The sequence below is a fragment of the Sparus aurata genome, chromosome 17 (assembly GCF_900880675.1).
Source record: "Sparus aurata chromosome 17, fSpaAur1.1, whole genome shotgun sequence".
In the NCBI taxonomy this organism is placed as follows: domain Eukaryota; kingdom Metazoa; phylum Chordata; class Actinopteri; order Spariformes; family Sparidae; genus Sparus; species Sparus aurata.
The window spans coordinates 11,023,148-11,167,326 of NC_044203.1; the positions used below are offsets into that span (position 1 = coordinate 11,023,148).

General features: G+C 42.1%; 5 protein-coding genes across 8 annotated transcripts; 2 read left to right on the forward strand and 3 right to left on the reverse strand.

The window, feature by feature from the left end:
* Positions 1-17,538: 17,538 nt before the first annotated feature.
* On the reverse strand, positions 17,539-71,948 carry bckdhb (branched chain keto acid dehydrogenase E1 subunit beta). The gene is made up of 11 exons (XM_030394830.1): positions 71,713-71,948; positions 70,153-70,230; positions 69,746-69,814; positions 65,047-65,180; positions 62,842-62,997; positions 60,129-60,237; positions 57,088-57,185; positions 55,277-55,387; positions 31,475-31,561; positions 20,358-20,509; positions 17,539-18,014 (listed from the first exon to the last, which is right to left on the reverse strand). Exons 1-10 carry the CDS (start codon positions 71,906-71,908, stop codon positions 20,369-20,371), a joined length of 1,179 nt encoding a protein of 392 aa, XP_030250690.1. The 5' UTR covers positions 71,909-71,948; the 3' UTR covers positions 17,539-18,014; positions 20,358-20,368.
* Positions 71,949-75,753: 3,805 nt separating this feature from the next.
* ttk (ttk protein kinase) lies at positions 75,754-84,798 on the reverse strand. The gene is made up of 25 exons (XM_030392502.1): positions 84,658-84,798; positions 83,921-84,008; positions 83,602-83,824; positions 83,351-83,457; positions 83,116-83,259; positions 82,880-82,994; positions 82,710-82,791; positions 82,498-82,604; positions 80,982-81,060; positions 80,756-80,855; positions 80,410-80,632; positions 80,164-80,270; positions 79,741-79,884; positions 79,317-79,489; positions 78,883-79,028; positions 78,675-78,801; positions 78,267-78,359; positions 77,994-78,151; positions 77,686-77,837; positions 77,454-77,578; positions 76,916-76,990; positions 76,643-76,819; positions 76,316-76,412; positions 76,128-76,213; positions 75,754-76,049 (listed from the first exon to the last, which is right to left on the reverse strand). Exons 1-25 carry the CDS (start codon positions 84,658-84,660, stop codon positions 75,981-75,983), a joined length of 3,000 nt encoding a protein of 999 aa, XP_030248362.1. The 5' UTR covers positions 84,661-84,798; the 3' UTR covers positions 75,754-75,980.
* Positions 84,799-87,623: 2,825 nt separating this feature from the next.
* ebag9 (estrogen receptor binding site associated antigen 9) lies at positions 87,624-98,153 on the forward strand. Of its 2 annotated transcripts, none has more exons than XM_030393177.1 (7): positions 87,624-87,963; positions 88,488-88,582; positions 89,966-90,047; positions 90,243-90,398; positions 91,673-91,783; positions 94,048-94,139; positions 96,239-98,153. In XM_030393177.1, exons 2-7 carry the CDS (start codon positions 88,500-88,502, stop codon positions 96,354-96,356), a joined length of 642 nt encoding a protein of 213 aa, XP_030249037.1. In that variant the 5' UTR covers positions 87,624-87,963; positions 88,488-88,499; the 3' UTR covers positions 96,357-98,153. The 2 variants fall into 2 exon arrangements, with proteins under 2 accessions (XP_030249037.1, XP_030249038.1); XM_030393178.1 differs by having other exon boundaries at positions 87,625-87,963; positions 88,493-88,582.
* Positions 98,154-99,496: 1,343 nt separating this feature from the next.
* On the reverse strand, positions 99,497-114,521 carry sybu (syntabulin (syntaxin-interacting)). 3 transcript variants are annotated; one of them, XM_030393174.1, is made up of 8 exons: positions 114,340-114,521; positions 108,217-108,263; positions 107,920-108,106; positions 106,453-106,653; positions 104,753-104,846; positions 103,921-104,076; positions 102,375-102,530; positions 99,497-101,378 (listed from the first exon to the last, which is right to left on the reverse strand). In XM_030393174.1, exons 2-8 carry the CDS (start codon positions 108,238-108,240, stop codon positions 100,175-100,177), a joined length of 2,022 nt encoding a protein of 673 aa, XP_030249034.1. In that variant the 5' UTR covers positions 108,241-108,263; positions 114,340-114,521; the 3' UTR covers positions 99,497-100,174. The 3 variants fall into 3 exon arrangements, with proteins under 3 accessions (XP_030249034.1, XP_030249035.1, XP_030249036.1); XM_030393175.1 differs by having other exon boundaries at positions 106,453-106,599; positions 114,340-114,519; XM_030393176.1 differs by lacking the exons at positions 106,453-106,653; positions 107,920-108,106; positions 108,217-108,263; positions 114,340-114,521 and adding an exon at positions 105,733-106,421.
* Positions 114,522-118,106: 3,585 nt separating this feature from the next.
* On the forward strand, positions 118,107-124,593 carry gdf6a (growth differentiation factor 6a). The gene is made up of 2 exons (XM_030392858.1): positions 118,107-118,819; positions 123,529-124,593. Exons 1-2 carry the CDS (start codon positions 118,459-118,461, stop codon positions 124,527-124,529), a joined length of 1,362 nt encoding a protein of 453 aa, XP_030248718.1. The 5' UTR covers positions 118,107-118,458; the 3' UTR covers positions 124,530-124,593.
* The last annotated feature ends 19,586 nt before the right edge of the window (positions 124,594-144,179 follow it).

Genomic DNA, 144,179 nt, shown 5'->3' on the forward strand with positions numbered 1-144,179 from the left:
AGCCTGCTCACTGAACGTCGCTGTAAGTGCTGTCTAAGAGCTAACTTTCTGTTTGTTTAGCAGTTAGCTCCCCCCCCCCTTTCTGTTTTCGTCATCACAAGAACACATGAACACAGTGATAATCGCCGTATTTAGAGGCAAATAGGATGATCCTTCTCTCTACATGTTCATGAGCAGAAAATACTGCCTCTTTCAATTCAATTCAATTCAATTCAATTCAAACTTTATTAGGGACACATCTCGTGAGAGGTCCATAGCACCAACAAAACACAACACAATACAATGATAAAATCTAAAATTATAAAATGTATCGAGTTCGCTGTCTTGATTGGATAAAGTCGTCAGGGATACCAGAAAATGTATTTTCTCTTATGCTGCACGAGCAGGATGAGGAGAGACATGGGTGACTGACCCAACATTATGGAAGTGATTACTGTTGGAATATATTCAGCACTTATCTTAATGAAAATCCCTTACAGCAGCTTGAATTGTTGCCTTGTAATTTTGGTCCTGCTTTTGTCTCGATAATGCTCCGTATAAAAAAATGAGAAAAATTGGCCTCTCTCGCCCGTTAGTGGGGACCTTTGTTTTAAGAAATGCATTCCCTTGCATTGGGTAATAGGGGCGTATGTCTGTAATTAGGGACAATTAGGAATCATAGTGCAAAATTAGCATTGTAATACAGTAGGAGTGTGTCTTCTTACACATGCCTGCCATCTATGTTTGTGAGGTACAAATGCTCTTTAAATATGTTCAAAGCACATTAATCTGAGCCTGGCAGGTGGAGCGACTGTTTGTGCAGAGAGACAGTCAAATGAGATCACTTGGGTTATTGGAACCATTTTGAATTGTAACAATATAATACAGCAGGTGTCTGCTTTTAGCCTGTGGCCCCTCATTAAAAAGTTTGGCCACCCCTGCTCTAAGTATTCAGCCAATGGACCGCCGGCCTATTCCGCATCGCCATTCGTCAGGCTCAGCGGAAAAAAGTTGCATGATATTACTGCACAAAAACTCTGGTTGTAGGATTCAGCAAGTCAGTGATTTATTTTTTTTTTGTTTTCACTTCCACCACACAGCTTCTTATCATTATCGTAATAATATAATAAATGGTCTCATAACTGATTATCTTGCAGATTACAGTCAGACAATCCCTCTGGAGGGGCTGGGTTCACAGTTAGAATAACATTAGAGTTTGGGAAGAAGGAATGTCCAGAAGAAGGTTCTTGCAAGGGAAGAAATACAAACGCATGCATGTGTGTGTGTGCGTTTGTGTGTTTATAACACAGGGTTCATTGCTATTTCCCCAAATATTTGCCTTGGGTGTAGGGCTGCTCGGTGGCTGGGTGTCGGGGTCGTGAGAGAGAGGGTGTGTCTGGAGCGAGTCGGGGCCTTTGAAAGGAGATCAGAGCGAGTTCTGGCCTAATTACTGCCATGTTTACACCTACACATCTGGGCCACGCCGCCGTCTCCTGAGTGACAGGAACACAGAGAATATAATGGGAACAGGTCAGCACGGACACATTTATTCAGGCAAGGTTGAAAGCACGGTGAACACGGTAACACTGGAGGTGTTTAAAGATAGTTTCCTTGGAATAAGTTTTCATTTTAGTATTACAGTTATTGAACAAGGAAATGCTACAACTTAAAAACAGTCCATTCTTACATGGAAGATGATTGGTCTGAATGGTGCCTATATATCCCTGTGCAGATGAAAAGTCCAGGTAAGTTGACTGTCTCCAGGTAAGAATCCTAAGCTGTCATTCAGGATTGTGTTCCCTCGGTCTTTCTAGCATTTTGATCAGTGCTGGTTCAGTGAAGCTTTTCCTCAAACAGAATCTAGCGCCTCCCCTTTCCATTTTTTTAAGCATTTTTTTCGACGTATCACTTGGTCCACCTTTTTGGTCCTACACAATAGATGTTAGATCGATTGCCATCGCCATACAGTTATTTGTGGTTTCACAGTCACCAGAGGATGAAACCGACTGCCTTTGGTGTTTCCCTGGCTTCCTTTATAATCACCAGGAAGTTGACTTTTTTTGTGTTTTCGATAAATCTCTCAACAACTACCAAATTGATTGTTGTGAAATTTAGTGAACACATTTGTACACCCTCATGAGGAATAGGGTTAGCACCATCGGATTATGACCAAATATCTCCAAGCGGACCATGTTGAGGAACTGTAGCCTGGCTATACGCACATCACAAAGGAGTAAGGCTATCAGGAAATTCTGTGGATTCTGTGGCAGCGCTTGCATTCTTACAGATTGCCACAGATGTTTGATTAAGACATTTTGATCCCGCATGGATCTTCATCAGGTCAGACAAGGCGGACAAGCTCTATGATGGCAGCTTTGGCTATAAATCCGAACTGTCCCGGGTAATACGGAGTCTGAGTCAAGTCTCAAGTCTCTTTCGGTTGTAATGAGCGTCCAATCATCTGCTGCACGCCATCCGGTCTGCTCAGAGCACTGCATAGTTATATCTGAGGAATTCAAAGCATGTACTGTGTTATCCTCACTCCTTTCTTTTTTCACATAGAGTATTATAAGCACTGATTATGTGTTTGTTTGATACCTTTTAAGTACATAAACTGGTTATGTCAAAACTGCTTTGTTCAAAGTTACTGGCTATCATCAGTCCTTTTCTTACAGAACACAACACTTTTGTGGATACAGTTGTCTGTGTTGTTTAACAGTGAACATCAGCTGACTTCTTTTCCTGAACGATATGTTTGTGTTTTGAAATTAAAAGCCTGCTTTTCTCAAGGATGCTTTGCTTGCTATCACCTCTAGGTTTACATGTAAGTTGCTCACTGTACTAACAACGTGTAGCAGACACTGGCGTAACTTTCACATTGCCGAGTGACTGACCAATCTTGGTGTGTTTTCAGGTACCTGTTAAAGATCGGTGTGGTCGATGCAGCACCCTTTATATTCTTTCTGCAAACGCTGCATTTGGCGATTCTTTTGTTTGCACCTTGTTGTCTAGTTCCTACAGGCAAAGCTTATGACAAATGAGAGAGCAGCAGCAGTTGCTGCGTTCGCCGACATGGTGTTGGTGTCATCTGTGGCCGCTCGTCCCAGATGTGTTTCGCATGAGGCAATGACATTCAGCCCGTCAGATGTTTTCATGATGTTGATGCACCATAAAATGAAAAATAAAGATTGTTCCCGAATCCCGAATCCCAAATCCCGATTCTCGAGTCCGAGTCGAGTCTCAAGTCTTTTGGGCGAGTCTCAAGCCACTGAGGGTGCGACTTAAGTGCGACTTAAGTTCAAGTGGGATTGAAACATTGTGTTTATTAAGCGTGTGTGGCATGGAGTAAGTGTGCTGTTTTCTTTTCAAAACTACAGACTTTCCCATCAACCCCAGCTACATTTTATTCAGTTCCAATGCTTCCCTGCTTAGCAAAAGAAGCTTAGCTGTCGATGCCTTTATAAGTTCCAATTAAGTCGCGCTTACACAGTGATTTTTGACCTTTTCCTTTATCACTTCTCACATCCCCAAAGCATGATAATTTTAATTTTTTTATTGTCTATTAGATCCAATATATCTTTATTTTCTTCTTGATGGAGTAATTTTCCAATGAACTCCTTAACGGAAAACCGAAAAGAAATACGAGATATACGCCAGTGGTGTTTGGCCCGATGAACCAAGGTTGTGGGAAACTGCTCAGTGAAGAGTTGCGTTGTCATGGTGCCACCTCCACATTGTTATTTTGACACCCTTTTATTTCAGGGTGAAACCTAAGCCCTCACTCGGGGTATCGTTAACTACACAGCTGCCATACAGTTTTTCAGGAAAATTAAAATTTATGTGAATTAATTTCCCAAATTATAGTGCAGCAGAAGTGGAGTCCCCCACTGCTTACTCATTTGTGGACCGCAGACAAGTGAATGCTTGGAGGCTTTGATTCAAGTTTCACTTTTAAAGGAGTCTCAGTGGGGAGCTAAGGGAAATGTCCGCCGGCCGCACCCACACTTCCTGCACGAGCTTGCTTCCAGGGAGGACACAAACCCAAAACAGCTATCAGTATTAAGACACAGCTTCGTCTTATCAACACTTCCGCAGGGAGATTAAAATAGTTTGTTCCCAAATGTCTATTATTATGCCTTAAATAACCCATGTCACCCATGATTAGGGGGAACAAACACTTGTCTTAATTACAAGCAGCCACAATTTATCATTTAAACCATGATTCATTATTATTTATGGAACCAAATGTGCCAAAAACATTTGCCTTAGCTAAATCTTTACCAGACAGGGTACCACAGCTATTCACAATGTGTGTAAAACCCAGCAGTGCAACAATCAATTCCCTGTCACTGAAGAAAATAAACTAGTTTTAAGCCTCTGCAATGAGTGGGTTGTTTTACAGCATCTCAATTTGAACCGGACTGTCACATTTAAAAGATCAGCACCCAGTCAGTGCTGTGAAGACCTTGCCTGCTGCAGGCGGCCATTGTTTCCTCCATTGTTCTCCCTGGTGACTTAAATAAAGAGAGTCTCCAAAGCCACACAGCTCTAAATATGTATTTCTGCTGTGCTAATTAGAGACTGTCTGTCAAGCGGGCACTGAGCCCAGGACGAGGAATGGCTAAATATACCAAAACAAAAACAAAGCTTCCAAACGGAAAATTATAAACATTTAGACAGAAAGTCATGGAAAAAACTGCAAATATAGCTGGAAAGGTGACTTTTTGTGTGCGTTTGCTTTATTGGAGGAGGAGCGCGGCAGGGACAGAAGTCTGTGGTTTTTGGTCACAAGCTTTGAGAATGTGACTGCAGAGCCATTAGTGGCAGAAAGGTCACGCTGTCAACGCAGCAGAGGAAGCAGCTTGGAGAGATTAAACACAAGAAACAGCCAGTCGTCTTGTTTTACAACTGCTCAATTTAGATGGTCAGATTGCAGATTCTGGCCACGCCGCAACAATGTGACCTGCTTCCAGTTCACATGTTAAACTGTCACGTCTCATGATCCAATTGATTAAGCACGTTTTCAGTGGAAGAAGGTGCAACAAATAATTTGCACTGTAAAATGTGACCATGTGTATGATTTTAAAGCAGGATTAGTTGTTTTTTTTACACTGGGGAGCAGCAGAACAGCCTCTTCTCACTTTTGCTATAGCGAGCACATTAGCAAGCAGTTGCCTATATACACATCCAGCAGACAAGTAGCAACGTTAGCATTTATTTGTAGCTGTTTCTGGCCAATCTGATTGAAAGTACACTGAGTGCAGTATTCACTGTGCTTTTAACTCAGATTTGGTCTCCATCAACCTCTGAGGGAAATATCTGCCTCTTTTGACTGCTAAACATTTCACTGTCTGGAAATGCTGTTCATCTGACTTGTGGCATTGGGCAGTTGTGTTTATGATATGTATAACATATGCGTATACGTTATTTTGCTAAAAAAAAGCGACCTGCTATTGCTGGAAATGGGTTCATGAGTGTGGTGAGACTAAAACCAAACAGTTAATTTGGCGAAACCAAATATTGTTGACGAGAACATCTCCCGTATTTGTGCCGATAAAATTGCACGTATTCAAACAAGACCGCGGGATATCATCAGTCTTGTTTCTGGTGACCAGAACAGGTGTTTTAGTGTTAGCCAAGACATGATATATTCCTAACCTTAACCAGACCTAACCAGATCATAATCACTGGACCGAAAGAAATGTGGAGTTTCAACATACAGTATCTACGGTTTCAAGAAATGTACAACGATGAGTGGAAAGACACTGCAGCCATTTGCTAACTTTGTTTGTCCGCCCTCTGGTGCTGTACAGCTAGCGCAGAGCTTTGTTTTATGACAAGAGCTGCCCACTGATGCTTGAAAACAGGCTAATGAGAACCAAAACAATTACTTTAAGTTGCAGGTCCTCAAACCAAAATAACGGGCTTAAAGACACTAAAACACACTCCATTCGTTGTGGGCTACTGCAGCAACGTGGCGGTGCAACATTGCAGACTCTGTGGAAGAGGACCTGCCTCCTATGTAGATATAAGAGGCTTATTCAAACATTTTGAAAACACATCGATTTTTACTTTTAGTTGATTATAAACTCATAAACATAATTATGGAGATTTCCCCCTAAATCCAACACACTGGACCTTTAAAGGCTGCTAAATCTAAACAGTGCTTCTAAATGAAGTGGGTCTGACATCCACATATTATTTTTACAGTGACCTGACATTACTCAACCTTTCAAATGGAATTAATTCTTAAGCTATCATGTATTGATGATATTTGTGTTAAATTCCTCTGTGCTGGATAGACTCCTGTAAACCAGCGCCAGGTTTAAATTCATATGACAAGCCTCTGCGGAAAGTTGGCGCTGTTGCATAATAAAGATGTTCTTAGCAGGAGCGTACCAAAGAATGTCTGGGGTTGACAAATTGGTTCCACTAACTTGAATTTCCAAACAAATATATTATTCGAGTGAAACGGTAAGCCCGGGTAAAGCTCTGAGTTTCTAAATGAAATATCTGCAAACATTTGAATGTCTTCTCACCCAAACACCAGCTATATATTTCACTGCTACACCCAGAGTCCAGCAACAATCCTCGCATCTCAAACAGCAAAGGCGTGCAAGTCTCCCGTTTGTCTCCTAAGGAATCTCGCTCACATTTTTTTCTCTGTGAGTAGCAGCGCGAGGTAATGATCTCATTAAGTCCTCCAGTGTGATCGCATCGGGTCAGTCGACGGCCATCACTTTCACCATCATTTCTCCTGTCCTCCTCAGCCCTGCCTCGCTCCCAGCGCGGACACAAGTCCTCTGACTCAGCCTCCAGGAAGGTGAAATGTTCTACTGTTCACACATTTCCCCCTCGCTGACCTCAAATGGCTCCTCTATTCCCTCCCTGCAAAATAGCGTTCCTTGAGATCCTTCAGCACCGCCGCTCGACGGCAGATCTGACACATCTGGGAACAGAGAGCGGATTAAGTGCTCTGTGTCTACAAGTGTTTCTGAAAAGTACGAGCGCGTCAAGAGTTTGAAGAATAGGAGCCGTGCCACAAGCCCCGACTGGCATGTTCATACTGTGGAAAAATGTTACCAGCAAAAATTTGCAAGCGCTACAGCATATTTATGAGCCCGACTAAACCGGAGTCAAGAGTTGATATCAAGCTGTGTTACGGGCTTTGGTGAAGCTGCCATCGAAAGCTACTGTTTGACTAAAATAACATCAAACTGTTGCCATAATAAATTGTCTGTTCTGATGGGTGCTGGGCATTCTTAAAGCTTCTCATAAAAATGTACATTGTCAAAAAAAACTAAGTTGCCTGGAGCTACAACATCTGCACACGTATAACAGGGGATGAAATAAAAATGAGACGGATGGTTTGAATAGTAATGTAAACTGCACTTTCCCACTCCACCGTTTCCCCTCGTGTAGATAATGTCTGAGCTGATTAACTGCACACTCGGAATGAGTCAGTATCCCTGAGGAGGCTGAAGACATGCAGAAGGAAAACGAAAAAAAGGAAAAGACGCAGCTTTATTCATCCTCAAACATGCAACTGAAATCCAAACGTTCCGTGACGAGTGATCTGAGCGGTTTACACTTGTCCCTCTCAGCGCGAGCATTTCCACAGATGGACATCAAAGTGTTGGATGGAGATGAAGCATGAGAGATGCAGTTGTTCGAGCCCATCCACACTCTTACTTACCGTATCTTGAACTTCCCTTCAGCCAGCTGCTGAGCAGAGTCAGCACCAGCTGATCACACACGGCGGACAGATCTGAACTGTATACACACATAAAAGATAATATACTTTAGACCTGGCAACGCTTCATTGACACTACATTCCTTCCATAACTCATAACTCCAACCTGCAACCCTGTACCCAAACACTTATTTTTACAGTTGAATCCCAAAGGCATTCTCACACAGGAACCCCAGTCTGTCATTTGACTAAATTCAGTTCTTCAATCACCCAAAAGAGGAAACGATGGAATCATCTGCACTAGAGGTCCTGGTAGAACCATTATACCTCTTATAAAAATGATGGAGGAAGCCAGGAAAAAGTAAGAAAATGTGAGAAGAACTGACAGAATTTTCAGGTGCGATACAGTATATAAGAATTTTGGTTGATAACATTAAAAACAAATGGAAATTATCAATGAAATGTGGAAAAAAAAACAGTTTGGATAGTATGTCAAAAATATCTACCCCGAGTACTGTGTTACAGCAATGTCTATTGAAGTTAGCATGCTAACCAGTCATACCCTGCCCGTCCTGTCTCGCAATACCACTTTCTACCTCAAGGGGTGATAGTGAGTCATTGCAGCATCAAGTCTTCCCTCAGTCCCACAGAAGATGGTGAACACTTAGCGTTTCCCCGAAAGGTGTAGTCTAACCTCTCGTCAATCACGTTGAAGGTACTGCCCCCGGTTAGACCGTTTAAGGACAGGTAATCAATGAACGGAGCAGTAAACGTTTCGATAGCTGATTGCTCTTGGAAAGCAACCATTATTACGCCCACCAACACTTGCTCCAGTCAAGAAGAGAAGAGGTGATAAAAATAGAAGCAGTGGTGGTCATCTCCATGCGAAAATGAGAAGCTGCTGACATGAACTGAGTGCTCTGTGCATTGCGTCCTTCTAATAAAAGGAGGTATAAAAGTTTCAGGATGAGAGATTATTGAACACTTATTGAAGATTGAAGATTCAGGGACTTTAGGTTTTTTGCCAACCACGAACCACAGAGAAGAATTGGCTATGGAAACCCAACCGTGCATGTTTCCAACCAATATGGCATGACAGCTCTGTTGACACACCAAAGATTTTTGATCTCTGGAGTCTGTAATGTGATATCTTGAAGACATGGTATCAGACATCACTCCAACTTCTACAGACGCTGGAAAAGCTATGGTACACCAAGTGGAAAACACGCTCTGTGCTGTGTGTGTCATGGCTCATGAGCCGTACCCATTCTTCTTATGGGTACGGTTGGTACCACTGCTTTTTAGGAGCAAACTGCAAACTGCACCATAAAGCACAGCTAGTGGCCAGTGTTGGGGGTAATGGTAATATATTTATTTTAGTGGTAACGGAGTTACGTGTTGCTAATAATATTTCAGTAATGTATTACCTCCGTTATGTCACATAAAGCGTTACAATCCGTGTTACTGACCAAAGTGAAGCGTTTATTATTGTTGGTTTATAAGAATCCATCCACACCATCATGACCATATTTATATAGGCTCTGCGTGTGTTTAATACAGCCGTGCCTATAAGTTCTTTGTTCAATGTGGGTGTGCCTGAAATGAGCCATATTACATATGCCTAATGATGAATCCTAATCCTTAGAGTGCACTTGAATTTATGCTTGTGTGTACCTTGTTCTGTGGACTATAATAAAGATTTGTGTCTTGTCATGTCATTATAGGCTACATCATAGAGGGTATAGGTTTCATATGAATAATGAATGAATTCATAGCATAATCAAACATGTTTATTCCTATCTCATATTATATCAGTCTATGATCCTTTGTCTGCTTGCTCATCCCTGTGTCCAAGGCCATTCGTTTGTTACTCTACACAGACAGTAATATTGTAAGGTAATTTTGAAAGTATCTTGCCCGACACTGCTGGTGGCCGGGTACTGAAGCAGCGTTCTTTTATATTTGATGACTTGAGTGTGAAGTTTTGCATGCTTTTCTATCTTTTCTGTCTCTATCAGATAAATGGTAAATCTGGCATTGGGATAACACCAGGATCGCCACTGTAACACAAGAGAAATCACCACAGGCAGCACATTGAAAATATCCGGTGGCGTCTATTTCCTGAAGCCCCATAGACGACTACTGATGACGTATGAGGATTGTGAAGAGCTGTCCCATGTCGTTGGGGTTGTTTTTTCGACCACTACCCCCTAGAAACTCTGTTCTGACTGGGGGCCACACAAAAAGGAGGGGTTGGGGTGAAAAGTGGAAATGTTATTCAACCTTAGGCTTTACTAACCGTTTTGTTATATAGAATGATGAAGTAAAAAGACTGGGGAAGGGAAAGATAAAGCAACTTTGCTTGAAAACTTTGCTCTCAAGAAGTATTAGAAGGCGGCTTTGCATGCGTTTCCTTTGTACTGTAGGTGTTGTACACAAGAAGTCTCCTGGCAATCTGTCTCAAAGGTCCCACTTCAAAAATAGAATCAAGTCTGTTTCTATTGCAACCAGTGATGACATAATCTTACCAATAACTATGATTTTTCCTTCAACAAAAGCCTCTAGGGTCAGGTCCAACTTTGAGCTTTACAAACACCATGTTCCTACTGACAGTCCGTCAGACTTTGGGACAGACGGTACACATTTCTGTCGTATCAACTTTCATAGACAATGATGTGCAGCTCCCCCACGCCGGAGCTGGAGAATAGAAATGTTGCCCATGTTTTATGGGGAACAAAGTATCACTCCTGACTCGGAGACATGCTCCCTGTTTGCCATGGAGGGTGTAAAGCGTGTGAGCCTGACATGCAATGCTCCCTCAATTAGGGCTGGAAATTATTTCGTTGCCACACAAACTGGGAGCGCTTACGTCAGATGGGACTGAACTACCCTCTGTGTCCAACAGGATGTCACTGGTACACAAACACCCCGTCGAGCCCAGAGCAAGGCAAAATTACCTCCGCTGGACCGAGAGTGTTTTTGTCTCTCCCCCCACCTTCTCCCCTTAGCAACCATTTGTCAGCCCCAACAGTCAGAATTAAAACCAACCCTGGCCTCATTTTTCATTTTAAGAAACGGATGCTGACAGTGAAAGAAGAGCAAACGTAAAATATCCTGCTCATTTGTGTCTGAGGGAAAGGTCTGACAGGCAGACGGGCAGATGTACATGTGTTTTGTGTTTTAGTGCTGTTGTGAGTGCTCTATTTGGGCTTAAAGAGGCAGTGGACCACAGCATGGAAACCCAAACAGTATACGCTGTGCAGTTAACCGCGTTCAATCTCATGGCACCGGTGAGCTAATGTACAGTGCATAGTTTGTGTGAGTGTGGGTGAACTCGTGAAAGCACACTGCTCAGAGGTAAATGTTTGATGGGGTAATGAAGCTTTGGATAAATGGAACAAAAACAGCTGGTGTTCTCCATCCGCCCCTTGTGATTCTAGAAGGCAAACACTGCTGTCTGTGTTTTTAAAGGAAAATACAGATTTCATTCAAGATCAGTAGTTTATAGGCAGTAAATCAAAGGTATGCCCTACTATTCAATATGATATAGGCCTCAATTCTGCCCTTAAGGTTAAGTATTATCATAATCTGTTCTATGAAACACAACACAATGTGAAGGATTAACCAAAAAACTACTGAATTCAAAAGCCTTTTTCCAAAGTCCTTAGCATAATTTCACCCCATCACAAGGAAGTAACAGTCATGTCCTGACTTGATGTTCCAAGAACATCTGACTTCGGTGATCCTGTTCAGATCCGAACTGGATGGTGGGAACCACGACACGGTGGCCACAAGTGTCCGTGGGAGAATACAAAGCCTGTTCTATCACCATGTCAGACTCCCGTTCTATATGACAGAAAATAAAAAAAACGCCATCTTATGATTATGACTACTCATTTTTACATGACACCATACATATCTTTGAACTTGAACATAACTTGACCTTGAGCCTTAATTTTAACTACACACCTGTAAAGTTTCGTGACTGTACTGCACGGTGATGACACTTTCACATTGACCAAAAGGTGTCCACAGAAAGACGGACGACATATATCCACCTGGAAAAATCCTCAAAATCGCCTCTGTGTTGGTTCCTGAACTAACCTGTCCCCAGGACTACATTTTGCCATTATGACACACACACAACACGCAAACACAGACTCACAAAGTGAAACATTTCCAGCTGACGCTGTCACGGCTGGTACCAATAATAATAATAATATGATCCTGTTTAGCATTAGTATGTCCTTACTTTGTTTTTCAAGAACTGAACTCACTGATCCTGCTCAGATCTCAACTAGATGATTGAAGCCCAGATAATGTGGCAACAAGTCTGTTTAGGAGGATACACAGCAGAGAACTCAGCCCGTTCCACCAGCCTGACAAACTCCAGTTTTATGAGAAAAATCAGCTACTTTAAGTATGTAAACGAGAACTTCATATTTAAGGCGGAAAGTTTATTAGTGGTCACTGTACGGCTGCTCTTGCCATTTCCTAAATCAAGTAGTTGAAAGTTGATCTGGCTCTCTCCACTTGTGACAGGCGACAGCTTTCTCGGCTGGGTGAGAGAGTTGTTGGAGGTTACCGTCAGCGTTGAGAGAAGTGGTGTGCCGATGAGCAACTTTAGGAGACACACTTCCTCGACCCTCCAGCCCCAACCACCATGCCATCGTCTATTGTACTGGCGTGGGTACTTTTATGTGTCAATTGGGTAGACATCGCCCAACACTGGTCACGTCATGATCCAAGTAAGGAGTGGCAACGTGTAGTCATGGAAGTACCAGAGGATCGTAGAGACACACTACTGCCTGTAGTATTCAAGCGTCATGTTATCAGAAGGTCACTGGTTCGATTCCCCTGGTCTGCATGTCGAAGTGTCCTTTGGCAAGATGCTGGACCCCAATACTGCTCCTGATGTGCTGGTCGGCACCTTGCATGGCAGCCACCATCAGTGTATGAATGTATGTATGAATTACTGGAAGTCGCTTTGAACAAAAGCCTCTGCTGAATATAAATGAGACATGACTGCAGATATAGTTCTTTCTCATGACAGGATTTGGGCCATCCCCGTTGTAAAAAGACCAAATCATCTGAATCCATTAATACGTTTGCATGTAGTTTGCTAAATTCTTAGTAACTGCTGCAGCTGGTTTCAAACTAGTGATTTAGTAAATTAAGTTAATTAATCTTTTAAAATTTATTATAGGTACTTTGGTTTTTATGTGTAAATTGGTTTACACATCTTTTTATCGAGAAATGTTTGTGAGTTTCTATAAATGTGGTTTATAATGAGTAGAAATGTCAGATTATGCTAACCTACCTAGCATGAGATCAATTAGCAAAACGTATTCGCATAGTGTTTTGTTATTTGAGGTATGTTGTTTTATATAAGTGAGAGGTTGCTAACTTTTCCAGTTCACAGCAATACTGAAGAGCATTTTAGCAAGTATTGGGTCGGCTGTGTCGACTTCACTCCATACCGTCTCCTTTGCGGTCCGCGCTAAAATGGGTCGGGTTTAAGCTAACAAGCTAACAAAACGTCTGTCAGTTGTTTCAATAAGCCCCACAACAGTCAAATGTGGCAATTAGCAGAAATATTTAGTAATGAGGCTCTATCAAAGGAGCTATTTTTTGTTGCACAACCTGTTTCCATTTAGCGATGCATAACTTTGAAAACACATACAAATAAATTAAGCTTATTTGGAATTTACGAGGCTCAGATGGTGAGGCTTACTGAGGGTTTCACGAGAGGTGACTTTTTGATTTGAAACGAGCGACAGAGCCAGCGCCAGCAGTCATTACTGCAGGCATGTCCAACACAAATTTTGTCATGTAAACCTGAACCGTCAAAAGCTGCGGCTGTGATATAGTGTTTGCCGTTTGCCCAATTTTGCTTATCAGCGAAAATGAGCATGTTTGTCAGGAACGAGTTTCTAATTCAATTATTGCAGCAATGTACGAAAAAGGGCGAGCAACCTGCGGGGATGAAATGAACCAAATCAAATGAGCATTTTTTTGTGTCCGCCACGCACCATTTAATTTACCTTCGTCGTAATTTTAACCTCAGGACGAACTCTCCCAGGCTGTATCTTATTATAATCAGCTATCAAAATAAAATATTCAAAGGATGTTGTATAAAATCATAGCAATCCCATGAATGTGTAATGATGCTGTAAAACATGCCCCCGCAACCATTAAAAATGCACAGCAGGCCACATTACAGGCTGAGCGGTTCTATGATCTTCAGTAATCTTCGGTTGTATGGTTCGACATCCACCAGAGATTCCTCACCCCCTGTAGCTTCGCGTCGTGACCTACCACCCCTGACTTTAGCGTTTCATGTAAATATAGTGTGTAATGACACACTGTCAGAGCACAGATGCTATTATGGCCTTCCTACCAACCAGAGGTCATCCCTGCCACCCCGCCCAAAAGAGGGGCCGCCTCACCGCGGTGGTTAAAGGCCCTGCTTTCACCCAGACCAAAATGACAGACAGGACTTTATCTTTACATTTCGACCAGGGTTTGTGGTGGAGAGTGCTGAGAATCCTATCTGAAACTTTACAAGGATTTAGCAGATACTCGCTGATTAGTGGAATTGTTTCATTTTTTTTTTCTTCACAGGCTAAACCATCTGAGTCTTTGCCCTCTTTGGTCTGTGATGGCTGATCATGGGTGCTGTAAACTGCCCAAATGTTTAAACGATAGGTGAGATTGAGTCCGACATATCTTTTGTTTTACGATTATGAGAAGCAGGGAGAGAGCGTTTGGTGCAGACGCATGTATCTAATACATTCCACCTTTGAGTCAGTCCAAAAAAGACATTTACAAATGCCTCCCTTTGAAAGTTCAGATGTTGATCGGCTGTTTATGCCTGCTCATTGTTACCGCTGAGTACAACAGGCCAGTTATATCACAACCGTTCCAAATGTATTTATTATTACAAGCCACACTTCAAAATACATGCTACCAGCTGGTTTCATTTAGCAACAGAGTGTATTATTTGGATAACCAAAAAAAAAAAAAAAAATGTGAGTGGTGCAGTTCTTTTTCAACTGCACACAAAGCTGTTTCCATCACTTTCACAAATTGTTTAGAAAGTGACATATTGAAAGCAGTTGCACCAAAAAAATGGGCACGTCGCACACACCGCAGCACACATCTTGATCTCTATACTTTAAAAAAGTTTCCAAATAACACAAAGAAATAGCCAAAAGTACAAACTGTGTAATGTTCATGATTGTTATCAGAAGACGATCCAGATGCCTGCGTTACATCAAAAGCTTGGGACTCTCTGGTGTCCAGATACTGTCAAGACACATTTGCACTGTACTCCTCTGGTCTTCAAAAGCCCAGTGTGTGCCACAGGGGAAACATCGCTCGGTTCATTCATTAGTCCCACTTTGAAGTCCTTCTTACCTTTTCTCCTAAACTCCACTGATGGGTCGAGTTCAGCGCTTCAGACAAATTAAAAGCAAAGACCTTGAGGCACAGGGCCGCGCTAGTCTAGCTCGTCCGTCTTTTGCCTCCACTGTAAACGTTTATTAGCGAGCTGATTATTCTTTCCCCACAGGCTTAAAAACTGCGCGAAGAGTGATTGGCCATCGGGCAGGAAATAGTGTACACACTGAGGGTAAGCAAATGAGAGGGGCTGTCAAAACTACATCAGCAACAACTAGCGTGCTTGTTTGTGAATGGTCAAATGAACATGTGGGAAATGACTGACACATGGAGAAAATGAGCAATGCCACAATAAGTCCTTTTAGGTTTACATTTCACAAGGTGGCACTTTCCACTTGTTTATGTTTCCTTGTGTGCAGTCAGAGTGGTTAAAAATGTGCAGGGGACCCCCTGAGGATGAATGAGGTGGCGGTCATACTTGGTGGGTTGAGGTGAGTGGATGCTTTTCAAATAAGATGAACCAGCACAAAAGAAAAACAGATGAGTATGGGAGTGAACAACAGTTGCTCAAACAGTAATTATCTGTCACAGTTAATTGTGAAGCTAATCCATCAGTGTGAACGTTTAAATTAAAGTCATTTGGATGTAATACTCATTTCATCCAAACTCTACCACATTACACATGCAGTCAAAATCAAAATGTGTATATTATCAACAGATCAGTGTGAAAGGGGTCTCTCGTAGTGACAAGCCCACAAAGAATTATTACCGTTTCTGAAGTTCCCCTGAGCTCTACAGAGCGTTTCGGTGTCTTTTAGAGCTTGTTGTTTTGGTTTTACTGCTGGCAACTTCATTGTTTTTGGAGCCTGGAGCAATTTTTCAACTAAAACCACTGATAAACCGACTATACGCCAACTATCCAGCACCAAATGGCACTAGTGGAGCATTTTAAAAGTTAAAGGGCCAAGCATTTCCATCAGGCATTAGGACTGAAGAAGAGTTGAAATTATATTGAATGCTGAACTGCAAGTGTCCAGAAACACAAAGTTCAAATGAATGCTAATGTTGTTTTGTATGTGCCAGATCTGTATTAAGGCAGCAGTTTTCTAACGTTTGCCATGAGAACCTTGTAAAGTGGTAATATCTCACAAGAATGTTGTGTTGACAGCTTGTTTTGCTGCCCCCAAGTGGTACAAATTATACATTCATCCTTCTTTGGTTAAAATCAGTGGACATTCATGGACCCAGAGGATAAACCCTGATGAGCCCGTCATAAATATCTGCTTGTACATGATTTGTAACAGAATCCAAGATTACAGAAAGCTTATGATTTTATATTTCTATATTATTGGTTTTGCTTTACACTTTTCATGCTCCCCAGAGGAACCCTGTCAAGTTTGATGATCAGCCATAATTCTGAAACCACTACGCAAGATAAGTAACTCATGTATGACGGTTCTTACCGGCCGTTTAGCTTAAACTTTGCTGTAAATTATCTTGACCCAAACAGGAGCAATCGCTACTGAATTTGGGAATTTTGGACCACCCTTCTTACAGGCTTGCCAAGCACATTCATAGTCTCCAGATGAGGAGTCATTTGGATATTTTGGATTCTATGACTTGCTCTCTGAGGGCAAACTTAACATTTTTTGTTAGGTTTGCCCTCATATCATAACTTTCAGTGTTTACCCACTCCATCTAATTCTGCCACAGTGTGAGGAATGCTGCAGCCTCATGAGGTTAGCATGCTTTACACTTTTACTCTTGGTTTTCCCTGCGCACACGAGCTGTCAAGAGTGGTGGAGCAGTTATGGATGCCATCGTTTCTCGCCGGTGTCTTCTAATAGAAACTCCAACTCCTGACAGGCAGTTTTCATTGTCATTTAGGTAATAGTTTACCTAGGATTCATTATTCTCAGAAACGTGCAGTAAAAGGAAACGGGACTCCAACAATAGTCGCGATTGATTCCACGACTCCCCATATCCAAACTTTAAATGGCAAGAAATGGACAAGAAGTTTAACAAGGAACCACCGTTTTCTGATGGAAGCACTGATAAAATGGAAAGGTCTTAAAACTTTACAATAGGACAAAAGTTCATACAGTGGCCATGATGTTAAATTCTAGTTTTTTTCCGCAGTTGTACGATTTTACATCTTTAAATCAAAGTGCTTTTGCAACGGAGATAAGTTCGTCTCCTGTTTGGCCTAGAGGGTGCACAGGGTGAGCAGCTGGCCAAGAAATCAAAAGTGAATGTAATAAATGTGTTCAACAAGTTGTAAAATTTGTCTTGGAACTGTAAAATTCTCAGACTTCATCAGAAGATTTATCAAATGTGAAGACTTTGCCAGTCTGGTATACATTTCTCTTGATCCTACGACCAGCTGTAACCCCTTGGGTAGCTTTTTGCTGCCAAAAATAACAGTAAAATACAAACACATTCAAAGTAATGCAAATCACCAAACATACATTTTTCACCAATTTCTAGTTTATTTTCCTTAAAAACCAAAGGTCCATTATATTAGTACAATACGGGCCAGTTCATGTCAAACTAAATAAAGATTAGAGCAGAGCTGAACACATTCAATCAAAAGCAACAGCACAGAAAGGCAGACAGTCACAAATTCAACTAAATAATCCCCACAGTATCCACCTCTTACCTCAGAGGAAATTAAATTATGTGCGTTATGTTGATTTTAAAAATGATTTTCACCACAGAGAGCAGATGAAGTTATTTTCCCCTTGCAACAGAATGAAGTTCACTGATCCAGAGGTACTGTAACAGTCTTTTAGCTGGAGGACACAGGGACATGGAGCCCATCTGGATACTGCTTCCTGATTGGATGGTCAACAAAGTGTCTTTTCCTGGCTGCTCTCCACTGATTGGATGAATGGAGAGGAAAAGGAGCGAGTGTGGAGCTCAGGGCGACCAGAAGTTGGCTCTGGAAGAGGAGAGAGGTTCAATAAGTCAACTTCCACAGTGGATGGCAGATGAGGAGGAAAAGAAAAGCTGGATGGAGATATCCATGCTGGTGTTTTATGTATTTTATTATTGACTGCTCGCATTTTATTAATCCATGCCAACATCTTAACGGCCATAGCTCAAGACGACACCGACAAAGCGATGTTTGGTGCAAAGGCTCAGAGACAGAAAACTGCAGCTCAGCTCAGCTCTCTGTCTCTGTTGAGACAAAGTGAAGCCAGAAATCTGGGTTTAATCATAGATGCTTATCTAAATTTTAAAACCCCATCGATCATTTCACAAGATCAGCTTTCTCTCAAAACTAAAAGGCCTTCCATCAAATTCACACTGGCAGATATTAATCCATGCATTCATACCAAAGATTAGACTACTGTAATGGTGCATTCAAGGCCCACACAAATTCAAGGAATTCAAAATGTGGCTGCATACTTTGTTACCGGAACTAAAAAGCTGAAACACATTACACTTGCTCTTAGATCTCTGCACTGACCCCCCCTTTCAAAACTAGAATTTGATGATTGATGATCTGATTTGATTTTAAGATTCTGCCCACAACTTACAAAGCCTTGCATCTCATTATATAAGAGACTAATAAAATACAAAAGCTAATTAAATACAAAAGAACTCTCTGGTCCACAGGCAGTGGCCTCTTAACCATCAACACCTGTTGATATGCATATTTATTCACTGCACTTGCCCTTCTACAAATGTAGTCACTTCACTAAAGCACATTCTGTTGCCATGTGTATGAAATGCGTTTTATAAATAAAGTTTCACCTGACTTGACAAATTCAAAAGCGATTTCAGTCTGAAAGACTCACTGCCCCCTCTCAAAGGACTATTCAACACCTCTGCACCCAATGAAAGACAATAACAAGCCTCCAGAGTGAGATAGCAGTGTGAGGTTACGCAACCTGACGGGGCATATCCATGACATGTCGGCCCTGTTAACACTAGGCACTACAATCAGTCTTGGGTGGTCTGATTACAAGTCGGCAGCTCTAAATGCAGGTGTGAATCCACCCAAAACAGATGCTGTGGAATCCTCTGTACATTCAGGCTTCACATTCAGGGGCTTCAGTGTAGGTGAAGCATGTAAACATAAACACATCCCCCCCCCTTTTGTCGATGTGAAGAACTGATGGGGGGTTGCAACAAACCATTTTTATCATTTACCTGACAAATCTATATTAAAATGTGATCATACTTTGCTTTTTTCCAGCTGACGGTTTACTGTCACAGAAGACAGAAACAAACCAAAAAGAAAAACACAACAGCTCTAGATTGTTGGCTTGACTCGTTGCCCAGTCACACTCCAGTCAGACCTGAGCAAGATATCAAGCCAATATTAATTCCAATCTGCATTTAGGTGTCAAGCTAGCTAAACTGAGTTTATATTATGTATAACTAAGACGGACAGGTATGTTAGATAGGTAGGTTCATGTTAAATCATAACACGGGTAATAGCCTCATTCCCACTGTGAACTTGTAGTCCAAGAAACTACTTTTAAAAAGGAACCACAAAATTATTTCAGTCTGCTGCTGTTGTTGTTGTTCAGCTTTATTGAAAAGCAATGGCTGCGACTATACAACAATGATGATATTGATCTTTGCTAGTCCATCCGGAGGTCCCTGCAGCTCCTTCAGAGTTTCCTACTCCCAGGGGAAAGTTCCTGCAGAGGATAGTGGCTGAAGTGTGTAACCGATATGGACTTGTTTATGAAATAATGGTGGTTTAAATATCTTAAGTGCAGGAACAGTATAAATTCACTTTATTTTGTGTTATTTTGCTTATTTTTTAGAATTACATTTGAATTTACAATCTTATATAAACCCTTTAATGTTGTACTAAAGCCCTCAGTGTTGGCTTCTGGACAACATGTTGCAGAAGCATTAAATAAATCATTATATCATTCACTGCAGGTAGCCAAACAGAAAGTCACTGTCAGTTAATTGTTTTAAAGCATATATAGTCTGTATCCAAGTGCAAAAGTGCATTATCGTCTCTAACACTTCGCCTGGAGTGTGTATTAGCCTGTGATGTGTGGATAAGATTAAACTCCATGTCTGATGGAGGGTTCCATTAAACTAAAGTCACAGAGTCTGTGAGAAAAAAAAACACAAAATTGTCTCTCTACTGATGACTGTTACTGATGGCAGGTTATATTTTTCATGTCTTCACACCTACATTACTGGAATATATAATGCAGATTACAGGGGAATTGTCGGCAGGCCGTAATATACATTAAGTGTATGGAAATTGCACAATGTCCTTCAAGGGAAGCCGTCAGATCTTTCCTACCTGACAGGGGCTCAGTAGTTGATCATCCTCTTGATGGCATCGAAGCACTTCCACTTGTCTGGGATGTAGAAGGGTTCAAAGATGTGAGGGAAGGGGGTGTCGTAACCACAGACCCTACTGATGGGAGCCTCCAGGTTAAGGAAGCACTCCTCCTGTAAGGATGAAACAAAACACAGGAAAGGACAAACAGTCATTATAGGTTGAATGCTGTCAGTTCTCAAAACATCATTCACTGGACCGGGAAGCCACGCTAACATGTTTGGACTGCGAAAAGCCCTCATCCTCAAATGTTTCATACTTTTATAACGACATAGACGGCTTCACGTAGGCTGCTGTGTCAGCACGAAACAAGACAAAACTGGTTCTTCAGAACAGATCACACTTGACAAATCAATTCTATTTTTACTGCCAACTATGATTTATACGCTAAAAGCCCAAATGGTTCATTCAGGGTCATCAGTGCGGGCCAGTGTTCAGGCAATTTGAGTGCAAAACAAGCCGTGACTTGTGTCTCTATAATGGCTTGTGACCTCTTCCCATGGAGACAAAGCAGAATGAAGTTGGCCAAAACACTCCAAATGGGACAAACCCCCTGAGGAGTTAAATGAACACACTTGGACGCGTGCACACAGATTTGCAGAAACAGACCTGAAGTACCCTCTTTCAGATTAAATGGACCTGCAAACAACTCAAGCAACCAAAACAAAAGCACCCCTCGTTGACTCCGAGGAAGTTGCAACAGCCCGGTCTTTGTGCAGGCACAAAATGGATTTTGACCCGTTTATTTTTTTTTTTGTGACACCGACAGCATCACCATCCATGTAATCACACATTACCAACGCGCCAACTGGCTGCCATGAAGCAGTTTGCTGTTTGGCAGGGCAGGACTTGCATGTTTCACACTATGTTTTTCATTTCTTATAAAACCTCTGGCATAGTCCAGGGGGAATGTCAGACTTGATGAGGAGCCTTTTGTACTTTGGTACTTTCACAGCCTATAAAAATGCAACACAAGAAGACTGTGAGGCTGTGCTTAGGCACAGTGGTGCTGTGAGCTAAATGGGAATGTCAGCATGCTAACATGCTCTCAATGACAATCCTAAAATGCCGATATTTAGTAAGTATAATGTTTGCCATACACATCACCTTAGTTTGTGTGTTAGCATGCTATCAGTCAATTCCTCATTCACCAAAGTAATCCTATCAATAGATGCTGAGATGTTTCACTATGAAGTGAAAAATGTGAACTTTTGGTGGCACTAGATGTCAAGTCAGAATCAACACAGTTATTAGGATTCATTCTCTGGGCATCATGACAATCTACTAAATTTCATGAAAATCCGGTTTTAGAGTGTCTAGAGAAGTTTCCGACAATTTCCACCTGTTCATCTAAACATGTATTTGCCAACTGTTTCTATTCATATGGATACTATTATTAAGTGTTGTAATTGAGATCCAGACCCACCATGTATTGTGGAAAGTTTTTTGGACTACATTACATCACATTATCGGCATCAGTAAAAGGAGGAGGACCCTTTCTGGCTCTCACTCATGGAGAGGGATGCCGTTTTCCGGGGGGGGGAGTTCACTGAAGTCACAGTTTGGAAGGCTAACCGCCGCAGTGACTTTTCCTCCTTAAATTTGGTGATTTATTTCAATTGAAGTTGCCAGAGATAGTAGCCCCATTCACACTGCCCTCCTCTGTGTGAAAGTTTCAGATGTGGCGAGGGGTGATATGTCGCTGCAGCTCTGATGCGCCTCCTGGGGTAGTATCAGAGACGCAGCAGGGACGAACTGGTGCCTGTGTGACTGGATAAGCCAGCAGCGCGAAGAGGGGGGGGGGCGTGTCGGTCTGATGGTGTTCACAGTGTGATAACTAAAAACAGATCCTTCACGCAACAAAATAAACGGAAATGTCCTACAGAGCATTGTTAGAGGACCAAACAACAGTAACGTAGTAACTGGTAGTGTCTTTGGCAGCTTATATGGGGAAAGAAATACGCCAGTCATCCTGTCTGTCCTACCGACTCTTTGTCCCATTTCTGCCTGAAATGTTCTTCGGGCAGATACTTTTTTCCCCTCATATAAGATGCCAAAGACATGACCTGCTACCCCCATTACTGTTTTTTGGTCTTGTAACGTTGCTTTGTGGGTTGAAGTGTGGGACATTTCTGTTTTATTTGATGAGTGAAGGATCTGTTTGGGTGTCAGACAGTGAATGCCATCAGAGCATCACACCCCTGTCCCACACTGCCTGCCTAACCTTTAACACAGACGTTGTTTCGCCTCCGTTACTACCTACGCTGGCGGAGAGGAGGGCTGAACGAAACTGACCCCCCATTCGGCCTCTGTAACTTTCAAACAGATGGCCAGGCGGAATATCGGCAAAAGATACCCACCATGAAATGGTTAGTTGAAGTTAGCCTGTGATTGGGGGGATAGACAGATGGTTCCTCCAATCACATGCCAATTCATCTTTTGAAAGTGCCTGCCCTTGCCAGGTTACAAAAGTAGTGGACAGAGATTTGCCAACATTGCCATCAATAGCACCATGTCTTTAGCATTGCTAAAATATCAGACCACCATTTTACAGGGTGCTCAAATTGTTGCCCTTTTTCACACATAATGGACCCTAAAACAAGGTTAATATCAGCCTAATAAAAAGCCACAAAAAGCCAGTGAATAGAAGCCAGCCCAGTAGTCGTGAGGTCTTTTATTTTTGTTCCAGAGAGAATGAGACCCAAAAAACAGTTAAAAAAAAAAAAAAGAGTTGCTCTACGCTGCTGGCACTGTTATCTGACTGGCAGCTTGACTCCGTTCCCCCACGCGCTTGCAGTCTGCTCCACCCGCATAATTAACTGTGATTAGCTTTAATGAATGTACACTGAATGGAGACAACTAGTTCAACAAACCCTTCTTTCCTCTTTACTGCTATTCAGAACAACCTGAGAGATAGAGATTCTCTCCAACAGGCTGTGGCACATCCTGACAACAGACACTGTACCACTGATGAGGTGAAAGACAAATCCTGGCTTTATCCATTTTCTTCTTAAGCAGGTTGCATTCATGTGCTGACAAATGTCAATGGCCTTAGGGTCTATGAAGATCATTCAAAGTCAGATGCATATTAAAAAATGTGTATGTGGGCAGAGAAAATCTGGATTGTGTAATGTTCATTCTTTGAAAACACGAGGGTTCAACTGAAGCGTTGTGCTACAGTATGCCGTGGACTGCTGGCATGTTTTGTGGTTCTGCCTCCAGCATGCTACACTATGACTATGTCATAGGTTTCTTTGGGTCTTGATCGTCAGCATTGGATAGTGATTAAAAGATGGGGTATGCACACAAAGTCAGTCTTGTTTTAACAGTCATTTAAACATCATTAATGCATGCCGTACCTGGCACCTAGCTTAAAAAGGTAACTGGTGTTTTCTTGGGCAAAGTTCAGTCTCATCTACTGGAAACATACAAACTTGGGAATGTTCAAGTTGGACAGGAGTGTACTTGAATAGATGAAGCCTGGAGCAAAGCTGGATATGGATGTCAGCTTCTTGAATTGACAGGCAGTTGAAGGGCCCAAGCATTACACTCACAGATCAAGACGAGATCACAGCATCTCTAAAAGTTGCTTCGGCTTGACTTTTATATTTTATGGTATTCATTTGACAGCATGATGGCCATGGTGGACATTTCTGCAGGAAACAAAGAGGAAAAACTTCCTTCCAATGACCCCAAATAATGCCAAACGGTGTCTTGCTTTCTTTTCATCTCAGTGTATTTGTGAAAGTGACAATGTGATTATCCCTGTCCATCGAGATTACAACCTCAAGATCTATTCTCTGCCCAACTACAGACAACCAGTCAGACGGTACCAGGGAGTTTGCTCTTTTGTCTGGATCACATCTGTAATCTCCTCTAAATACATTTACTGGAAGTGGGAGAAAAAGTACAGCAGTCTGCCTGCCTGCCACCACAGCTGGACAGAAAATGGCCACACAACTCAGATTTCATTCTAATCAGTGTTTATCTTTCGAGAAGTGCATCATTATATGTAATATCCTTAAATGTCAGAATGAAAATATGTCAAACTGGGAGTGCCAAAACGCCTGCATCCTGCAGTGGCACAGGATTCTGAAAATACCTCTCAGCAGGGGCTCAGAGTTGCAGATGATAGTGTCTCCTGTCACACAAGAATCAGTTTGTCAGAAACACCCGCAGATTGGAGGTTGTAGTCAGACAGGGGTGGGAAAGTGCCAATAACACTTGCTATATCAGCTAAGAAAGAAAACACCAGGCCTCCAAACCAGCTTGATTTCAACTGAGAACAGATTGAAAGAAGTTCAACCAATCACTGTTCTATTATTGACGGCCCCCGGCCCATAACATCCAGTTCATTTTCAAAATAAATCACTGTGTTGTCGCCAGCACAAAAAAAAAAAAAAAAAAATGGACAAATATCAGCATTTCTTCTAATCCTTCCGTTGGAACACTGTGTGTAGTAGTTTTTATAGCATATACCTATAACTGCAATCACACCTTATTAATCACACATTATGGAATTATCGCGGGAACTCCTCAGTCTCACAACTCCAGCTTTCCGGCAGTGCTGCGGTGTGCCGGACTCAAAATGCAGCTGGTGGGGGTTGCCAGACGACGGATGACTTAGCAAAACTACCGGTGCCAGAACGCAACGCACATGCATACAGTGGAATCTTAGAGTAATTGTGATGTGACTTCTCCAATTCGATGTAGGCCTACCTTCGCTGTTGTTTTTGTACAGACGACTTGTAAGTACACCTGGTTGTTGCAATGTCTTTCTGTTGATAATTTTGATTGGCTGCACAATTAACATCACGCTTCCTCCACAAGACGCTCACCTGCTTTTAAGCCAACGAAATTACCGTCAAAATGCGAGGTGTGTCTTTTGGCTGAATTTATAAAACATGCTGTGGAAAGCAGATAGCGTTGCCGGGAGGGAGAAAACAGAAAGGAGAAAGAAACAGAGGTAAGGCAAGCCAAGCCAGTGTGTGTTCATTAAGGTAGGTGATTAAAATTATGTTATGTACGCTTACTCTTAAAGCCAATCTGAGGAAAGATGAGTTTCATGTCATTAATTTACTAAAAGAAATCAAACATTTCGTACAGCTGCAGCTTCAGATTAAAAACATTTATCTGGTGACACGTGAGTTGACTTTTGTTTTGAAGTAGGCTAATCACAGGAAATGCTATGTGTTCAGTTAGCGCCACTATCTTTAGTCAACATTGCATCTACAGAGCAAAACAACGGCCATTTGACATTTGTTGACAGCAGATCAGGGAGTAGTTTTATACTTCTTTGGGAGTAATGGCACAGGAAGGAGCAGTTAGATGAAGCGCTGCAGACGACAGGCTTCACCAACTGGATAAGAGATTTTGCCTTTGACAACAAATCCTCTGCCATCATCTTGTCCGTCAACTGTCATCATGTTAGAAGTTAAATGTGTCTCCGGCTATTATGTGCCACGACACTGCTGCTGGTCCCACTGATGCACGGGGTAAACACCTGTGGCAGATTGTAATTGTTCTTCTGACTATTACTAAGTATTGATTTTTTTTTTAATTATTTATTTATTTTTTTTTAAAATGGCAAAGCATAGTCATTTGGTGGCCAAGTATTGTAAACAGTGTATACCCAACCACAGTGTAACTGAGGGAACATCTACTGTCGCGGCATGGCTAATTTATTTGATTTCACGTTCATCTTGAGGATTACAACTTTAGGATTAATGAAGCCGTCTATCCAATTCTCATCCAGTCAGTCATCTTTTCTGGCGTGTGAGCTTTTATTGGTGTGATAATGCTGTTAGAATCAAGTGCTTTTTCACATTCAGATGCGTCTCAAGGCCATTTTTTGCAGAATATGAAGTCCAGACAAAAGATCTGCATTTCTCTACCTTAGACATTCAGTATGTCAAAAGACTTTGAGTGAAATTGAACTCAACAGATAAAATGTCATCGACTTGCATTCGCAATTTTAAGTTAAGAAATGACTACACAACACCCTGCAGTTATATGAAGGTAAGACATGGCTAATGAGTCAATCAGACTTGAGGCTACTAAGCAACTGGTGGGAACAAGCAGTAGCAGACCACCATTATATAACCCCCATAACCCCCTTCCCCAAGGTGGTGGTACCTGTATCCAATTCTCCAGTCTTTTAAAGGAGTCCTCGTATATAGATGCGGTCCTTTGAAGGCAGTTTAGTGTATCCCCGGTGGAGAAGGACTTTAACAGTAAAGCATGACGCTCGAGGCCTTGAACCTACTCTGCTTCTCATTTAGTCAAGCCTGACAGGCAACCTGTAGTCTGATTCAGAGGGCATTTATGGCAGAAGACATGCAAGTATTTATCTTAAGCTAACACCAACTTGGCCAGAATGGAGTCAGCAGTCTTTGAACCATGCCCTAGATCAGTACCACAACCCAGTGGGACGTGCTGGGTTGGATGTTAGTTTAAATTATACACAAATAATGGAAAGTGCTACCAGTGAACTTAGAGCCAGCCAATCCAGGGGCCCCACGGACAACTCTGAGACCCCCTGAGTTACAGAGCTATATGATTCAAAGCAGTGTGATTGTGTGGTAGTGTGCAAAAAAAAACTTTAGTTAAGGCAACTTTAGTTACAAAACTACCATATTCTACATTGTACTCTACATTGAGTACCTGCAGTATCTGCACTTTTTTCTCACTTTGTTCTAAGCAGCCAAGGCTTTCTGTAAAACACTACGGTCACAGTTATACAGCATTTCATTATTTTGTTCACAATGAATGGAAAAAATCTTCTCTAAAACCAAATTGTTAGCTAAAGTGTGTACTTTATGGAATCTGAATCCACTACAGTCAAGTTGGTCATTGTTTGGAGGCTTGAAGGAAGGAGTGTGACTCACCATTTCTCTCTGTGCATCCCTGAGGTCCATGAAGCATTGTCTTCAGCCACATCTTATTCTGCCCTGCTCTTTCCTAGCAGCCTAACACTTGAAAAAAGGCCAACCAATGACACATTATTAAATCACTAAGGCAGAAGCCAAAGCTTGACAAAGGAAACTTGCCAGGTCTCACCAAACTCTCTTCTGTTCTTTCATCAACAGAGAAAATCAAAACCATAAATGGATTTTTCATGGAATCGGCTGAGGTTGATGGGTTGTATCTGAAGCCATCACCTCCAGCTGCAATAAAAGTACACCCAGTACCAAGACTATGACAGCTAAACTGAAAGTTCATCTGTTTGTCCCTTGACTTGGTGCTTGGATGGGTGCACTAGTTAACAAGGATGTGTGGTACAAATACGGACCATTACAATCCAAACTGCTGTGGATTTGTATTAATCTGACTCCAATATCCTGAAACAAGAGTTTCTATTGTAGTTGACGAGAACCTGTGACTCAGAATCTCCCTGCTAACAGCTGTACTTTTACCAGCATCCCTTCCCATGATCAAAGCCGATTAGGACTGCACAATCAACTTATAATTGCCATTTTGTTTTGTTTGTTCTCGGAGTTAGCAACAAAAGCTGCATCAAACCAGACATGTGTGACTTGACCTAAAACTGGGTTGCACCAGAGGTTCCAGAAGTAGGTGCCTTCAGGAAAAGTCAAGGGTGGCACAAGATTTACCATATTATTCTTTATTTAAATGAATTTTGAAAAACGTTTCCCCACATTCAAATCTGCTCTATTCACATTGACTACGTTTTTAAACTGATACATCTCAACCCTAAAAAGTCTTACAGCAACTGAATCGAAGCCTACCATACAAAACTAAAGAAAACATTAATAAAGCTCTTAATTTTCCGCTTTGTTAAGACCATGTTAAAAAGGTGTGGATTCTAGGCCTGAAACAATTAGTCTACCAACAAACAACTATCGAAACAGCTGCCAGTTTAGTCACTTTTCAATCAATGAGTTCAACAGATCAGACATATCCATTACAAGGATTTACTCTTCCTTGTTCTATGCGATTTTAATGAATATCTTTTGGAACATGTGAACATCACCTTGAGCAAATTTCACTATTTTTCTGATATTGACTAATGGTCACAATCATATTCTATGTTGCCCCTATGTCCATATCAAAACAAAAGATTCAATACATGTTCCGTCAGAGCGGTGAAAGAAAATCCTGACCTTGATATTCTCCTGGGTGAGAAACTGATGATACCCTTTTTCTCTCCAGAAATGTGCAACCCTGAAGAGCAGCCCACACCACATCCCAGTTATTTTCTGGTGAGTCATTGAAATTGCAACCTCACTCTGCTATCTGGAAAGTGTTAAAACAACGCTCCACCCAAAGTCTCATCTCCTTGGATATCAACCACTCACCCCCGGTGGAAGTGAAAGATGTTTTCAAATGCTGGATTTAGCTTGGTCCTTTGCAGACAGTGACAACTGTAGTCAGTGTGAAGTCACAGTGGTTATAATGGATTCCAACGATGACCCAGTTTCATGGCGAAGGAAAAACAATCAAAACAGCCACAAAATCCCCTCAAACTACTCAAACAGCCAAATCCACTTCTCCTCTGTCCGTCCATATGCTTATTATATACCAAACTATTCAAAGTTTGATATGAATCTTCAATCACTAAGAGGATTGGTTGAAGGGGTGCTGTGGGCCGTCGTATTTTTTTATTTTTGAGAGGCCATAACAAGCATATGCCTTTCTCTTTGAAGAAGGAATATCTGTAATATAATGAAGTATGATGTGGGCCCGTAGGTCAAGCTGCATCCCTTTAAAACACAACTATCAACAAATTTATGGTTTTCTTTCCAGCGAGTGTATCCAAATAGCCTGAGGCCACACAAAAACTACAGATCAATGCAATCAGTGAACACACCAACAACTTACATCATCCGTACACAATGTGGAAACATGGAAATGAGGGGGATGACTCACTGACCATTTAAGCCCTCCCGGACAGGGGAAGAGAGCAACATCTGACCGACAGTAAACGAGCAGAGGATCGATCGGTTTATACTGCTTCAAGCTCTGAGTTCATGCACATTAACAAGAAACCAGCTCCAGGTAACACATCCAGTGTTGTGCGTACAATCAGCCCGCTGACCTTTGAGGAGATGGGTACAAATGGGAGAGTTGTCTTTGTTGAAACACAAATTGTTCACCGAGTGCAGAGTGGTACTCACTGCTAAGAGCTTCACCCCACAAACCGAAGATAATTATCTCACCACACACAAATAGATGTGATTAGTAGGATGGGAAGGGGATAACTTCTCATTTACTCATGCATCACACTTCTATGTCTCTGGCATGTCTTGCTTACAGTGTCCAGGCCTTTGGTATTGCCAGTAACAAGCAATATTTCGTAAACTTTATATGGGTAGTTAGACCCACTGTATCAACAATCTCAACACAACTGTTGAGACTGAAGCTGCTCCGTATAAGAAACTAATTACTCCTCAAGAATTTGTTTGATCCGTGGGCTGTTTTTGCTTAGTTTTAACTCCCTTTCGTTTAGGGGCTTTTAACAAGGTCTCTGACTTTGAAGAAAAAGTTGGGTTTCACAGAAATGTTGCATGCCAGTGACACTTTTTGTAGGACATTGTTTATGACAAAATCAAATAATGCAATTTAAAATAGCCATTTCTTTTGCCGGCATGTCTACAAGTTTTCAACACGGCAAATGTCTGTCTATGAATGCAGGCAGGGAAAGTAACAGTGTTTGAGGGATGAAAGAGCCATGTTAATGAGAAAGAATCTGAGCTTTAGTGCCGTCATAAAATGTATTGCTACTGCAAATCAAAACAAAAATCAAATATTAATGGGTTTTGTCTATCATTTTTCATACTTTGGATACAATGGTATGAAGTTTTATTCAGAAAGTCCTTCCAATAATCAGACCTCAGCAGTCTACAAAATAAAAGCTGTTCAATACATAAACATTACAAAATCAAAACATTCATCCATCTGCAGTACCTTTCACATTTGTCTACGGTAATATTGTTTTCACATAGCGACTTTAAGATAAGGCATCTAGTGACTCTGCTGCAAACACCTATCTCAGGGAGGCCTCCACAGATCTTGGCTGATTAGCTGGGCTTGCGGTAACAGTTATTAATTATGGCTGCAAACTTAAGCTTCAGCTGACAATGGCTGAAAACATGATCAGTAAATGTTGTCAGGCAGAAGTCACACCCAGTGTGGGTCTGTCCAGTTCGACCTTCCCAGCACGTTTTGTTGATTTTTTTAAAATCACTTGCAGATGATCTCTGCCCCACTTTGACATGCCTCCTACATTAGTAAAATTAGCCTAATGTCTGCCTACAATTCAAAGCGTGTTCTATAAAACCATTAACAGTATAACTAAAACTGCAAACCAGATACATTGAATCTTTCTTCGACATATTTTGGGGGTTTTTTGTATCTTTATTGTGACCGTGGCAGCCAGAGATTATGAAAGGAAAGTTGGGATGCCACAGGTCGGACTTGAATGGGTGAGAATGCGAGGACATAGCCTCTGTTCACAGGGCACATGCTCTCCCAACTACCATGAGGTCATCCTAATGTAAAGCCTATGGGCCAAGCAGGGGAGACTCCACTGGGCATATTCAGTGGGCTGCAAACTAGGAAGTAAAGCTGGAATTTTTTTTTGTGTATGCACCAGGCGAGCAACTCTCACTGGACTAAATAGGCAGCATCTTTGCATGCAGTATCTTCTTGGAGAAAAGTTCCTTCACTTCCATGCAAGATTACACATCCTCTGAAAGCGTTGGAAGTGAGATTTTTTATGCAAATTGCGGCAGTCAGGGACTTAAGGATTTGAATGACCATAGCTGCTAAATTACAGTAACTAACTTCCCTTCATTTTTAGAACACTGGCCCTTTCACCTAACATATCTTTGCCTCACATTTCTCCCTCTGTCCCTTTGTTTTAAAACCACTGCTGTGGGCCGTTCAGCAAAAGGCCATTTTGGCTTTATTACACAGTTGGGGTTTTATTGACAAAACCATTGCAACCTATTAAGACCAATACCTTTGAAGAACATAACCTACCACTGGGAGCTACAGATACTAATAAAAGCTCATCGAATACAGTATGTTCTCATATACAGAACACACACACTCACCTGTACTGTGGAGCTGATTTCAGCAGCAAAGCCTCCGGTTACTGGAGCCTCATGACTGATGAGCAAACGTCCGGTTTTCACCACTGACTGAAAGACAAAAAGACATACAGACGATCACAGAAGGTTCAGCATTCACTTGATCATTGTACTTCATTGATCATCTCAGCGTATTCTTGTGTGTGCAGCCAAGGCTTAATGTAATACACATTTTAAAGAGGTCTGAAGTTGAACTCATCCTGACAGTGTCATAATTACTGGTGGGATAATGGGAAAGGCACCAAACACTTTTGAAACATGCACTCAAACCGTGTGAAGAAACACTGCAGGGGTGAAATTTAAACTACTGGAGGTGCCATGGTGGTGCCGTACGTGGGCCGGGAGACGGGTGTTACCAACTAAAAAGTGGTTCACATACTGCCTGCTGTGGTATGCTATATCTGCTTACTACCCTCAGACTGCATGTGTGTCTGGCTGCGTCTGTGTGTGTGTGTGTGTGTGTGTGTGCAAAATGGATATGACACAACAGTATGAGCTGGAGGGCTGATTTAGGCTGGTACACGGGGCCAATGGGACAATCATGGACATTAGAGGTCTCGGACTCCCAGGCATTTGCATTTGGGTTTTCTATAACCTGACATTACTGCAGAAGGATGCCTCTGCTCCACCCGTTATCTACCACAGCATAAAACCAATACTATACTATAATCTCATCCACTTGCCACTGGTCCAGACCAAAGCTATGTCTGTTCTCTGCCACTTCAGCAAAGCTTTCTGCTCCTCTACCCAGTTGTTGTATTTCTGTTCGTTTCCACCAATAAATGGGGCACATACCTCTGAAACTCAACTCAGAATCATTACTAAAAGGGATGTGCATGTTTTTTGCCTGCGTTACATTGAAGATTTGAAAATCCTTCTCGGTAATCTTTGCATAATTTCTAAAATCTATCCATCCATTTTCTGCCTCTTATCCAGGGTCAGGTTGCAGTGGCAGCAGGCTCAGCAGGGTATTCCAGACATCCCTCTCCCAGACAACGCTTTCCTGTTCCTCCTGGGGAATCCCAAGGGAACCCCAGGCGAGATGCGATATGTAATCTCTCCTGCGAGTTCTGGGTCTGCCCTGGGGTCGGCTCCAAAGGGATGTGCCAAGTGGCTGAGCCAAGCCTCCGTACCGAGGAAAATTATTTCAGCTGCCTGTACCCACTTTTATCATTTCAATTTCTAATGATAACACGCAGACAAGATCCTAGTTATAATGGATATATTCTGACTTGTTGATGTACTGACCTCATACCGTAATGCACATCAACAACAAGCGTTACTGAAAGTAACATAGCTACCGGCTCCACAGTGGAGGAGTCTGTTCTTAAATGGTGTGGATGCTATTCGGTTAATATGCAAGAAGTGCAAGAAGACTGTATCAACAAAACGGGGCAAAAATACAAACTTATTTGACCACCTGAAGCAGAAACACCCAGTTAAACAGGGCGGACCAAATATCCCTTGAATAGAGCTCCAAATGCCTTTGTGTATTCTAATCCAAATGAATATATTGTCAATATTGTCATATTGTCATAACTATCCTTACTGCAGAAAAACTCTGAAATACTGTTATAATTTTTAGAGATTGATATATCTGTGGAGTGGAATCCCCGTGTACTGGATTTCAACTGAAATAACACCACCATACAAAATGCACTCTTTAAACACAGGGGGCTAAATATGAGACACCTCTCCCTCAAAGCCACAAACCAAGCCACCAGCCACTGTAACGAAATAACCCACTGCAAATAAGAATCATATGTCCATATGGCAATGTAAATTAGGCCTGACATTCCTTCCCTCAGACAGGACCGCGCAGTATCAAACACAGGGGCATTCTAGGGCTTCGTGCAGATGCTCAACAAGCGAGTGTTTACATTGCTGAGGTCCTGGGTTTGGCTGTGAAGCATAAAATAACTGTGGCCAACTGTACCACTATCATAAACTAGTATTGGGGGCTAAATGAGTCAGCACTTTGTACAGTAGGACACTAATATTTGATAAGATGCCAATAATGCCTCTTCCTGCTGGGGCACTTTAGGGGCTGTGATTCAAAGATTCTTTAAAGTTTTTAGCATAGAAAAGCTAAACTCAATGCTCTGTCAATGGCCATCTCGATCCAGTTGAGTTGAATGAGCTCAGTGTGCAAAAATCACTGATTATATGACACCATCTTCAGGAATGTGAAAGTTAATATCAACACTGGAAGACAATAACAACAGTTGGCAATCTGCACAGTGAGGAGGAATCAAGCGAGGGGTTGAGAGGAGGGCGATGTCTTGATGTGACATGTTGCTGTGAGCTTCGCCTTAGCGCCATGACTCATACAGGTGCGGTAGTGGCCAATCTTCTACCCTACCCTTCTACCCCACCCCACACACAGACACACACACACACACACACACAGTTAACGTAATTTCCGGTGTACCCTGACACCAGCATCACCCCGATAACCTTGCTTATCACCTCTCTGAGGGGAGACCCATCACAGTACTCTGACTGCATAAGGAGTGCGTTCTTCAGATGCTTTTCACACAAAGGGAGGCTGCCACTGTTTTTACAACATCATGGGATAGAATTTCAGGCTCCAGGGCTTGGGGAAAACTCATGACCCAGTTAATAGACTTGTGACACAACTCTGCAGCATAAACACAAGTGACAGTCCCAGGCTTAGAGTCCACTAGCTGGCATAAAGTGGTTCAGTAGGCTATGCTAGAAGTAGTGCTGCGTGCCAGGGTATAATATGACAATATGTTAAAAATAAAAAAGGCAAAATGCGGTAATGTCTGGGACAGCAAAGTGGCAAAAGTGTCCGAGTACAGTAGGTAATGGAGTTCAAATGAGATGAAGTCATTGCATTTCAGTCACAGACAGAAAAAAAACACAATAATTCACACTGTTGCCTTACAAATGATGACATTTTCTCACTCTACCATATCAAACATCGATTCATGTGAAAGAAAAACACAAGCAGCTTTATAATTGTCTCTACAAGCAGCACACATTTCTAACTCTGCTTTCGGCACTGAAATAACATTGCTTTATTTTTGGACTTTATTACAATATAAGATTATATCTCTCAATATTCTTGAAATCTTCTCGAAGTCATTTCATAAATGCTAGGACTGGGCAACATAATTTTTGACCAAAAACCTGAATATCAACACTGCAACAATACAGTCACAAACATATTAATTACAATATTAATAATGATGATGAATATGGGTATTTTGACAAAAGTGGGTGAAGGCAAGTTTTAAGAACAAGTAGAACATTATGGTAAGTTCAGAATATTTCATCACTTTACTGTAATGCAGCCTTTAAAAACAGGAAGAAACAACATTTTTAACATTGATATAGAAATACACAAATTCAGGAGATAGTCCTGATAATAACATAAAATTGTCATATTGCCTAGCCCTAATTCACAGTCTATACAAAAGGGAAAATTACTTGGCAGTCACCTTGGCACTGCCCAAGGGCAGTAATCTGTAGCTAAAAATAAGTTAAGTGATGGGCAGACAGCCAGACCTGCACCTGATGTATAAGTTACAGGCATAGAATCATCAGTATATCTGATATCTGATATATAAAGTTGGTTAAAAAAAGTTGTGTGATTTTTACCCAAATTAAAAAAGGTTAAAAATACCTTTTTTCCCACAGGTTATACTTCTAATGCACATGCCCACAATACAACGAAACAACTTCTCTTACAGCTCAATCCAGAGTGCAGCTCATCCCCACCAAAGCATAGCATAACCTCACCTTCCTCAGTAATCCTGTGTATTAGGTTGCTTTCCTTCTCTTCCACGCCTATCCTAAATCCATCTGCAGCCAGAACAATTTGGTTAAAACTGCCGTCAATCTCAACTGTGCGTTCCTGTCAATGGAAGAACGCGTTTTGCTGATATCATTCCTGGTTCAACTGCTATAAAGCAGACAATTTGCTTTTTAGGGGATGGGGCGGGATATCAGTTTCTGACTTTTCTATTCAGAATGCCTTAAGTGGTATGTTTCCTCTTTTAATGTCCTTCATAAAATGGCTTCCTTGTCAGATTGCTCCTACTCATGACTGGCCTTACAACTCAACTGTCAGACTCATTCGCCTCACCTCACTGCCGGAGGTTCAATTACATCGTTCCAAGAGACAAGAAAACAACCACTAACACAGAGTCCTTTTTACATCTCTGACAGGACGCTTTGACAGCACTCTAACTTCTACATAGTAATTGTGGCCATAGCCTTTACCCCAGTTGCTTCCGGGTGTTGGATTGGTTTTCAGGAGAGAGAACTATCCACTCTCATTGTGCGGTTTGACCCTTTTCTCAAAAGTCATCCATCCATCTTATTTGCCCATGACAGCCACCTTTCATGTTGGGAAAATTGTGACTCGAACGAGGGCATGCCATTACATTTGAGACAGCGGCGGAGCCACAGGAAGTGCATCCGTAGTTGTAAGATGATCAGTTAGATGGATCCAAGGGAAGAAATGATATGCCCCGAGTGAGGACAGGACAGTTAAATATGTCATGAATCTTTTGAGACAACCTCAAGAGGACAGCTGGCAGGTAGATCAGTGTTAGGGTTTTACATCGCAGACTCGTACCTGATGAGCTAATTACTGAGTGATTCATGTCCTCTGAATCAAACAGCATTCTCTTACCAAAATATGAGCATTGAGAAGGGGTCATTACAGGGAATGGCAAAATATGCAGCAATATTTAAGTAGATATAAATGACAGTGGACAAGTGTAGACAATCTACAAAGGGACTCGTAAAAATAGAAGGTGAGGATAGAACCTTGAACTGTCCTGGAAGTGTCAGGCTGAAACACGTCCTGAATATGGGTTCAGTTTCAAAAATGGGTCTTTTCCATACACATGTGCTGGCTTGGCTTGACTCAGTTGTACTTGGCGCGTCAGCCCAGGGCTGCAGGGATCCAATAAAACAGGGCTACCGGTTTTAAGGTGTTTCTTCAACTAATGATGCACTTGTCTTGAGTCAAACACGTTTAAAAGCAGTGGGTTGATCCATGGCTGTGCCTAGAGGTCAAATGAGCAGCTGTAAATACTCTTCCTCTCTGCAGTATTATTAAAGAATTGCTGCTAAGAAAGCTCCACGAAATCAGTAACAAGAACATTTCAAGTGAATTTCTCATAGTTAGTGTAAACTGAACTTAAAAACACAAATATTTAGTTTAGAAGCCACAAAAGTTCTATGAGCTGAACACAGACTTTAAAAAATGTCTTCCTCTTTGAACTCTATCAACGACATTGTCACAACCAGACCTGTCTGAGAGAGAAAGGGGGGTAGTCATGGATTGGCTACGGTCATGAAACATTGATGCAACTTACTTCAGTCCCACTCCGGAGATGTGTCATCTTGAGCGTACAACTTGGCGCAATTGAACTGGATATGGAAATGCAAATCAGCAAGCCCAAAAGTGCCAATGGAAAAGCCACAATAGATCCTGTCCGGCTAGTGAGACAGAGCTCTTTCAAAAAGTAGCCAATGTCAAAAGGAGTTTTTACTGTAAAATAACAGCTGTGGAGTAATGAGTGATGACAAAAGGATTTCCCTTAAAATACCGGATTGGGAAACTGATTAAATGAGTGCAAAAGAGAAAGTGGAGTTTTGCAATTTCAGCGCATAAGAAGCTGATTTGTGTTGTTGCAATATATCTTATGGTGTGTCTAATTCCATTTCTTCTCCGATTCCTCCACTTTACTGTAGAATATTCTTGGACTAAGTCAGGCATCAATTTTGAATGTTTCCTTACACTGTCTAGCTTCTGAGAGAAGCCAATAATCTCCAAGGAAGTAAGGCTATAAATTAGTCAACTTATCATTTACTACTTAAATTTTCCCAGACAATAATTACATGACAAAACAAGGATACACGCCCGGAGCCCCGCTTGATTTAAGTTCCAGCTAGGACACTTTGGCATCACCTCAGGGACACCGGTTTATGTTTGCCAACAGAAGTCTGAGTAGATGGACTTCCTGAATAAATAAACCTGAATGGCTGCTCAGGTTAAAGATTCAATCTGGAAGGAAAATACAGTCTTTGGGGCCAGACTTAAGCAGCTGGCTACCATTCCCACCAACATAAGATTGTACCCTTCTCCAAGTTAATGGAATATTTGAGGTCAATTACTGTTCGGTATTTATCAAGCCAGCATCTCACTTCTGTAAGCTGCTGCCTTGATACATCCGCCACCCTGCTGTGGCCCGGGCTCAGAGTCAAAACGAGGGCTCCTGGTTGGTGGCGGCTGGTGGTAGCTGGGCTGGGCGACAGCTCTGGTGGCTGCAGCTTTACTACTCATTGTGCTGCAGGGCTGTCATTAGATGCCGAAGTCGTTCCGCTGGCTGCAGGGGAAATGTCATGTTTACTGCCATTCCCATACACACCCAAACCTAATGAGCAGCATGGAGCTCGTCCTCTGGCTCTCGCTCCGTCCTCACTACGATCTGTCTCTTCTTTCAACGGGCTCCTTTCCTTCTCGACTTCATCGATCCTCTGTGCTGCGGTTTATCTCATCTTCGTCATCCTCACTCCCTCCATCCCTCAAACCATCCATTTACCCTTTTTCTGCCTGTGCACTCAGTCCCAGCGCTCCCCACTACGCGGCCTCACCACTCAGAGGCTGGCGGCCAATGACCTGGCATGGCCTCAGAGGCTAGGGTCAGCACTGTCACTCTCCCATGGCATATACACTCAGACAAATAAGCAGATGGGGGCCCCACAAAGGCATGTGCACGCAAGCCACACAGCTACATATGCACGTGGATATACTGTGTGCCAGTACACACCCACACATGCAGACACACAGCTTTTCATACGCTGTTGATTCAGGATTGATTGATTTACAATTTTTGACAGTGACGGTGAGTTACTTTCAGAAGTTGCCTCCTGCTGCCAATGTCATTGTGGAATTTGAGGTGTCATCTCATTGAAAAGGAGACATTCATAAAGGGGTTAAAAGAGATTTAGAAAAACAGCGGCATCTTTGCAAAGTATATATTTATACAGTACACATTTATGACAGCACTAACTCATTCTAAAAGGACAGTGTACAGACTACGGGGATGAGAAGTGAATAAAAACAGTCCATACTTGAAGCTAAACTGGGCTGCGGTTTCACTGGTGCAGAATCACATAATGTGCTTTCGAAGGTTCAAAACACATGGCAAGTCTTTCCAGAACAAGTTGCCAACACTTATTTGTTGGATCTGTATTTTTACGCCACTAAATTGGTCGAGAATGATTTAAAAATAGGGGGTGATGACAAAAACAAAATCTGCTGTGCTTGTACACACATACAAACACATGCTGGACTGTAACTGACTCCCGGTCTTCCCACATAGTATTCCTCTTCTTCCCTCGGGCCGTCCATCAAATTGCGACAGGAAGAGAAAGTTTAGTTCTGTGCCGCCACTGAGGAGTCGTCCTTGCCGCTGGATCCGCTGGCTTCGCTCCCTTCTGCCGACCCTGTAATTGTGAGGCCACCGCAGGGTCCTAACTCATGCGCCACCATGTGATCTCCGTGACAAATGAGAGCAGGGACAAGGCTTGACTACTTGCTGGGGCCTTTAAAGTGGAACTCTGCGATTAGCAGAGAGGGGTGAGTGCTCGGCGAACTTGAGGCCCGGTTAAGTCACAGCGCTGAGAAGGAGGCAGGGCGGGAGGAAACACAAACACTCACTCACTCTTTCGGTGCCATACACTCGCTCGCTTCCTCGCTCTCTCTCACGACAGAGAGGGAAAGTGAGAACCAGTCAGAGAGAGGGAGGGTGAGAGAGCATGAGAATGAAAGAGCAGGGGAGAAAGTGTAGAACAGCCTCGGCGCTGGGCGGAGGGCCAAGCCATCCTCCAGAGGAGCCAGGACGCCAGAGGAGACCTCAGACAGAAATAACTCCAAACATCCCATAAAGACCCATTAAAACCAATTCATCTCAATTACTCTCTGACACACACACACACACACACACACACACACACACACACACACACACAGTGCACCAGTGTGTACAAACAGACACACTACTACTACTGTACACACTCCAACTTGATGACAGCACTTTGTGAGCATCCCGCAGACTGCTGCATGTATGAGCAGACAGTAAGCTCATAAAAATCAATCAACGTCTTTTTGTAGGTCCTGTAAAATGATGTATAACATAACAAAAGGTTGTTTTTTGGGATGTAACGTCTTCACAATTTCTTGGAGGGAGGATTTTCACTCAGCAGGATAACCTGTATAAGGTGGAACTATTTGGAATGTAAAGTAAATAGACTGAAAAGGCAGACCAAGGATGGAAACCAAGGAAATTAAACAAAGTAGGTCACAGCTGGCCACTGCATGGTTATAAATTTGTTTTATGTACTTGTAATTTTGTGTATTTTGAAAGAAACACTCATTTTTTTGTTTCCATCTCAGGTATCTGCATTTAAAGTCCCATACTTCACAGTGTAAAAGCCAAAGTTACATAAAAAAGTCATGGTAAAGGGTAGAGCAGAGCTCCGAGAGGAGACACAGATACAGATGCCGCAGTTGCAACTCCGTTGTAATAAAATTAAGGATAACTTCATTATGGCTTATGGTTAAGGTTAGCATTATTATACTGACACAGACTAAAACAAATCTAGCCTAATCACTTAAATGCACTTTCTTAGTGACCCAACTCACACACCAACAATGTTGCTTGACCCACACGTATGCTGGGTCCAGCTCACAGAGGGCCCTCCAGTAGTGACTTCTCAGTTCACAACGGGCACAACCTTTTTGATGTTTGTAACCATTCCTGAGCACTCATTCAACTAAAAAGCTGCAGAGGGACAAAGATTGAGTGGACTTTATCATCCATTTAAAATCAATGACGAAAGATCGGAAGGAACTGAAACTATGAAGGACCAAGCGGTGCACAAGGCTCAAAGAATACTAATCAGACAGGTGAGTACAATAAAAACTCCTTGATTGTTGTAACACTCCAAAGGAAGACGTAGATGACCACTCCAGCCTTTATCCCACCACCACTTTATACATAAACACAGTAACGTTTTACTATGAGACATTTTAACAGACTAACTTTTAAAAGTAGTTTAACTTTCACTTTGTTAAAACATTCTGGTGGTATCTCCGCTACAACACACTCAAAGTCAGGTGTCTCTGCTAAAGGTGAAATGATTAGCCAATTAAATAGTCAGAAAAGTTAGTCAGCTGAAAAAGATAATTCACTGGCAGCTATTTTAATAATCAATTAATAGTCTAGGTTCTCCAATGTGATACTTGACTATTTTTTGGGTTATGTACTGTTTGTACCATAAATACTCTGAAGACGTTGCATTGACTTTTGGACTAAGTTTCATTGAGATTTTTTATTTTATATAATTGTATTTATTTCTTTTACAGACTATTGAGGAAATAATCAGCCAATCATTAAACATCTAAAGTTATGAGTTGAAGACCTAGTCCCTGTAATTTATTTGCAGACCTGTTGAATCCAGGTTGTAATCGTTTTAATCAACTACTAAACTTTTCTGTGGCTGTGTTCTGCACCTCTTAAGTTTCCTTTTTGTTATTAAATTCATGCGTTTCCTTGTGAAATATATAAACCAATGAGTGAAGCCAATTTTCTTTGCCTAAAGGGAATTTTAAACGCCTATAACAGTGTTGTGGGAGGACTAGAGTTCATGAAAAAAAAAATCCTTGAATCCTATTCCACACTGTATAATTTTCAGTTCATAAACTGCTTTGATTTTGCAGTGTTTGCATTTGGATGACTTCCAAATAAAGCCTTTTGCCACAATTTCATTGTGCCTCATAAATAAAAAGCAAATGCATCCTCACCGCATACGGTAATCATAACACAGTGTGTGATAATGAATAAAAAGTGTTCATTCCACTGGGTAAGTTTTATACAAACAGAGACGATGACAATGATCAAAGCAAATGCTATACAAGCAGTGGTGTTTTACTGTGGCAGTAGCATCACATGACACCACCACCATTTTATTAAACCACCTTTAAGTCACCACAAAATATGTAATACAATATAAGGAGGTTATGAAAAAGAAGACCAAGACAAACCCCCTGCTGCAGCGCTTCATAAACCTCCACAACAGGAAACTTGTTTAATAGGTCCCAGTACCCGTGACATTCCTACAGGAGCATGGAGATGACTGCATCTGGCTCCCATCAATGCTGCACAAAATGAGAAATATCAGCCATGTCCCAAATCTATTGTCAGTTTTACAAGCAGTGACTAAGCCTTCTTTAAGTCAATATGACCGTCACACACACACACACACACACACACACACACACGTCAACATTACGAACCATCCGATTTATAGTAATCTTGATGTTTTTATTGTCGTTCATATGAAGTGTGCTAAAAAAAGATTTGTGAGAAATCCAAAGTTAAAGTGCAAGAAAACTGAGTCTTAATCATTGACATTCAACAACTGGTTAACACTAAACTCAATTCCTTCTTAGGTAATGAAATCCTTTCACTGACATCACTGGTATAAAAAGTGTGTAGTAATTAGGTCAAAATCATAAAAATACAAAACCACTTCCATTCTAACGGTGAAACAGGTAGTGAACCAGCTGCATGGGCTGACACTGTCAGCTGTAAGTCCCATTTGTGGTTTGAGCACTCACTATGTTAAGCTACCAAACTTTATACTTTGTGCCCTTATTCCTATCACACTGTAACATACAGTGTATAGCCTGACCGATAGATAGGTTGGCAAAACGTATCAACCGATATTGGCTTATCACAGGTATATTGGTTTTGGTGTATGTTTTCCCGATATGAACTGATATGAAAACATTTTGCAGAAAAAGATGCTCGGGGTACATTATAATATTTACAGTTCCAGTGAAGTTTACGGTTTCAGTGCACTGATGTAATTTCGGACAATCAAAAATGCATTGTTATACTGTATAATATCCCGCCTCCATTACAAGTGTTTGTCACAACTGCATTTGAGGGCTTACAGCCAAATGTATGCACATACCGAGTGGAAGCTAATGAGCCTAGCTGGCTATCTCCCACCACCAACAAGGCTGACAGCACATCTTTGGCATTACAAGCGCTAAAACATAAATCACAAGATGTCATAAAGAACCAGTTCCACTAGAGTCCAAAAATTATATTTTTTCTTTTTTGGAAAACTGTATGTACTTTTAATGTACTTGAACTTTTAAAACCCTCAGCGACTTTAGTATGAAAGACCTCAGAGTAATGGCCAAACAGTAAACTCTGAAGTGCAGTCAAAAAAGTTCAAAAATGAACACAGTTAATCCAAGCTTAGAAACAATAAATGGAAAGTCTAAAAAATACACGAAAACAATTGAGAGTTTAAATAATTGTTAACAATTCCTAATCATGTTTGAAAGGGAATTTGAAAACATCGCAAGAAAAAAAACAAAACACATCAGTAAATGTGTTTTCGATTAAATATTAGGAGTAGTCTTGAAAAAAGAAAAACACAAAGACCTTCATTTAAGATTGATGAAACCCTTTTATTAGTTTTTGGTTAGGTTTCAGTTCATGTCAATAACTCGATGATTTATAACTGACTTTTAAAGGATCTGGAGAATCCCTGGGCAACGGACTATCTGGTGGTGTGTGTTGCATCTTAGAGGACCTCTTGGATGTCACTGTGCCCTTGTGACTTCAGACACTCTTGCCTTTTCCACTCAGTCCTGCTATCGGCCTTCAGGCTGACCTCAATGATCTCAATCTGCCCACACCTCAGGCCAAGGCTTCTTAACTAAACCGTCCTCTCCAGTGGAAAACTGACGACCTGGCCCAAAAACAGCAATGAGCGATCCAATCTAAAGTGCCTTTTGCTTTTAGAGGGCTTGTTTCATAACACTCACTGCCATCATCATGTCTGCCATTATCATATGGTGCCGAATTAGTGTTTACTGACAATCACCGCATCGGATGGATGGAGTAGAAAGGTGTGATTTCACATATCATTTTGATTTTTGCAGCCATTTTTCTTTGGTAATTAATCTCATCTGTTTAGAGAATGACTACCACAGATGAACAGCTCCGTCTTTTTAAAAATCCAACAGAACAACCATGGCGAACACTCACAATACGTCTTATCTCTCAGAATCCATCAGAGCCATGAGCCTATATCATTTTTCAATGCGTCTAGTGTGGATTTGGCCACGTTTCTCTGGTGAGTGACACTGGGAAGAATTTGAGAAATCTCCAGTACCTAGCTGTGGAATGTAAGCATTAGTAATGGCCAGGAGGAAGAATGGAAAAGAAGTCAGAAGCAGACAGTCAAGTGGGGGGTGGAGGGGGACTGGAGGAGACAGAGGGGAGATTACGATACCTTCAACATTTTTGGTAAGCCACAAGTGGCCTTCGTTAATTTACTATTCTTATCCATATAAATTACCCGAATACTGTAAACTGAAGTGCTGGTCAAGGATTAATTCCTTTTGCAGTGTTGCATTACGCCATACTTTTCACCGGCGACACCACCAGAGAGACGGAGGAGCTGGCCCTTTCGCCGAAAAACAGCCATGAGTAATTTTCCAGTGATATAACCACCGAAACACTGCTGCGGCACCACACACAACAGAATCATGACACACATGATCCCCCCCACACTCCCGACTCTCTCTCTCTCTCTTGCCCCACATGTTTTCTTTTACCCCACAAAGTCCCGCTGGTTCAGTCCACAGAGCGCAGTGTTAACATTGTAATTACAGACGTGGGCTACAATAATAACGCGGGGAGAAGGGCCCAAACCTCTGGCCACTTTCTTCCTGTGCCATTTACTTCCACTTTGATTTGTTTCCTGTGTGTGTGTGTGTGTGTGTGTGTGTGTGTGTGTGTGTGTGTGTGTGTGTGTGTGTGTGTAAAAGTGGGCCAAAGATATTCAGAGTGTTGTGGTGGCTGCGACCCCTCGGCTGAAAGGGAAACACAGGCATGAGCCCGGCCTGTCTGCGTGCTAATCGCTAGCAGGCGTCCGCCCCATTCCCTGGCCTGGCTCCAGACCTCAGATTCAGATAAAGTCAGAGTCTGCTCACCACCGCACTGGGTGTCAAATCTGGCCTGCTCTCAAAGTAAGGGCAAAATCCACTGACAGCCTGGGTCTAAATAATCTGCAGGATCACAATAATATCCCATGACACTTTGTAATTATCTCAAAACACTTGATATGACAAAGCTGACTGAATGTACAGCGAGTTCATCAAAGGTTTTACATCGGCTGTTCCAAACACACTGTCTGGTGTGTTTTTCCTGGGAACAATCCTCTGGCACACATGAGGGGTTCCCGTCCTTAAAAAAAAAAAATGCAATTTCCAGCACATTTCCAACTTCCTGCCAACTCAATGTTCTCTGTGTGGGATTCTCATTTCTCATTTGACATATTAATAGCTAACCTTGAGAACAGTTGTTAGATGCTAAGACAGTAGGGCCAATCACCGGTCGGTGTCATGAGATCCTAGACATGGTAAGTGCTGCACTTTATGACACTAGTTGTTCTTCTTTCTCTTCCCGTCTCTCTGTCTCCTAATGGCTTTAAATTTACATGTTTCTACATGAAGTGTAGAAAAGGTGCATTATGTAGTTATGGGGGAATCAATTTTAATCTGAAGAGATTCACTGGCTGATTTTTTATGCTCAAACAAACTAAATAAAACACGCTCCTTCATTTTCATACTGACCTTAAAGGACAACACAATTTCATACCGTTTTAATTTGTTTTTATTTGGTGGATCATGCCACCTTTCTAGCCTCAAACAGGTTTCTGGGGACCGTAGTTTGCCCTGAGAACTTGTTTATTCAACTATGGAAAAAATTTACATAAAGTTTTAATCAATATTGTAATTAAAATTCTGAGTATGAATGTGGTGCCCCTATAAATATATGTAGTAATGAATCAATAATATAGCTATGCATTTAAAAGAATTAAGAGTCTGTCTTTACTTACCTGCCTGCATGTTAATCTGCCAAGGGGCCTGACATTAATTTAATCGTCTCCACAGGCCGTAACTCTAACTTCTCTCACCCACCCAATGCTACGGCAGCTTAGTACTCCTTGTATCTGATGGTATATGTAGAAGTGGTTGGAAAACCTTTTCTTTATTGCTTGACAGAAAACAATGTTCCAGTGCAACTTTAGATGCCATCATCACTTGGCCAGAGGAGACAAGACCATGGACGCATTAAGAAAGAACAGACTGAGTAGATATTTCCACAGACTACTGACTGATATAATTACGCCAATTCACTATGAAGATAGATGCATATGCGTCTTCGAGAGACCAATGCATCAACACCTTTTCAACATCTGGCAGGAATGCGTCTCACGCCACTTTCGGATTTCCATCAGTCTTGTATTCACTTATTCTAAGCTTTTCACATTTCTTAAAATAACTAATCATAATTTCTGTTTCATTTCCAAACTGGTTGGGACACAATCGTTCTTCATACCCTCCTGTAGCACAAAAAACCCCTGTAATACGAAATTGCTGCTCTGAAGGCTATCATCCTATTAATCAACTTTAATTTCAGAGTGACTGATACAGAAACATAGATACAAATCGCACTTTACCATTGCTGCTATGACTACTAAGAATAGTAAACAATAAAAAAAAGTTTAAAAAGCCAATTTATCATCTTTTTTATACATGGATTCAGATGCACCATTATAATTATACCAAACTGAGTGAAACCTTACCTACCTTATATTAAAATGTTTAAAATGTATTCTGTTATTCAGATGTTTTAATCACATTATTATTTCTGCTGTTCTTGGTTTATTAACACACCTTCCACAGTACGTGCCAATTCTGCTGTCCAGATGGTTTTGCAGCTATTTTCTTTCCTGTTGCCTTGCTCTTCTTTGAATAATACCATATCAAAAATAAGTGGAAACAAGCCCTTCTTGATAATCGCAGCAGTCCTAAACACAAGCGGGTCCTGGATCATCATCTGGAGGCCACCTGTTAGTTGCTGTGATTTGCTGCTCTACAATATTATCATCCTGACAAGCTCAAGGCTCTTCTTTCTAGTTGGGAAATGGAGCAAAAGGGATGCACCATAATTTCTACTTTATGTTCTTCCGTTGGCTTTCATGGAAATGCAGAGCTCAGAGGAAGCTGCTGCTGCTGCTGCTGGATCAAGGACGAGCAGTGAGCGAGTTCAGACATTAGCCCAATCAGTGAATAGATTTAAAGGTTGGGCTTCAGCATCACTATTGTGGTGGGAACTTAAATGAAACCTGCTGTGCCATGTTCACAAGCACCAAGTAAAACTGGATCGTGTAACTGAACCAGGATTTGCCAGCAGACTTGTTTCAACGAATTTCCATGTGGCCGTTCAGAAACCTGGCGTTATTGGACGGGCTCTGTACATTTTCATGATTCTATGTGATTGTAGCTGAAACACGAGGATAATGAGGCTGCTCTGAGCAGCAGATGTCAAAGCAGACGCCTTAAGTGGTTGACAGGGAACTTGTCCAGACCTTGTAAAATATAAATTTGTCACTTTTTTCTGGCTTCTGTACAATCAAAATTTAAAAATATATTTTTTTCCCAACCAACCACCTGACAAAAATAAATCCTTTTAGTTGTGGAACCATTACTAAGCTGACATCATCATCATTTAGTTTGTAACTGAGCTCAGGGTCTCCTGTGAATGCAGCTAAACTCTCTATTATTATTATTATGGAGTTATTAAAAACGCTACTACCAGATGTGGCAGAACAGTCCTGGGTCAAAACTGGGGATTATTGGGGGAGGAAAGCTGATCAGCAAATATAAAAGCTCAGTTAACCACAACAATTCTGACACTCCAACATTTTGACATTGGATCAAATTTTCCAAAACATTTTCAGGGGAGGCTGAGACGAGAGTGGTCTTGTTTGGTTTTCCCCACAGAAAGCAACAGCCAGACTACTTTATTAGTCATAAATATTCAAATTATGGTTTAAACCTCCAGAGTCCGTTTTTATTCATTATCAAAAGATTGTTTCCATGTGAGGAAGCCAGAGCCAGTTTTGCATAAATACAGACGATTAAATGGTTTTTTTAAGTATCGTCTTTTTAAAATTGTTATGTTCCATATTAATGTGAGGTCGCAATTTGGAAGACTTTCCATCAATCTGTGGTGCGCTGCTCTGCTAATGTCATGGCAACTTCAAATGATTATTCAGCCCATTTAATTATGGAAGGTGGTATTTAAAAACAGTAACAGCCACAGCCATCAAGATTAGAACAACAGTGGAACTTGAAATTGAGCAGAAAACACTGGTGGCTCCCTGAGTCCATTTGCTTTTGTGTCTTCTTCCACCTCAGCACATGACAAACAAACATATTTGAGCGCACTCTGTCCTGCCTGACTCCCGCCTGCTTCCAAACATTGTATTTACCTGCCGTCTCTGGCTCGGGACACACATTACAGCTTGAAACCATTAAGTGAGAGTGAGGGGGTGAGCAGAGCCTTGATAAGGAGTTCTTATCTGTACAGTGAGTCAACAGACGCCAGAGCACTCAGAACACACAGGCAATGCAACCTGCATCACTTCCAAGAATCAGAACAGATGCTGCTGCACATTCCTCCTCCTCCTCCTCCTCCTCCTCCTCAGCCCCCCCTCACATCTCTACCTCCTCCATCAACCATTAAATTCTGCCTTTGTATGTGACCCGGACACACATGTATTTATACGTTTTCAGGCTTGAGATATTGGTGCACTTGTGCGCTGCAGGTCCTTAAGTAACTCCTCCTGCGTGTGTTTTGGAGGGTTGAACAGGTTCAGCCAAAATTGGTTGCATCACTATGAGGGCTGAGCTCCAGGCAGCGCTGCAGTCACAGAGACTTTGGGCCAAGAGACACATCTATCAAGGGAGGAAGTTTACACACACTTAAGGGAAGACAATGAACTGGATAAAGGCTGTTAGCTGGCCAACCATAGACCGACAGGCCACCTCAAGTCCTGAACACACAGAGTCAGAGTCACCACCGCTTCCAAATATTTGATGATTACATCAAAATCTAATGACAAAGCACTTTGGCACGATTATTCCCAACGTGTTTGATGAGAATAGAAAATTGCTTTGACGTGTTGCAATTCTGACAGGTTCAAACAAAAGCTGCAACTCACAGACGGAGCAGTTATTGTTTAAAAATATTAGGCTTGGAAATGCTTTTTAAATTCCTTTTTGGTCAGGCTGCATGCACAAAGTTAAACTGTTATGAGACTGTTATGAGTACGAAAAATTAGATGCTTCTGTCCTCACTGAACTTAAGTTTCCCGTTTGGTTGCATCCCACATGTTCGCTGTGGTGCTGTGGTGCTGTGGTACAGGGTAGAGTCGGTCTGTGTTTATGCACCGCTCACTGCTTAGGGAACACTCTGTGCTGTCACCAATTGTATGTAATTGAAAACAGATCCAATTATACACCAATTTTAATGCATGAACTCACATTATTCAAAACCTGTCTTCTTTGCAGGGAACGTTTTCATGAAAGGTCTGCATGCTGCACAAAATTCAGAGGGTCTTCCCGCCAGCCTTCACCCTGCCAGACAGGTGCATGCCGAGTAAACAAGGCCACACACGAAGGATATAAGGTGGACAGCTGAGATATGAGTTATGCTGGACAGGACACTTGTGTATTTAAGGGAGAATGGGAGGAATAAAAAAAAACAATGTTTCTGGATCCATCTTGAGGTGTGTGAGTGTTTCATACTCAAGAGAAAGACTTGAGAGGGATGGATGACTTTTATAGGAGCAGATGGGGGCTTGCAAACTGACAGGCTAGCAGAGACTTGTTAAGAGGACATGCCCTGACTGACTAACTCCCTGTGGTTGAAATGAACAAAAATCTGTGGGATGCGTCCAATAATACTGAGAGAGTGAGGAAGGCAGACAGACTTGAGCTTCATGCTCAGCCAGTAACTAAGAGATACCAACACAACAGAGGCTATAAAAACAGACTTTTTTCACCAGAACACATTGCCACACCTTGAAGTGACAGCCTCTGGGCCCACAACATTTTGTACAGTTAGTGAAAGAAATAGTGTTGTGGTCGAGTTGGCTCTTTGAACACATCAATCAGGAAAAGGAAAATAACACTTTCAACTCTTAATTGTGAGGTTGGTAATGCGCCGTTTATAGCTCTCTATACTATACTTGGCTCAGGAGGGATAATGGCTGTCACATTTTATTCATAACCAAAAGTTTTGCTTGAACAGTTTAGAAAAAAATATTTTCCATTTGCATCATAATCCAACAGAAGCTCCTAAAATCCAGCTTGACCTACTGTGTGCCCGGTCAATCCATCAGTAAACTAAGCTTATCACTAAAAGTGGAGGAGGACACGAGGCAAGCAAAGCTGTCCTGACTGGAAAAATCAAAAACACTGAAGCATCCGAGAAGCAGTGTGTGAAAGTATTTTGGGTTCTAAACTGTAGATGGGAAAACAACCAACAAAAATAAGCCTGTTTCCTGACTTAGTAAAAAGCAGCTGCCTTACTCATCAACAACAACAACCTGCTAGCTGCAACCTAAGTAAGCCAGCGGAGGCACCAGAAACTACGCAAGCTTGTCCAACTTCTTCCTGGTCACAACACTCATCCTCATGACCCCTGCCAGAAGTTCATACATAACTTTACACTCTATGGAAAATATTTGAATAAATCCCAACTAATTACGTGTTAAGTTACATCAAATTCAAACTGACTTTATAAAAAAGTGATGGTCCTAGAATGAATAAAGGTAAGAAACAATCCAATTTGTCCAGCAGCCTCTGGTAAAATAGAAAAAGCATTATTTGACTTCACATTATTACTGACATCTTTTTTTTTGTACAATGGATTGTATTTATATTTTTTTGTCTCTGTGACCAATCAAAGCATTTGACAAAACAAATCAGCATTCCTCCATTCACGCACACATTCATACACTGGTGGCAGAGGCTGCTATGCGAGGCGCCACCTGCTCATCAGGAGCGATAACAACACACGTACACACACTCACATACCAATGAAAGCGATTTGGGTTTCAGTATCTTGCTAAAGGATATTTTGACATGTAGACTGCAGGGCCAGGAATCAAACCACCAACCCTCCGATTGGTGGCCGACCTCTCTACCTCCTGAGACACAGCCGCCCTGTGCTTGTGGAAAGCATAGACAGACTTTGGACCCCTCATGTCGGGCATTCCTAAATATTCTGACTTCATCTTGGCCACATCAGCAAATTGATGCCGCAGATTGGTCTTTGACAGGTCTGTTTAGAAGCCAGCACTCACAAATTCAAGAAGTTACAGTAGGTGAAGAAACAAACGAGGGCAGAAAAAAAAAAAAAAGGAGGGCCATTGGGTGCAGAAGCTGCTGCCCAACAGGACCCGTATATGGTGCCGTCTCTGTCTGTGTGACTGTACTACTGACCAGCCTTGGCGAGCCACTCCGATTCTATGTTGGCCAGATTTATTGAATCTGGAAAACCTGAAAATGAGGCTGAATCAGCAAAGATGGAGTAATACAATAATGAGAGCTGAGATTTCTTAAAATACTGCTGACACGCCAATTTGAAGCCAAGACAAAAAAAAAATAAAAAATGTCGATCATTTAAGAACGCACCGAAACATTGGCTAATTGGCCGTCTGAACAACAATAAAAGCCACTTCACAATCAGGAGCTAGACAGACCACTCAGTAAGGAATCAAAAGCTTAAATGTGGCATGTGCTCCTAACATGAGCATCTTTATGACAAATGCATCTCCACACGTACTCTGTGGAAAGTCTCCCTGTCGTACTCGGCCAGTGTACTGTATCATCTGAGCCGCTGGTCTGGCAGAGGTAAACCAGCCATTTTGTTTATCCCTTAAAGAACAACTATTACATTTACCGGACCGCACTGGACAGCGGGACAACATAAAATACACTCACTTTTTCTCTACGTTTACAGCAAATTCTGCCCATGATCTCCTTTGTCAACAAGAGGGCTGAATATATTTAGATCCAAGTATAGCTGATGGCTGCCAGAATGGATCCCTCAGGAAACAGAAAGATGGCATGTTCGTCCAGAGCGCTGCCTTAATGATCTCTCATGCTTAAAGACACATCATTCTTCATTTATTTTATACATCCACGCTCAAAAACAACACAGGCTACATATAAATCAGCTCACCACACACACATGCACACACGCACACACCCTTGACTAAAAAGATACGCGAGGTAAATGTGACTCACAGGAAATTTTAATTGGCTGCCAGAAGCCGGATGTGCGTCTGCGGCCTATCTCACTGTCTGCGCACACACACACACACACACACAGACACACACACAGACACACACACACACACCGCATCTGACGGCCAGTTAATAAGCACTACAAAAGGCCAGCTTTACCGAGATGTGTGGAAGCCGGAAAAGCTGGACACCAGGTGTACAATCTTTTGAATTAAGAAGTTGACACAATGTCATGGCTACTCCCTCTCCAACGCTTAGAATAGTACCGGTCCAAAGACTCTATTCATCAGAGAAGAAGAGACTTTACAGAAGACTCCATCAACTCATCCACTTTTCTTTTTACAAAGTAAAAAAAAAAAAACATGTCAAGTAAAGACGACACCATGTTACAGGACTACACGGGGATAACATCACATGCAATGATGAATATACACTGATCAGTCAAAAGCACCGAAGCTCAGTGGTCGGTCAGTTTGAAGGGACTTGGCTTGGGGGCCTCGAGGGGGGCCGGTTCAAGACCCGCTCAGGAAAGGTGCGAGTTCACCTCCTGGGCACTATTGATGTGCAAGGCACCGCACATCATAACTGCTCGGGGCTTTCGCATACGGGGCAGCTGCTTCTGCCTGACACCTCTCCATACATTAATGCATGTGTATACGTCCCGTTAGTGTATGTGTGCACGTGTGTTTATTTGGGGCCAAGTGTGTGAACTTTTGTCTTCTCCTTGATCAATTTTTTTTATTTTTTTTTTTTTAGAAACAATGTTCCGCTGACAAAACTTTGGGTGCTGGCAGTCACATTCCAAGGTATTCCCTTACGGCAGCTCACCCACTTTTGCAACACACAGGACCCACATGAGCCACGACAATAAAACCACCAACACCAAACAGCCACAACGTTTTATGTGAATATCAACATCATGGCTTTCACTTTTTCCTCCTTCTGTGAGAATTTGCTGCTGTTCTCCGTTTCCCTGTATATCATTTTAAATTGAGTATCCTCGGGTTTGACAGATGAAAAATCTGTTACAAAAATAATAATCACTTACAGCCCTAAAATGGTGCTGTATAAAAATATACCACTTTTAACTAGTTGTGCATGGGTGGGTCGCTGAGTGACGAAACTCTTAATGTCTGAGCGGCAGCCACAGAAGCAGCTGTGCAGCATCCAGCAGTTAGGGCACCACTGTGCAGGGTTACTGAGGACATGAAGGGCCATGTTTCTCATTTCTGGAATTAGCTTCTGCTTCATTGTTGCAGAAACCTTCAAGGCATACGTGTATTTTGCTGTCCTACAGATCACATTTTAATTATTGGGAAATTCCAGCAATAACTTTGCCCAATATTAAGTGCAAATTAAACTTTTGCCTTGCGCCTGGCTGCAAGACACTGTGTAAGCAAGCAATTTGTGTGCTTTCACTAGTCATGTCTGCTTTTAAGTATATATTTGAGACGGGTGCTATAAAAAAAATCCCAGTGATTTTTGCTCAATGACAGCATTTAATCAGCTTGGTAATATTTTTGGGTACGGACTCAATCCAGGGCTATTTTCCCAGATCAATCATTTGTTTAACTTAAATAAATTGACAATTACCATTCTCCAATTCGACAATATGCTGGCTCAACAATATCCAACAGAGCTATTCCTCCCATTCAAGAAGCAGAAATACCTTTTATTGAGAATGTATACAGCTAACCTATAACCTATCTACACACAAGGTTATGTCAGTGTTAGGCCTTGAATACCTTTTTTTTTACATTAAGAGGAATAGGTAGGGATATTTAATTTATGCTTTGCGCATCAAACCAGTGCTGATTATACCTTGTATTTAAGTTGACGAGCCTCAGCAGCTTAACAGCTCCTTCGCGCTCCAATTGTTTTCATTCTGACTTAATGCACATCTGGATATTTTCCTATGTGCATCAGATTAATTAAAAGATAAAAGCCCTTTAATGTGTATTCCTAGGCATTATTCTAAGTGATAAGAATCATGACTTGGCCTGGAACTCATTCTGTGCCTTCACTGAGATTTGATAATAGCCTGATTCGAAGCCTTTCTGTGCTCAGCCAGCAGCACAAAAAAAAAAGGGTTTCAATGGAGGAAATAAAAACACTTGAAGAATACCGGTGTAATGCAACAGTAACTTAACTGCCGGATATGAAAACATGACTAGAATAATGTGTGTGTTTGGGGACTGTGGGGAAATTGGTTTATGAGGTTTGTTTTTATAATCAACAGATATTCGAGGGCATTTGGTTAGAGGAAATGACAAGGAGAGATGTTGTTGACGAGCTCAAGGTGGCAGGCCTGGCATCAGGCTCACTAAGCAGCACATAAACACTCCATTCAATTTCATGGCAGTTGTTTTAATGGGGCACTACTACCACATTCTCTTGAAAAGTCCCCTCTATGAACAAACAATCTGTAACTGAGTAGTGCTCACTTGGAACTGCGAGTTCTTCAATGCCAGCGCAACACTACTGTCTCTGCCATCAGTTCAAACTGACTCCCTATTAAATTACTACCCTCCTACCACAATTTCATCCTGTGCCTCAACTGTTGGCTATAAGATTTGCTTGGCGGCAGGGACAGCGTGGTGCTCACTGTCAAAGTTGAACGTTTCACCAGAGGAGCATGAAAAATTGTTAATAAATATGCAAAATGAATATGTATCTGGTGGTTTAGCTGCAATAATCAGCTGCGTTGACCAAAGAAGACAGCATGTGATATATTCAAGGCTACGGCAGCAGAGAGGAGAGGATGCATTTACACTGTGAAGCTACTTTAACACACACACACCTTTTCATTTCCAAAGAGCTTTGAAAAAAAACAAAAAAAAAAAACATCAGGCTACGTCTTGCTGGCCTCCTGGTGATTTAGTCTACTGTCACGGCCCAGTGGCAACCAGAAAAGTCTCTTTTGGTGCCTCTTTTCCACAGACTGTTGTGCTCCTTCCCCCATTTCAAAATAAATAAAGATGGAAAACACTCCTTTCTACAAGCCCTCCCATACAAAGCATTTTGTTTTGGTGAGGGCCGTCGCCTGTCTCAGGCTGAGGCGACACAAACTGGTAGTCGAGGCTTACCAGCTGTGGAAGGAATCCCGTTTATCAAGCACCAAAGACAACAAACACACGGTCCAGAGGAGCATTTCCTCAGCACCACAATAAATATCTAGAGCAGGAGGGTGATTCCAGTGCACTACAGCTCTTCAGTGGCAACATCATTTATGCCAAATAATGATCTAAATGATCTTTGCAAGTGTAATCGCATGGGAATACAGAACATGACCACACAGCCTGTGAGCACAGAGCACAAAGTAGAGATATAAATAGACTATGATAAAAAGAACTTATTTTAGAATATTGGTTAACCAGAAAGCAACACCACAAACAGAAATGAAATACTTTTTAAAGTGGAGAGCTGGAGGGAGCGTGAGAATTTCCTTTTACTTGATGCTGCTCAGTTTTGAGATGCAGCCTTGCTCAAGCCGCTGTGTTTGGGATCTTTTTTTTTTTTACCTTACAAACGGTTTCAACATCCCAGGGCAGGATGGTCTGTAGGTCGATGAGCTCGCAAGAGACTCCCAGTTTCTCCTGAGCCATGTTGGCCACTTCCCTCATCACATGGATCTAAAACAGAAAAAGAAAGAAAGAACGCCTTAAATCTTGTGAGCTCATGCTGTTTGCAGTTTAGCTAGGATTTCATATCTGCTGCAATAAATCTCCTGACCTTGATTCGCCATGCACGTGTTTAAGTTCTAACTCGCTTCTTTAAAAAGTCTAGGGCAAATGACACTGATGGTTTTCACCATTTATGTGAGCTGTTGCAAAATGCATGAAAAACAAACAAATCATCAATGGCAAGCAGAACTGCTGCCAAATTACTCTAAATATCTATCCCACAGTAATGACACTAAATTACACATAAAGATATACATATAGCAGAGCGTAGTATCACAGTAAACAGCATACAGTACAGAGGCACAAAGATTTTTCATAAAAAAAAAAAAAACAGACACATTTGCACACTTTGGATTTGGTCTTTCAACAAAACAAAAAGCGTATTTCTTCATTCCACCAGAAAGTGTGATTAACAAGTAACTATAAATGTTAAAAAAAGGAAAACATCAAAACTCAGTGGACCAACTGGTATTGCAACTTGATGTTCACATTAGCTCCCTTTTAAGAGCTTGTAACCGCAGCAGGAGGTTAAAAATAAGTAATTTAATAGTAATAACGCCAATAAAGAATCGATTTCATTACACTTTCTGCAGGGGACAACACAGCGTCTCACATATCATTGCCTAATAAACAGGGAGTTGAAAACAGCAATTTAATCCTCAAAACATTGCGTGCAAGTCATTCCTATTAATTCATCATTTGTGTAATAAATTACTTGAGTTCACAGAGTCCGTGTTTACTGGCAGTCATTGCTGGCTGCTTTAAATAAGAAATGCTATGATAAATCTGAATCATCACAACTAGACGACTTGTCAACAGTCGAGCCAGATTGAAAGATGCAGGCCCTGGACTCAAGTTAACAAAAAAAGCTCAATAACTCTAAGTATTTGTTATGGAAAGTACATTATACGCAGCAGATAAAGTGGATCTTTCTGAGGGAGGAAACATTAAGAGGCTGTTAAGAAGAGGGGAAAACCCTTTTCTTTTTGGGGAAACTGAGGACTGGGCACTCTTCCTTTTACTCCACTCTGCGCAGGTTGGTTTTCTTTACTCTTACTTGTACAGGCCTGACAGACGGGGGGGAGTAATGATGAGGGAGAGAAGAGCCATGCTTTCCACTGATTTACTGGATCTTCATTCTTCTCTGTCCACCCTTCAACGGTAATACTGGCTTTGATGGAGAAGTTTTCCTTCAATGCCCTCAGACCCCCCTCCCGTGCTCAGGGAACATTTCGACCTGGATAAGCTGGTTAAAGTGGCGCTGGACAATCGAAGGGGACGACTCCTGGTGAGTTACAGGCACCTTGATACCAAGCTACAGAAAATAAAATCTCTTGGGTGAAAAGAAAGACAACAATGTGAGCAGCATATACTGTAAGTAGTGTTATCACATGGAGAGCCTTGACGTTGTGGAAATGTCTGGGCAAATAAAGCCACAGACCGAGAGACACTGCTGGGAAAGAGGGGGCTTGTGTTGGTCTTAAAGTTAATCCACTGCTTGCGTCTGTGGCTTTAAACATGATTTAGCGGAGACGACACCGGGCTCCCTTTTTCCCCCCGTGGCTATGGAAAATGATCCAAAGATAGATGACAATTTTAAACTGCTCAGGTCACCCAGAGTCTGTCAGTGATGCACGGGGGCCGCCTACCTGTGTCCCCCAGGCAACCAGGGTGACATCGCTTCCTTCCTGTAGGATCTCGGCCTGCGAGAGTGGGACGGTGTAGGCCTCCACGGGAACCTGCTCCACTAAGGAAACACACACATTTTCAATAACAAATTAATATTCCCTTGGTGCTTATGTGCAAACACATTACATGCAAGCTCACATGCGAAATAAAACCACGGCCCCATTCTGAACACATTCATTAATCATTTCGCTGTGCACCCTGTGGTTTTCATGAGAAATATACGAAAACTGACCGGACATCTAAATAATATACTTGACGACAAACCGGTGAAATGACAGGACCGGCAAAGAACACAAACTCTTACTCTAGAACATTTTATCTGGCCCATTTCAAATGCCTCTTCGTGTTTTTTTCCAGAACCTCATCTCTCACAAGAGACGGAGTGTGCTTTTATCAGCACAATCTAATGCATGACCTAATGATAGCTTTTGCCAGCTCCAAGCCTATAACCCTGATTAATCCTGACAACAAAACATTGGTGGGATGGGATATCAGTCAGAAAAGGGGCCACAAAAACAGGACACAATTCCAAAAAGGGGGGCCTCTCAGCCAGCCTCTCTTTGAACCAAAGTCCAAGACAAAGTGCATATAAGTATACGGTTTGAATAATAGTTAATAATGCCTTGGAAAGCTGAAGCACAGCTATGGAAATCATTACAACGCAGAAACTTATCATAAACTCAAACTGCCATCACTTTTAAACACGCTGCTTATTAGCAATATTTATACTGTCCAGACACAACATATAATCACCAAATGTAGTACTTTAAATATCTTTGAACCAGTTACCATTACAGCTTTGGCTGCAAAACACCCCAAGCACAAAGTGTGAGTTGATTCTGGGGGAACCAAACTGCTGAAAGCATTCCTACATGGCAATGCAGAAAGTCCAAATTACAATTAGGCAAAGTAATCATACTCTGGGGAGACACTGGGTTTGAGACCTCTCTGGAAACCTTGAATGACTTCCATGATCCTTTCAAGCCATAAGGAAAGGAAAAATTGCCCATCCCGGCGACTCACTATGTTAAAACAACATGAAGGGTTTGGGTGAATCATATGCAACTCCAGGTTTCGGCTTCCAGACGAGACAGAAAATAGGCCGTTTGAGTGGAATAATAGCATTTTGCAGAACGTTAAAATTGAATTACGAAAACTGGGTTATGGTTTAATAAGTGGAATCTCAGGCCTCACAAAACAGTATGGCCTCGATGAGACAAATGTGTGGTTTATATCCTAAGAGGGGTGGCTGCAATTAAAATCTGACCTCATAATCCAGGCAGAGATCATTAGAGGCATGTGGACCTGGCATGAGAGCTCTGCCCCCTTTAACATATCATAATAACTCCTGAGACGCTACCAGTACTACCAAAAGCTCCTGTGTGAGATGGATGAAGTATCCGTCACGCAGCTTTCAAAACTGACCTTCAGTTCATGTTGCCAGTAAGGACCTCTGACAGACATGTCTCTACATCCATGAAGACTGATCCATATCTCGTCATATATCTTGGCTTCAGTCCATCTAAAAAATGCTGCAAGACATGACAGGGCAGGCAAGGCCTCCCTCACATACAGCCTACAGTATAATGTATGATGTACCATCTCGCCACTCCCCAAGGGGCCAATAAAACACGATCCATATCAAACGAGTAAATAAAACTTCTGCCAAGAACACACACCTGCTCTTGGCTGCCCTGATGAACCAAATCAAACTGAGAAGTCACTCTTGCATTTCATTTCTCACCTAATGACTTGCTCCAACTCTGTGCTGTATATATTTCCAACACACATGCACACATGATCACAACTAGTTAGTTGCAGAGGTTTGAGAGATCGGCCACCTTGAGAGATGTCTACCTTGAATATAATGGAAGGACTGGCCCTTCCAGCTTGTGGTGCTGAAAGCACCAATAAAACACATTTGAAAAACTCGACAGCAATGACTCTCCAGAAGTCATGACCCACAGATGGAAGCGTGCATCTACACATAGACGGGCGGCTGGCTAACAAAGCTAGATTTCGCTACAGCTCAGTCAAGGAAGACAACGTTCATTTTTACATCCTGCACCGTCACGAGCACGAGCATCCGTGGACAGATGCAAGTAAACAAGTCATAATTTATCAGGAAAGATTTACAGTTTTAACTTTTGTTTTTTGGTTTCACAAGTAGAGTTCTTTTTTGTTTTTAAACAAAAAGATGTGCAACAGAATTTTAATGTCTTTAAAGTTGTACATTTTGTTGCTCTTTAAAAAAAAGAAAAAAAAAACACTAGAGAAACAATGCTGGAGTGGCTAAGTGGTTTAAATATCAGACAGCGCTAAAATATTATAAATGTTTTAGACAACATTCACTAACTGAGTGCACCAGTTGAAACACTTTGTGTGGGCTATAATATTTCACAATGTCTTTTGGCTCTTGTCAAATGAAGAAACTAACAAAACTTTCTCTCTGTTTGAGGATGGTAGTACCAATCTGTTCTGTGTCTGTCTTTCATTAATACAAAGAGGTCCAACATCATCTTCAAGCCTCCAACACTGTTTAAATCATGGATTTCGTATTATTATCATCCAACTAAGAAAGCAATGTTTTGCAACAGCTGCCAACCACTGTTAAGGGTTTATTAGGACTTTTCTGGACATCTTTTGCACAGCCGCCTGCTTAAAGCTTACTGGCCTTATGTCTAACCACTCTTCCCTGCACACAGGGAGGGGAGGGAGAGAGGATTCAGCTCGGCACTATCAACACTTCACAGCCCGTTTAGACAGTCTGCTTCACACTTGCGGTGCTGCTGGTGTCACATTGTTTGCAGCCAGTCGTATTGTTTGTTTGTCTTTCCTCACATGCCTAAAAGGGAGAACATTTGCTTTCAATAAAGACACGAGGCACACGGATCAAGGGACACCAAGACATGATAATGGTGGAAGCTGAACATCAGGGGGGACAAACATACAAACCTAACACGTCAACTTCAGACTGAGATTTACTTAGAATCCAGCTCACCTGCTGCTCTGTACAGGATCTTGGGCTCGAAGAATATGCAGGGGTTCTGGTCGGCGATGCAGGAGAGAAGCAGCCCCTTGGCCTGAACTGGACTACGAGGTATTACAACCTGAGGACAACATGATGAACTTTATTAGACCCAGCATTGATGTTAAGACAACTTTCACTGCTACTACTTAAAATGATCCAATTCTTATTTAGAGCTGCAATGATTAGTCTATTAATCAATTTGTCAACTAACAGAAAACCATTTTGATAATCGATAAATTCATTCTTTAAGCAAAAATGCTAATAATGTGTTGGTTACAGCTTCATAAATAGGAGGATTTGCTGATTCCCTTTGATTTTTATGATGAGTCTTTGGGTTTTGGACACCAAAGAAGCAATTCGCAGACAACACACTGGGCTCTGGAAATTGTGATGAGAACTGTCCACATTAATTAATCGATTACTCATGAAAGTTGCGCCCTTTTTCTAACATTTATTAAAAAATAAAAGTAATTTAACTATCAGGACTATGATAAAGAACTTCTGAAACTACACAGTGAACAAAAGTCATTAAAGACTCTTCATGTCAACTGCTTAAGTTATCTCTTCTTTTCTGTGGCATTTTAGTTCCGTCAGATCTTATATCTCTTAATGGTATTTAGATCAGAATTACAGTATCCTGGCAACACTGGGCCAGAGCTGAATCATGCCTGTCAGGCTGTGTGTTGGGTCCGACCCACAGATGGAGCTCGCAGAGCTGATAGTTTAAACAAAGATTAACATTCATCAGCCTGACCTTTGCAGGCAGACAACATGTTTATTGCTCTCAGCGACGCTTACTCACAGTGGATGAACTGTAGCTGTAAACCATACAGTCATTCCCGGTCTGTAGCGTGTGAGATACTTGGACGACGATGATGATTATATGTATGCTAAGCTTAAAAAAAAGAAAAGCAGGGAGGGATGTTGTATCTTGACATTTAAACATAGACTTGTTTACTTTGAGCACATGCTGTGCCACCATCTACGTCTGAGAGAATCATTTCCCTCCTCAGGTCTTGTCCACACACAAACTTCAAGTATCAGGCCTGAAGCATGCAGGCTGTAAATTTGTGTGACTGGACAGCTATTTGCTACAGTTGTCACTAGACTAGTGCGCAACAAAGTCATTCCCCAACTGATTTGTATCAGCCTTTCTTATTCAAGCGCCCCGAAACCTTGTTCGGTTACATCATACTGAATGGAGCAGCTGCTACAAGACAACAAAATCACCAACCCTGTCATGCTCCGAGTGTTTGTAAGATGTTTTGTGGGGATGTTGAGTACTGTAGTAAAAACTGCCTCACTTCCTGCCACAGCTATATGGTTCAAATATATCAGCAAATGCCTAAGTTATGTTAAGAAATGTTACCTTTCTGCCTTAAAATTTCTTAATACAACTATAACACTGATATATTTTAAAGAACAAAGGTTTTCGCTTCATTCAGATTAAGAGTACTTTTTACTGGAGGAAACTAGGAGAGGGAAGATTAGACATTAGTTCAGTATTTGTCTTTAATATTTGTTGAGCCCACTATTAAAACAATCAACCTGTCAGGACCTTTTTTTCCTGCATTGTTCCAGATAATGTAAAAAAAAAAAAAAAAAAAAAAAAAAAAAAAAGGTAACTAAAAAAATAAACCTGGGGCCTTGTAACAAAAACAAATCATAAAATGTAAGGGGGAAGCCTCCACTGTGATTGATTTGATAGCAACCACAGAAACAGTGAAGCTGAGCAAAAAAGGTTTCAGGTTCTCATGCTTGGAAACATATGGAAAGGTTATAATGCATCCATCTTATATGCGATTAGTCAGATTATTTTATTCCCCTGATAAATATTGCAATAGACGCCAAACAATGTTTAAAAAAGCAGACGCTACGCTCTGCATGCGGATAATCGTTACAGAGCACTCACAGAAAGTGCAGCATCTACCAACAGTGCAGATTGTCACAGCATTCTTATCCATTTATGTGTTTCTATGTTTGGCTAAGTTTCCATTGGTCCAATAATATACATACTGAAATCGATATTATCCATGAATTTATGAATGTACCATTTCAAAAAGTTAGCTTGACAATGAAAAAAAAAAAAAATCACAAGATTCACAAGAGACAAACAATTTGCTACTGATATCAACTAAGCTGGCCGGCTTTAGTGCGAGATGGACGTTTTTTTTCTTCTCCATAACGAACTGATTTAGCTGTGACCTTACGTCGTTCTGTAGGATAACAAACCTAATAACCAAAATGTCTGTAGAAGAAGCTAATGCATGCCACAGGTATTCCACAAGCTAGCTGTCACCTTATGCAGCCCACTTAGTATAACTGGCAGAGTGAAGTAACCACGCAGCCAAATGGCGGATATTGTGTTTTGACTTAGTTTTAAGGTTGGTTTTAGTAATTCGTTACAGCTAATCTAAAACTAGCGGTGATTATATAATTCTATGACATAATGGCATTTTAATCAGCAAAAAATATGTCCAAGTATATATATAAATGTATGCTTTAATTCAATATTAATATGTAGTGACTGCGTTTTGTCTTTGCAGGGCAGAACTGACAGTGCTTTGCCAGTGTCATCTGATCAGAGTGCCTTTAAATATATTCGGGAGCAGAATTGCACATACAGAAATAAAAAAAGGGGAACAAATCCAAGTCAACATCTGTAATAAACTCCATGGCTGACCTTGATGCCAGGGCAGTGGGCGAAGAAAGCCTCAGGGCTTTGCGAGTGGTAAAGTGATCCGTGGCCGACACACCCCCACGGAGCCCGAATGGTGAGGTTCCCGCAGTCGAACAGGTTGCCAGAACGGTAGCGGTACTTAGCTGCTTCATTGACTATCTGTAAGGAGGCCAAAATGATTTAGGTCAACACAACCACACATTATCAGTTGACATGGAAATGCAACTCTGCTGATCATTTTTGGATACCAGGGTTGTTTCAACAGCACAAGTTCTTTATGCTGGTATTATCAAATGAGAAATTATTTAACGAAACATTCGCTAGAAAACAGGATGCTTCCTTTTCGGTTTCATAAATAATCCAAAAGAAAATAAAAGACCACACCAGTGGACACTGCGTCTAAGATTCATGTGACGAGCCATTCTTCTGCTATTCCCCTTAAAGTTTTTAAAAACCCTATTTCATTTTTAACGAGCAAAATCACCTCAAGTTTCTGGTTTCTCTTACCTCCTTCTACAGTTTCTGATACTGGGCTTCCTCCAGAAAGGTGTCCCAAGTTTTCCTCCCTGAAACTCAGGTGGGCTGTTAATTCAGCTTTTATGTCTCTCTCAGGTCAGTTTGGACCGAATCATTTTAAGCGAGAGCCCAGAAGGAGAGAGATGAAGCCCACTCAAGGCCGACAACAGATTTTATCTACTGTTGCTCAGCGCCTCAGCAGGAGTCTCTTAGAAACTGGCTCTATAATCACATATTCGCTTTCATGTTGCCTTGACATAGCAGGTATTCACATCCATCTTGTGGAGGGCAAAAACACACAGAATGACACTCATGTCAACATGTATGCGTGGTGAAACGGCCGCGGCGTCCACTGCCCCGCTCTTCCTGTCAATGCCACATTAATCTTCCACAGAAAAGGCTCACTGGAGGAGGACATGTCTCACGTCTGGATGCTTTTGTTTAACAGATTGTTGAATTCAAAACATTTGACGCCGCTCGCTAGGTCTGTTTATCAAACACCTTCATGTCAGAAAATAAATCAAATCAAAATCATTTCTCCACCTTCAACCTGCTTTCCACTCGGCTTGCAGTACACTTAATTTCAGGAGGCCACTCAGACATGCCATTATCTAAAATGCGAGTGTTACTGTAAAAAGTGGAGATAAGATATTGTTAGCATTACAACCGGCCTGAAGCGTAATAATAGCGTTGAAAAGAAAATTAAGTCATCCTTATGATCTCCTCCACCTTCTCCTCTTTTACTTCTAACTCCATTTCTGATTAATGTACGTAGATTTTTACTATTACATTTGTCATTATGTTTTGGCTGATGCAAGCAGTAAGTAGAATGTTGCCATGGAGTCACCGAGATAGCAACGGTACTCATTTGCGCGTCTATTTCTGATACAGAAGCAAAGGCTTTGATTTGATGATTGCGGGACATATACTGAAGTTATTATGAGCTCCTTTCAATAAAATCTATTCAGACAGATAACAGAAAAAACAGCCATGATTGGAAAGAGTAAGACGTGCTGATTCTGACACTAACTGTATGATGTCAGTGCATCCTGTTATCCTTTGTTTTGACACCGACAAGATGGATTTTTGATGCAAAAGGCAGGTTTTGGGAGTTACGTCAGCGTACTTTCCCTCATTCCAACCCGCTGTCTCTTAACCAAACACCTACAGAGTGCCAGTGATTCTCCTGCTATGAGCGGTTCCACCTGGACAAGGTTACATTAAAACAGCTGAAGAGGCCTATAAATGACAATTTGATTTCCAAGTGTTTCTCTGCAAAGTATAAATATATTTAGGGACTTCTTGTCTGTGCAACATCCACAGCTATTGTCTAACACTGACATTATTAATATGCCATCGTAAGTAATTGACAGTGACAGTGTGTCTTATCTGTAGCGCTGCAACAGTTGACCAATTAACCCGTGTTTTTTGTCATTTTTGAAGCAAAAATGCCAGAAAATTGTGTTGTGATAGTTTGAATGAAATGAAAGAATACTGTAATATAAGTAAATTGTATCCCTTTGGAATTTGGACTGTCAATCACACAAAAGAAAGACGTCAAAAGATGCCACCTTGGGCTCTAAGAAATATAAATGTGCATTTTTGACATTTTATGAACGAAAGGTTTTATCAAGACAGCTACTGACAATCTAGGTGATAATGCGAGTATTCATCAGTTGCAGCCCTTCTTACCTGGTCAAAGGCAGGATAGATGTAGTCAGCAAACTGGATCTCAGCAATGGCTGTGGCACCAGCAACTGCTACACCGATACCAAATCCCACAATCCCTTGCTCACAAAGGGGAGTGTTGAAGACTCTGTCCTTGCCTGGGGAGACAGGAGAAGAGAGGAGGGAAGAAAAATAAGCTGCAGTACTAGCAGAAAAAGGTTAACTGGAGGCCATTGGGTGAGGGAGCTGATCAATTTTCGCAAGAAAGAAAAGTGAAGAAAAGCGGTTTAAAGTGTGACAGCCACTATGTATGCGGGGAATACTGAACAAACCACGGTGCTTAATAATTCATTTGGGACCACTGACCACAATTGTAGAGGGTGTGTGAGGAACAGCGGGGTTGTTTTGATAACAGAGCGAGGGCCCACGCAACACTCTTGAGTGATGAGATTGCAGAGAATACCCTCTCTTAAAATGCCATGCAGTCCTAAAATAAATGAAGCGACAAGCTGATGACTCCTCCTCAGCTGGTGCTAACCGAGCCTGCCATCCACACACACAACCCCCACGGGGTAAAAATACAAGAAAAAAAGAGAACTATTTTCCACTCTCCACCCTGTAATCTGAAAAGGAGCCGCAAGGCTAAATTTGGGTCGTAAGTGTTATTTTTGCTGTCTTCTTTGTGTATTTGCCAATCCAGTCTTTTTTTCACTTGTGTTGGGAAGTGTGCTTCTCACCAGTGAAACTGCCCTTATGTGCCCTGCTCTGCTCACAGAGTTCAATTAGCAACCCCAGCGCCACAAACCCTCACGGGAATGAACAATGAAGTGATCAAAATTTAGTGCCAGGCAGCTCAGACTGAAGCCAACCTTAAATATGCAGCTCCACGTGAAAGTGACATATGTGACAACTAACGTGTGTGTGTGTGTGTGTGTGTGTGTGTGTGTGTGTGTGTGTGTGATCAAAGCACTAAGCAGAAAGTCAACAAACATACAACCAAGTGATGGTAAAATAACTCAATGTGTCACTATCAAAGGCATCTTTGTATTGTTTGTGCATCAGTTGCTCACACAAGTCTCGAATACATATTTAAATAAACAGCAGCTCGTATCGTCTGACACCGAGGGTGAAAACAACACATACACACACCAGCGAGACGGAGAGCTAGTCAGAGCATAGAGTCAATGTGTGCTGCTGTTTTCAGAGAAAAGGCTCTCAGAAGTAGCCAGCAGCCAGCAGTGGAGGGGCTGGATCACCGAGGTGAACGCATCCTCCTCGTAAAAAGCCATTCATACGGAGCTGGCCCTGCATTAACCCCTGTTCTGTATAATGGCTGTGGGTGGGACAAGTGTGCACCGTGCCTTTCAGTAGTGAGGGGGATAAAAACGGCTTTGCGCTCGTCATTGTACACGAGGATGGGATGGAAAAAAATGATCCCTCTCCAAAAGGTCAACATTTCTGACGTCAGTGAAAACAAAAGGCAAAGCCAGCTCCTGTAGGCTGGACCTGAGATTCCTCGCTGGTGGAAATAAAAGATACAATACAAAATAAACCGCAAAAAAATGACACAAAACAAGAAAGATTATTAACTGACATGTTACCATTTTATACTGCTTTATAAAATGAAAATAAATAAATAAATAACTAAATAAATAAATAAATAAATAATAATGAAGAAAAATGATCAGTCAGTCAGTCAATGCAGTTTCCTTACTGAGAATTTAGCTTTGGACATACTGGGCTGTTAGAAAAATATGAGCTTATGAAGTGGTTTTTCCAGGATTTGCAAAGAAAAAAAAACCAATTTGATCGAAATATTGGACATTGTCAATAAATCTCGGGGAAATTGGTTACAACCACTAACTTCTCTTCTTCTAAATCTTGGCAATGCCAATATCATACAGCATTTTATAGGGAAAGAGAGCTTAATGATATTACCATATCTTTGGTTATTTCTGTCCCCAAAGACATTCATCTTTATTGTACGACTGTCAACTACAGAATCAAACTGGAGCGGCCAACTTCCTTGGAATGGAAAATCCTCACTGACTAATACTGGGAAGAAACATAAATTACGAATGTAATAAACTGCAGATGCGCTTTGTGGGTCAAACATCAAAGCAAGTAAGCATTTTTCATGGAAGACGTTTTGTGACGTTGGAGTAGGAAAGTCACAGGTGTAAATAATAAAAATCAATGGTGGCCGAACTCCATTTGGACGCTTCGTTTTCATGGTCTTGGGAGTGAGCATGCCGCCTCACTGTCACAGTGTCACGGCCCGTTGGGACACTTGAGGAGAAAACAGCCATCATTAGTGTTATTAGTAACACCTGTGCCTTTCCCACTCAGACAAGTCAAGAAAGGCTCGTTTGAGATCAGCCAGTCCTGCGCAGGATCCATCAGTAGCGATCGCTGCACAATGCACACCGGTTAGATTTGTGTCCGACTTGATCCAGACTTGCTCTGACATCACGGACAATGCAGTGGAAATCTCACAGGGTCAAGGCGGCTGCACTTTCTGGAGATGGGCGGTGAAGTTGCTCTCCACTGACGGCAAACGCCTGGCTGTCGACTGATCTAACAACTGACCGGTTTGCTGAAATAGAGAGATTTTTTTATCTTTTTTGTCTGATTTTGAAGATTTCTTGCCATTCTGTTCACAGAAAACATGCTGTGTAGCCCATGTGGAGGCTAAATAGCCCACATTCATATTATAGCACATATTATAATAATTGTTGTCTATAATAACATTGGAGCGATTTAAATCTGCCCGTAAAAGTATATAACACCACAAAAACTTAAGTGGGATGTGAGGATTCAGATGTGAAGCCCTGACAGTAGAAATATTTGACAGATAACTAATGAAAATTATTGTCTTGTATTTCGTGTTTGACTGTCAATGTAGTCTGAGAGGGACCTGTCTGCTTCGATGAATTATTAACAGCGGCAAACTGATATGGGGCTGATTTATGTGAGATATTTATGTAAAATGGAGATTAAATCAATTGGAATAAGATCTAACAGAATGTGCACATTTCTGTGACTTCCTGTACAGATTGAAGGCTGCTGGAAAGCTGTCCGACTTGATCGCAGCTTTTTGGCACTTCCACTGCTGCTGCCACTGCCTGGTCTCGTCCGCTTTCCAGCCAAGGCGCAGATCACCCTGAACCAGCCTAATATCTGCTGTACCACCTAGCCTGCCCAACAGGCTCTGTTCACGGCAGACATTGCGACTTGTCAAACGAGGGATCCATTCCATCAAGTGTCCTTGTGAGCCATGCCAGTGACTGAGCATGCACAATACCAGATTCCTGGCACTAGCTCACCTAAATGGAATGCAGCAATCTTTAATGTTATAAATTGCACATGTGCTTTTCCCGCTTTGTCGAGTCAAAATGTCTGCTGACAAAAGGCTCTAGAGGATATATTAGGATGTATAAGATATACATTGTGTTTTACATTACAGCCTTAAAATATCACAATTGTATTTTTATATATCGCCCAGCCCTATAAGACATTTCCGGCTGATGGAGAAAACACATGAAACATTTCTGATGAGGATTCCTGAAATCTTGAAAGACTTGCAAGCATGAATTTGATATTTCACAGTTCAAAAATGAACGTGTTCTGGTTCAGTGATTTGGCGACACAGTTTTTAAAATGACCGCCAAGATATCTTTGGCATTCCTGCACTGCAGTTTCTTGCTACTGGTCAGCTGACGTAGATCCCAATACTGATATATCTGTGATAAGCTAATACCTGCCACGACAGCTTCCTGCTGGAAAGACTGGATCCATGGAGGACAGGGCAGTATCAGTTTCAACTTTTTGCCATATGTAATTCGGTGATTCGCCCTTTAAAAGACTGCATTCATACACACATTTGAGGATATCGAACAAGATATCAGCGAGGTGAAATGTCTGCTCAGCCACATTCTATTCATACTGCTGCTGCTGTGTGACAAAAGATACAGCGGTATCTGCTGCCTTACCACCAGAAAAGAAAATTAACCTGTAACCTTGAAGATAATGCAAAGTGGAATCAGTTGAATACTACTTTTACAACATCTGACATATACTCAGAAGCAAAAAGTAAACACACGACAAAGAGGACTGAAGGACTTTCTCACAGCAGAAATGTATATTGTTATTGCAGAAAAAGCGACGCTGTTGCTAATGACACAAGTGTCCCAGTAAGACATGCTGGTTTGTCAGCCACAATACTCGGGACAACCTAATGCAGCCTCTAATTACACCTCTGCTATTAATCAATAACCCCTGTGTTTTCTCTGCAATGAAGTGTCAAACTTTCCACTTGCTGTCACTGTAGCTGAACTATCAACCTGAAGAATTTAAATGCACCATGTCAAATTAAAGCTAAATTTGAGCATAAGAGTAAAATGACTACTAACCAAACTTACAGCTGTGAGCGTGGACTTGAACTATCAGCTTACTGCATCAGGTTTGTAAGGCTACCCTGCTACAATGGACACATGAGTGCAAACAGATCCTTCTGGTCCTCTAGGTGAACAGTGAACAGTAATGTGACCTTGCGCGAGAGGAAGTTGTGATATATTAACAGTGCTCTGCTGTCACCTAGTGGCAAAATCACGTAAAGCAGACGGAACGACAGGTTACTTCTTTCTTTTCTTTTTTATAAATCTGACTTGGCAGTGGAGGCCTTCGAATTGGGGGAAAAAAAAAATAGATTGAAGCATCTTACCGTATTTGTCTCTCAGACCCACTGTGCATCGGAATACTCCACCGAAGGCAACATCTTCCCCGAAGATGACTGCAGAGCAACACAGAACAGTCAATGTCACGCTTTTTTAAGATGATATGTTCCGGCATGCAAGAATAGAATAAGGAACTACATATCATTCCCAATATTAAAAAAGTTACAGCACGAGATGGGAGAAAACTAAAAGTTACGATGTTTGACACCAGTCATACCCACATCTGTGATCGGCTCAGAGAACAGATCAGGCAACATTTCTACCTTTCAGACATATTCATGAGAAGGAAATTGTTTTGACTAACATCAAGGACTCATGTGAAATGTTCTGTTGACTTACGGAGTTCTCACATATTTTAAGGTATTAAATTCCACTTCCTGGTTAAGCATCCTACCTGCTGTCGGATCACTGGCCAGAGTGTTGTCCAAGGCACTTGTCACTGACTGGAACAAGTTCATCTTCTGGGTAGGACCTAAAAGGTTTAGAGATCAGGAGAATCAATGTTTAAACAGGACTTGCAACACGCAACAATTCATTATTGTGCGTTTGGATTAGTAACTATACCACTTATTGCTGGGAAGAAACCACAAAGGAAACTTGGCAGTGATTCAATAAATAAAAGCAACGTGACACTCACTTCTTTGTTACTGAGAAGGAATACATGATACTAGGAGTTTCTCATTGCTGGATCCAGTGTATATGTTGGCAGGTGTTTCAGTGACAACGTCCTGGTCAAATGAACTGTAAGATACACACTGAGCTCATACCTCGTTGGGGACTGTCTTAGATTATGTCTTATGATACAGATATCATTATCTGATGTGTCATCCTGCACTTTCCATTTACAGTACACCATTCAGTGCTTTCATTTCAACAAAATGTCGACCTTGTGGATAAACTTGTTCGGCATAACTGTCCACCGGCAGCAATGTGAAACAAAGCGTTGCAGTTTACTTTTAGGTTTGAACACAGCTATTGCTCAGTGGTGCTGCTAATTGGTTCACTTACAGGTTGAGACTTCAAGAATTAGCCTAAACCTGAGTCATTTTCTACCTGGTAGTCAAGCCGACACGCAACAGCGGCAATACCTAATAAAAACACAGTTTGGTGTTAGCTATGACTAACCAGGCTTACTCCTTACAAAAGGCAGCAGATATCAGCATGGTTAGAAATCAGCTGCCACACTGTTAAAAGTCCCCCTCACTAGTCACTGTTTTGTGTCGTGGGTGTTTTGATCCTCACTGAACACTGTGAAGTAAATGCAAAGTGTGACACTAGGAGGAAGTTTTCACACTGATCAGCAGAAGGGGGGAAAGATCATCTGTGCTCACCTTCAATCTCAGCTAACACAAGACCGTAACAGCAGGATTCTGTGACATCCCAGCTACTTTGGAGCCGATCATGGTCTAATATGACACTAAAGCACAATATGGAAACTTTACAAGCCTTCATATACGGTGCATCAACTGGAGGTACATGTTTCAGTGAAGTAGAAGAAATTTTGTGCCTAACAGTTGGACTTTTAAGTTGGACATTTTGAGTTAACATGTCCTCTTTTTTGTTTTGTTGTTTTACAATGAGGGAGTATGAGTAGGTGTAAAATAAGGAATTTTCAACAAAGCGCTTGAAGTTTCTAGTGAAAAACACTTCGACACACATTATTGTTAATATGTTTTTGTTATTCCAAGCACAGCATTTCTACATGTCCTTACTGTGTATCGAGGGGACCTTTAAATATTCAGGTACAAAGACGTCCAACCTGACCCGACTGTGCAGTTCAATGGCTGACACAGGACAATGAATGGAAAGGCAACAAATAATAAAAGATGTTCATTTCGGATAGCCGTGAACTCTTCTCAGTGTCTAATTCACAGCTAACCTATGGACACTTTCACTGCCTCACAAGCCTCTTCTGTGAACGCAGCTAACGTTAGCCGGCTAGCCTGCCACTCACCATATTGTGTCGGTACGGGGTCAGGCTGGAAGGTAAAGTGCGACGCATGTCTCCGTTGTGTCTTGGTGCGGGAGTTGCAGCTCGGCGACAACTTCAGCAGAGTGACGCCAAACGAGCTCTGAGCCCCGGTGCCGATGCCGGAGATGGAAAGTTTCGAGTTTGCACCTCGGATCAGGAATCGTGCAGCAGCCGCCATCACTGTTGTTATGGCTGACCAGGAAGGGCAAGATGAATCATAGCGCGAAGATCGCCTATTTTAGAGAAGACAGCCTCACTCAGTGGGGAGAATCTGGGTCTTTGCTAGCCAATCCAGATGGAGTCCCGTCCCACAACCGATACTGGGTTTCTCTATCAGTGTCCTAAATCAATTAACAGGCATTTTCGTTAATATTTCAGCCACTTTTATGTTTATTTTATTTATGTGTTTGTGCTGAAGAAGCATGACTTTAGATACGTAGAAAAACCCCACTCCATCTTGCAGAAGGTTAAAAAGGTAAAGTAGTGACTAGCTTAAAAATTAAAGGAACGTCGGCTCTCTGTGGTAACCGGGAATAGTGTCAGAGTGAGACCTCCTGTTTCTTTCTCTCCATGCCAACATCCATGAGCCGATCCAGGGTTCTGATTGGTTAAAAAGGAGGGCGGTGCGCCTGGTGCAGAGTGTGGAGAGGTCTTGCCATCCCAGCCTTAAGTCACAGTGACAGTATCCTCCATCCGTACGGTCATGTAGCCGAATACTTTGTTTTCCTAGGAAAGCGAAGGCATGACCTGCCCTACTTTATTTCATAGTATAACAAATGATAAAGAATAATCAATGAATCAGAAGATGTGTCAAACTTTTGACTGGGTCTGTACATAAATATAAACACTTGTTATAACACTGTTCTGTGCTGGACTCCTCTGGATGTGCCACAGATCCATCTTTACTAACTTGTAGGCTAACCTTTTTACCTTATCCTACAGTATTTGATTGCCATGGATGGACAGCACTTGGAAAGACACCACAGGCCTACTTGAAGAGCTTTTAAAATGTCATTTCACATTCAGATGTGATCAGTAGTTTAGGGCTCTAAAATTGGCTTTACATCCCCTTATCCGTTTTTTCTTGGTGCATATAGTTCATGTTCCTCTGTTGTAAAATGATTGCAAAAGAATAGCGGTTTACCTTGTGGAAAACAGAACTATAACAATTAAAAGGGAAACTATATTATATCAGACTTGGTATGACCAAAAAAAATTTACTGATCAGATTGATGATCATGGCTGCTTCTTGCATTTTACCACCTTTGGTGAAAAGTTTGCTATAAGATGCACCTATAGGGAATTCAATATGTAAAGCAATACCATACACTTCCACTCATTTGAATAAACAAAAAGTTCTTACAGTTTGACAGATTAGACAATGCTCATCAGTGATACTAAGTGTAATAAGACACTTTTCACTAACACTTTTTATCATCATATGGCACTTTGTCAAAGAGTATATGACAAAAAAAAAACCTCAGATAATTACACTTTTTAATGGTCAATTTCTCTCTAGGCTAAAGGATTATAAATAAAATCATTAGATATTTTCCCATAGAATAGAATGGATTTGGGTTTGAGGTTGACCTCAAGAACCAGCTATTGAACGTCTGGGCACATCTGCAGCCAGAGCAAGAGCCTTCTGTAAGACACACTCAGGCCATGTAGGGAGTCGGGCAATCTGTGCTGCTGCTGCCTGAGCTCTAATCTTTTAAGAGTTAGGAGAGTTCTGATCTGTATCACAGTCATCCGTCAGGCTCTTCAAATAAATTGCAATGTGACGGATTACTTTTTTCTGTTAGCCCTTCCTTGTCCTTACAGTCAGCAGTTTGTGGACTGAAGACACAAACTGTTTGTTCACAGTCTACAGTCTTGAACCTCGGGTGAACAGCCTCTCAGCACTTTGTAGTAAGGGGTCAGTTTTAGAGTTTAAAACAAACTAAGAGTTGCCACCAATATGCAAATAGATGTAAGCCTTTAAAAAAAGCACGTCTGTTTATACCTGAATCCCAGACTTTTCTATTGTTGTCTATTTATGGTGCCTCTGATCCTTGAAGAAGCTGAAGGACCTCATTCAGTCAAAAAGCTCTCTGATTTTCTCAGTTTTTCTCTCTCTGGGGTTTTGGGGTCACAGCACAAAGAAATATGGAGGTCCTCCATATATTACGGTGATTTTAGGGAGCTTTTACTCGTTCTTCATTTTATCACATTTACTGTTGAGTTGAAGAGTGATGGTTGGATTAAAAATTTTCACTTGTATTTCCTAGTTCTATTCTTCTTCATCTCCAGCTATGAATGAAGACATGCCCCTCCCTGCCTATTATGTAGACACCTACCAATTGTGTCTTGAGGTTGTTTGATACCAAACCTTAGAATTAAAAAGTGCTGGTTACATTTTTTACTTTTTTCACTTTTTTTTTCATAATACCTATTTTCCTCCATTTCAATTTCAGTCAGAAGACACGCACGCTTGTATGTATGTAACGCTGTTACTGTGATGATACATGACAGTTAAATATTGAATCAGTCTATAATAACCAGATCCTGACATGTAAATGTGACATCTGTCTACCATACTGTCAACTTGTTTAATTCACTTTAACTTTAAATATGGACAACTGACTTCATAATATATGAATCAGAATCAGAAATACTTTGTTGATCCCCAACAGGAAATTGCAGTGTTACAGCTGCTCCCATTCAAAGCCAAGAGTATGCAGAAAAATAGTTATAATAAAAATAATGATAATAACAATATATATATCTATATTGCATATTTATAATAGTAGCCTAGTGCAACAGTACTTTTATTTTTTTTACCATGAAATGTTATTTATTGTAAAAAATAACATTTCAGGCATGCGCTGTTCAACGTGCTCCCACATGACATGACATCATTTGATCTTCTGGTCCTCTCCACACATGTGGCAGTTTGTACGGTGGCTGTAAAAAGATGTGGGGCACAGGCCAGCGCGTACACAACCATCACAATGATACACTCTTTCTTTAAAGAGAGGATTAGATTTATTATGCCAGAATACACTTAATCTTCATGATGTTCTTGGTACACAACTTCAAATCCATCTTTGCGGACTCAACATTTGAGTCAATCTGTGCGGACACGACGTACGAGTGGAAATTCAAATCCGTCTTTGTGCACTTGGTGTTCGTTTCAATTTTAAAGGACTCTACCTTGGAGTAGATATTCATAGACTCAACACTTAAAGTCAATCTTTGTAGATTTGACATTCAAGTTGATATCTTTGAGCATTCAACAATTTAGTTGATCCCTTTAGACTCGCCAGCAGAGTGGAGATAGGTGAAAAATCTTTTGATTTCTCCCCCTCTCAAGGTAATGGTAGTTTTCTTGAACCCAAATTATAGGCCTGTATCACAACATAAATGCAAATGGGGAAACTTTATTTTCATTGTATTCAATCATATTTTTTTCTACTCATTTTCATGTAATTATTTATTTGGATTTTTGTTGTTGTTGTGATCTGTGAGGAATACACAGCAATTGTTCCTATATGGATTGACTTCACAAGATTAAAGTTTTTTAAAAGTCTTTATCACAAGATGGCTGTTTAGGAATATCCTTAGGACAGAAGATGGTGGCTAACCAATCCCACTTGAGAAACTATGTGAAAATAGTCAAAATGACCCACTCCTGTCGTTTGCATGATTCTACTCAAACACTGTCCAATTAATAAGCTCCCCTGAAATACTTTCTCTGTCAGTCAGTTTTAATTATCTCCAAAACAATTACAGAAATGATGAAAGTTCAAAGCCTATGAGGTTAATTTCAACATGCTAGCCTCTAAAAGTTTTACTTCAATTCTGTTTGCACGTAGAATTTACTTATGGGCGATTGGAAATGCTTCCAAAAAACGAAAATAAAAAAATATCCTGATCATGTTTTTCTCACAAAGTTCTTCTCATCTCAAAGACGTACTAATAAACACACCTGGTCAGTTACCCCTTCTTAATATCAGCTGAGACAAACAAACCAACAACTCCTAAGGTTACAGTCCGTTTATTAGACGATGCTGTATACTTACATCTGTTATTATACATAAGTGAAATTGAGGCAGTATAAACATTTTGTTTAGAGGAAACAAAGATAGAAATACAGATCGGTTAGTTCTATTTCTAAAGAAAATAGTTATTATACTGAAGTGGTCATCAGGCGTAAGAAAAAAAAAAAGGTAAAAAGGAAAATATCCACATCACATTTCCAACGATAGTTAAGTTGATGACTTTGCACACTCAGCAACATCCAGCTTCCTGCCACTGCTGCACATTTTTGCAAGATTCTGTGATGAGAAGAAAGCAGAGTTAATATTTATGAATCCTCTTGAATGAGAAAAAGTTTCTACAAAATAAAATCTTACATTGGCAGCTCGGATGATGCTGTTTGGAGACTGGAGGGCTGCGAGGTCTGTTAGGATCTTCTGGAGATCGCTGTTAGACGGACGTTCTGAAACAGGTGAAATGAGGTCAGGCTTGTCACATGGTGAACAGCCAAGGTGGCTTCTAAGTACACAGATGCTAATGAGTGTGAATGTGTGTGAGTACATACCTGGCTCAGGTGATGCTTGTGGCTTCAGCTGCAGGTATGGGTGTGCCAGCAGCTCTGCAATAGAGACTCTCTCTCTGGGGTTTCGTATCAGACAACTCTGGGGTAAACAAGGCAATAAAAAACAGCTTATGGACTACACTATGGATTTGTTTTTAAAGGTGCAGTATGTAAGATTATATATGCACTGTTCATCTATCAGTCTAATAAAAAAGTGTAATACCATCATTTCAAATGCCCTTTAAACTCTACATTCTAGACATTAAAATCCCCAAAATCTCATCTTTTGTGTTCACATCATAATAACTGAGCCTGGTTGTAGTCTCTCACCTTCAACACATGCAGTAAATCTTTCTCTGCGATGTCAGGAAATTCAATCTTATGAGAAGGGTCAATGATGGCGTGCAGCTTGGCAATCTGATTGGTGATGCTTTGGAATGGAGTTTTCCCGTAAGTCATGCAGTACAGGATGCATCCAAGGGACCACACGTCACCTTTGGGGCTGATCTTTATGAGGGGAATAAACATAATAGTAAATATTCTCACCACTGTACTCCAATCAGAAATCAGTGCATAGAATATTTGATGACTCAGTGGCAGTACCTTCGAGCGTGCTTTTCCTGCCTGGGATGAAGTGTCTTTGATGGCTTCAGGGGGCATGTAGTTCAGAGTTCCAACCTGTGTGTGTCAAACAGACATGTATTATGTGGGTCAAATCCTTTCAACATGGACATGTGAGCAAGAGTACACCTGATACAGTTGTATTATGTTTACAATACAAATATTCTAATAATCAATTAATCGTTCCAGTCATTTTCTTTAAGCGAAATGTCAAACAATTGCTGGCTCCAGCTTCTTAAATGTCAAGATTTGATGCTTTACTTTCTCATCTATGATAGTAAAAAAAGATATTTGTGTTTCCTACTGTTGTTTGGACAGAAAAGCAAGGTGTCACTTTGGCAAAGAGTGATGAGCATTTTTCGAACAGTAAATTATTTATTGATCAAATAAAATAATCAGTTCCCAATATCAATCAACTATCAATATTGTTATTCATCTGTGAGAATATACTGTGCAGACAGAGTTAGCAATACTAACAATTTACATTGACCAGTTGCAGTGTTGGCATGACAAGTCTTACTTGTGAATCCTTCATAATGCTTGTCACATCTGGTTGGATTCTGTTTGCGATGCCAAAGTCAATTAACTTCAGCGAAGCGTTCACAATCACAAAATTTGCTGGTTTCAGGTCACTGTGGACGATCCCTGCAAAGAAGACATGGGTGGAATTGTTACAAATACAGATCATTTTAGTGTTTTAGCCATCTAGTAAACAATACTGAGAAGGAGCGAGAGCTATAAAGAAAGCGAACCATGTTTGTGGATGGTTTGGACGGCCTCCAGCATGTTCTTCCAGTAGAACTTCCTCTCAAGTGGATTCACAGCTTTGCGGTTTCGCAACCAAGTGTTCAGATCCAAGTTTCCACACTCCATTAGCATGTAGATGTAGCTGTTGGTTATTTCACTGCAAACACATATACAAGCATTATGGTATTTATGACTGAAATCTTAACTTAAAAAATGGACCTCAAAAGCAATCACACCTTAAAAAGAACTAAATAAATTCAAATTTTCTGTGCAATGCACTGTGATATTGTGTTTGGACAAGTCATGTACTCACTAATCATAGAGCTTGATAATCTGATCGCTGTACTGCTGCAAGTGGTTCAGATGTTCAATCTCATTTTTGTAACTTTCTATCGTCTGAGCATCAGCCTCCTCAAGGTCGACATATTTCACAGCAAACAGCTGCTTTTTGTGATCGAGGACTTGGTAGACCTGAAAGGCACAGAACACAGTGGCCATTCATTAACACAGTGGCAACCACAACAACAAAAGAAATGTTTAGGAATGCTGGAACATGTGTGATGTGAATTCCCTTCTAATGTTTTACCTTGCTGGATCCACCACGTCCTATCATCTTGAGTATGAAGAACTGCTTTCCCTTAATGGTAATGGATTCATTTGACAACGCAGTGACGGAAGGCTAAAATGAGATTCAGACAGAGGTATAGCACATCATTAGAGTTTAAAATTATTTCTGTGTAGATCATTTCAAAACAAAAAAGGCCCAAAAAAAGTTACACTGCTCTCTATATGTCCAGATACAAATGCAACAGAAATGCAATTCCAAGTAACTTACTGACACTGAAGTTAGTGTGACGAATCAGTTCAGACAGGTGTTTGTTGTCATAGGAAAACTATTTTATTTCATTTGTATGGACACATGTAACAATCCAAGTCCACAAATGAATGTAGTCTATCAGATAAAAGCAAAAGGTAGGGCGTGACCATGCTGTACCTGTGGAGTTTGGAAACCCTGTGCTTGGTTTAGTGGTGTAAAGGGCTGCTGAACGGGTCCTGCTCTGTGTGCTGCCACTGCAGAGGAAGATACTTCAGGGCCTCTCTTTACAACAGGAGTGATAAAGCTGAAGAGAAAAAAGATAGCGTGGGTATGAATGGGAGAAAGTAATGATAGTACAAACAAGAAAATAAGTGTAAGATAATACCTGTTGGCAGAGGGGTTTCTGAAGCTGTTGGGTGTCTGACAGACTGGCTGTGGGTTCAGTCTGGCGGGAAGATGGAGAGACGGAGTGGGGAGTGACTCCTGCACACGAGGTACAGGTCTGGGATCAGGGGGTGTTGTGCGTTTATCCTAAAGCAGAAAATAATGATGGGATGATCTGATCAGTATGACAATAAGGTTTTAAGACTAAAGCAGAATTTGACTTAATAAATGATTCGTATTACAACAGTATTATATCAGACTGAAATCAGCAAATCACGATAAAATGATTATGTTGTCTAAACTGTAGATAGTCCTTCGCTTGGTAACGCTTACAAAAAAATGCTAATTTAAGATTGTAAATTTTTTAGGAAGCACGTTAAATCATTGTCTCGTCAAGCTTTGCATCCTGTGAAATGTATAACAGTGTGATCAGACCTCCGGAGAAACATGCCGGTTGACGAGTGTTGGCATCTTCCATTCTGATGGGGGCTCCTTGCTGGCAGGTTTGGGCGGTTCCACCGACCGTCTCACAGGGACTCGAGCAGGAAGCTGACGTTCCTGGTTTGCCCCACAGGTAGGCACACTTACTGGAACACCTGTTTGGAAATCTACAAGAACAACAGTATAAAGGATACAGAATGTCAGTCCCAAACCATGCCTCATCAGTGTTTTAACATTAAACCTGCAGTGTGGGACTTTTGCAAGTGTCTGTTACAATCAAGCGCTTGCCAAACAAGTTCAAACAAAGCTGGTAAATCTCTCTGCATTTTACAGCATGAGAAGTCTGTGTTTTATGTCATATAATGAAATAATAATGATGGAATAAATGAAATAATGACATTTTTCAGTGCATCTTTACCTGTAGGGTGTTCCTCTTCCCTGGTGGGCAAAAGCTGTTTCACCCCAGCCTTCAGGTTACTTATGGCCACCTCGAGGAGTTCTGCTGGCCTGGCATTCAACGCCTGGGCTTTGTGCAGAATTGATGTCGCCTTCATCACATTACCTTGAAAGGAGGAAGAAAAATGAGAATCCAACTATGTTTTAGAGGCAGACCTGCTACACAAGTATTCCCTTCATTGACTAATCAGAAGCTGTAAGGCATCATAAAACCAGGCGCTATAGAGCAGAGGTCACTGACCAAACAGGAATACTCTCCTTGTTATGTACCCCCACACCACAGAACAACCCTGTGTTTGTAGATGTGTGCCTCTGGTCTGTACTGGACAATTCTATGTATCAGACGTATGGAAATTGATGGAAATAATTATAAAGGCCATCGTACCTTGAGAAACCTCAAACTGGGCATGTGCAATGTGGACAAAGGCAAAGGCTTTACAGTTGGATCGTGCAACTATGAAGTGGTCTTGGGCTTCATCTGGGTCTTCAATCCTTCAAAAGAAAAAGAAAGAAATTATATTTTTATCGAAAGGACAAAGCTTTAATATCAAAATTCAAAGACTAAAAATTCTTATTTCTGTCAACAATACCCCCTAACATACAGAGTGGTAGTATTTTCCTCCACACTCACCCCTTCAGTTCTGCATATCTGACCAGTATTTTGGCATAGCTGGCATTTTTGCTGTACTGCCTTATTGGCAGCCTGGAGAAGATTTTAGAATAACAGTCCTTGAGCTTGTTAAGGAGGTTGATGTCTGTGTGCGGGTTGCCTCTTTTCTCCAGGTTCATCAGATACGACCAACACGACTCAGGGGAATTGCCATTGACAATCTGGTCAAAGTTGTATGTAACATCTGTCAGGGAGAAACTTCATGTCATCAAAATGGTAAAGGTAGCAACAGTTCATGAAGCTGTAAAGATTTCTTCACTACTACAACTGAAGGGCATTGTAGCATTTTGTCAGGGGGATAAAGTACCTTCCAATCTCAAGGAGCCCCTTGTGTGCAGGAGTGTGGTGGTGGAGTCTGCAGCTGCCTGGTCCTCCCAAGGACAATGCTCTGGGCTGACAGCTGGTGGCTGAGAACAACAACAGAACATAAATATTCTTCTTCTTTCTTCAACATCAACAGAGTGCTGACAATAAAAAAACGCAGACTGTTCACTCTGACATTGCTAACCTTTTGCAGCTTGCTTTATACTCACTTTGTGATCTCCATCAACAACATTTTTCTTCGTGGATGACAGCCCAAACACTGAGCTCATGTTTGAGCCAGATGTTTGCCTAGGAAAATGTTACAACAAGTTAAGTATCAACATTTGAAATGAATTATTACACTTCTGATTAAAATATTCAAGTATTTGTGTGCTAGGTTAACAGAAGTTTAACAAATCAGAAAATTGTATTCCTTGTTCACACTATAGGGCTTTCAAAGCCATCAGATTGCTGTTGCAGTAATTTGCACAGTATGTGACTGATCAACGATGGTCACATTCATGAGGAGGAATCCCAGACGAGTTCCTCTGTTCAATAATAAGGGGCGGCAATGATGTGGACCGGCAGTTGGAGAGTGCTGGTTCACATCCTGGGCATTGCCGAGGTGCCCCTGAGCAAGGCACCGGCCCCTAACACTGCTCACTGGGCGCCGTAGCATGTGTGGCTGCCCCTTCGCTCATCTCCTCTACACTGCATGTGTGTGTTTGTGTTTGCGCACCTGTGTGTAATGTGAGTGGAAAAAAGAATTTCCCAATTTGGGATTATAATAGTACATCAAAAAAAAAAATAATAATAATTTAAAAATCAAATTGTGACTGTGTGCTGATTTACCAAGGAAGGAAAATGATATGGTTGGTAGAGTTAGAGGCCAACCTGTCTTTTTTATAATGAAATGCACAGCTGATGCTTGTGGTTGTGGAAGGATGACAAGGATACAGAAAAGCTTATGTTTATGCAAATACATTCGGATAGAAACTGTAGATATTGTGGATATTCCAAACAAATTGATGCATAAGGCTGGGTTCAAAGACGACATCAGAGTAGAGTCTGCTCTCATTGTCTGAAGCGACTTGTAGCTAGCCGATCCCATCTCAGACGCGACCAGATACAGTATTTAGTCTGCTTGATATCCTTCAGCTGTTCGTGAGGCATCAGCAAACTCTCAGATCGAGACTTTGAACACATTACACATCGCAATCGTAGCTCATGGAAGCAAGCTCTGATTTGCCTCTGACCTGCTGCTTTTGTTTTGATCTCCAAAAAGTGTCAGTGAGGGGAAATCAGGGCTAAAAACTCATTGTAGTGGTGTCATAATACAATACATTTACATGGGGTGACTTGTGGTTTCCCTGGAGTATGTATGACAACAGCAGTGCTTTAGAGGATGTCAAGAAAGGAGATAATTCATCAGCACACTAAACACAGCACCACAATTCTTCTTCTTCTTCACCACAATTTTGACCCAGACCAGTGTGTTCTCCATTTCTGTTTTCTAAACACCATTTCTAAACTCCTGTTGTCCTTGTATGGACCTTGGGTGTGTTAAGCAGGATGACAGGAAAAATAATGTTAAAGTATTATAGATATAACAAACTATTTTCAGTACTCTGTACTTTTTCAGAATTAATTTAGCAAAAAAAAAAAGAAAAAGTTTTCACTGAGCTTTGTTCAGGAGTTAGATTAAACACATTTGAAAATAAGTGTGGTGTTGGTATAAAAGATTACCTCGACAAACTAGAGTGGATTGATGCATCACTTCTCTTCATGTAATCATCATCATCATCGTCATCATGTTCTTGGATAGAGAAAGGTACTATGGGAACTCTCCCTGGCTGGAACAGAAAATAAGGACTACTTGGTAATCATTTTCTAGCCATCTTGCAAAAGCATGGTAAAAAGATTTGCTATAATACAAGAAGAATCAATGTAACCCTCACCATGCCAACTGCTCTCTTGCGTTGAGATCCAGATCTCCAGCCTGGTAACAGGTCATCTGATGATGCTGCGGGGGGCTCAGTCCTGCAGAACGGAGATCAACACAAGATGTTACTTTCTTTCAATCAAATAGCGGCCTTATCAACCATTGAAAACTTAGATGTTTTCTTACTCTGAACCAAAAATACTGGAGAGCTGCAAGTCGCCTGTCCCGTCTGATATTCTGTTGACTTTTTGGAACGTGGAGCCTTTTCTGACAGACTCGTGCACATTACTGTTCGATACAACTGGCAGAAGTAAAACACAGCAAAATGTGATAGTAAGATGATGATAACATTAACAACACACAAACTCTTTTCTGAATCTAGCTATGCAATGTGATGGAATGATACATTAATAAATACTCACATGGTACATTTTCCTTATCCTCTGCACAGGACTGTTGTGTTTTCCCTGCCTGCATGCTCCGCAAAGTCGTCTCCAGCAGTTCTCGTGGTTTGGCACCCAGTTCGATCGCATTCTGTAATATGTAAATGGCTCTCTTTGTGTTGCCTAGTGAGACAACAAAGCAGACACTGAAATACCCCAGCTAACATGTCATAAGAATACCTGACAAAGACCATCAAAAAGCTCTTTTCTCTACCTTGAGAATGTTCAAACTGTGCATGTGCAATGTGAACAAATGCAAACTTCTGGCTGTGAGATCTTGCCACGGTGAAGTTGGCTTCTGCTTCATTCACATCTTGAATTCTAATGAAAGAAAAAAATATATTTTTTGAAAAGCACATCAAAATATTTTAAGTCTGGCTTACTTTATTGACTAATGAACACAGAATTAAAACTAGAATGAGGACAAAGGTGTTTGATATGTTTGTAATAACTATGGTAACTCACACTTTTAGCTCTGCAAATCTGACCAACATCCTGGCATAGCTCTCATTCTCACAGTGCTTCCCCAGTGGCATATTGGAGAATACTCGGGTATAAAAGTCAACAAGTCTGGTGAGGTGGTTTCTATCCAGGTGAGGGTCCCCCTTCTTCTCCAGGTCCGCCAAATATGACAGGCATGATTCAGGGGAGTTGGTGTGGATAACCTGGTTAATATTGTCTGTGTCATCTGTAACGAGTGCAGGGCAACAGGATGACTTTATTAAGTGTGGACATACAATATGCATGGATGATATGTATGGATGTTACAGTGTCACACCATTACCTTCATTGAGATACTTTTTTATTTTGTTCAGTTTTTGATAAATCATGGCAAGCTGCTGCTTTCTGTCAGTGTGCTCCTCTTCCTCCATCTGAAATTGTGGGGTAGAAACATTACATCAGCCCAGACAAGGTTATGCACATATCCTGAAATGAAAATATACACCGAGGACACCACATTCTGTTAAAATAATGACGATTTAATAATTCCTTACTCAATATGACAATGTGCATTAGGCCTACTCATAAGCATGACTTCAGACCTTTTAAAAATCCTTACAAGACACTATGCCAAACCGGTGACGTTATAAGAGACATTTAACATGCAAGGGAAGATGTGCTGAAAGAAAATTATACATGTTCTATTGTAACGAAGAGCAGTTGAGTATTTGTTGACATGTCGACAACAAAACTAATGCCTTTACTTTCTTGAAACGACAAGGTAAGTTGTGTACAATTGCTGCAAATCAACACATACTTCCAGTAGCATATTTAAGGCTCAAAACTGGACACCGCCTTTCCTTTACCAAATCATGTTCTCTTTCGTGTTTACAATCCGAGTTAGCTCAGATAGCTAGGTGCTAACATGAGCTAACGGCGCTGTTAACGATAACTAGGTTAGCGAACTGGCTCCCCTGCGAGTCACGCAAGCTCAGAGGAAGTCAAACGTGCACAAGGCAAAGTATAAGGCCATTTTTTAACAACATTAAAACAACACATTCCGTTTCAAAATAACCTCACCATGTTTTCGCTGTCATTAATCCCTTTTCACTCTTATGGGGCAGGAAAAAAGGCTCGACATCAACTGCCAGCTTTCAAATATCCCACTTCCGCCCAAGTCGTGTGCTGATTGGATAGATTAGGGTGACGACAGGGGTTCGTCGGGCTCTTCTTCGTTGCTTGTCTTTGAGGGCGGTTTGCATCCAGGATTTTGTATTACCGCCCTCTACTAAATTTAAATAACACTTTTGGCTGCTCTAAATTTAAAAGAAGAGTTCTTCTCCACTCCTCATCCCACTTTCTCATAAAAAAACTAACTCGATCTAGGCTCAACACAGGCCTGAACACATTTTTGGGATTCGATACGTTTATTACTGTGGTCAAGCCCGCCTCCACTCCGAAAACCCCGGTCAACCTAACCGCCAGTTATTTTGTGGTGCCTGTATGTAGTTATTATTACGGTAATGCAGTGCCAGCACAGAATTCAAAATAAAAGCAGAGACTTACGAAGCCAAGCTGCGATTTCACAGGAATTCAATCAGTCAGTCAGTCTGTTAGTTGATTGATGAATTATTAAACGATTAGTTAATCAATTAATTAAGCATTTAAGGAATTAATTCATTGATTATCAACTTAATTCATTTTACCATCCTAATTCTGATCACACTGAAGCCTTAGAAGATGGAGGCCATGACAGTTCATCTGTGTGAATAATTAGCCCAACATAAAAATAAACACAATATCTGGAGTTTTTGATGGAGAATTTCAAAATAAAAGCCCACGTAATATCAAGTCAAAATTACATTAAGAGGAAACTCCCTGTTTCTACAGACTAATTTCAGTTAAGACTGATAGTACTCCACCTCAGCCAGTCAATCAGATAATTCCAAGACGTTCTGATGTGAAATTTCTAAAATGAAAGCCCTCTAAAATGTCAAATATTTCCGATATTTCTCTCTTAATTCCAGATTCAGGAAACTATCTGTTTCCACAGGGTAATTTTACAGCAGACTTATAGTACTCCACCTCAGAGAGTCACTCATGTAATATCAGGGAGTTCTGGTGTGGAATATCAAAATTAAAGCCCTCTGAAATGTGAAATATTTTCAATATTTCCCTCAAATTCAGATTGATATTGGAGGGAAACTGCCTGTTTCCACAGACTGATTTCTCTTGAGACTAATAGTACTCCACCTCAGAAATTCCACGTCAGAACTTCCTGATATTATTTGAGTGATTCTCTGGGGTGGAAAACTATCGATCTGAACTGAAATTAGTCTGTTGAAACAGGTAGGTTTCCTTTAATGTAAATCTGAATTTGAGGGAAACATTGAAAATATTTGACTATTAAGTAGGCTTTTATTTTGAAGTTCCTCATGAGATACTCAATATACTTACAATATACTTTTTATTTTTATGTTGGACTAATTATTCACATAATTAAAATGCCATGGCCTCCATCTTCTAAGGCTTCAATGTGATCAGATTTAGTATGGTAATTTGAATTAAGTAAATAATCAATTAATTAATTCCTTAAATGCTCAATTAATTAATTAACTAATCGACTGAATGAATGCGTTCATGTGAGCTTGCAAATTGTGTTCATAAATCCGTGCTTTTATTTTGAATTCCGTTCTTGGACTGCATTACCGTAATATCTACTATACATGCACCTGAAAATAACTGGGGGCTAGCTCGGAGTGGAGGCTGGCTTGACGTCAGTCCGATATTTGTGGAGTGACGGTGAGATCGAAAAGTAGCCGAAGCGGTATGTACCGATACCTAGACTGGTATACCGATCCTTGGAGTGGAATGTCGCTGACATTCTACTGTTATTTCCCCTACACATTACGGTATGTGCCACTTGAGACTGTTACGCGATTGAAAGACTGTTGGATGGGTAACTTACCGGTGACTCGATAGCAGAAAAGTTGAGCAACATTAGCCATGTTAGCTAAGGCTAGCTCTTCCATTAGCTTTGAGTAGTTTATAGGCAGAAATGTATTAATATTACTTTACTATCATATCGCAAGAATCCGAGTGTAATTACTTTATATATGCCTACATGCCAACAACATAACATACAACAGAAATGCATATATTCCTTTATTTGAGACAATGTGTTAAGTTAGCAATGTCAATAAAGACTCAAAAAATGTATACATTTACAGCAGTACTTGCTATAAAACCAGCCCAGTGGCATTATATTCATCAGGGGGTGGTACCCATCCAACAGTCTTTCAATGGCATAACAGTCTAAAGTGGCACATACCGTCATGTGTCAATGGAATACCAGCGGAATAACAGCGACATACCACTCCAAGGATCGGTGGACCAGTCTAGGGATCAGTATACACCGCTGAGCAGCAATTGACATGCTTTTGGCCACTTTTCGATCTCAGAGCTACTGTATTTGTGAGTAAAAAAAACTCAGATATATTTGCTAATATACACACATTTCTTAATCCGTAATATGTGATTATCACACACTTATGACAAAGCTATGTGATAGAGGCAGGATATTTTACAGTTTAACAATATAATATTGTTTTCCAAAGATGATATCAGTGCACTGACATGGCAAACTTCACTTGGAACTTGAAAATTATAAATCCCCCAAGCAGCTTTTATAACTTTACGTTCTGTTAAAACAAAGACATGTCATATTAGCTGATAACAGACAACATATACAGTATTAAATGACATATCCCTGATAGGCCAATAATATCAGCCAAATGATATGGCAAAAACAGAGACTGGTGAGTCCTGGTAACTGAATAAAGACACATTGACACCTTTCCACTTGCATGTGTTGTGACTGTTAGTTCAGACTATAAACTCTACATGAATGTATAGAATATGTATCTGAAATATTGAAATAAAAATGAATGAAATATCTTGTTTCAGAAGACACAAGAGTCAGGGTTTACAATAGCCCAGAGGGAATTACAAGCGCTGCTCCCTCAGTTTCCGACCGTACTTGAACGCAGCAGCACCACGCTGTACTTCCCTGTTCCTGCTCCTCCCAGCTCAAAGATGGCAGCCATGGGACAGAGATGAGAGACGCCACCAATTCAGGAGTTTTGACATGAAACAGCACTGGGGCGGAACGTTTAAGCGGTTCTCTGCATGCTTTTGACATGACAACGAAATAATTTGTGACTGCCCAATGTGTCGCGCTACGAAGACAGCTAAAGGATTCGGAAATGGGATGTTTTCCTGTAGGCTAAGCTAGCAAGCCACGGTTAGCAGATAAATGAACTTGTCTCTTCTGCCATACAAGAAGCAAGCAGCTGCTCTGCATACGGTGTACTGACATCTTTGAAGGTGGGTGTCTCTTTGTATGGCAGCCAAAAAAGCAAGAAGCCAATGTGAAGGCGTAATTCAGTTGCGTAAATTTAGCATAAACGTTGGTGGGACTTGCATAATATGTAGTGCTAGCTAACCTTAAAGGCTCGATCTGTTTCCTCTATGGTGGAAATGGCATTGTAAACACAGGTGTAACCTTACATCTGTCAGTTTAGTTGCATTTATTTATTGATGTTCATTCTGTTGCTAAAATACAATGTATTAGCCTCGGGTATTGGATCACCCACAATATAGGTGGAATTTTAGTAGGAGGCTAGTGTCATGGCCCTCCTGATTCTTAATAACAGTATGGAGTGTCCATAACATACTCCTTATTAAAGATTGACTCTCGGACAGCTCTTCCTGATCTAATGCTACCCTGCATACACATTGGTCTACTGGATGCCCTTGGTGTACATCCTAGTTCTGTGCAGCAAAACAAGACATACACGTGCATCACTGTAAATCCAAATGCTAATATTTTCTCCCTTCTTTCCCACCAGCTCAGTTTCATCATGGCCATCACTCAGTTCCGTCTTTTCAAGATCTGCACATGTCTAGCCAGCTTACTTTCTTTCTTCAAAAGGTTGATATGCAGGTGAGCACAACTGCATGCTTGACACAGATGAAAAATAACCCTGATACTTGTTGTTCTCTTTGATAGATATCTTGTCAGTGCAACACTTATTTGCTAATACACAATGATACATATATTTGGAAAACTTGCCTACAGGATAAGTTGTCCCAAAAAAAGAGAATTCAGTCATTATCAACTCAGCTAGATGCTAATGGAAAGGCAAGTGAGGTTTCATCGTCCACTGAAAAAATTCTGAAGCTTGACAGCAAAACAGCAATGAAGCATTCTCCTGAACAACTGAAGTAGATGCGACTTGATTTAAAATGAAAACAAAACATAAAATGGCTCTATACAGTTTGTTAATCCAAGTCTTTGGAAACCCTGAGATCCCATACTAATTTGAAAAGATGTTAGTTACACATTTTTTTAAAGCTGAAACATATATACTGTAGCTGCCATTCTAAAAGCGTGCACCCCATCTGAAGAGGGTGCAAGAGCTCAACATCACTTCAAGTGTGTAAATCACGTGTATTACGCTGGACAAGCTGCATGTTTTATGCTAAAGCTTTATGTTTTCAACTGTTGTTTTCTTATGAAACTTGCTCTGACTTTCCAAGGTTGAGTAAATAGACTAGCGTTTCTATAGTGCTTTTCCAGTCTACCGACAGCGCAAGGCGTTTTACAACACTTGTCACATTCACCCATTCAGGCACATTCATACACTGATGACAGAGGCTGCAATGCAAACTGGAGAAATCCAACCAGTCTCGACTTTCATTTAGTGGACGACCCACTCTACCTCCTGAGCTACAGCTGCCCTACTAGATGTTTTTTTAATGTTTGGATGAACTTATCCTTTAATACCATTTGAGAATTTGACAGGATGTACTGGGTAAGTTTGTACACATGTGATCCAAACCTTTTGTATGTAACTGAGTTTGCAGTACTTATTCATCATTCTGCACTAATGGCAGGTTTTTCTCGCCTCTGTCTTCAAGTGCTTGCTCATTGGGGGACTTTGCGTGTCTGTTGATAAAAGAGTATGGTCTAGACCTGCTTTGATTGAAAAGTGTCATGAGATAACTTGTGTCGGGACTTGGCTCTTTAAAAATGAAAAGGCTAGGCGTGACTTTACTACGATAATGGTCTTGTACATGTTGGTGGAAGATAACACCTGTTTGGTACTTTGTGGATCACATGCCTGCTGATTTACCGCTGGAATCTATGATTCTGAAAGGGTCTCAATTCATTGTCTCTGTAATGCTAGAAGACAATCAAAGTGGCATCGGATCGATCCCTCAGCACTAACAGATTGGATGTTTGTGTTAATGAAAATGTACAATTATCAGTTACTGCTGTTTACAACAATACATTTCCTTGTTATTTCATTGTATTACTCTGCAGGAGTGGTAGGGGTCGAAAGCTCAGTGGTGATCAAATAACTCTCCCGACAACGGTGGATTTTTCATCAGCTGTACCAAAAAAGGTCAGTATTGTGTCAATTCACAGCACCTGCCCTGAGAAGTTAAGAGACTAGCGTTCAATATTTGGAAAGGCAAAGTACAGATATAATCTTTGGGCTAAACTGGCATGTATTTGCTTAATCAGATAAACTAAACAAACCTGCTTTCAATTCCATGTGCACAAATGAAAGCTTTTTTATTTTCTCTTGTCCGCACAGCCAGAGATTGAAGAATGGAGCTCTTGGGATGAAGATGCTCCTACAAGTATCAAGATTGAAGGTGGCAATGGAAATGTTTCTCCTTCACCCAATGACGTTGACGAAGAGCCTGACTACTTCAAAGACATGGCTCCCACCATCAGGAAAACACAGAAGGTATGTCCACACACGGCGGAGATCCAGGGTCTCTTCAGATGTCAATTTTATCCCTACACATTCAACACAGATGTTTTAGCTCTAATTTATCACAAAGATGAGAAAAGTTGGGGGTTAGCTTTGTAGCACTGCAGGGTTTCTCCCAGGGAATTCTATAGCCGGAGGGGTAACCCCACTTGACACGTCTCGTGATCAGTTTATTTACTAGGTGAGAGCACAAACAATGGCGGCACTCCCAACATATATGGCATCTGCTCTGAGATGACGTGTGCAGCTGCTGTTCACAACTGTCTGTCTAGAGCATCAGAGCCAAAGCAGCTTTTTTTTTTATTTTTTGAAATGTATTTTATTGTCAATTGGACACAAAAAACACCCATACCAATAACTGGGAAAATGCCTAATATCTGCCCCGATAAATCATTATATCCCTATCAGGATCCTCTTGATGACAGCATATAACTAATACAAAAAGATGAAAATTAAGAAAAAAAAATTGCCCTAACTGATTGTCACCAATAAAACATTTTGGCAATAGTTATTCTTTAATGTATTATTATGAGGCAAATGTTTAACACAATAAAGGGGCTATAGACACCAACAGCGTTAAGCTCGGTTCCCTGTAAACCTTGCTTTCACAGTGCAATTTTGTCTGCCACTGAGCATAAATTCTCCTGGGAAAATGAAGGCTGACTGGTGATTCAGTCAGGCTGGCTATCTGCTTTCATGTGACCAATTTTCGACTGAATGAATGAATGAATATTTGAACAGTTTGTCCTGTCTTGTTGGTAGCTGCTACTAGGAAAACATAAAGCAATCCAGATGTCCTTGAGACACTGTCGACCATAATAATACCACTTGAAAACATTGGAAAGTTGCCTGCTTCCACTTGAACTAAATTATAGACTTTATGTTAATATGGCCTTTGCATAATGCACTTGTCTGTTTATCTAAAATGTCACGTAAATAAATAAAAGCTCAGTCAAATCTCCAGTGTAAAAAGAATACAGCTGACTGATTGGAATGCTCCTGTCTTTGTCCTTTGTTTTTCCTAGTAATAGTTTGCTTGAAATGCTTAAAATGCATGCACATTATTCACAGATAAAGTAAATGCATCAGATCATGATGTATCTAATATATTGTATTTGAATAATTAATAATGAATGTCAAATTGTAATATAAAATGTTTAAATCCATGCCTATGATGGGACTGTAATGCATCACAAAGTGCTGTAGTTAAGGTCTGCGCCCCTGTTTCTCTGGTTTCCGTGTTGCAGATATTGCTGAAGAAAAGGGAGCCTTTGAACTACCCGGTGCCTGATGGCTCAGCAGGTTTCTCCAGCAGACTGGCAGCCTCTCAGGATATGATGAGCTTCAGTCCACCCTCGGTAAGATAACGCTTGATAACATCTGAAGCAGCAGGCAGCTCTTCAGCTCCTCACACAGGCACAACCTTTGTTTGAAAAGTAGAGTTTCTATTGCAGAGGTGTATAAAGTGAAAGGCAACTCAGTCCAAACACGTGGCCATTTTGATTTGTACAGTAATATCACATCATAAATGTTTATTTGAAAAGATCAGCAAATTACAAAGAAAACCCAAAAAGTACAGGCTGGAAATGGAAGATTAAAATAGACCATGTTTAAGGCCCCCAGTTTTAGTCTAATTATGCAGACTGTGGAAGTTATATATTTATCAAGTGTAGGCCTGTCACGATAACACATTTTGCTGGATGATAAATTGTCCCAGAAATTATTCCGATAAACGATAATATTGTCGTTTTGAGACCATTTTTCAACTAATATAATGATAATGGCATTGTTATGCAAATACACCCTTTCAAAGTTAAATAAACTTTTATTTCTAAAGAATATTTAACATTGGAATTGGAATGTGAAGAAGACATTTTAAATATCCAAAATAAATAAACAAAACAACCAAAAACAATAAATAAAATACTCTCAGTCTCAGTCTGTTAGCAAAAATTGCACTTGAATAAAAACCACACACAACCAAAAACAATAACCCTAACCCTTTAGTATGTCGTCTTTCACGCTGTACAGTCGTGGAATTGCCGTTTGACACGTATGGTCCACCAGGCAATTTGTACTGGCTGTCAAATGTTTGCAGCATTTGTCGAAATTCCAGCTTTTCCAAAGTATGAAAGGGCTGCATCTCTTTAGCGATGTAGCAAACTACACTGTCTGTGAGTGCGCACCATTTTGCACTGTCCTGTTTGTATTTTGTTTGTCGACTAAACGCCCCAGTGATTGTGAACTGTTGGGAAGACGGAGACGCAAGGTTTAGTGGTCCACCATGGTCATTCAGTTTGAATCTGAAGTGCTCCCACACTGCAGCTGTCGCGTTCGGCTTTGAAGCCAATTCCATCTTTGTTTTTATTCCTCCAAATCTCAACTAGCGTTTTCTCTGGCTTGCTACTCCTCACGGGGCTCTCGTGCTGCACGCTGTGGTATGCCAGGTGCAGGGCCCCGCCTCCCCACACAAGGACAGAGACAGAGTTACTGACAAGAGGGTTCACGTGAGAGACACGAGGAACACAAACAAGCATGCAAATGGAAAGTGTCGAGGCCGGCAAAATTATCGAGTTCATTTTAATTTATCGTACGATAAATTGATTTGTTGATTATCGTGACAGGCCTAATAAAGTGTTGTTAAGAGATAGAAACAAGTGGGAGAGTTTCATTGCTATAAAAAGCGAGACAAACCTCCTGTGTAACCTGTTAGTCTTGTAAAGAACTTGGTTAAAGCTGCAGGAGGCGGGACTTGAGTGTAAGAACAAACCCAAATTATCAGTCAAAATGAGGAAGTGAGCCTTCAGCAAAGAGCATTGCATCAGCTTTTGTTTCATCTTATCTGTCAAAATGTTGGTGTCATTTCTGGATGATTTTTAAGTGGGGGTCGACTGATATGGTTTGTTCAGTTCTGATACTGATACCGGTTATTCATAATGAAGGAGAGCGATGGCCGATAATTGGAACCGATATATATTTGCAGTAAAAATAAATATCCCGGTGTCAAAGTTGACAATAACCAGTGCTTGAATGTAACTAACTATAATTCACTCAAATACTGTGTTTGAGTGTTTCCATTTTCTAATACTTATAACTTCCACTCCACTAAACTCACCTGATAACTTAAGTTTCTAGTAACTCTGTAGATTCAGATTCTTCAGTATTGACAGGCTATTACTTTTGACGTGTATCCAATCAGATAGTGTTGGCAGGACATTGAGTGAAACCAGAGATCATAGAAAGGATGCTGCACCAGAGCCAAAGCTGTGCATTTTTAATTTCATTGATTTTTATACACAATTGGACAAAATAAACACTTAATATCAGCCCCTATAATCAGTCTACCCCTAATTTTCAAGCAATAGTAAGTGGCAAATCAATTTTTAAAAATAATTATTCATATTCACATTCCATAAAAAACCTCTTAAGAAAACTCTTTATTTTCACAAGAAACCAGCTTGTGACAGGTCTTAAGATTGTGCAGTCATGTCAACAGGGAGTAATTAACTAAAGAGGTGTCCTCCGTATTGATAATCTCTGGTAAAGCCAAAGGTGACATCCAAAATAATTATCTTGTGAAAAGAAATTATTATTTTTTTTTTTAAACTGTCCTTTTGTTCAGGCTGAACTTGGAGAGATGGACACATGGCAAGGGGACGCAAACGCCTGGGAGGACGAGTCTGAGGCTGCCTGGGAAGCGGAGGAGGTGCTCAGGTAATATTCACCTCTGTGCCTGTATAGAGATGTGCATTAATAGGGCCCTATAAAATCCGTTTTATTTTTTCCCAAATTCCGTTTTATTTTTTTCCAAATTCCGTTTCTTCCGTTTAAATTTTTGGGAATCCCATTTTTTTTTTTTTTTACCTTCTACTCTTATTATACTACCAAAAACAGCGTGTTTTTAATGTAAATGACTAAAATGTACACATATTAAATAAAAATTACCTTAAATTTATAGAGGTGACAAACACATTTCCTCAATACTGTACCGTACACTACATTAAAGTGCATCAAGAACATTTTTACTTCATCATGTCTGCATACAGGTTTCATTTGGGTTTCATTGAATAAAAACATGGCCAGCTCTCAGGCAGATCCAGTAAATGTTTGCATACCAAAATTCTTCAGAAAATTTAAGTTGTAAATATTAAAAAAATTCTGTCTGCCAAGAGGGCTGTGGCTAACGGGGCTAACTAGCAGGGCTTTCCACTAAGACGCAGACTAGCCAGCCATAATACATAAGTAGCCAGCCGGGGGGGGGGTACGATCTTATACACTGGTCTTAAATGTAAAAATAATAATAATAATGTTACATTATTATTATTATTATTATTATTATTATTAGCCTAAGTGTGCCTGCAGAACAGGCAGCCTATATTAATTTCTCAGACATTTGCTCTATCATTATTATTATTGTTATTATTAATATTATTATTATTATCAGCATCAATATCTACTCTATATATTATATTATTATTATTATTATTTTATTCATTAGTGTAACTAAGTATGCCAGACGCTAATGCACCAATAAAGACTGTGATTTGCGCACTGAAAATAATAAATAATAGGCTATACAAGCTCACATAATATTGCATCATGAGGCGTTCTGGGCTTGTAAATATCTTATTGTCGGTGCATGACACCTTCACAGTCTAATGAAAATACACTCTTAGAGTCCGTTTGGTTTCATTTGTACAACCGACAGTTTTTTTTGATGCCAGCACGTGTCGCAGGTATTGCTAAATGGACGCTGGAAGAGAAGAGTGGATTACCAAAATAAGCGTATTATGGTGAGCCCTGCTTCTCGCCTCCGACGGCCGACACACTGACTCCGCTGAGTGCGCGCGCACACACACCGCGTGTCGGGGCCGCAGATGAGTTTCTCTCCCTTGTGATCAATGAAGTCGGCGATGATCGGAGTAATTTGTGATTATTATCAGTACAAGCACAGCGAATCACAATTTTAATGAGTGCGGTTCAGTTTGACATTATTGTCAGTCTGTTAGAAAAACATTTAACTTTATTAAAATCGAAAAATAATAGTCATTAAAGTAGCCGGCTGGAGTTAACTGTGTAGTCGGCTATATGGCCGGCAGCCGGCGCTTGTGGAAAGCACTGTAACTAGCTAACAGCAGCTACTGTTGGCAGTAGTTAGCAGTCACTCTGGTATTATATGCCGATAATACGAATCGGACAGGTGGCTAACTCTCTCACATTACACCTTTTAATTATGATTTCTCAGGTCTGCTTCTTTGCAAAACAACAGTTCACCTGACACATACAAGTCGTTCGGGAACTGCTCGGCTCTGTGCTGAGGGGTTAATGTCGAGTTTCTCAGCTTTTTCGCCGACAAAGACAGAGCCGGGCAGCCGCTTCGCAATGCTTACATTGTTTTGAAGGGGGAGCTCTGTCTGGGGATGGCTTGTTGTGCCACCCAGATTTGCTTCCCTCCATGCAGTTTTCCCCAGACATGTGTTCCTCTTCCACACGAAAACAGCATTTCAGTGAAATTTTGTCAAATTCCGTGTTAAAAAAATAGATTCCATTTTAATCGGCCAATTCCACGATTCCATCTGTGATTCCGGAAATCATAGGGCCCTACATTAAGACTAGTTTTCCATATTTATCAGCCCAGTCAGGAGTGTGGATTCACATTATGGCCAGCAGATGACAGTGTGTGCCATTGTAGAAATTCATCAGAGCAAGCAACACGGTTCTGTTTGCACTCCCAGCTGACCTAGCTTCCATTGATGTGTGCTATAATGACAATGCTTGCGATCATGTGTTTACCTTGCCTTTTTATTTAACAGACAGCAGAAGATGGCTGAGAGAGAAAAGCGGTCCATGGAGCAGCAAAGGAAGAAGATGGAAAAAGATGCTCAGAGGATGATGAAGAAGGATCAGAAGATTGCCGTCAAGCTCTCGTAACATTTTTAGAAATGCTCACTTTTGAGCCAAAGGGATTGGGTGGGGGCAAAGACACTAAATCATCCGTTACTCTGTCTTTAAAGTCATCAGACCGGCCAGGATTATCATCCTTCACCACTTACCTGTTCGCAAACTGTCCTCCTTCTCCACCTTGTTTCCACCAACAGCCATTTTAGTCTGTTTTCCAGCTGCAGCAGTGTAAAATACATAGAGCACCCGGCGTACTCACTGATCATGAGGCAAGGTCATTGAGGAAGAGCTGTATTTATACGGTCCAGATCATCTTAGGTTAAAGTTTAGATGCAGCATTAGATTCTGATTAAATCTGTCAGCTAGTGTAGAAAAAAATTCTGTTTGGGTTTTCCCAGGAGCATTTGTAAATAAACTGGTACCTGTGCTACCCTTTTAAATCTCAAATAGGGAGTACAATTCCTTTTCTTTGTCATATTTATAACCTCGAAGGACGAAGGGGCGTAATTAACGTTAAGCATCGCTGTATACCAGTGACATCCCTCTGCTTCATTTGATTCGTGTGTTTTTATATTTATGTCGTTGTCTGAAAACTTGATTTTCTTTTTTTCTAATGAATGTTGCTTGATTTTTCACATCATCTCCCTTTGCTGTGCAGCCCATACTACACTGGAAGTCTGCATCAAAATGAAAGCAGAAAAAGCTCAATGTGATCACAGATAAATGACCGTAGATTAGAATCTAGCCCAACTTTAAATGTTAGCTGTGGGTTCCTATGGTAATCTCATGGCTACTGATAGATCTGCTATTTGTTCTCAGCCTTTGTCATCTTTTCATATCAAAGGAAAATATCCAGTTATCACAGCATTTTTTAATTTGTTTCTTTTTTTACCCCAAGGGGAGGGAATGTTCTTCTGCTCTTAAATAGTTGATGCACTCACTGCTCAGGCTGTCTTCATTAAACATGGATCAGCATCAGCACAGTAATGTCAGACCTGGTTATGTTGCCCGATAAGATTAAAAATAAATTCTTGCTCATTTTCTCATCAAAGCTAACACATGAAGTTAATGGTTTTGACTGAGCATCATGTTATGCATTGCTATAATGACATTACCAGGCAGTGTTGAAAACATCAGTGCCAATGGGCAAGCTGTTGTCATGGAAACGTTGGCAGGTGAAGAAGGTCTCTTATAAATTTAAATGTGCAGACATGATACAAAATGTGTCTGGTCTGTAATGCCTGAAATTGACTCAGGTGGAGGTGAGAGGGGCACATTTCTTTGCTAAATGTCACAATTGGAAAAGCTTTGCAAGCGCTTTTATGCTTCTAAAGAAATACTGGGTACATTTTACACAGTAGTGATTCATTGACACTCATGAGGTGCTGATTCTGTTAAAACATGAATGATATAATGAAATAAGTGCATGATCAGCGCTAAGACTTAAATTCAACGCAGGTGTTTGTTTTTTTTTTTTTCATGGGAACTCGGCGAGCTATCTATGTGGATCAGTGTTTCCTTTGGAAAGGCTCTTTTCTCCTTGGTTTTCATTGAGAGGCGCTGCATGTGGTTCTGTTCTGTCATTTTGCACATTTAAGTTCTTTCCAAAACTGAATCACAGAGAACCCCTTTGTTTCTCATCCATTTCCTGTCATTGATGTGTGAGAATTAGTGTTATGGAATGGTCAAGGTTGAGCGCAAATGACTTCAAAAGCTTGATCAGTTCTGAAGGTTTGGCAGATTGTATGCCTGCTGTATTAGTCCTACACAGGTTTTTAATAAAATGATTTGATTCATACCTCTAGAGGTGATGAACTTTGGTCATGAGTCTGCTGCCTGATGTTTCATTTGGGAGATGCTAGCTGAATTTCGTCGCGGATGGATGACGCGTTAGCGATGCTCATGGGGTTTCTCTAGTTGCTCTACCCTAAACCTAACCAAACTGCAACAGTTATCTGAATTTAAAAGAAATAGAAAACAATAAGTGAACTTACAAACCCTGGTCTCCTGGGTACGCACCCTGTAATTAACCGACTCAGCCACAACAGCTTGCTCAAAATGCGGACATTGTTGCTTTCTCAGAAGTAGAAATGACGGTCCTGGTACAACATTAATTACGATGTTCCGGGGACAACAAAGCTATAACATCTCAACAGCTTGATGATCTTGAAACATGAAATTCTTGTAGGAGCAACACCAATACAGCTGTATCCGATTGACATACGTAAGCACGGCCAAACAGCGCTGCTACAATATAGCACAACATAGCATCTGAGACTGAGGCGGCCTTTAACCTGGATTGACGGACGGCTGTCATCGTTCATCAAACCTCCTACACAATGACGTCGCTTCCATCTGTCTGGGGACGCTGCCTGCCAAAACCTCTCGGAGACCGACCCACTTTCAGAAAGGAAAAACGCACGTCATCGGTCTTCAGAAAGGGAACATGCTATTTGGGGGAACAATTGTCCTGAAGGGCTTGAGATTGAAATGACTGATTTTAAGAGACCGGTGTGTTCTCAGCTGCTGTGATTTACAATCTATGCTGCACCGATTTCAATCCAGTATCCTCAGACTAGTGTGCGGATTACAGCATCTGATGATTCGGTCCGATGCCTTATGAACCGAGAGGTCGTGGTTATGCAACTTAAGATACATCACCATATGGCAGAGTGGAAAGAGGAGTAATCATGGCCAAGTGTTGGTTTATTTAAACTTAATCAGCTTTTTCTTTCATTTTCATTGAATATCATTAGATGTTGTGTAATGACTGAAGAAAGTCCTCGCGGTTCCGCATGTGCTCTGACGCTGACCCAGTTTTAACTGGTGTGAGGGCACAGACGGCATTTTACAGCCTCCGAGAGATCCCAGTAAAGTGGATCTAATGCACTTTACATTGTCAGACCCACAACCCAAGGGATGTCTGAAAATACAGTCCGGGAAAGCTTTTACGTAAGATGAGCTGTCATGAGAACACTGCTTGGTTGCACTCGGGCTCATTTTCCCCTCTTATTAATTTATGTGAACATGTTGCGCAAATGAACAATCTTGTGCTCCCCCAGTCTTTAAAAGAAGTCTTACATAAGCCAAACTTCAACACTTGTGTTTTGCCATCGCCTCCTGTAAAATAATTTCCTTCCGATGAAAAACAAGACAAGTCACAACACGTAGCCAGAATTGATCATGCTTTAATAATAAAGATACAAGGACATTTGATGTAAACCACCGGTATTGCACATAGCTCAGGCACATAACAAGTGTCAGTTGCTTTGAAGCGTCAACTCATTTCTATGAACAATACACAGGCTGTACTGAATAAAGCTCTACTCCCAGGGAGGAAAGAAAAATATATACTTTTTCACAAAACAATAAACAGTGAACTCACAGTAAAGCTTTGGCTGAAGGTTTAAGGTTTCTTTTGGAACAATAACTCAAAAACTGTTGAATTTTCAGAACCCATCAAACGGAAACTAACATTCGATCTCTCACCTCCTACAAATCTCATTCTAACAAAAACAACTTTTTCCATTTTTCTCAAGCACAAGGACAACTAGGGACACCACCGGACAATGATAACACATAACCATCTACCCAGATGATCTTATACATGTAAATGATAAATATATAAATAACCCATGTTAAAAATAATCCCTTTCATGTCACCATTTTGCTTCGACTCATGGTAACTGCACAGTGCAAAGTAACAGTGTTGGAACCAAAATAACTGCATTAATGTCATCAAGTGTTTAACAAAAAAACAAAAATGCGACAAATCTCACAAAATACTGTTGAAAAGATGCTTAAGTGCTTAGTTCAAGGTTAGGCGTGTGCATGCGGGGTGAAAGCCTTTACGCATCTGGCCTGTGCGCGACGTGACGAAGAGAGTGCAATCCCATGATGCAACAGCCCCTGATGAGCGATGCAATGTTGTACACTGGAGCGCTTCCGTCCACACCGTGCCGCGAGTACAGCCAGGCGACAGTGGGCAGCACCGGGGCTGCCACTGCGACCAGATCCACCAGGAAGTTGTTGCTCCAGTAACGTTTGTCGACCACATCCAGTCCTGGTGTCAGACAAGGTTCCTCGCCACCGACTCCAAAGTCCAGCTCCTCCATGAACCGTCGGCTCTCCGCGTGGTCCGAGCAGCTCATGCCGGAATCAGTGGAGGCGTCGGTGCTCTCTGGGGGAGCAGGTTTGGGCATGCTGGTCGGGGGTAGTGTCGTGCTGGGGTGATTGGCAATGGTGGAAGTGGAAGAGGACGAGGACAGGTTTGGGAGGCCCAGAAGACTGCTGGAGTCTGACAGAACCATGTCCCCTGTTGTTGCCCCGTGGATCTTCAGCAGCTGGAGGAGCAGAGCCTGCAGGTCTGGAGACATGGCCATTATGTCGGTCTGGATTCCTTTCTCTTCTGAATTCTGCGGGGAAGGTGTGCTTGAGGAGACGGCGATGGTGGGGGAAGCTGAGTTTGTTAGAGCTGGTGGGGGTTCAGCAGATTCATCACTCAGCTGTGCCTCTGACAGTGCAGACACCCCGGGCCCAGACTCAGTCCCTGCCCTCAGTTTACCACTACAGTCCTGACTGAAGTCCATCGCGGTGGACATGAAGACCTGCTCCAAAATGTCCGCTCTGTTGGCCATCTCATCGTTTAGCAGCAGCCCGCTGTCCGCCATCGCCTCTGCCCCTTGTTCCCCCAGCTCCATCCCACCCTCTTCCTCCACCACCATCTTTTTCCCACCGCCGTCAGGGCTGTCACAGATGAAGTCGAGGGTGTTTTCGTCTTGGAGGTTGGCGCCACTCTGAGCAAGCTCCATGCTTTGCAGCAGGGACTCCAACTTCCTGTTTTGGATGTTGATGTCGATGAAATACTTCTGTATTCCCTTATCCTTCTCCATCAGGCTGCTCTTCATCGTTTCCACCACTTGACGCAGCTGCTTGATTTCTTTGCGGGCCTCTTTGAGGGACAGCTGAGCCTCCACCCTGTGACACTCCTCCTCAATCCAGTCCTCCCTCATCCTGCTGAGCTGGGCCTTGAGCTCCTCAATCTCCGTTTCTCTAAAAAAGAGGGGTGGAAAATGTCGAGGGGTTACTAAAGGAATGGTTTGACAGTTTGGAAAATATGCTCATGTCATTTCTTGTTGAAATTACGATAAGATCAATACCACTCTCGTATCCACTTGATTTGAGGCTGCAGCCAGCTACCAATTAGCTTAGCATAATAATAATTAGGGAAGGGGTCATGCTCATTAGTTAGTAAGTGCAAATATATTGAGAGGGTATGTCAAGGAAAGTGTTTGATATGAAACCATTGTTTTTTTACACCAACGTGAATTTTTGATGTCGGCTTGCTATGCTAGCTCCTGCAGTGTATGCTGATGGGGCGTCAGCGTACAAATTTGGTTCAACTGCAACTCTAAAGCTCATGTTATTTTTTAAAATCTGTACAGGTTTAAAGAAAGCAAATTGTGTTTTCTCTCAGGGGAACTTTAAGCAGTAGACTGTCGTTACCTTTGGACACTGCCAGGCTAGTCGTTTCTTCCCGATTCCAGTTTCTTTGCTACGCTAACTGGCTGAAGCTTCATCAACTTCATGCTATAGGTGGATTTTGTTACCTTTGGACACACCCAGGATAGCCATTTTTTTTCCAGTTTTTATGCCAAGTTGAGCTAAGCTAAATGGCTGCTGCTTAAAATTCTATAGACATTTTTTGAGCGGTGTCAATCTCATCGGACGGCAAGAAAGCATTTAATTGAATAATGCAATATAATCCAGAACAGTTTATACAATTCTTTAAAGATAAAGAGTGTGTAAATCATAGCATATGGATGGAATAAGTTGCCTTGTTTGTCTTGCGTACAGGACATATTTCTTGCATCTTGCCGTTTTTTGTAATCTTATCAGTGGGTTCATACCTCAGAGGATCTGAATGGTTGAGCAGAGCTGCAGTGTGCTGGCATTAAGCCCTATCCCCCTGATACGACCACTACCATCCTGCCTTAAAACCATACAAAGCATCAGATGCAGCTTCTGTGCTGCCAAATCTTAACCAACCTGTCATGGACTTTGTTCTCAGACTCCATCAGTTTGGTCTTCAGGTGTCTGATGGCCACTTCCTTCTGCTGTAGCGGGGTGAGATACTGCTCGGGGTTCGGGGGTCTGATGCCATGGTTGTCGCCACAGGAGTGGTAGCGGCCCAGGTTTGCTCGTCTGTTGGTTAGAGATACGAGCATGCTGGTTAAAGGCCATGTTTTACCCCTTTACAATCAACATTATCCATCAGTTGCCAACTAGACGCAACAGCAGAAAACAAACCAATTTGACGTTTAGAAGTAAAATTGCTCCCTGCAGACAATAATTTGTCCGAGAGTGCGCTGTCAGAGCAGATGCTCTCTGAAGCCTGGAATTACTGTCTGACACAGGATTACTGGCATGCAGCCTAGAGGCAAAAAAACCCTAAACTGCTGGTTTATCTAAATAGAGGCAGAGTCTGCCAGGAGAGAAATCACCTTACAAGACGAAAACCTTAATCTTAAAGCTAATTGCATTAGCATTCAAATGCCTCCTGCATGTCCTGTGATCAGTGTTTTCATCATGCTCAAAGAGAACTGATAAAAGGCTTTGTGTTTTTGCTGTACAGGATGAGTGGGTGGATTTGGACAATATGCAAAGCAGCATGTAAGCCCCCCTCTCTTCCACCAGCACCATATCCTAGCAACCTGGGATACTCGAGGCTTTGATGCAAGCGCTCTGCATCCAGCCAGAAATAGAAACAGCCCAGCAGAAGCCAGCACGAGAGAGGGAAAGAAGTCACATGACACTTAGCCAGGCGGAGGAGAATTCTTAAAGTGACAAACTCAGAGGGTGATGGTGCATTCATGGAAGCTGTAAACACGAGATAAAGGGGGCACATTCTGCTACTGTATAAAAACTCACAAGCCCGTGGGTTGAGGGTTTGTCAGCTTTACTGCTGAGGGAGGATTTTTAGGTCAAACCTTATGCAGAGCGGAGCTGCCAACAACCATAAAGCCCGAGAAAAACCTTCCAAGTAATACGGAGCCTGGAGCGCCGTGTCAGAAATTCAGGGTGGTCCCAAACACTTTTGAGCTTCAGGCTCTTCAAGCTCAACACATCAATACTGCCATTCTGAAATATTTATGACCCCGTTCTCTCCTCCAAACCGCGGTTGCGCTCACTCTAATCCAGTTACAAGTCGGCTGCCGTCTGTAGGGTCACTGTCTGGGAAGCATATTCAGACATTTGCTATATTAAAAACCTTCAGTAATCCCAAATACAGCCAAATCGTGACCGATATAATCCCGGGCGGGAGCAAGAGAGGAAATTGCACAAAATAGTCTGAGCTTAATCCAGCCACCCACTCACTCATCGTTATGCTGCAGTCCAAATCTCTCAAGTCACCAGAACCCACCTGCCTCAAGCAAGGAAGGTCGGATTTGTAATGACTCATGGTGGAGAAACGTGGTAAGGTTAGACATGACCAGGAGAGCACACAACTCATCGCAAAAAAGAAGTTTATGAAACCACAGTCTGTGTTGGGCGATTATTAATTATGCATGCTGTGAAAGCCATGTTTTTGTACCTGGAGGTGGGACTGGAGTTGCAGCTGCTGCTGTTGGTGGTGGAGGAGGCAGCTCTGGGAGGAGTCCTGTAGGGAGCGTAAAGCTCTGCATCGCGGTTGGCTGTGGGGCTCCCGGCTGGTTTGAACACTGGGAGCGGTCTGATGTGGGGTACACGGCTTAAAAAACAAGAAAAAAAAAAAAGTTTTCTTGTTAATGAAAATGAGGTAATGTAAAGGGCTGCAGACAACTCTGATTTCTCACTTTCCCCTTTGAAAACTGTTCTGACTGAACCGAGTTGGACAATAACCATGAAGGTATGACAATCTTTTTAAATTCATTATTTTACTTCTGATGGATTTCACTGATTCATCCGTTTAAAAACTAAAAGCTTCAAAATGGTGGAGGATTAAAACCATTGTTATTAGACAAAAAAAAAAACCCAGAAGATTTGATGAAAAGATTTTAATCCCACAATCACTCTCTGTTTGTAATGATTATTTGATGGACACAATGGCGTCAATACTTGGGGACATGTTTGGAGTGTAATTTTTTTTATCCAAGGTTATTTTTTCCCAAAATTCCATAATTTTTGATTGAAATTATAGGCAAAAAATGGGCACAATATCATGAAAAAATGCTAAAATTGTGTTTGCACTATGAGGACGATGGAACTATTGACGTAGAATGTAACGTCAGGACGCATCACGCATTTTGTACTTGACACGCAGCTGTAAAGGGACTACATATGCGCGCTGTGAGTCCAGGGTGCCACCATCTTCTACATTCACCCTGGACTTGGAGAATAAGGAGTTACAGTCTGACCCCAGCAGACCACAGATGTGAACGTCGTACCTGCGTGAAGGAGCTTTCTTTGCAGCTGAACTGAGGTTCCCCCTGGTCTTCAGGCTGCCTGTGCTGCTGGAGGAGCTGAAGTCTGCCTCACTACCTGCGGGCAGAAGCATCACCGCGTTAGCATGCTAGCATACTTGAAGCCAGACTATAGGCTACGACTTTTGAAAGGTGATGTATCGAAGGCTCTTTTGTAAATGAAAGTGTTGTTCACAAAGAAAGTTGAATTCATAATAAAATGGATGCTGTTAAAACCTCTCCGTCTGGTATGACTGGGTGTTTATGGAGGCTAATGTTAGCTAAACATTAGAAGCTTTGGCGAGACACCGAGTCAAGTTCGCTGACTTAGATGTCCCTCTGCTTGTGCTGGTGTCACACCATTTACTACACAAGTAGTCAACACATTGTAGTAACCTCTCCATGAAACATGTTCGGTGTTTCCGGCTTTCACTCACCGTCAGCCGCAGAAGTCTAGCTTTAAGCCTCGAACATCAACATTTAGCTCAACATGAATTGAAATACACGCCATTTGTCTTTCCGTATTATCATGGAAAACATTCAGGTCCTGTTGCAATAAGCACCTTCCCCTATACTCAGGCCTGTTAGGACCAGTGCAGAATAAAGCAGGCCTATCATGTTACTGTCTCTGTAAGCAGGATTTCCATTAAGTCCCTGATGGAGAGACCAACCAGATATCACAGTGGGAATCAGATATCCTCAACAGCTTTTGGATGGGCCACACCCCGTGATCTACATCCATCAGACTAATGGTGAGTTGGAGCTGGGCATACAGATAGAGATAAAGCGTGCGATTACAAATGCCATTAACAGTCAGAATTAGCCAATAAACATCCCGTTACTATGTGTGACGCAATCTGCTTTGCTCAAATGTCAGCAGAGGAGCCTCGAGACTGCATTGTTTGAGCAGAGAAAAACAGGCCACTAAATACTGTTATGAAATCAATTTTTTTAAAAAGTCGTACCTGAGTAGCATCTTTCTCCGTCACACAAAACCATATTAATGTGTCCAGTGATGACTGTGTAAAAACAAAACTGTTCGAAACTAGGTGATCCTCCACCTCTTGGTGAGCCAAGTGAGGGTCTGTGCACATTCAATCAGTGTAGTAACCTCCTGCTAATCAGCCTAATTGGCTAAGCTCCCAAACCTTTGCCTCAGCCAATCAGCTCTCTTCCCCATGTTGAGTCATGATTAAGCAGTTTTTTTTTGTTGTTTTTTTTTTACTCTTTCGTCAGATTAAAAGAGAGGACATTTAGTTCAGACTTAAAGACCGGAGTTTGCTGTTTCAAGAATATGTGAAGAAAAAAAAGAGAGCTCAGATGCAGAGATGAAGGTTCACTCCAGTTATTGTTATTCTCCTTTGGCAAGCAGCTGCTTCCCTGCCAGTGTCTGTTCCAGTCAACCTAACAGGGTATCTGCTGACTGCTGACACGTGACAAATACACGGTTATTGCACTTCGGTCTTTGGGGGGGCCACTGGCATGCATCAGTATATACATGCAGAGTGCCGTATAAGGTCTGTGCACATACAAAGAGGCAAGTTAAGGTGGATTCACGCACAAATCAGAACATTTTCATTAGAGGTGAATATTTTAGCTGTCGATCCTCAATTTGTTCTATCTGGAGAAAAACAAAAACACAACTTCTTTCACGTTTTTATCTTTATCTCTGTGTTCTTCTTTACCTCTGGCTTTCATGGCCGACCTCTGCTCCCTCTTGTGCCTCGGGGTGCTCCGTGGTTCGCCGCTCCACTCGGCCATCACCCTCACCCTCTTCACTTTGGCCTTGCGCTCGGGGAGTACCGGCGAGCCGTGGGCACTCTGCTCGGAGCCTGACGGGGTTTTGGAGGGGGACACAGACTGACTAGATGGGCAGCCGGTGTCATCTATTGTAAACAGGCACACAGACAGTAATAGCCAAGAACAGGCGGGCAGCGTGGGGCAGGCAGCGAACACAAGCAGGCAGTCAGAGCTCAAGGTTCAGCCCCGGGTGCTATCTGACAGATAAGCACGGCAGCTTTCACCGTCGCTCGTCACATTCATAAAGTAGTTTACACAGTGCAAACACACACACACACACACACACACACATGCACACTTACTGTACACACACCAGAGACATTCTGTGCTGGGTAGTTTCTGCCTTTCATTTGCTCTGTTTGTTAAGTGGGCCAATTTATGTATGAAATAAACATAACTGAACTTTTGGTTTCGAGGATGAATAATTCAGCATGCTGAGATAAAAAGAAAGAGGGAAATCATCCAGTGGTGTGATGTAATTAAATTGCTCAAGGAGGTACTTGGGTTTACTTGAATATTTTCCATTTGCTGTAACGCTGTACAATTGGAATTAATATACCCTCCTACATGTGGTAGCCAGTTTGTCGATTAACATTCTGCGTAGTGCACGAGTCTGCAGTAATCGTAATTTCACGAAGACATTGCGAGTCATTAAAACTTGTATTTTCTTTAAACAAGTTAAAATAAAATCAGTGTGACAAGATCATAAAGAGATTTATGAATTTTCCAGAACAAGGTGACACTATATGATGATCATCGTGTCAAATTGGTCAAATCAGCTCCACCTTCATTAGGTGCCAGGTGCTTACACTAAAATGGTACTAGCAAGTTAACAGAGACGGATCTCTTCATACAAGGCATAGCAGTTTGCATGAGTTAAGGTGGGGCGAGAACAAAAAGAGCAGTCCTACAGTTCAAGAATATACGACCGACCAAAACTGTTCCATGTGTAACCAGAAAGTTACGTAGTGCACCTTTAATGCAAATTGACAAAATGTTTAATTACTCGCACTTGAACTTTTGATACTTGAATAATACTTTCCTGATAATACTTTTGTACATTTACTTAAAGCAGCTACAAGGAACTTTTCATCTGTTTTGCTTCTGTAGGTCATACGAACACATCGGTATTAAAGTGAGACAGTGTAATGTGTTAAAAACTCTTTGTAGTCTGTTTTAATGCTGGAATTTTACTTAGGATTAAGTATTTTCACACTTTGATATTGATATTTTTACTCGAGTGAAGGATCTGAACACTTCTGCAACCAACCACAAACACTACGACACGATCATGCAGCTGACAGCCTGAAATCTGTAGCCAGCTGTCCTCAGACTGGAGCTGGACGTCTTACCAGAGCAGAAGCTGTTGGTGCTGATGGTCCTTTTGGAGTGGTCGGAGCTCATGTCACACTCCTTCCCCTCCTCCTCGGAGAAAGGTGAGTCAGACAGGGGCGAGCCTTTGTCCTTTGGCCGGAAGGGATGGAGGACCAGACGTGGGATGCGGCTGCGGGGGCTTCCTTTCTCCGGTGACTTCTTTTCCTGCTCAAAGGCAACATCTGTCAGAGCTGCGGGCAGGGATGCAGCCACCCAATTTAACTCGCTGATTCAACATGCAGAGATATTTCACTAGTGGCAATAACAAGACTCACCTCGTATTCTTGGAACGGTCCCATTGTGCTTCACGTAGCGTTTTCCCCTGATGAGTGAAAAAGAGGAGAAAACTCAGGTGAGTCATTTTGTTCCTGTGGACTGTGTGTGTGGAAGCGTTCTGACGTGGCATTCAAACACTTTGCTAACAAGGGCCCTCTGTGTGAACTCTGTTGCGCCACTAAATCCCACCCACCGGACACACACACACACACACACACACACACACACACACACACACACACACACACACACACGTCCTGCCTGGTACAGATGGCACTATAAGCCCAGAGCCAGCCGTGACCGTCACACACTGAATTTATGACCTTATGAAACAAATTTCTATGCGTCACCACCAAAAATAAACATTTTAGAATACGGTTGTGTAAAGTCCTTCAACAATGACATGGAGGCAAATGAATAAAACAGGTACAAAGAATGGGCAGGGTTGCTTGAAAAGGCTTGTGGGCCAAATTCAGCTCATCAATCTTTTCATGTCATAAAAATTGGTTTTCACCATTCAGTTTTTTGTGATGTAGCCTAAATATGCAGCTTAAAAATGTTGGCTCCTGAGTTATGAGTTATTTGTCATAGTATAATATAATCATAAGAAAGTCAGAGAATCACCAATGTTATAGGAATGTATCCTCAATGGTTTCACTTTGAATGCCTAAATTTAATTTTCACAACGATCCATTCAGAAGTTGCCATGATATTTTACTCTGATTCACAAATTTCGCCTGGTGCCACTGGAGGTGAAGTAAGGGTATCAGCAAAGTCATCAATGAATCAGTGAAAACTTTGACCTGCTGGTGGTGCTACAGGAAGAGTCAGAGGATCACCGATGTTATTAGAACGTATCCTAAAGGGACCTTGAATATCTAAATCAAATTTCATTCCAGTCCATTTAAACGTGGCCACGATATTCTACTCTAAATCACAAATTTCAACTTCATGGTGCAGCTGGAGGAGAAAGGGGAACAGTCTTTCGGGTTCATCCTCTGGGGACTTTGAATGTCTGTACAAAATTTCACGGCAATTCATCTAATAATGGTTTTTCAGTCCGGACTGAAGTCGCGGGCCGGCCAACAGACAGACGTTCCAAAGCTACCAGCATAGCTATAAACAGTAAAAGAGATAAAAGAGAACCTGTGAAAGGGATAGATTTAAAATAACTCAGTTAACTCGTCTGCTTGTGATTTCAAATGAGTCGAGAGTTGTGAGAGGAGAGTGCGCGCAGATACAGCTCCGAAGACTAAAGACTGCCGTCACTCTTTTCATATTCCGGTTTTTCATCAAAGTCATCCCAGATTAAGATGATCAGATGGAAGCGCAGGAAAAGATGAAAGGTGTCAGACTTCAGTAGATCACTCTGCTAAGCAAAACTTCACCGACTCTCCTTATCAGCCGTCTGCGCCAAGACTGCTGGGCTGCCTGCCAAAAGCTGCAAAGTGCTCCCATCATTGAGATGTGATGGAGACAACGGAGCGATATTCTAAAAGTGGAGACCAAAGTAGAAATCAACCGTTGTGTAACGCTGAAGTTTTGCGGTCTGTACGTGCACATTTAGACAAGGAGGATCATTAATTGATGCTTTAAAGATAAATAATGCAGAATTTCTCGCACGCTTGAATAAACTTTATACAATCACTTCGCTTCCTCTCGCCTGTTGATTTCCTCTCCGAGTTATTCCCTGAAGGGGGCAGTTGCGTAAGCGCATACATGTTTTTCTTCTTTTTTTTTTGAGCTGGGAATGACGTAATTGACCCCAAGGCCTGTGAGCTGCTGTCACATCGGTGAATCTGAACCTGTCTCCGCTCGCTTCATCCAGCTGTTATCTCTTTTAGTTTTTTGTTTTCCCCAGATAAATGTCAGTGTTGCTCTGATCATTTGACTACGTGGACTTGTATAGGACTTTTATGTTGTTGTTGATTTTTACATGCATACACCTCTAACTTTCCTCAAATACATTCCTCACTTTGTTCTTGATCATTCTTTACCTTTATTTGTTCATCTTTTGTTGTCCTTGTTCATATCTGTATATCTATTCCTGTCTGTTCCTTGATTGTGCACACATAGGCCGACTGTTTGATTCTTCCCAAACAATCCGCCTTCGACAGCAGAACGATATCACCACTGCATGACCTAATATAAGCCACCCTCCCTGTATTAGCTGCCCAGACTAGTCAAAAAAAGCCTCTTTCTTCAAACCCTCCAAATCCCAAAGAGGATTGCAAAAATAGAGCAGAGAGTTGTGGGAATCAAATCCACCTCCTTTCATCGGGCACAGAAATAGATTTTCCTTCCTTTCTCGGTGGCCTTCACCACCTTGCCTTCAGTTTCACTTTCATTGTCAGGCATCCACAGTGTTATCATACTGAAGGGGATGGGCAGCCCGCCTGGCACCTAGCAGGGCAGAGCAACCGGAGCCGTGCCCTAGCAACAGTCTTAGCGACGGAGAGGAAAAACGCTGCATGAACAACTCCGGCTAGATGGGACCAATTATGTGTAAATCTGCACAGAGTGTCGGCTTCTGCTGCTCATCCTTAGACGCCGTCCTTCACTGGGAGAATGTGCCGAGGTGGTGTGGGGGTGTTCGCCATTCAGCGGCGTAGTGTTTCTCTCAGCCTGAATGAACGTTCTGTCCTTGAGTCAGTGAATGAGAGCTCAGGAGGCTTCAGTATATATATATATATTACTGACTTACAACCCAGCTGTTTGTAGAATATGATTATGGTATATTGTGGAGTTTATAAGGAATGTTCTGCTTTTTGGCTTTTTGACAGATTTTCTCGTGAGGATCAATTATTTTCAATCTGAACCAAAGAAAACAAACAGAGGGAACTACAAATGTGTGAGCCGTAACGTCGAGATGATAGATGTTTAAAAATATCCTCTGACAACTCTTTAATGATTAATGCAGAATAACGGAGCTAAAAAAGAAATAAGAACTGGGACAAAAGGAATAGGGCGGTGAATAATTCATAAACAGGGTGTGGTTAACAGGAGAGACTGTGTAAAAGTTTTGTGCAGAGGAAGTACCTCTTTTTAAAACATTAATGTGCTGCGTGATATATCCTTAAAATAACATCAGGATATTTTTAGGCTTAATGCATCATGATCATTGGCATGTTCTTAAGAAATAAAACAAGTTAAGTGTTGATCATTATCATCAAATATGCTAATCTTTAACTCAACTCAGTGGCATTGCAGTGCCACAGTTTTAACATTAAATAAATATTCTTAAAATCTCTTGAGAAACAATATCGATATTGCGACGATATTGTAGGGATAACTAAGCACTTTCACAAAATATGAGCGCAATGAGGTTTTTTTTTTTAATATAAATAATCATCAGTATTGCCGATATGACGACTAACTGGGTAAAAACAAGATTTACAACAAGCACAACAGTCTGGTAGGTTAAGAAATGTCATAACTTTACTGTTATGCAGACTATATGTAAGAATTCATACCCTAACCTTTAGGGGGCACCATATGACCAGAGTAACCGCTAACTGCTGCTAACTGTAGCTGCCATTACATAGTTAGCTTAGTTAGCCGTTCAGCTAGCGCTCCGGTCTCGGACTTTGGAGTTGTGGTGTTTACACCGCTAGCACACTAGCCTTGGACCTCGGTGGACCTGGGCTCGCTGGTTAGCATGCTAGTGTCAGTAGATATCTCCGCAACAATACGTAGACGTCATAACATCAAAACTGTTATTTCCTCACATTCTGTTGATAATTTGTGTTTATTACCTGATGTTGTCAACACAAATTAGTATACATTGCACCTTTAAAACCAGGAGAACACAGCATTAACGCTTCATCATAATATATGCTAACGCTACCCAAAATACAAAGTCTCATATCATGAGAATGATATAATATCGATATGTTGCCCAGTCCTAAATTAATGCAGCTAATGCAGACAAATGAAGGAAGGTGGCCGCATCTTAACACAAGGAGTTAAGAGTCATAGTTCAGCTGATGTTGGCCGAACCTTTCAGACAGTGTTGTCCATCATATCATGTTATTTATTCCAGTGCAACACTATCTTCCCCAACCTTGCATGACACCAACCCCGTGAGGTGTTTTGATACAGGTGCCTGCCCCTGCACGCTCTGCTACCTGTGCATACTGTAGTTTAATCTTCGCCGTCCTGAACCAGCTCTCGTAAATCAGGATTACACATTCGCTCCTCCGCCACTGCATCCTCTGCTTGACTCCAGACAGTGTTGATTTGTTACCTGCTGAGCGACAGGCTAAGCATTACCTAAGTTGCAAACACAGGATTTTCAGCTCTCTTAAGCATGGCCAACCGCCAAACTAGCAGCGTAAGACAATCACTCCCAACACGAGGGAGTCCTGATTCAGGCAGTAGATGTACGGGGGGTGGAGAGTTAATGAAGCAACGAGACGGAGGGAGATAATGTGACTGGTAAACAAGTCTGTAAGCCTCCACTGGAGCTATTCCCCTTATCCAGATGGTCGAAAAACAGCATGGCGTGGGCGTGAATAATAAATTCCCTTAATCCACCCAGCTCGGTCTATGTGCTCTCTCATGTTGATGTCAAGCTGTTTATTCTAATTTCATACGGAGCCTGGGATGCACTCAGTCCATTTGCTCTGTTGACGTGATTGTTAATGAGATCTCAAGTTCTGTGATATCAGTGATGAAGAGGCTTGGTGCACACTGATGAACTCCTAATTGACTGTTGCAGAGTTGCGATGATGTGTTCATGACACGATAAACCTTTCCCAAAATAACACACTTTTATTATTTTCTAGGGTGCCCCTTCAAGTGGTCAAAAAGGTGGTGGGGTGCCATTTAGGGTGCCCCACTGCATCCAGCTGGTGCCCTTTTTTACATTTTTGCCCCTGCCCATCAGACATCTTGAGTCCGCCACTGGCACCTCATAATAATTTCACAAAATATCGTACCTTGAGAAACATTGAACTTGATATTCCATCTGTCCAAACATTCCGTGCTTTTCAAAAATATATTATTATGCCATGCAGATAATATTTGTACTCTGAAAGATTAAATTCTGGGTAGCGCGTCAAACACAACACTTGTCCTAAGCTCGTCGACCTTTAAGCACACTGCATCATCAACATCATCATCATCGTTGCATGATGTCATTACTGAGTCACTTTCACTTTCGGTCATCCTTCCAGTGAAAATAAACCATATTCAAACCAATTCCAGCATTCAGAAAAAATGTCTCCTGTTGCTGTTTGTGATGTTTAATAGGCTAGTACAACAGAGAATAACACAGCTGACGGATATGTGAAGCCCCAATAAAATCATCCTCTGTATTAAAGCACCATATGTGTCCTTTATTGTGTTAAAATCCTTTTTATGGCGCGCAGGTGGTTGAGTGGTTAGAGCGCATGCCATAAATGCAGCCGACCCTGGTTCGATTCTGGCTGGAGGTCCTTTGCTGCATGTCACATTTTAAAAATCTTTAAAAAAAAAAAAAAAAACATTTTTAAAAATTACTTTTTATAATGCTTGAAACTCTCATTATAAAGTGGATGAAACAAGTTTTGAGAATGTCAGCCATTAAATGGAACCACTGCTCCTTCAAGATGCCCTCCTTCCCTCCCTCATGTGTTTACATCTCCACATGCCTCCCTTTGTTTTCCACACCTCACTTCAGAGCCATTTTTCATGATTTTCTAAAGGCTTTTGAGATCTCCCTGCCCCTACACCCCCAGACAACGGCAGCATCTTCTCTCCCACACTGCCTCCAGATCTGTTTGTTTCATATTTTATAAAGCAGTATCCAGGGATGGATGGGGTTTGTTTTTGTTTCATGTGGCGCCCCCCTACAGCTGCTGGGGATGTTTCCCCCTCAGCCCCGACAGAATGAAGACGTGTGACCAGATGGGATGTAAACAACCCAGCTTCGGTCCTAACGTGTCCACATCTTACCCAGTATCATCCCCCCCCACACACACACAAAAAAAAACATTGACGATAAGGGATGACTTGACAAAAGACTGGCTGCTGAACTTGTAAACATCTCCTCCTCAGCATCACCTGCTCCCATCCTGACAGTATTTTCATTTTTTATTTATTTTTTTTTTAAATGAAAGGACAATAAATGAGGGTCTTGCCTGGATATGTGATGGTGGTCCCCCTCAGAAGGATGCGGTGAAGTCAGTCGGTGAAGCACAAAGGGTCGTTCCGCTGCCGCTGCTGCTGCTGCTGCTGGTGGTGTTGGTGGTGCTCTGCCGGTGCCAGCCTCCGCTCTGCTGTGGAGGAGAGAGAGCTGCGCGCACGCCGAGCCGAGGACACACACGATTGGACAAGAAGCGAGACCACTGACAGCGCACCCACAGCATGACTACCGTCCCCCAAGTGTGTTACATAACGCGTGAGGCATGGCTTAACCGTTGACTGCCCTCCATCATATGGAGCCATAAGCTGCAGGCGGCCCGGTGTATAATATGTAGGCTACATGGGCCGATGATGTCAGACTTTGGACTGAGTGTTGTCCTTTTGCTCAAACGCGCAATTTCGACGCATGGAATATTCCTCGATGCATTATTCATATAATAAAACCACGAGTGTGCGCTCATCGCCAAAAACACGTGTTCAATTTGAGCATTTTTATTCAGAATCGGAAGAAAATGCTCGATAGATGATGCCTCTCACTTCTTGCATGGATTTGTGGGATGGGATATTTCCCCAAGGCCGTGTCGGCGCCGGCTGAAATGCACGGCATGACACGTAGGCCTAGAATATGTTCAACGCACGCAGGAGGTGTGTGTGTGTATGTGTGTGTGCGTGCGTGTGCGTGTGTGTGCAGTGACGTGCGTGACGCAAAATACAGCGCGCTGACTTCCTCTCACTGTATGAGCGAGTTTGCTCTCCATGGTGCTGAAATCGGCGAGGTAGGCGCTGCTCATGTCCCGATTTATATATTTCCATATGCAGGTTCTGTCATGTAAAAAAAAAAACATCATCATGTTTGCCTGAGCACCAGCCACTGAATCAACTATATAGAGACACCCAGTGCAGCTATTGCAGCCCAGAGGAGTCAAATGTTGTCATGTATCTTTGTGAAATAACTTGTAGGTCGTGTGTCCATGCTGCGTCGTGCCTGGTGCGCACAGGTGCTCATCATTACGAGGGTGTCAGGTTTGGGTGGGGAGGACGCTCCTGACACTGGGTGGTACTGGATCTAAGTGAAAGCATGTGACTTACGGGAAGCAGTTTGTGTTCTTATCGCTGAGGCCCTCTGCTGGAACGAGAGCATGATGTCACACAGTGATAAAAAATGAATGGCTTGACAGTAAACTCACCATCACTGTGACGTAAATCACCACTGCATCACTGCAGAGAGTTTGCGCTGTGCCGTTCAGAAGCTCCTTACCTCCGACCAATAATCCAAGCTTGTATTTCCATTTATCATAACTCACAACCAACAGGGTCAACTAGACAACAATAAAAAGTGTGATCCAAATCTCCAGACCTCAGATGACATGTTTAGCTCAGTGACTACAGTAAACAAGACTTCGGCTTTACATGTGAACATCTAACATCTTTTAAAAATCTCATTGGGATGACTTGTATGGAGCCATTTTTTTTTACACATCGAAACAAACCTCCAGCTGCTTTAGTTGTCAGGGAGAATGCTGCGATGCTGTTTTGCTGTGAAGTTCCAGAAATATTTGTGCAGTGCGAAACCTCACCTGACCTTTCATCAGCACAGAGTGAGTGGATAATGATGGAAATGTCATTTTTTGGGGGAATCTTTCCTTTAAGCTCTCCACACACGTCTGTCATTTCTTGTTCTTGGTGCAAATCAACTTTTAAATGTTCTCTCAAACTACATTGTTATTTCCTTGCTCCTTATCTGCATTATTGTGCCTTGTTTCAGTATAAATTGAAATAAATACGTCAGATATGTTGACCTTGAGGTTATTCTGCAGTACGGGATCATAAAACAATAATGTTAACACGTGGATAAAGACTGCAATATGGTAAAAATCTGACTCTGGAAACAATATTTATTTCATATGTGATATGGCGAGCTTTAGTTCCTTTAAAGAATCATTATTTTTACACGCCGACCCATCCCTCCATCCTGATCATCTCCTAAACACAGCATGACACAGTACAAATGTACAAATACATTTGACCACTTTAAAGCAATGTTATGTAGAAATTGCAAAAAAGTTAGCCAGATTTGGCGCCCCCAACAGTTTATACAAAGGCCTACAAATAGCCTCAATACAAATCACAGGTCCATAGAAAACTAGTCAGATGTAATGTAGGTTCTCACGACAAACAAAGCTATTTACTTTAAAACAATGTTATGTCTTGAAAAATTGCATCTTGAAAAAAATGCTATGACCTACATATATAACGCTGTGATCCTACCCTGTCACTGCAGTTACGTAGTGCAGAAACAAGTGATGGGAGGGCGGAGTGCAGGAGACAGAGACACCATTCACGCTATCACAAGACACTGTACCATCAACATGATGTTGAAGCCGTTATTGTCAGTTAAAAAAAACTTGCATAATGTTGCATTAATCTGGTTATGGTTGCACGTGTATGGTTCTGATGATCCAGACACAGCCTGATGATGATCTGATGATGCATTCAGGTAACAAGGAGATAAGCCCCCCCCCCGAGTTTTCTTCTGAACATTTGAATTGTGAGATGAGCCCTGATCTGTCTCTGACCTCCTTAGCTGCAATGCTTAACACAAGAAAGACACAACATTCTCAGGACTGATGTGCCCACACTTCGACTTGAATGAAATAAATGAATTAATCTGATCTTTTTGTGAATGTGTACGTCACTGTGTGTATATACTACGGTCTCCATCTTCTGCCCAGGAACAGCAGATGGAAATGAGTTGAACACGTATGCTGTGAACTAAATAAACAGACAAATAAATGAATTATTGCCGTTATTTGAGATGCCAAACCCTTTACCCGTTGTTGTTGTTTTTTTGTTAAGGCCCTGAAATGTTTGCAAAGCTGCAAAAACAAAACAACAGGACCACGTCTGAAAGCTGATCAGGACTGAGCATTTTTTCAAGATCTGTTTAAACAACAAAACACTGGTCTGCGCGGTGTAGTGTGAAGTGTTAAATAAGGTGTTACACTGCTTGATTTTCCCAGATGACGTGAATGCAGCATTTGTCCTCATTTCTATGTATACTTCAGTGACTGGGTTGTAATAAGAAGCACCGACCACTAGAGGTCACTGGTGTTATTTACAATGTGTTTGGTGCAGTTTGAATGGTTCCTCGAATGTTTTGGATTTACTGTGACACACACACGCACGCACACACACACACACACACACACACACGCACACACACACCATTTAAATGCGCGACACCTCTGCCTTCATCTTATTTGACCACGCTCCTGTTTTCGGAAGAGCTGATTCTTCAAATGTCATCCAGCTCGACACTGAATCAAATACTGAATTTCATCCTCCTTTTATTATGATTTAATTCCTCACGATTTGAAATAAACATTTCATTAAATAGCGTGTGAAACTGCAAATTCATGGCGTTTCTTAAAAAAAGAAAAACCCACACACTTTATGATCGCCTTGCCACACAGTGTCTTCAGTCTATCTCTGTGTAAAATCTAATCTAATCTAATCTCATCTGACATGTCCTTGGAAGCTTTCCGGCTCTCAAAGACTCGGTGATAACGAGGACTATGACTCTCTTTTAGTTTCCATGAAAACTTGACCAACATTTAGAAAAGTAACTGAGGAAGGAGCAAAATTGAAAATAGTTTCATTTCATTGTAATTTAATTCACTGATTAACTTCAGAATGCCGGTTGCAAAGCAGAGCCGTGTTCTCTACGGACGGTGTTGACGGTCCAGCAAACCACCACCAACTAAAACTTCCCCACACGGACTCTGCTGTCTGTGTCTTGTGGCGGTCCGTTGGTTGCCTCTATAGTGTGCGTCTGCTCGGAGGTCTGTGACATGAAATTGTTTGGGAAGCCCTGCACTGAGCGACCATGTGGGCGTGTTTCTCTCGGCCCAACAGTCTCCGCTCTTGTGTGGAGTCCAGAGCGCAAAACGCACTTCTTCTGGTGCGACAGGGGAGCGCAAAAGTAGCAGCTCTCCGACCCTGACGCGCACACCATCTCCGACTCCGGCTGCCCCCCGTATCCAACTCCGACTGAGCGGGAAAACAAAAAAAACAGCAAGAGAGTTTCTTCACATCTCCCGGTGACTCCTCCAGCCATGGACGCATCCCGACTCGTAACGCTATACCTGGGCCTGCTGCTTGTTTTCCTTGGGAATATACCGTGTTTCCAGTCTGCTGCTATCATCTCTCCCTCTGCGCCGAGGAGAAGCAGGGGAGCCAGGATCTCTCATCAGGACGGACACAGGTCATCCAAATTCCTAAAAGACATTTTCGCGTCCTCGCATCCCACCGCGGGCCACCACAAAGAAGAGCTAAAGGACGCTATTGTGCCGCATGAATACATGCTCTCCATATACAGGACATACTCGGCTGCAGAGAAGCTCGGACTAAACGCGAGCTTTTTCCGCTCCTCTAAATCCGCCAACACCATAACGAGTTTTGTGGACAGAGGAACAGGTTGGTTTCAGTCCGCTTGCCAAGCTCCATCAGCTCGGTCTTGCATAATTATGTGGCACTGTTTTTTTTTTTCTTTTCTTCTCAACTGACTGCTCTAATATTCTTCTCTCTTGCATAGGAGTTAATGAAAAGTGGCTTAAAAAAAACTGCAGAAAAACAACTTTTACGCACGCGAAAAAAAAAAAAAAAAAAACCCCACCACGCGAATGCACTTTTACGCGCACTAAATATCAATAAATCCCAGGAATGAGCGTCGTGCCTTGAAATGTCTTGAAAGCTGCAGGATTATGTGTTTGTTCGCGAGCGGTTTTCGTGGGTTGCTTTTGGCGCACAGCCGCTGGAAACATGCAACTTTTTTTTTCTCTCTCTCTCCTCCGAGTATTAAGTTATATTACAGTTAAATTAACCTCAGGGTTACACGACAGTAAAACACTAATTAAGGCGCTCTCTAAATGAAGGCTGTAAATCACTGTCAGCGCAGGCTGCGGACTATTCTGCTCCCAACCAACACGTGAAAACAGAGCAAACTTTTTTTTTTTTTTCCCCCCTCTCTAGCACTCAGCGGTTGATTCATTTAGGACTTTTCTTTCATTCATCTCCAAACGCGAACAGTGTTAAAACATAAACCCAATTATTTAAATCGCAAAATGTTATTCCCCTTTAAAAAGAAAAAACAACAACACAAAACAGTTCAGTCTGTTGCCATTGTGGTGCCCGGGTTTGGCCCGCTTGTTGCTGACAAAGGGGAGCTGTGGGGGCCACGGCGGCGCGGAGCGGGTCGGTGTGAGAAGCAGGTGTTTGGGTCAGTTAACATGTGTAACCAAGTGATTCGACCAGCCCGCGAGGACAAACACAATCTGATCAACACAAACACATCCCACACACACATACACACACGCGCGCGCGCGCTCGCACACACACACACACACACGGGGGACATAAGCCGAGTTAATCTTTGCAGGAGAAATAAAAGCTATCTTTGTTTGCCTTCCCCTCCTGCATGAAAAAACTCCCCGAGCACTCAGCTCTCGGACGCGGAGTGCGCGCTGCAAAAAATATCCATCCCCGAGACCAGACCAGAGCCGGCTGCTTCAATCGGAGACTCGTCCGCCTGCGGAGTGAAGGGGGTGTGGGGGGTGTGGGGGGGCAGCTGCGGTTATTTCAAGTGTGCATCGACTTTTATTCAAGATTTAAGTTCAGTGAAATGTGTTTATTTTTATTTTTATTTTTACAAGCTTTTTTCAAGGTTGGACACATTTTTTTTTTTTTCCTCGAAGCTGCGATGGAAAGCAGCGCTGCGCTCTCACACATTTGCTCGTTTTTCCACTCGGAGCCAGCGGGGGCTTTTTAAGAATGAAACGTCGAGCCGAACGGCCAAACGCCCGTGTCACCATTTCTTGCAGTGGGAGCTGATTTGATAGGAAAAACGCCTCACTTTCTCCTGTGATTTTGATGTGATGTGTCACTGGCTCTGACCCCGAGCTGGACCCTCTGAGAGCTGCTTGGCATCGAACGGCTGATTGGAGTATTTGAACTCGGTGATCTAATTGAGTGTTCATGTCATAACATATCAAACACTGTCTATTCTCCCATAATGACCCAGCTCGGCCGCGGTGGGCACATCACCAAGAAACGAAGAGGGGAGAAAAGAGGAAAAAAAAAAAAAATTAAAAAAAATGAAAGAGCACTTCCTCCGCTGTGAAGTGGCTCGTATTTTTACTGCGGTACCTCCCTTTGCGACCGCCACTTTAATTACGGAAAATTATTTTTCTTCCCGTTCCTTTCAGCTCAAGCGCCTTTGGTTTCTTTTGGGATTCGTCCCAGCGTCCCCTAAGTGTTGCATTGCATTAACCTGCAGAATGAACCTCAGCTGGGAGTTTTTCTCCTCCATCAGAAAGAAAAGGGGGGAATACACACGGGGGCAGCTTCTCTCTCGAACTCTCTCTCCCTCTTTTTTTCTTCTTCTTCTTCTTCCTCTTTGACGCGTTAAGTAACAGGTTTCGCGTCTTTTACGCATTATTCATCCGCGCAGAGACAGCTTTACTGAGTGCACCCGTGATCTACGGCTTCTTTCGGCGTTCGCACTTTTGTAGGTAAATGAAATTCGCTTATAAAACCAGGCGGGGTGTTTCCTGGAGGTCAGAAAAGGCAAGATCAGAAAGGAATAAACCCCGAATCTGAAAATTACTTTTGGCACTTGGGGTAACTCATTAAAGCGCAGATGGTGCAGCCCCGGCCTCTCTCTCTCTCTCTCTCTCTCTCTCTCTCCCTCTCTCTCTCTCTCTCCAAACAGAGGCATAGATGACAAAAACATGTTTTGCATTTGTTCGAATACAAGCAACAAGGTCAAGCAAAAGTGCACAGGGTGCCAGTTTTTTAAAGCGAGCAGTAAAGAAAAAAAAAAAAAAAAGAAATCCACCGCACTCTCCGCCAATTATCCACCGTCAAGCATCTTACGCGTAATGGAAACAATTGGTGCTTTTTACATAATAATGAAATTAAGAAAACTTTCTCAATTCCCTTCCCTCCCCCCTCTTTTACAACTGTCAACACGAATATCTCCCAGTCTCTCCCGGCAGTGTTTTCAGTCGGTCGGTCGGTCGGTCGGTCCGTGCAGGCGCGTTTCTTTCTTTCTTTTTTTTAAGGCGGAATGTTGTCGTTGGCAGGATGAGATGAAATATAAGAGGGGAAGTGCTTTTAATGAGGAAGCTGGGAATTCAGAACTGTTAATTATTTGGTGAACTTGTATTCGATTTGTTTGAGGTCTTATAAAAAAGAAAAAAAAAGAAAAGAAAAGGGGGAAAAAGAGCCCTAATGCAGACCATACGCGCAAAGTCACTGAAACACGGAGCACAAGGTTTCAATCTGCCCCTTTTTTTCCTTACTGTTTGACTCGGCAGGGTTCACGGAGGGAAACTGACAACCGGATTCAAATATCTCCTCGGAACAGGGTTTCGCAAATGATATCACGGGGGTGTTTGCGCGGAGGCACGTCGCTTTCATTTTCTAAAAACACGTCGGGGTGTCAGTGGAGACAAGCAACCGAGGAAACAGGCTGTTATTTATGTATTTATTTATTTATTTTCATCACTAAATATCAATCTCCATCCCGCTTCGAGGTTTAAAACGGTGAAATATTAAATAAAAGGAGCACAATACATATTGAAAAAGACCGCGTTTGTTCATTTATTCCGACGCTCTTTGAGATTTTTCTGGATTTTAAGCCGAAATCCTGCGCCACGTTCTGCTTTTCTTTTCTTTTACGCAGACCACTGACGAGTCGCTGCAGGAGAAAAGGGTCGAAAAATTCACAAAATGAAACAATCGTTCTACTCTTATTTGCCGTTTTCATGACAAAAAAAATATGGAAAAATGGTAAATGGTAGAAAATAACTTCTTATTTTTTTGGGGGGGGGTTTAAACCTTTAAACATTCCACTGTATCTGAACTTTAACGCGCCGAAAACCGCAGCTTGATGTGCGTGACAACATGTGCTGAGCATAAATCATTCTGATCCAAAATAGATTTAAAAAAGAAAAAAAAAAAAAAGCACCGTGAGAGGTTGGACTGCTTGTTTGTTAGGTGTAGACTGGTAACGCGCTGTGTTAACGCCTTCTCCTGCATTGTTACGTCCCCGTCTCATTGGTCGGTGTACTTGCAGGCCTCCTGGGTCTCCAGCGGGGAATAATGCATTAATTGTGTATTGTTCGTCTGAGTGTACAGTATGTCGCCCTCGGTCCGTTGTGTCTGGCAGCACCCAGGGGCCTTCACATCACTAGGCCCCTTGTTTTTTTCTTTTTTCCTTTCTCTCCCCTCTTTCTTTTCTTTTCTTTGCCTTCAGAGCCCTGCGAGAGTTCTTCCAAACTGCAAACAAACTAAAAAAACCTAAAAATCAAAACGCATGTTCTGATGTTCAGACTGCAGCTCGGATTTAAGAGGGAAAACAGTTTACTTCCTCTCTGTCAGGGAGCTGGAAATGAATAATCAGTCTGTCGTCGGGTTGAAATGAAGGCAGGAGTATTTTCATTAAAGAAAAAAAAAAGAAAACATGCTGGCTTTGATTAGAATCTGGCATTGATGACATTTTCGCCAGATTTGAATGGATTATTGTCACTGGGCAAAAAAGAAAAAGTCATGTTTGTCTCTGTGGAGGCAGGTGACCGGTGTGGAGAAAAAAAAAATACAAGCAAGATCAGAAATCGTCCTGAAGACGAAGAGAAGAGTGTTCCCTTTAGATTACGAACATTTTCCGCAAATTAAGAAGCTACAGTTTGAGAGAGGGAAGCCTCGGGAGGGTTTGGCCTATCGGCACTGATGCTATTATTATGAGGAGGAGTGCGTTATAGAGTGGAATCAGCGGGGAAATTAGACATAAAAGTGACTTAGTGTGTTTATGAATCGACGCTGGATTAGCAGCAAAAACTTTCACCGATACCACACGTGGTGTTTTTTTTTTTTTTCTCCATACCGAGGAGTTGTCAGCTGCGGTTTGTTCCAGACAGGTTCAGGGTGGACATTTGAAAAACAAGAAAGAGAGAGAGAGGAAGAGAGAGAGAGAGAGAGGGAGGGAGAGAGAGAGAGGGAGAGAGAGAGAGAGAGAAGGCCTCTGTGGGAGAATGTGAGTCCCCCCCTTCTTCCCTCCATCCCTCTGAACACTGTACACCCTAAGTGAATCTGACTGCAATTATTTTCTTCTTTTATCCTTGCAGACGATCTTTTGCACTCTCCTCTGCGAAGACAAAAGTATCTGTTTGATGTCTCAACCCTTTCAGACAAAGAGGAGCTGGTCGGGGCGGAATTAAGGATATTTAGGAGAGCGCCCGGGGATTTGCAGACTTCCCTGCAGACGGCGGGTCTGTACGACATCCAGGTCTACCCCTGCCGCTCCGACAGGATGCTGGACTCCAGGTCCCTGGACCCGCTGGACTCCGCCAAGGCCGGCTGGGAGGTTCTGGACGTGTGGGAAACGTTTAAAGCACACCAGCACCACTATCACCAACCCCACCACCATCACCCCCACCACCACCACCACAACCATCACCTCCAGGGCAACCAGCAGCTCTGCTTCCAGCTGCGCGTCACCCTCGGCAAGTCGGACACCGAGGTGGACCTGAGGCAGCTGGGGCTGGACAGGAGCGGCCGGCCCCAGCGGGAGAAGGCCATCCTGGTGGCCTACACCCGCTCCAAGAAGAGGGAGAACCTGTTCAACGAGATGAAGGAGAAGATCAAGTCGCGGAGGTCGGTGGGGGAGAGGGAGGAGGAGGAGGAGGTGGTGAAGGTGAAGCCGGCGGAGGAAGGGGCGTCGCCGCGGGGGGCGAAAGGAGAGGGGCCCCGGCGGCGGCGGAGGACCGCGCTGAATAACCGGCACGGGAAGAGGCACGGGAAGAAGTCCAAATCCAGGTGCAGCAAAAAGGCGCTGCACGTGAATTTCAAGGAGCTGGGCTGGGACGACTGGATCATCGCGCCCCTGGATTACGAGGCGTACCACTGCGAGGGGGTGTGCGACTTCCCCCTCAGGTCGCACCTCGAGCCGACCAACCACGCCATCATACAGACGCTCATGAACTCCATGGACCCCAACAGCACCCCGCCCAGCTGCTGCGTCCCCACCAAACTCAGCCCCATCAGCATCCTGTACATAGACTCGGGCAACAACGTGGTGTACAAACAGTACGAGGACATGGTGGTGGAGCAGTGCGGGTGCAGGTAGCGGCTCGTTTGTTATGATAAAAAAAAAAAAACATAAATACATTTGGAAAAAAAAAAGACACTTTCAAAAGACAGAACAATCAAAGATAAGTCTTGATGGGTCCCGGGTCTGAGATGCTTTGACGCACGAAGCGCCGTATACTCAAAAAAAAAAAAAAGGGATGCACGCACAGGCGATATCTGCTATTTATTCAGACTCAGCACAGTCACAACAGCTCACACTCTCCGCCTTCAAGTGTTGCGCCCTTCGTTCCCATCCGTGCAACAAGTCACCGCTCAGCAAACAGGCTTTTTGTTTCCCAGAGAGCGAGACGTGTCCACATGGGCACAAGGGGGGACGGGTACGAGGTCGAGACGGGGAAGCCCATTGAGTCCGACCGCGCACCTGTTCGTGCCGAGGCCAAGAGGACAGCGGGCTCTGCCTGTCAGCGCTTTGTTGCAGCTCTGCCGTGTGATCCTGCCAGCCAGGCCCCGAAGTTCTTTTGGGTATGTGCATCCAGGCCGTAATTGCCACTGTCCAGCTGGAGTCATTACAGGCCCGAGCAAGTGCCTGTTTTTCTAAAAAAAAAAAAAAAAAAAAAAAAAGGGGGGAGGGAGGGAGGGAGGGGGGTGAGTGTCTAATCTACCACACACACACACAGACACTGGTCTGAGGAGAGGAGATAAGATGGTGGTGGGAATGCCTTCAAGAGATTTTTTTTGTTTTGCCTTACTGGAGACCAGAGGAGAGGCGACCGACGCGCCGCCTGTTTGAACAGAAAGGACACAAAACCAGACTTGTGCCTGACTGGGGCCCTGTTGTAGAAAAACAAACAAACAAACAAACAAAAAAGACATAAATGAAAGCACACATAACTGAAGCGAACTTTTTTGCTCAAAAGTCTGCATCTTTACGAAAAATGCACTTCCACAACTGACTGACTGGTCTGCGCGCCCGGGACGTGCGGTCAGCGGAGAGTCTCTGAGGACGGACGTGTTCCACAAAAAAGACTCGCGAAACGACGAGACGATATTTAAATGCACATTAGCTTTGAATGCACTGCTGTTCGTTTTTTTTTTCTTTTTTTTTTTTTTTTTCTCCTTGAGCTGTAAATATTTGTACAGTTGAAAAACTTTACAAAGTGCAACGAATGAAGAAATGAGAAAAAGGCATTTCTTTGTAAATATACAAAATGCACTCAAATCGGTATAATTTCTATTCTATAATTATTTTATTATTTGTGATGTACAGAGTTTCATGATAATCATATATTTCTTACATTGATAAGAGTAATTTAAGGTGTATTCGATATTTGTTTTTTTTTTTTTTTTTTTTGCAGAGGGTGGAAAATACCATTATTAATGTCTACCTCATAATTGCATATAGGATCTGAGTTTTGAGGTGCATTCAGTTAGAGTGTAAAGAGCTTTTACAATGATATATAAGATCATTTATATACATATATTACTGGATAATATTCCACACCATTACTGTACAAATAAAATTCAAAACAAAGTCTGCTACTTCTGATGATTAATTAAACCTCTTCTGCATCCATGTCATTCATTTTAAAGGAGCGCTGTGCAAGTTTTTAAAGGGGCAGTAAACAAATAGGATCTGTTGATGTAAGGAGGAGCAACCATGAGTTTCAGATGAACTTAAACGCCACATGTTCACGCTTTCATTTGGGAGAAATGTGAGTAAAACAGGCTGTATTTCGAGTGACGATGGGGTGAAAACAAAACGAGCGGTCCCACAGCTCAAGAATACACAGCTTTGCTTTAAAGAAAAAAAGTTACATGGTGCACCTTTAAGCGTTTTCAAGTTTGAGTCTGGTTTCCCTAAAAAAACACAAAAATCCACTCACAACATTGTGGGGCACTCCTTAATGAGGGGTCAATGATTTATTATTTTTCTAAAATAAAAGCTTGGAAGTGAAATAAATAATGATGTTAGTGGGATTTTTTTAAAAGCATGTAGGGCCTGAATATCTTCCGATGGTCTAATTCTCACACCTACAGAAAAGCATGTTTAGAAATATTTTGTCTTTCCTTTCTGGGTGATTAAAGGGCTACTCCACCAATTTTACACATGAAGTGTGTTTAGTTCAGGTTTTTGGTTGTACTGTGGCATGGGTGAAAAAGAGTACTTTGAAGTATTTTGTGGGTCTGGAGGAAGCTGTATATAATCTGATACATTCCCTCCAGTTAGTGTCTAAAGTGCATTGTGGGTAATGTAGGCACCAGGTTATGAAAAGAAAGAATGTGGAAAAAAAATTGTTGATAGTTCTGGTTCTGCTGAGTCAATTTTGATGATTTGTTTTTAAACTGACCAAAATGACACATTGACAACACTTTCATTACCCACAATGCAATTTAGCCACTGAGTGACAGCACTGGAGGTTATTTATCAGATTACATCAGCTTCCTGGGAATCACAAAATGCTTTTTAATACTTTTTTTTGCATAATGCTGTACTACTCTCCAAGACCTGTAAACACACATTAATATGTACATTTGGTAGAGGTACCCTTTAAAGATCTCCTCCACACACGTGTTAAGGCACAAATAACATCTATGTGTGTCTGTGTTTTTTTTTTTTCAGGATAAAAGTAAAATTACAACGTTCACATCTTTAAAATTTCACCTTTTCCTTCTCCCTCATTAAAAAGTCCAGAACATATGAAGGTTAAAATATTTATCATTTCACAAGTGTAACTGCTGGACACATGATGTCTCCTACTACACTATAAAGTCAGTTCTCAATGTATGTGCGCCAGAGGCTTCAAGGGTCCACAATGCACTTGTGAAGCTGAATATTGAACCAGAGCGGCTTCCAAACTTTTTGTGATGTCACAAATCACGCTGGAAGGCCCGCCTCTTAAAGGAGACATCTGCCCAGTGAATGAAAATCCAGTTGTTACCTACTCGTTCCCGTGCTGATAGAGAGTTGGATGAAGTTTGGTGGTCTGCAAAACATTTCTGGAGGTTCACGGCCAAACAGTGTTGCAGTGTTCCCCTAAACAGCTCAAGCAGATGGAGACTTGTTTCAGAACGTGAACAACAAGTGAAGAGAACACCATCCTAAAATCGCTCCTTACAGCCGGTCAGTCTGAGATCTCTGGGTCCAGAGATCTCAGATTGATTTGAAAAGACATCATTTACACCCCTTTGAAAGCCAAAATATTTGCTGTAGCTGCTAAGCTAAAAGTGTTAGCGTTCAGAAGTGAGTGCTCCAGCCCTGAGGTGTAAATAACGTATTTTCAAATCATTTTAGGCTCTTTTGGCTTCCAGAGACATATATTATACTGAAAAAGCTGTATGGAGCCGTTTAATTTTTTCTTTTTTTGGGCATTTTTACTTAAAACAAGTCCCCATCTGCCTCAGTTGTTTTGCTGTGAAGCTCCTGAAAATTGTTTGTGGACCACAACAATTCACCTGACTTTCCATCGGCACGGGGGCCGAGTCATGACCGAATTTTCATTTTTGGGTGAACTTCTCCTTTAAAATCAGATTTCCAGCGAGCACAGAGACAATTCCCAATTTGAGGAATGGATGTGAGAACAGCCCTCTGATGTCAAACAGTGCTCATACATCATTCCACAGAGTGAAGCTCTAACATTTATCTTTAGGAACGAGACGAAAAACATGTTTTTGAGTGGAGAGGCTCTTAAAATATGCTTATATTGCACACACAGCACAGAAAGCCAAAGATCGAGATCATACAAGGTATAAAGAAGACTTTATATAAGAATAAAAATACTATAGTATGGCACTTTTAGACTGTTCCATGTAGTCACAAAGAGGATTTCTAAGCTTAAATTAAAGGTGCACTATGTCACTATCTAGATGTGCTGTTTCGGTTCTTCACAATAACTCATAATACACACTATGGTTACAAACACCAATGTAAACATGTGGCTTTAAAGTGCACGGAAAACCCACTACACCTCTTGCAAACTGCGATTCCGGCCTCATTGTTTGTTTTCAGGCCTGTAAAAAAATGACAATGTTACACAATGCATCTTTTAAAGAAAAAAATCTAAATCAACATAATGCCCTGTTAAGATGTACATATGGAGCACATGCACCTTTGCCTTCAGGTATGCCGCCTGATCTATTCTTCCCCTTTGTTAACACTCTCTCATCGCAGACAGCAAATGTCATTACGCAGCGAACCGGTTGGCATGGAACCATATGGTGACCATCCGAGCAGAAGGAAACCCGCCGACCGACTGTCACTGATATGGCACTGGATGCACGAAACCCCAGCTATTTCCCAATGAATTAGCCCTGCCTGGGTCAAGTTTACTTAACACTTTAATGTTTCCCAATGTGCGGATGAAAAAAAAAAGTTTGAAAGAAGGGATTGCTTCCATATAGGCTATCGACCTTGGCCTGGAAACAATTAGGAAATTGCTTTGAAATGTTATATGTTGTCCAGGCTCTTGTACAGTATCATGTCACTCCCCACATGTTTGCTAGGGGGAAACAGAGGATGCTAAGTGCACTCTTTAGCGGCCGCCGCAAATGACTGACACAACAACCATTCCCCTGAGTATAACCAAATGGCCCCTCCAGGCTAGATGTCTGGATCGCCGGGGTGCTACCAGCAGCCACGCTATCCCCGCTGCCTTGCATTACGGGGATGCGCCGGCTTGAGTCCTTGCAGCTGATTCCGGATTAGAAATACCGTAACGTTGCACAATCAGGTCTAGATTTCTGAGCAACTTTATGCAACCTCGTGGGATAAACCTTTTGCTTTTTGATTTATATTTATTTGACAAGTTCCTCGGTCTGGTGGGCACTGGCCTGGAGGTGAGACTGAATGTTAGGGGAACAGTTAAATGGTGATGAAAGGGAAAGGAATGCTTTGTTTACCCGCTTCAATCCCTCACTCCCAAGTTAAATGTTCCTATAAAGTTCTTCATCACAACCAGCTTATTGTCCCTCCGGTCCGCGGCCGAGGCAGGGAGAGCAGAAAAAAAAAAAAAAAAAAAAAAGAAAGGAAAAGTTGTGTTTATTTGAAACCCCGGCTCTAATATATTAGTCTAAGCAAACCGAAATTGGCAAAGAGACGGCTCCTTTTCATCAGAAGACACAAATAGTCCTGACACCCCACATCTGTGCGTGGAGGCTCCTCTTCAGAGATCCGTAAGGCTGCATAACTGAAGATCTACAAGGTGTTGCTCCGAGTGGAAAGCCCGGGAGCCTCTCCAAGAGAGAGAAAAAAAAAAGAAAAAAAACCCCCAAAAAGTCTTGGCACGTATGGAGACATAAATGTTCCTCATACTTAACCTCTGCGTTATCAGTGATGTCCTCATCAGCGACAGGAAAGGCATAAATCACGCTGATCTCTCCGACAGCGAGGACCTCTAAGCGAGCAGAAATTTGTTTAACGGGCATTTAGGAGCATTAGAAAATTTATTGTGAGGGCTTAGATCTCCTGCTTTGATTTGTTGAATGGACGCAATTTAAATGTGGAAAAGGGGAAGAGGGAAAAAAGGAGTCTGCGCGCTGCCAAGGCCTGACTTTTTAAACTGCTACTGATAAAACCCAGCAACAACTTATTTATTTTTCACTGACTGTTTCTCTCCTCGCAGTGTTATTTTTTTTTTCTTTTTCTCTTTGCCTCTAGAGGGGTCCCTCCTTCTCTGGTTTCCTCCAGTTCCCACCATTATGGTTCGCAGATACTGCACTTCTCTCCCGTAATAAAGCTTGACACCTTTCTCCGGCCAAGAACACAGGCCGGAGCAAAGGTGGCGCTTTCGCCGCGCAGAATAAAAACACGATGTCTTACAGCGCTCGAGCCTTTACACGCAATGTGAAGGTGTGTGTCTTTGTACTTGTGTGTGTGTGTGAGAGTGGACAGAAGGGCAGCAGTGTACACAGATGGACAGATGAGTGGTGCAGGGGAGCAGCAGATGCCTGAAGTGACCCCTCCTGCCGCCTTTCATTGAACCACTGGCTTCCACACAAAGGCAGGGGCGGCCCCGAACATTAAATACACTTGCTTGTGCCTTGATGCCAGAGGTCACTACTTTGTTTCCCCCTCCTGTTATCTCATTTTGTTTTGGTAAGACTCATTTCAACAGAAGTGCTTGGAAGAGCTTTGCCAAAAAAATTGTAAAAAAGTGTCATTTGGCTGCACTCGGCAGCTGCTTTTTTTTTTAAGCAGAGGAAGATAATAAACCCCCGGGCAGGTCAGCTAAAGTGTAACAAAAGACCAGGGTGCTTCTTCTGACGGTGCATCTGCCCGTCTCTTCCTCTGCGGTGCCGCGGAAAGCAAATCCCTCCCTCCTGTCAGACCATACGGTAACAGGAAGTGAGCGGACACCTCCGATTCACCACAGATAACCCGCTAATTGCATTAAGCTCACTCCCGACTGGGCTTTTGAAAAGGTCAGTATGAAGCTAATGCTAATGTAGCTCACTCCAGCCGCAGTGGAAGCTAGCGCGTGCTCCGTTTTTTTTTAGGGAAACGTGTTTGCACGAATGCTTTTATAACTCGAAAAAGGGCAAAAAAGTGATGTCGGCTTGACAGATCTGCTTCGAATACCTGTCCAGCGAAGGCCGCTTTTGTCCTGTTTATTTTCTAAAGGAATGTCTGAGGGCGCCCTTTCACCCCTCCTCATCCATTTACTGCCCCTGGTCTATGTTACAGATGGCGACCCGCGCTCCTCGCCATCCCTGATTAACAAGCACACCTTCTGATTCTCCTGCAAACGTCCGCCGAGAGGAAGCCAGTCCTTTTGTGTGCTCGCAGTTCATCTTTTCTTTTTCTTTTCCTTTTTTTTTCTTCTTCTTTTTTTACCCCTCTTCCCGTTGAGTGTCTCTGTGTGCTTGTGCGAGGGTCTGAATGAGCTCGAGTCAAAAGTAAATTTACTCAGTTAACTCTGACAATGCTCTTGTTTGGGAGCAAGGCAAGGACATGACCTCGCTGCCAATTCACATCCGCGGAGGCTTGCGGAGAGGAGAGCAGAAGAGAGGAGAGGAGAGGAGAGGAGAGGGAGGGACGTTGACCGAGCCGGGGGCCGGACAATGGCATTCAGTGGTCTGGTAGCTTGGCCTGCGGACAAATTAGGCTGAAAATGAATGCTTTGAATTGCAATGTCAAAGGGAAAGACGGGAATTAAATAGCAAAGCGGCACCGGAGTAGAACAGAATAGCTCAAAACCCCTGACGGCACAGCTCTTCTCCTCTCCTGATCCATGCTCGATCGAAGCTGATCAGCTTTTTCTCACCGATACATTAAACACACCCAGGTCTTGCAGAGGGACCCGGGTGGCGAGAAAAGAAGGTTCTGGTTGTGCATTGTAAAGCGAGACATGTAGGCAAACAAACATGGGTCGGGGGCAATGAGGCAGCAAGACAAGGATCTGACTTTGGGAGGGAGGGGTGGAGGGTGATGGCGGGAGGGGGGTGGGGGCGCGGGAGGACTTGATGGACAACTCCGCAACTCGGCAGAGGCAGAGCTTTCACTTAAAAATGGTGCCTGGCCTATCTCAAAAGGTCAGAGCCCAGAGCACTAACACACTACATTAATCATGAGAGGCTGCGGCTTACCTGTCTAGCGTTTCAGCCGTGCCGTACAGTTAACCTCAATTATGCTTGATTACGAGGTGTGGAAGACGCCGGGCCCGCGCTGCGAAAGATCAGGCATCAATAATGCAATCTCAGATTAGATGTGCCCGTCTGTCACCGCGCAGGACGGACGCAGCCGGGGTCAGCGAGCAAGGTAAGAGCGGAGGTTTGCTGTGATGCGATTCCCCGGGACGGAGCGGCGGCAAGCACACGCATCGAACGCAGGCATATGCATATGAGAGACAGACACGTACACTAAAGCATTATGTGGTGTACCAAAGGGAGCTAAAGGCTTCATGCTGTCCCAGCCCCCTTCTTGGTAATTGCCCCATTATGTGTCGGTGGTGGATGGAGCCATTACAGATGTTTTATGACGGGGCCATTTTCATTTTGTCTTCCCAATGAGGGACAGATTTATGGTGCGAGGCAGTCTTCCATTCAGGGGTAAAAAAAAAAAACAAAAAAAACTCTCACCACCACATTCCCTGATACACAAACACACACACACACCCACCCACACATACACACCCATACACACACACACACACACACACACTAGCATGCTCAGTGTGCATGAAATGAATTATCTTTCCTGTGACCATTGAGAGCCTGACCTGCCCAGCAGTGCCCACAGCTGAGAGGGAAGCTGTTGGCAGCAGCTTATGACATGAATAAATGTTTGATGGCCCCTCGGAACAAGGCACACTTCCAGGACGGTCGTCACTCTGTTCCCCAAGGAAAGGGGGTGGGCGGGTGAGGGAGGGGTGGGGTGGGGGGGCGAGATCTCTCCTCAAAGAGCCCCCCCGGTCTGCGGGGAAGCAGCAGACCTCGAGTGAAACCGAGCCTGACACTTTCTCACCGACTGTTATCCTGCTAAAAGGAACCGTCGTAAAGAGCAAAGCAAACAGCAGTCCGCTTTTCAGAATTAATCTCTTTTAGCGCGCAGAAGAAGCGTTTGAAGTGCTGAAGACTTGCTTGGCCGCGCGGTTTCTTTCCAGAGGCTGTTTTGGTGTGGTTCCCCAGAGTTCCCGTTTGGAAATCAAATCTTTAGCTCGGTAGCTTTCATGCCAAGAAAAATATTGGTCATAAATTGGTGCCTGAATAGGCAGTCTAATTACAGGGCTGCGGTCTGAAAATTTACCCTGCAACTCATGGCTACAATTATTAAGGTTAACAATAGGGACGGTGGGGGGGCGGGGGGGGGGAGGGAGATCGCAGAGCTTCAAAGAGCTCAACTCATTCGTTCGGGAATCGGAGAAGGTCACTGTCCGTGTCAGGAATAGTTTTCCTTTCGTGCACAAACTGTGGAAAGTTGTCAGGTACAAGTCTTTTAACAAACAAGGTCAGCGGAGGAACACTCATTATTAATCATTTACCAGGGGAGCACAAAGAGAGCTGGAGAGACTAGATAGCCCAGAGGACCCAGGGGTTTGTGACTGAAACACTGCCTCATCGTGTTACACACACCGACCGCCGGGACATTTCTGACACCTCTGACCTGCCCGTCGATGATTGATCTTCTCATTGTGATCGCCTCGTCCTCTCATTCCTGAATGTGTCACCGTTTGTAGTTTTACCGCTCCAAACGGCCACTTTCCTGCCGCAGCCGTCTGAACTCCACCTGGATGGAAACGGGACGGTCGGCGCTGAGTGAATGATGAATGGCCGACTATGTTCGAGGTTGGTTTTCTGTCAATTCTCTCAAATGCCGCTCTTTATTCAGCGCGGCATAAATCCTCCCGCTCCGGCGTGAGGAATGGAGTGGGGTTTGTTTGACCAGATGTAACTTTATCAGGGACTCTCTCTCTCTCTCTCTCTCCCCGGCTATTCTTGTGTCTCTCACATCTCTTAGCTCAGGCACACACAAAAAAAGTGAGCTCTCACACAATATTTCTGTTTGCCGTAGTCTGACCTCTTTGTGAACTGCGGCAAAGTGAAAGGCACTTTCAGCCGAGGGGAATCGGATGGCAGTAACCATATGCCTTTCAACTGATACAAAGGTGGGAAAGGGGGAGGCCAGGGGTGTGTGTGTGTGTGTGTGTGTGTGTGTGTTGGGTGGGGTAGAGAGGGTGGGTTTGCATGCTAGGGTGAAAAGGAAAGTGCCGTGCTGCATCTTTTTGTGTTAGTAAAGTGGTGGCGGTTTAGGGTCGGGGTGGGGGTTTGGGGGAGGAGAAGGGAGGGGGTGGTGTTGGCTGGATGCGGTGCTGAACTCAAGGCAACGTCCGGCTGACTGGCTGCTGAGATGGAGCCCTCTTATGGATGAGTGCGATGAGTAAACAGCATTCCTTTCTCTCCGTCTGACCCTCTCTGCCTCCTATTTTTGTCGGCCTTTCTCCTCTTTTCTTATGGTCTGTCTATATTAGCAGAAGCACTTCACCTCCCAGCTCGTATCTGCCGTCTGCTGTCTTCCAGAGCCTCTCGCTCTTCACCTGACCCCTGGCTCACCGTCGGCCTCCTCATTAAAACGCTCACAACTATGCACCCGTGTGAGGTATATCTGATGGGGAGAACGGGTGTGATCATTGAAATAAATGAAACAAATCACGAAATAAAGTATAACAACCACGTTCCTGTTGGCAGATCACATTACCACAGGTGAGTTTTCCAGCAGTGCCGGTTGCAAAAGATGCTTTGCTGCCCAGGAAAAGTAGTGCGTCTCCTTGGAGTTGGAAAGTGTTAAACTGAATTCTATGACTTTTTCTGACATATCCTTTTTTTGTTGTTTTTTTAAAGATTCTGTCTGCAAATGAGATAAGGCCTTTAAAATCAGTTTTAAAACAGGTTTTGCTTCATTTGAAAGACGGTTTATTAAATGTTGTTAAGTGTGACTGAATGTGATTAAGTGTATTAAGGTGCTGAGTTACTTTAAAAATAGTCTGAAAATGTCTTATAATGAAACAGTCTTTGGTTCCCGCGCACAAAAGGCGGATAAATAAAACAAGCAACAACAAAAAGTGTTGGCTATCGGTCAAATAGCTATTTTAAACATCGGTATTGGCCCAGAATTTAACAATTGCTGCATCCTAACTATTTTCCTACGTGTTTGGTATATTACCATGACTGGTTACCCTGTCATGACTCTCTCAGCTAAAGAGAACCAACGCTAGCTAATGTTAGCTTCGTGCTGTTCCCTGGAGTCTCCTGTTCTCTGTTGGACCTCCATGGACTCGGCCCTAACCTCTGGTCATCAAGGCATGGACACGGCCAGAGGTCCAAAATGGAAAGTCTTGAGATTCTTCTTGGTCTTTTGTGTTTCACTGAAGGGTGAAGGAGAGGCTCGAGGTGTGAGTCGTCACCTAAAGTCAACTAAAAGTGGCCAATGTAACATTGAAATTCTATGCATTCTTCTTCGGTATTCTGGTAGAAATATTATGGCGTGAGTATTTTTTTAATGGATTACACATAAATCCAAGACACATGGGAGATGTCACAAGCTCCTTTGACACATGCACTGCTACCTGCTACCCGAACCCTGACAAAGTCTGACTGAACCCACGTGTAAATAAAGCAGAATTCCCAGAAAGTGAATGGAGTGGAGCTGCTTTGCACTCTTTTATTGATGATATAATGATATGTCCAAATGCATGTGGAATTGACATCACCGCAAAAAAAAAAAACAATCACCACACTGGGTGAGTCCAGGAGTCGGCCCTTTCATAAACCAATCAGTATTCCCTGTCGATGACATTGTGTCTGACGCTGATCTCCTGTTGTGCGCAAGATACAGTCCATCAGGATGTGATCTATGTCCTTACATTTAGGCCTCATTACCTCAAAGAGGAAAATACACAATGCAATCACCAATACTGGGATTGGCAAAATTGGTATAGAACAAGAAAGTGTCACACTTATCAGGTGACACCTTGATGTTACCCTCTCTAGGGGTCAAAGGTCAGCTACAGAGCAGTAGATCCAGAGCTGATAGCGATTTTGATGCCTTGCTCAAAGCCACTTTGCCGAGGTTGTGTTTGCCTCAGTTCATACCACGCTGGTTTGCATCTATTCGTCTTCCCTGCTGTCTTTCCATTGAGTTTGTACACAATAAGGTTGAAAATCGAGCACAAATCTGAGCACACCGCACCATGGAGAAGTGGTTAGTGTACCACTGAAACGCTGAGGCAACCATTTGCAAGCTACATTGCCGACAGGCATTTTAATGGTCTCCTCAGTCTATCTCTAGCACACTGACATGGACTTAAAGGTTATTTATTAAAAGAACATTTGTTGTTTTTACAATCAATTTTTATTCTCCAGTCTGAATACACTGATGCATTAAAGGGGCACTATGTAGTTTTGGAAAAGGAATTCACCCTCAGAATTTGAATATTTACAATATAATTGAGGAATTAATAAAAACTCATAAATAATGGTCCCCAGAACACTTTTTACAGCTAGAGAGGTGGCAGAGTCTGCCAATATAAACAAAGTTTGTTTGTTCATTCGGTTTATTCAGTCATGAAGACAAAGAGTTTGTTATTTAGTTTGTTCAGGCATAAAAAAATCAGTCAGTGAATGTCTTCTATGTCTACATTTCTTCCCCAAAACTACAACGTGCACCATTAACATAAATTTCTGTACATTTTCCATTGGCCTGTGCTGATGCAGAAAACATCCTCTTGGCATTATGACTCGGTATGTGTTCACATGCCTTTCCTATTTAACTGGCATGACTTAAAGACATATATAGATTACTTCGAATCTAGATTACATGATGGGATACAGAGGCAAATACTTTGCGATACAGAAATAAGCACAAATGCCTTATCGGTTTGAAATCACGCTGCTGATACGCGCGCACATCTTAAAATGATTTGCTGCCTTATGACTATACAGCCAGTAATCTGTGTGTATGGTTACAGTAGATGTAGGGAGCCAGCGCGTTTAGTAGGAAAGGACAGACAGACAGGAAGAAGGTTTGTTACAGAAGCGACATTAATCTATTCCTCTCGGCGCTCTTTGAAGAGCAGCGGCAGCTATGACAGGCTAAATGTTTCCAGAGATGTCACATTTCCACAAAATCTAAAAAGGCTCTTGCGAGCACTCATCCTTTCATGTTTGATTGTGTGTTGGAGATCCTATGATAAACAGACGAGGGTGGTGGTTGGAGGGGGAAAGGGGGCGTCGGGAGGAGGAGAGGGGGGACTGCGGATGGGAACGTATACTCCAGTGCTCGGCCTGCTCTGCTTTGCCACCGGATCCAGATGCTTTTGGAAATTACCTCTTTGTCTACATCAGAGGGGTTCGAAATGCAAGATCCGGGGGTTCGCTCCTCAGACTTCTAGGATTGCAGGGTTATTGCGCCGAATCTGATTAATCTGGGCCGAAACCATTCCATCCACCCCTGTCACTTGTGCACTTATTGGCCCGAAAAAAATGCATATCCACCCACAGACGGACATTGAACAGATGCCGCAGGGCTGCTGTGAACCATTAAGCACGTGAGATGTGGCTCATCAACGTCAAAATCGGAGCACAACTGGGCAGAGCAGGTACATTTAGCAGCGCACGTCCTCCTGCTTCCTGAGAAATTTGGACTTAAAAAAAAAAAAATAATGAGAAGAAATGCTTGGTCATCACGCAGAAATATGTTGGCTGCACACACACACACACACACACACACACACACACACACACACACACACACTCTTTCTCTCTCTTCCTGTCTGTCTCCATCTCTCTCCTCATTCCTCCGAGGCTTTGTGGCCCTGTTTGTCAGTCCCGTCCCGCCGTCTTTTCCAGCGCTGCTTAAGTGTTTTGTGTCTCAACACTCTGTTAGAGAGTCGTAAAATTCTTGTGGAGAAAACAGAGCACTTCCAGCTGAACTCCGGAGAAGAGGCAGTAAAGAGAATGTAAACTCGGGGCGAAGGAACTGAACGGAAAAAAAAAAGGGAGGGAAAAAATTATGCTCTCATAAAAGTGAAATAATAAAAATACCAGAACAGTAGTGAAACATCTTTTCAGCATTTTTTAATAAAGCCCTTTAACAAGTGTGTGCATTGATGGATACAGTTTCATGACAGAGTGCCATTCACTTGTCTGTGACTGCATTTAAACTGCACCAGTGCCTCCCTGCAGGCCTTTCATCAATAGTTTATGAATGAAAACTCCAGATGTGAGATGAAAAATGAATAACGTCTATGAATAACGCGTCTTGTCTTTTTCTGTTTGCAAAAACACCGTAGCTCTGCTGCATGAAACTTTAACCTCCGGGGACGCGAGACTGCCTCCCATTACATTCAGCTCATGTAGGAACAGCACTGTGGCATGCACAAATAGAGAGCGCACAGATGCAAAGCATTTGCACACATAATCCTCCACCTCTGGGGAAGTTGGTGGCAGTCTTCTCATGATCTGAGGATGGTGCGGTCACAGATCTCCTGGTGAGTTTGGTATGAGCTATTAGGAAGGGGAGGAGGAGGAAGCAGAGGAGGAGGAGGAGGAGGAGGAGGAGGAGGGCATTCCTGATTTCCAGCCAGGCTGATCGGCAGAAGCCTGCTCCTCACCTGTCTCACAGAGGCAATGCTCCCCGCAGCCAGCAGGGCGTCCTGTGACTGGCACTTCTCGTTAGCGCGGGGAGGATGGGACAAGCGAGGGTGAAATTGAGAAAATGAGGTTGGGAAAGCGGAGTTAGTTTGTTCTCAAGCCCGCAGCCTGTTTGGTTTAAACCTGGGGAGGAGCTGTATAAATGCATCATTTCAATACATCTAACACGGCAAAATGGCTAAAGAGCCATAACTCATCAACAAAAGCCACGCGAGAGTCATTCCTTCCTTCACTGCCCGGCAATTTGGAACATGAAAGGACTTTGTTCCAGGGTAAAAAACCTTAACCCATAATTCATGGCACGTTTAACCCGTAACGTACAGTGCTTCCTGTCGCTGGGTGGGATCACTGGTGGATCAGAAACCAGATTCTGGACGGGGTCTCAGTCCAGTTGTTAGGTTCTCAGACAGCTGAATAAACCGAACAGACAGGCAGTACCCCTTGAAATAACATTCTTTAAACCCTTGTGTTTTGGTGACATTAGCTTCACTTCCTCAATGTTTGCTTCACACTCTACATTTTTATAAAATAATTTATAAATTATGTTTATAAAATTGACATTCATATTTAGTTTTGTCAAATTCCTCTCTTCTTCTTTTTCTCTTTTCCTCTGACCTCACTAAAACCCCTATATTTAGACACGTGATTGATGTTTTCACATTTGATTAAGGTAACAAATAACAGAAATGACAATAAAGCGGTGTTATTACACCAAGTAAGGAAATATATTGTTAAATAAACAACGTATTAGTATGATGAAATACGCTATATATCCCTTTTGGTTGGTCAAAAACACATTCACAGAAAAATAAATGCACGGTCATGGGTGTCATTTACATTGTGGACACTTTTTTTTTAAATGGACCATATTGTCCCCATCAGTTTTTACAAGCACTTTGTTTAAAAATGTCTATTAAAAAATAGTTTGCAACACATAATAAATGAGACTGTTTTGACCTCCATCAGCACAGTCTCAGTCAAATCTGGCTGGCTGTGGCTGATTCTGCCCTCTTTAAAACCCTAGAGGATTGTTAGGAATGGTGTTTGAGTATTTATTGTGTTAAATTTCCGAATCAATCGTGCGGAATTTCAAAAGACTAAAAGTTAATGAAACGGTTTCAGCTTTTCAATTGTCCACTCTGTTTTTCCAATTTTTGTGCGTATCCTTGAGACAACACAGCGGTTGAACTCAACATCTAAAGGTTCGATTCATTTGTAATTTAGTGAAGTGAATTCCTTCAATTGTTTTTTTCTTTTGGGGGGTGGGGGGAGGTCATATTTTTGGGTAGTTTTTGGGTGTTCTTATTTCTGGGCTGACTGAGATGCACTCAGATGTGATATTAGCCTTGTTTGATTGACTGTTGTGGGTGTGATTAATATGGATGGCTGTTAAATTTGCCATGAATGTTGTTGCACATTTACTTTTGATGGTGGACTATGTAATTGTTTCCCGTCTTTTAGTATCTCTGACCTTGTACTGATCGTTGCCTAAAATCACATTGAAGACCATTTAAAAACTGTTCACTCTTCTGATGTCCCACCACTTTCCAACGCTAAGTGACGCCCCTGCACTTGGTGATATTATGGACTTTTATGAAAGTCTGATGTGTTAAATCTAAATAGATTTATTTGAGATTCTGGAAGGGTAAGGCTGCAGGAGTACTATGAAAACCAAGAGCAGTGTTCATAAAAGCAGCAGATGTAGTGTGCTGCTGTTTGACGTTTGTAACTTGCAGATGCACATGGAGGAATCTGCTTTGACTGCATGTTTTTTTTTTTTTTTCACTATCCATCCATTTTCTACACCTGCTTTTCCCTGTGTAGGTTCAGAAAGGATTGGATTCATTGAGCGCAGTTCAGAGAAACACAAATCTGTCATGAGTTATGAGTTCACCTGCGAAGGTCTGGACTGTGGGAACCGACTGGATCACCTGCAGGAAACACACACAAACACAGACAACACATCCAGACTCCACACAGACCTCCGAACTGTCCCCTCAAAAATATTCTCTCGGCTGCATAATGTAATGGTTTGTCCTTGTCTGAAGACGAGAGCCCCCTGATAGCCATAATATACAGTCAGCCATGACTCTTTGGCTCCAGTTCCTGGACTCGAACTGAACTTGAGTGCATCTGTGCACAGTAAACTTTTCTGTTTTCTGTTTAGTCTGGCCGCAACATTCTACTAAAAGATTTTGAAACTAGCCTCTTTTGAAAAAAAAAAAAAAAAAAAGAAGGAAAAAAAAGCACTTCCTTTAGACCGAGAGCCTCATCCAAAAACTGTCCGACTGGATGAGAACGTAGAGAGAAAAGAGCAGAATGAAATAGCAGAGAAAGGCATTGCATCTATTAATTTGTGTCAATAAATGCATGAATTTACAGACATGTCAATTTTACGAGCCTCTGGCCGGAGTGCCAACGCTTTCCACTAACAGCGAGTTGGCCAAATAAAATGGCTCAACTGTTTATGATTGACTGCTCACAGGAACAACAGTTAAAGTTTGGCAAACTGCGTCTGCCTACCTAAAGCAATTTTTATAGTGTGAGTGTGTGTGTGTGTGTGTGTGTGTGCCTGTTTAATACTATTTTGAACATCTGCTCAGAATGAGAGCAACTCCGATTGAGGTTTTTTCATACAGCTGCAATACAGATGCGCGCTTCCACACATAATTCAGATTTCACTTCTCTTTTCAAAATGAAACAACTTATCATTAAACCTGGAGATCTGCGCTTGTAAAGAAAATTACATGAGCTATTTAAAATCGATAACGGAGAGGCCCCCCCCCCATCCGACCCCACCACACCACACCCCACCCCACCCCTCCCCTCCCCCAGCACAGAAATGAGCAGGACTGTTGTGGTCGGCTGTTTGGTGATTTATTGCCCTTATATACTACTGTGTGTACTTAACTTGCCTCGGAAAACATGTGGATAGAAGTTACAGCCCCCCCCCCCCCCACACAGACCACATTGTGCTCTTCACCAATCACGTCGCAGGCTTCGCGGATGTCATTTGAGGTGGGAACCCTTGTAGGAGGGCCCGGAGTGAGGGTGGGAAGGGCTGGGGTGGGGTGGGAGGGAGTGGGTTCTTAGCCAGACACTAGGCTGAATAAATAAACCCGGAAACATTAAAAGGCCTTTTCCCCTTCACCTTTGAACTTGTGCATTAGATTGTGTAAACATACATCGAGACGTTTAGACACAGCTTGTCCGGACACTGTGCTACACACTCCGATGGTTCTTCCTCCTCTGGGTTTGTCTGTGTGGGAGTCCTAATGGTCAGTACTGAAAGCAACAGAGCAGTCTTCATGGGAGGAAAAGAGGAGTTTCACACACACTTTTCAACACTTTGTATCGCACGGTCACCGCATGATACGCAGCAGTGATTCCCAACCTTTTTCAGCTGGTGACCCCTTTAAATCCAGCGACATCTATGTGCAGCCCCTCTTCAGTGGATGTATTTCATGCCAGGCTCAGAGGTGAAAAAGCACAGCTCAGCAGAAAGTCTGAAAAACACAAGGGTCACGTTTATGTAGCACCAATATATAAATCCTGTTAAGCAAATGAGTCAGGCGGTGAACCATAGCAAAACACAAGCTGTAGTCGCAAGAAAAACTATGTCTTTATGATGGAGGGTTCAGGATGAGTTCTGGAGTCTCACAGCCTGAGGAAAGAAGCTTCTTCGTAGTCTAGTGTTAAGGTAGCTGATATTTCTGTAACTTTTGCCAGGAGGCAGCAAGGTTAACAGACAACATGTTCTAAACATATATCTGTCTAAATAGAATCTTAAAATCCTTAATTTCTATTCTAAAAATATGATGGAAGAATATTTAAAGGTGCTATTTGTAAGAAAAGTAGTTTTTTGGGTCTCTCGACTAAAAAAAAAAAAAATCTGCTTTTTCTTTTAAATACCACTTTTAACATTTTTCTAGAAATCAAGTTTATTTGTTGAAGCTGAAATGGCAATGACAGCCACTGGAAATATTGATTTTTAAATGACTTATTAGAAAAATGTGGAAAGAAATCTCACTTTGCCAGCAGATTTTCTTTCTTCCTTTTTTTTTTTTTTTAAAGAATGTAACTTTAAAGTTACAGAACCTGAGATTTCAGTCCTGGTTGATCTGTTGACGCCTGTGGTTACAGGTGGTAACCATGGGTGTGCTTAATACAACAAATATAACAGAAGATATATTGAATTTATTGGTATATCTTTTTTTACAGCGCAGCCAAACACACTCCTGTTGTTTTAATGAAGAAGTTGGTCAATAATAATTGCAATGTCGATCTGATTTCATGCTGTGTCAGCGAGGGTTGTTTTGTCCATCACAACAAGTAGCACAGTAGCGTCGTGGGATCTTGCTGAGGAGGTTGAAGGTACTAGGAACTTACCAGTCAAGTGACTTTAATGTGAGGCAGCAGCAGTTGGACATGTTGAGTTAACATTAGGTTACAGCTCTAATACATCTGTAGAAGAGTGAACAGTAACCAGTGAGGCTTATATCAGTGAGATAAAACACTTTCTATTGCTTTCTTTTTTTATTACAGGTTAAATATAGGTCACTTCAGAATGTAAATATGTTGAATGGCTTTTGCAGAAGAGAAAAACATGTAAGGGCTAAAATAATCCTTTTGGTCTCTTGTTTAGGTTGGCGAATTAACGCAGGCATTTCAGCAGTGCCATATTTAAGTAGACAGCGGATGGAGTTACCACTGTGTACCTCTGAAGAACGACCTGGGTGGGCGGAGGGGAGAGGAGGTTGCAAATGGGCAGTCAACACGCACACACTTACACACACGCTGAGCTAAAGGAGGAGAAAGGGGACCAGTGAGGGAATGATCTGAGGAAAGAATGGAAGTGTTCCAGCTTTACAAAGTTCAGGTCGCGGGGAATCGAGATTTTGTCCCCGAACAGGGGATGAATGTTCGTGATGAAACAATGAAAACACAGTCGCCACGATAAAGTACAGTGATTAACCCAAATTAAGGTATTTTGCCGCAGAGGGAGCGGCAGAGGTTGCCATTAGGAATCTTTCCATAACAACATCACCACAAAGTCAAAAACAAAACAAACAAGGTCGTGCGGTGACAATAAAATTCGATTCACTTGAAATTCCACATTTTGAAAAAAAAGTACCTGCCTCAGACCTCTAAAAGATCATTTCTCTCACTCGTTTGTCCTCAACAAATAATGTTTCCCTCATGCGTGAGTACAGTATGTGTGTGCTCGTGGCCGATGGTGTGTGTCAGCGTGTTTGTGTGCATATGACCTGCATTATCCTGCTTTACTTTGGTTACAGAGTCCTCTAGGTTTCTTGACTCAGGAGCTGGAGCCCCGAGGCAGACAGCAGGGGTTCCATACTTAGTTTCCTGTAAAAAATACCTCCGCACTCCACATCCTAATTAATGTGAAGGGCATGCCCAAGATCCCTATAAAATCATACAAGACTATACCAATTTCCTGGTAGCTTGCTCGCTACATGTGCTTCTTGTTCCTCAGCATAAGAGTTTCCTTCCCTGCAAAACCCCATGAAGATTTACACACCAC

Bases quoted from the DNA above. Each gene is read 5' to 3' on its own strand.
- gdf6a (XM_030392858.1), top strand. From the start codon at position 118,459: ATGGACGCATCCCGACTCGTAACGCTATACCTGGGCCTGCTGCTTGTT. The intron at 118,820-123,528 runs GTTGGTTTCAGT...TTATCCTTGCAG, and splicing joins TTTTGTGGACAGAGGAACAG to ACGATCTTTTGCACTCTCCT.
- ttk (XM_030392502.1), bottom strand. The intron at 79,029-79,316 runs GTCTGATCACAC...TTTCTGCTTTAG, and splicing joins ACCGGCATGTTTCTCCGGAG to GATAAACGCACAACACCCCC. The intron at 76,820-76,915 runs GTACTGCCACTG...CCCCTCATAAAG, and splicing joins CAGGAAAAGCACGCTCGAAG to ATCAGCCCCAAAGGTGACGT.
- sybu (XM_030393174.1), bottom strand. From the start codon at position 108,240: ATGGGACCGTTCCAAGAATACGAG. The intron at 104,077-104,752 runs GTACGACGTTCA...TTGTTTTTTAAG, and splicing joins AAGAAAGCTCCTTCACGCAG to CCGTGTACCCCACATCAGAC. The intron at 102,531-103,920 runs GTACAAAAACAT...TCTAACCAACAG, and splicing joins AACTCCAGTCCCACCTCCAG to ACGAGCAAACCTGGGCCGCT.
- bckdhb (XM_030394830.1), bottom strand. From the start codon at position 71,908: ATGGCGGCTGCTGCACGATTCCTGATCCGAGGTGCAAACTCGAAACTT. The intron at 62,998-65,046 runs GTAAGAAGGGCT...GCCTCCTTACAG, and splicing joins TCTATCCTGCCTTTGACCAG to ATAGTCAATGAAGCAGCTAA. The intron at 20,510-31,474 runs GTGAGTGTGTGT...TCATCCTTACAG, and splicing joins AAATCAGCTCCACAGTACAG to GAGGAGTGCTTCCTTAACCT.
- ebag9 (XM_030393177.1), top strand. From the start codon at position 88,500: ATGGCCATCACTCAGTTCCGTCTTTTCAAGATCTGCACATGTCTAGCC. The intron at 88,583-89,965 runs GTGAGCACAACT...ATTACTCTGCAG, and splicing joins TTCAAAAGGTTGATATGCAG to GAGTGGTAGGGGTCGAAAGC. The intron at 90,048-90,242 runs GTCAGTATTGTG...TTGTCCGCACAG, and splicing joins CATCAGCTGTACCAAAAAAG to CCAGAGATTGAAGAATGGAG.